Source organism: Somniosus microcephalus, chromosome 6 (assembly GCF_052327205.1).
Source record: "Somniosus microcephalus isolate GS21.2 chromosome 6, FLI_Smic_1.0, whole genome shotgun sequence".
NCBI classification, from domain to species: Eukaryota; Metazoa; Chordata; class Chondrichthyes; order Squaliformes; family Somniosidae; genus Somniosus; species Somniosus microcephalus.
Genome location: NC_140992.1, coordinates 108,782,083 through 108,926,261, shown reverse-complemented (window position 1 = coordinate 108,926,261; position 144,179 = coordinate 108,782,083). Strand labels below are relative to the sequence as shown.

The following is a 144,179-nucleotide window of genomic DNA, read 5'->3' as shown; positions in this document are numbered from 1 at the left end:
TCCCTTCACCATTAAATCATAGACCCAGGAGAGTGTCGGGTCATTTCGTGTTTCCTTTTCTATGTTTGCATTCGTCACAGGGAGACATTCGACTATGGTCGAGTGGAATATCTCCACTGGATCCACTGCAAGTTCTTCTTCCACCGTCGGCAACGGTAGGCGTGACAATCCATCAGCATTCCCATGCTGTTTAGTTCCTTTGTACTCGATGTCATATTGGTGTGCCCCTAGGAAAAGGAACCACCTCTGTAGCCGTTGTGCTGTCATTATTGGTACGCCCTTCTGAGGGTTGAAAATGGAGACAAGAGGTTGATGATCAGTAAGTAGAGTAAATTTCTGACCGTGCAGGTAGTGATTGAACTTCTTCACCCCCCACACCAGGCTGAGGGCCTCTCTGTCAATCTGGGCGTAGTTACGCTCGGCTGAAGTTAACAAGCGTGACGCAAAAGCTATCGGCCTCTCTGAACCATCAAGGAATTTAAGTGACAGTACCGCCCCAATGCCGTAGGGAGACGCATCACACGCCAGTCTTATCGGTAGTGATGGGTTGTAGTGAGCCAATACTTCTCTTGAAGTGATTAGGTCCTTACTCTTCTGAAAGGCCTGCTTACATTCATCGCTCCATTTCCATGCTACTCCCGTTTGTAGTAGGGCGTTCAGTGGGTGCAGAATTGTGGACAAATTCGGCAAAAACTTATGGTAGTAATTCACCAATCCGAGGAATGACCTCAGTTGCGACACATTTTCAGGCGCTGGAGCCTTAACTACCGCTTCAATTTTGTCAGGGGACTTATGTAACCCCTCTTCATCAATCACGTGGCCACAAGACGATATCTGTTTCTTAAAAAACTCACACTTGGGGCGATTGGCCTGTAGCCCATGTTCACGTAGTCTAGTGAGCACCTGCTGTAGGTTGGCAAGGTCTTCACTGTCATCGTCACCTGTCACTAGGATGTCATCCAAGTAACACTGAGTCCCCAGAATTCCTTGCAGGACTTGTTCCATCGCTCTTTGCCATATCGTCGGAGCTGATGCTACTCCGAATACCAGTCGATTATACTGGTAAAGACCTTTGTGAGTGTTTATCGTGAGATACTTCCTAGAGGATTCTTCAACCTCCATCTGCAAATATGCTTGTGCTAGGTCAATTTTTGTAAAACGCTTCCCTCCAGATAGTGAGGCGAAGATATCTTCTATCCTTGGAAGAGGATATTGTACTGTGTGAAGGATTGGGTTCACCGTCACCTTGAAGTCCCCACAGATGCGAACCTTCCTTGGCTCCTCAGACTTATTGTTTAACGTTTTCTTCATGACAGGAACGATGGGTGTCGCCCACTCGCTCCAGTCTACCTTAGATAACACGCCTGCATTCTCCAGATTCTCCAGCTCTGCCTCGACGGCTGGGCAAATTGCATATGGTACCGGTCTTGCTTTGAAGAACTTGGGAATTGCATTCTCTTCTATTTTTATCGAGGCGGTTACGCCTTTAAGAGTTCCCAGTTCTTGTTGAAATACCTCTTTGGCGTTAGCTAAGATTGTTGACAATCGTCCAGGAGTGACGTCGTCATCTTTTTTACCAGCCACCGTCAGTGCCTGAATGGAGTGCCAGTCTAAACTTATCTTTCTGATCCATTCACGTCCCAATAACGGTGGTCCACCATCTTGCAGTATGTACAGATACAATTTCTGTCTTTCCTTGCCGTTGTATTTGACAGTCACCCTTATTTTTCCTCTGGGGTATACTTTTTGCCCCGTATACGTCTTCAAGACAATGGATGTCTCTTTCAAGGGTATGTGTGAGAATAGCCGCTCGTAGTCTCGTCGATTCATGACGGTTAGAGCTGATCCTGTATCCAATCCCATTTTGACTTGGGACCCTGCTATCGTGAGAGTGACCCAAATGGTTCGGTGATCCTCTTTTGCGATTATGTTGTGAAGTTTGAGACAGCTTAGCCTCTTGTTCCCGGATTCACTATCGCTCATCTGGTCTTCGGAACTACTGTCCGTCATCTTTTGTACTTTCCTGTACGGTTCCTTAGTAGCCTTTTTGTTGTCGTTGGTCTTCTTCCCAGACCTGCAAACTTGTGCAATGTGTCCCATCTTTCCGCATTGCCTGCATATTTTGTCCTTGGACCAGCAGTCCTTCTGGTCATGGGTTGTTCTGCCGCAGCGATAACATTTTGCAAATCCCCGTGTCATTTCGTGGGTGCCGTATTCCTGTGGCTTTTGCTGTATTTCTGCAGCTCCCCTTGCTGCTGCTTCATACGATACTGCCACGCTGAAAGCCTTATCTAGCGTCAGCTCTTTCTCTGAGAGTAACCTCTTCTGGGTTCCTTCACTCAGGAGTCCACAGACAAATTTGTCCCGTAAGGTATCTGCCAGTCCTGCTCCGAACTGGCAGTGCTTTGATAGCTTGCATAGTTCCGTAAGGTAATCAGCATTGCTCTCATCTTTATGCTGATTTCTCCTGTGGAATTTAAATCTTTCTGCTATCAGCAGCGGTGTAGGATTTAGGTGTTCCTGTAGGATAGCAACAATTTCGTTAAAACTCTTCGCCTTCGGTTTGGCTGGAGTAATCAGGTCCCGCAATAGGCCGTACGTTCTTGCGCCTATTAAGTTTAGCAGTATCGATGCCTTTTTCTCATCGGCTACTTCGTTTGCCCCGCAATATACCTCGACTCTTTCCACATACGTGGTCCAGTCTTCTATTGCATTATCGAAGGCAGTGATATTGCCAGTCTTCGGCATCTTGGAAATCTAAGATGGCGCCTCCCGCGCTTTGCCTTCTTCCCCGATTTAACAAAATGGCGCCTCCCGCGCTTTGCCTTCTTCCCCGTTGGATTAAGATGGCGCCTCCCGCGCTTTCTGTCTTCTCCGCTGTTGCTAGCGCTGTTGCTGGCATTTTATGCCTTGATGGCGACGCCCTATGGTCTTCACGCACTTCCCCCCGCGCTGCTGCTAACGCCGCTCTCCGTGGTTCCCGTGGCAAACTGCAGCTCCTCGTGGCTTTCTGCGCGTTTAATTTTTATTATTTCCCTGTCGTCGGAACAACCCTCTGGGACTCTTGCCTCCCGCTTCTCGGGTCTGTACGCTGCCCGGCTTCGTAGCACCGGCCGCGCCCTGTGTGCTCCACCCTCTCTCTCTCTCTCCTCTTCCCGACAACGCTGCTCGGCCCTGTTGCAAAGCCACCCGCTCAGGAAGGATCAGTGTACTACCTGCCACCAGCCCGATTAGCTGAAGCACCATCGACAGGATAACCAAGCCCCGCTCTCGACAGCCTCTCCTGCAAATCTTCAACTCCGCTGACTCAGAGGCGGATGCCCACGGTCGACGCCCGTTTCTTCTGTTTCTTTCTTCCTTCTGGCCTCGACCTCTGATAACTTCGCTTCAGGGATGGATCCCCATGAGGTGGTGCAGACTGTAGGTAAGTTCGTATCTGCTCGTCGCCAGTATTATGTCCGTGTATAATTGAGACACGGACTGCAGGAGTTGGTTATAACAGGTCTTTACTGAATGGAGGCAACCTGGAACTACTATGCAAATGTTACTACACAGGCTTATATACAGGGGTGGTCACTACTGATACTGCAGTATACAGGGGCTGCAGAATATAGTTCCTTCTGCAAAGTACATACACTACAACCACGACAAACCAAAAGTTGGCTACTGGGTAAGAAGGGCTGAAGACATGGCTCACGAATCTGGTGTGCAACCCACGTACACATGGGCAGCCATGCTGCCACACAAAATGTGATAGTGTAGACCATTGGCATGCTGAAACAATGCTTCCACTGCCTGGACCGCTCTGGAGGAGTCCTGCAGCACTTGACAAAGCAGGCATCAAGATTTGTGGTGGTCTGCTGCATGCTGCACAACCTCACCATCATGAGGGCACAGCCCTTGTCACCAGCTTTACTGTGAGCAGCTAAGGAGCAGGAGGAAGGGCAGGAGGAGGAGGAGGAAGCGTCCACTTGGCCACAGTGCAAAAATAAAAGCCAACACAAAATAAACATTCCAAACCAAATTTATAAATCAAGCCATGCCATATTGCATACAAACGTCAACTAATCACCCTTGTGAATTCCGTTAGTGCCTGCCTTATGTGTGCCTTTGCGTGTTCTAGTGCTGCTATGCAGTGCTACGCCAGTGGCTGCAGCATGGCTGGCGGAAGGCTTCTGACTTTCAATGGAGGTGACTGCAGATGGCCTTGCACGATGACCTCAAGCAGCTCTGGGCCTGGAAGGCCAGGCTTCAGACTGCACCATCTCAGCATGGGGGCAGCAGTCTGGGCTGGCTGACAGGCAACAGCAAGAGCACTGGCCGAGTGTCAGTGGTGGGATGATGAATGCTGGCATCCTGAGAGAGGAGAGCAGGTTCATGCGCCACAGAGCCACTGCCATTACCCCAGGGTGGCTTCTCAGCAACCCCAGTAATTTGTTGGAGGACAGAATGCTGGACTGCTGTGACACCCTGTAAGCCCCTTTGAACACTAGTATCCGCAGCCATGCTGACAGCAGTTTGTGCTTGCTTGGCAGCAGTCTGAGCTTCCGCTGCAGCACCCAGACGTTGCAATAGAAGCTGAGACATTGGCCATCGGAACCTGCATCATGGTTGGGTCTGCAAGCGTACTAATGGAGTTGTCCACCAGTTCTATGCTGGAAAGGGTGGGCTCCAAGCTCTGCGCAAAGCCCTGTGCAAAGTTGGTGCTGGTCTCTTCCATGCTCCTTAACATTGCACGCAGGCTTTCTGGCAGGGTTGCCAATGCACCAAGCATTTCATTGTGCATACCCATCAGCCTTCTTATGTAGCCTGCCCCATTGACGTGCTCATCTGAATCCTCTACAACAGAACTCATGTGCGACCTTGCCCTCCGGCGAGCTCACACCTATGCAATACTTGCCTTGGCTGCTGGCCACTCATGCTCGATGACTCACCACTTGCAGATCCTGCATTTAAGCTATCCTCTAAATTACGTGCAGTGTCAGTATCTGAGCTGGTGGCTGCGAGTGTGAAATCGAGTGCCGGTGTTTCTTCATCATTAGTGTCTTGTTGCTCTTCCAACAATGCCTGGCCAGGTGGCCATCTTTGAGTATCTGAAAGGAGAAAGGCACAAGGGTACGGTTGTGGTGAGTGGAGGATGGGAAAGCAAGAGGTGCATGCTTACACCATCTGTAGATTGTAAATCAGAAGAGATTATGGGATGAGGGAGAAGTGGGATATGAGAAGAAGGATTAGGTATAAGGATATCCTCACCTTCTATAGTTTCTTCAAATATTTACTGCCCTAATTTTAGAAAGATTTACAGACTTCATATTTATAGAATTGTACTACTCCGATTTACAGCCTCCAAATTCTAGAAAGATTCACTGTACTGGTCTCGCTAGATGTGCTCCTATCTAGTTATCCAGCCAGCTAAACACTCATTCAAATAATTCCTCGAGAAGCGGGTTTGCTGTTTTGAAGCTTTACTTGAACAAATTTGTGAAACTGTAAACAAAGACAAAGTATGTTTTGTACATAGAACTGAGTACTATACATTAAATGTTACATAAGATATAAACATATTTATAACAATAGAATAGACTAATTGTATAACTAAATAGCACTGGAACTAAACTTCGGTAACTAACAACTAATAACTTCTTATAGACAAAGTATTGTCAAATGCTACACTGACAAGGTTGCTATCCTGTTATTAAACAAAGATACTCACAGACATTGCGTCTTTCCTAGCATATAAGATGAGATGGAACCGGATTGAGAGTCCCTCATGTGAGATTCTCCATAACTCTGCCAGGTTCTTCCTGGAATACTACTTCCGGGTTAAAACAGGAAGGTCAAATAACCTAATGCCATACACTAACACTGCTATACACGAACTACCACTAGAGGGTGCTATCTGCATGTAATAAGTCCAGAATATTTACCTTTTACTGCCTTTCAATTCTTCCAGCTTTTAGTGCTCCCATTTTCTTTTTTTTTTTTAAACACAGTGCTGGTCATGATCTGCTCAAATAAAAAGGGGAGATTGTCACATAACTTTAGTTCACAAGCAGCACACTTTATATTGGAAACCCCCATCACAACACTACCTACAGGTGTAACAGATATTGCAGGTAAATGTGGAGAATTTTACAATTAAAAATGCCATAAAAAACAGTTGAAATGTGTGTGGGAGAATTGGGGGGGGGGTAATTTTAACTACATAAAATGGATGGGTTGTGGTTGGATGGGCTGCTCAAATTTTTAAAATCTCAAGCCTGTCCCCAACGCACCTCTAACCTGCCCACTTCCGGTTGTAACGGCGGTGGGACGGGGGCAGCTGCCCAACCCACTCCCAGGAGGCAGGTTGGTCATTTGAATCTTATAATGAGGCTGCGTGCATCACATTTAACCTGTCTTCCAGGTTTAACCCTGGCTGGCCAGGTTTCCCAGGCCTCAGGAAACCTGGCAGCTGCAGGCAGGTGAGGACTGCTTCCTGGAAAAAGGAAGTGCCTTTCTAGCACTGCTTGTGGGCCAAGAGGAGCAGGAGTGCTTCCTTCCAGCCCACCAAGCTTACCTGCATCCCTGCCCGCCATTGGACCTCCTCACCCTGCCATCAGAACCCCCGCCATCGAAAGACCCCCCCCCCCGCCGCATAGGATCCCCCACCCCGGGATCAGGGATCTGACCTCCCCAGGGATCGGGGTCCAACCCCCAAGATCTGGACCCCCACCCCCACGATCCCACTAACACTGCTGCAGGCTCCCTACCTGCTCTTGGGGCTGTGGCCTCCTCTGAAGCATTCCCCGCCTGACAGGGAGCTAAGCCTGTCAGGTCAGGCTGGCTTCTGGGCCACTGTGATGTTAAAACAGCATGCGAGGAAACCCAGACCTGATCAAAACTCCTCCCCCACGTCCCCTCTTCAGGGAACCTGCCCCAGTCAATATCGGGGCCAAGTGTTTGCAATGTATTTTGACCCACCCACCTACCAATATTGTGACCCACCTACCAATTTTAATATATCGTCGATTAGTTAGGTAGACAAACTGGATGGAACCGGTTCTCAGAAACACGGGATGAAACTGCACTGAGCAATATTAGCTGGTGAAGGGGAATTTTCCAGATTTCTTGTTCTTAATTAGCCTGGGTTCCTTTCTGTTATTTTGCCTCTCCCAGGAGATTACATGGCTTTCAGGTGGGGTGGGAGCGTATGCATAAAGCATTGCAGTTGTGCGGGACAGGCTGGATGGACTTTTCCTGCTCCTCATAATTTGCATGTTCGTACGTAACTCATTAGCATGCACACTTGGCATATTTCTTTCCATGATTTGAATGTTAAAATAGGAATTTCGTACATACTGATTAATGTATCTAAACAAATATACCCCTGATCTCACTATGAATAGGAAGATTAATTCCATGCTCCCAGTAATGAAGCTCAGACACAGTGCAAGTGAAAAGTCTGGTTACAGCACTGCAGCCGAGAATCTGCACTCCATATGATAGGCATAGCTCCCCACAGGTTGCTTGGGACCATGGAACTAACCCCATAGTTCTAGATGGGAGGATTATATTGATTGTATGTGTTAAAGCAAGTCTTTCCTTCTGTTCTTACAGCTTGGGCAAAATGATAGGCCAAGTAAATCCCCCAACGATACTACTGTGGATTCCCAGACTCTATCAGTAACAGAAGTTGACACTCTGGTCATTGAACCATCGAACGTTGTCACAATGTCGAAAGATAACATGATAATCAATGAAATGCTGATGTCCCTGTCCATATTAGAAGAGGCAGAGGCCACTGTGATCGAAAAGCATAATATCCACCGTCAGCATCGCAACAAACTGATCGAAGGATTAAGTGAAATCTTTGAGGTAAGGTACAGATGGCAAGTCAAAGATAACAATAACCATACACTGCCATTTAATTTGAACACCATATTTTCTCAATGCCGCATATTTATTTTATATATCACATAAAAACAGAACATGCTGGAAATACTCAGCAAGTCAGGCAGCATCTGTGAAGAGAGAAACAGAGTTAACATTTCAGGCCGATGAGCTTTCATCAGAACTCGTTCACCAGAACTTCACCAGCCTGACCTGCAGAGTATTTCCAGCATTTTCTGTTTTAATTTCAGATTTCCAGCATCCGCAGTATTTTGCTTTTTTTATTTGATATATGTTGTAGGGACAGTATTGGAAAGCAAACACGTGACAGTCATGAATCTAAAGCTAATATTGAAAGGAAAGCTTAAAGCCTTACCGAGCTGTTACCGAGAACATTTTCACAAAACTAAAAGAACGAGTGAAAGTGCATTTTTAACCTCATGTTGAACTGAGTTCTGGATAATGGAATTATGTTTACTTAAGGCATTTAAAGTAGCCTTTGCTTATGTTCTTGAAGCTAGAGAGTACCGATGAACGGGAAGCAGTTGATCCACGGGAAAAGGCTCGGGAAGAACCTAAACCAACGCCTGAACAACCTGTAGTATTAACACGCCAGGAACAAAGGAGGGCCAATATCATCAATGAGATCATAACAACAGAGCGGGAATATGTCAAAAACCTACGTGACATCCGTGAGGTATGCTGTGGATGGCAAGTCATAAGATCTAACACTCGCGCAATGCTGTTCAATTTGAAAACAATGGGGGTAACTTCAGGAGCTAATGCTCCTGCTGCAAGTCTTGCCTGCTGGTAATACAAATTTACAACATAACCCAATGTTTTCTAAACTTAGAATCATAGAACCATATAAATTTATGCCACATAAGGAGGCCATTCGATCCATTGTGTCTGCTGGCTAAAAAAGAGCTATCCAGCCTAATCCCACTTTCCACCTCTTGGCCTGTTATGGCACTTCAAGTGCGTATCCAAGTACTTTTTAAATGCGATGAGGGTTTCTGCCTCTGCCACCCTTTCAGGCAATGAGTTCCAGACCCCAACCACCCTCTGGGTGAAAAATGTACTCCTCAACTTCCCTCTAATCCTTCTACTAATTACTTTAAATCTATGCCCCCTGATTATTGACTTCTCTGCTAAGGGAAATAGGCCCTTTCTATCCACTCTATCTTGGTCCCTCATAATTTTATACATCTCAGTTAAGTCTCCCCTCAGCCTCCTCTGTTCTAAAAAAATTCCAGCCTTTCCAGTCTTTCCTCATCACTAAAATTCTCCAGTCCTGGTAACATCCTCGTAAATCTCCTCTGTACCCTCTCTAGTGCAATCATATCTTTCCTGTAATATGGTGACCAGAACTGTATGTGGTACTCTAACTGTGGTCTGACTAGGTTTTAAATTTCACTATCCTCCTCCTTAACTACAATGTCTACATCGTCCCTCTCTTTTGTGAAGACAGACGCAAAGTATTCATTAAGAACCATGCCCACATCTTCTGCCTCCACACATAAGTTACCTTTTTAGTCTCAAAGAGGCCCTACTCTTTCCTTAGTTATCTTCTTGCTCTTTATGTATTTATAAAACATCTTTGGGTTTTCCTTGATTTTACTTGCCAATATTTTTTCATGCCCTTTCTTTGCTTTGCTAATTTATTTTTAATTTCACCCCTGCACGTTCTATACTCCTCTAGGCTTTCTGCAGCATTTAGCTCTTGGTACCTGACATAAGCTTTCCTTTTTTGCCTTATCCTACCCTGTATGCCCTGTGACATCTATGCGACTCTAGATTTGGGAGTCCCACTCTTTTTCTTTGTGGGAACATATTTGCTGTGAGCTTTCAGTATCTCCTCCTCGAATGCCTCCCACTGCTCTGACACTTATTTACCCTCAAGTAGCTGTTTCCAGTCCACTTTTGCTAAATCACATCTCAGCTTAGTAAAATTAGCCTTTCCCCAATTGAGAACTTTTCCCCTGGTCTATCTTTGTCCTTTTCCATAACTATGCTGTTGTGTCTCCTTGTGTTCTTATACTATATACATTACAGACACTTTTAGTTCATTTTAGTTAGTGCTTTTACTTAGCTTGTTACAGTGCTGCCGCATGGTGCGGAGTGATACAAGATGTCCGACGCTGCACTGTGTACTGCCCGTGCACAGTGTGCCACATGGCAATATAACTACACCATACCAAAGTTGCTCCATACCAAAGTAGTTCCATTTAACAATGTAATACTATAACAATGTAACATCCCTCTTTCTCAAAAAACTAAAACATGAAATTTAACAATGTAACATATGCTAAATCTAACTGAATTATGATCATTACCACCAAAATGCTCTCTCACTGATTACTCCTTCCACTGCCCAGCTTCATTCCCTAAAACCAAGTCCAGAACCGCCCCCTCCCTTGTTGGGCTTGCTATGTACTGGCTAAAAAAGTTCTCCTGAATGCATTTTAAGAGTTCTGCACCTTCTATACCGTTTACACAGATTCTATCCCTGTTAATATTAGGGTAGTTTAAATCCCCTACTATTAGTGTGCTATTGTTTTTGCACTTCTCAAAAATATGTCTACATATTTGCTATTCTATCTCCCTCTGACTATTTGGGGGTCTACAATACACTTCCAGCAGTGTGGTTGTCCCTTTTTTGTTCTTCACTTCAACCTATATGGCCTCATTTGATGATCCTTCTAACATATCATCCCTCCTCACAGCTGTAATTATTTCTTTAACAAATATTGCAACCCCCCTCCTTTTTTAACCCTTCTCTATCTTGTCTGAAAACCCTGTGACCAGGTATGTTGAGCTGCCATTCCTGCCCTTTGTTCAGCCATGTTTCAGTAATAGCTATGATATCATACTTCCACGTGTCTATCTGTGCCCTCAACTCACCTGTCATATTCACTAGACTCCAATCATTGCAGTATATACCATTAAACACGGCCAAACCTTTGTTGTGTTGAGATACCACGGCAAACGTGGGAGTCGAGACCAGAGCTATTGAAAACTCAACTGCTTTATTCCAACCACATGACAAACAGGAACTAGAAAAGCCCGCGCATCCACTTAAATACTTCCCAGACAGGAAGTGCTCCTGGCAGCCTGTCCCTGCGGGAAACAAGTTGCTGGAGGAAAGGGCCCCCGGCTGGGGGCTTCTGCTTAGACTGTCTGTGCCGCCGTGAGCGGATTATGTCCAGTGGTGGCGTGTCGCCACAGAGCTCCCCCCAGAATCCGCTTAGGAGGAGTGGACGAGTCGTGACGGTGGTCTAATGGTTCTGCCGCAGCGGCTCTGAGTGGTCGCCGGTCTGGTTGGTTGGGTCGGGCGGTTCACCGCCGGCTGTGCTGGCTTGCCGAGGGGACGGCCTCTAGTTGGAGGCTGGGCCACGGGGACCTGTTCCCCTGGTTCTGTGTGTGCTGGTTTGAGCCGGTCGATGGAGACTGTCTCGACCCTGTCGCCGAGTCGCAGCTTGAAGACCTTGTCCCCGGATTGTAGTACCTCGTACGGACCGTCGTACGGGGGTCGCAGGGGCCCGCGGTGCGCGTCATGTCGCACGAAGACGAAGCGCACCTGCTGTAAATTTGGCGGGACGTGAGGTGCGAGTTCGCCGTGTCGGTTGACCGGAAGTGGGGCGAACTGCTGAGCGGAAGAGAAAGAGTCGAGCCGCTGCTGTTCGGCCGACCAAGGCTTGGTAGGCTCCGGAAGGAATTCGCCTGGGACGCGCAGCGGTTGTCCGTAGACTAACTCCGCTGCCGAGGACTGGAGGTCTTCCTTGACCGCGGTGCGTAGGCCGAGTAGCACCCACGGTAGGCGGTCAGTCCAGGTACTGTCCTGCAGGCCGGCGCGGAGTGAGGCCTTGAGTGACCTGTGGAAGCGTTCACAAAGTCCGTTGGCCTGCGGGTGGTACGCCGTGGTGCGGTGGAGCATCACCCCGAGGTTGCGTGCTGTGGCCGTCCAGAGTTCGGAGGTGAACTGGGCGCCTCTGTCGGCGGTTATGTCGGCCGGTACGCCGAACCTCGCAACCCAGGTGTTAACGAACGCCCTGGCGATGTCGGCTGTGGTGGTGGAGGTCAGCGGCACTGCCTCAGGCCAGCGTGTGTAGCGGTCGACCATCGTGAGGAGATAAGTTTGGCCTTGCGATGGCGGCAGGGGACCGACGATGTCGACGTGTACGTGGTCGAAGCGACGGCTGGGTACCTCGAAGTCTCCCAGGGGTGCTTTGGTGTGCAGCTGTACCTTAGCCCGTTGGCAGGCGAGGCAGGAGGTGGCCCAAGTCCGAACATCTCTGCTGAGGCCGCGCCAGACGAAGCGCTTGGAGAGGAGTTTGACGGATGCGCGGGAACCCGGGTGAGAGAGCCCGTGGAGCGCGTCGAAGACGCGGCGGCGCCAGGTCTCAGGGACGACCGGCCTGGGTTGGCCGAGTGAGACATCGCACGTGACTGCCGTGGCTTCGGGCCCGTGCGCGACCTTGGCTAGGCGTAGCCCTGGCAGGCTGGTAGCCACCGAGAGGAGGTCTGGGTCCGTGAGCTGGGCCGCTGCTAGTTGTGCGTAGTCGACCGCGAGGTGATTCGCACAGACGGCGGGACGGGAAAGGCAGTCAGCGACCACGTTGTCTCTACCGGAGATGTGCTGAATGTCCGTAGTAAACTCGGAGACGGCCGCGAGCTGGCGTTGCTGCCTAGCGGACCAGGGTTCGGTGTGCTTGGCCATCGCGTATGTGAGTGGCTTGTGGTCCACATACGCGGTGAAGGGGCGGCCTTCCAGGAGGAACCTGAAATGGCGGACCGACAGGTGGAGTGCGAGAAGCTCGCGGTCGAAAATGGAGTATTTGACCTCCGGGGGGCGCAGTTGGCGGCTGTAGAAGGCAAGTGGCTGCCACGCGCCATTGACCCACTGCTCAAACACGGCACCGACCGCGTGGTCGGAGGCGTCGGTGGTGAGCGCGACCCGGGCATCGGCCCTCGGGTGCGCGAGCAGAGTGGCGTCGGCGAGCGCGTTTTTGGTGGCGTCGAAGGCGGCTGCCGTGTCAGTGGTCCAGGCTACGTCCATCTTGCTGGATTTTCCTCGGAGGGAGTCGTATAGGGGCTTCATGAGGGCTGCGGCTCTGGGGATGAACCTGTTGTAGAAGTTCACCATCCCGAGGAACTCCTGGAGGCCCTTGATGGTTGTGGGGCAGGGGAATTGCTGGACAGCCTGCACCTTGTTGGGCAGGGGGACGGCCCCAGCAGGGGTGATGTGGTGACCGAGAAAATCGATCTCGGTTAGGCCGAATTGGCACTTCGCCGGGCTGAGGATGAGCCCGTGTTGGGCTAGGCGCCCGAACAGGATGCGAAGGTGTTCGAGGTGTTCCTGTTTGGAGGAGCTGGCCACGAGAATGTCGTCTAGATAGACGAATAGGAAGTTCAGGTCCCGGAGGACTGAGTCCATAAGGCGCTGGAAAGCCTGTGCTGCATTCTTGAGGCCGAAGGGCATCCTCAGGAACTCGAACAGGCCGAATGGGGTGATGACGGCCGTTTTGGTGATGTCCGCGGGGTGTACGGGGACTTGGTGGTAACCGCGCACCAGGTCGACTTTGGAAAAGACGGTTCGTCCGGCCAGTCAGGCCGAGAAGTCCTGGATGTGTGGCACCGGGTATCGATCGGGGGTGGTGGCGTCGTTGAGGCGGCGGTAGTCCCTGCAAGGGCGCCAGCCTCCGCCGGGCTTGGGGGCGATGTGGAGGGGCGAGGCCCAAGGGCTGCTGGAGCGGCGGATGATGCCGAGTTGTTCCATGTTGGTGAACTCGGCCCGCGCGATTTCCAGCTTGGCCGGGTTGAGTCTGCGGGCGTGGGCAGAAACTGGGGGGCCGGTGGTGGGGATATAGTGTTCCACACCGTGCTTGGCGGCTTTGGCCGAAAAGGTCGGGTTAGTGAGGGCGGGAAACTCAGCTAGGAGTGCCGAGTAGTCGTCCGTGGCTCTGGCGAGGCAGTGGGTCGTCAGGCCGGCCGAACGGGCCGGGGTAAAGGCGCTGGGGATGGGGGCCGTAGTGTTGATGTCGACGAGGCGGTGCCTCGGAATGTCGACAAGGAGGCCGTGGGCGCGTAGGAAGTCGGCGCCGATGAGTGGGCAGAGGACCTTGGCTGTGAGGAACTCCCAGCGGTAGCGGCGGCCCGCGAGGTCGAGCGTGACCATGCGGGTGCCATATGTGCGGATTTCAGAGCCGTTGGCTGCAGCCAGTGTGATACCCCGTGTGCCGCATTGGATCTCGAGGGCGGAGGCGGGGGTGATGCTGTGCTGGGCCCCTGTGTCGCACAGAAATCGGCGGTTGGTTCTGTCGTCAGTGACGTACAGTAGGGGCTCCTTCTGCCCCGCGGCCATCGCGGGGGCCGGTGCGGGGGGGGATTTGAAGGTACACGGTGGTGTGCAGCGTTGAGCCCTAGCGCCAAAACGGGTGTGGTAGTAGCAGTGACCCGGAGTGGTAGGGCGGTCGGGCCTAGCGGCCCGGGGAGACCGCGTGGTCGTTGCCGTGAGGTCGGGCGCGACGTCGCGAGCGGCCTGTGCAGAGAGCAGCTGGTCGGCCTTTTCGGCTATATCATTCAGGTCCGTGGAGTCAGACTCCACAATGAACGGGCGGATGCTGGCGGGGAGCTGCCGAATGAAAAGCGTGCGAAAAAGGGCGCCGGGATTTTTGTCGTCTGAGAGGGACAGCATGTGGGAAAGCAGGTCTGATGGTGAAGCGTCACCAAGGCCGGGGAGGTCCAGGAGTTGGCAGTGGCGCTGGTAAGAGGACGTTTGCAATTTTTTAAGTAGCGCAGCCTTCAGATGTTCGTACTTGCCCTCCGTTGGTGGATTCTGCAGCGCTGCCCAAACCTTGGGGACTGTAGCGTAGGTGAGCGAGGCGACGAGGTAGTCGTACTTCGTGGCGTCGACTGTAATGCCTTTCAGCCGGAATCTGGACTCAGCTTGAACGAACCAGGCTTCGGCGAGGTTCTCCCAAAAGTCTGGTAATTTAACCGTGACTGCGTTTGTATCCGCCATGCTAGCTTAGGATTCGTCCTGAGCGTCGGGGTCACCAGTGTTGAGATACCGCGGCAAACGTGGGAGTCGAGACCAGAGCTATTGAAAACTCAACTGCTTTATTCCAACCACATGACAAACAGGAACTAGAAAAGCCCGCGCATCCACTTAAATACTTCCCAGACAGGAAGTGCTCCTGGCAGCCTGTCCCTGCGGGAAACAAGTTGCTGGAGGAAAGGGCCCCCGGCTGGGGGCTTCTGCTTAGACTGTCTGTGCCGCCGTGAGCGGATTATGTCCAGTGGTGGCGTGTCGCCACAGTTGCTTATTTTCTACCCTTTGTTTTCTCTGCCTTCCAAACTCACTTACTAATTTTCTGCCTTCCTTTTCCAGCTTTGCTTCTCTCCCTTCTGAATCTATGCTCAGGTTCCCACCCCGCTGCCGAGCTAATTTATAACCTCCCCAAAAGCACTAGCAATCTCCCCCACCCCCCACAAGGATATTGGTCCCGGCCCTGTTGAGGTGCAACTCCTCTGGCTTGTACAGGTCCCACCTCCCCCAGAACTGGTCCCAATGCCTCAGGAATCTAAAGCCCTCCCTCCTGCACCATCTCTCCAGCCAAGCATTCATCAGCTCTACCCTTTTATTTCTGTACTCACTAGCGTGTGGCACTGGGTGTAATCCGGAGATTACTACCTTTGAGGTCCTGCTTTATAATCTCTTTCCTAGCTCCCTAAAATCCGCCTGCAGGACCTCATCCCTCTTTTTACCTATGTCATTGGTACCAATATGGACCACGACTTCTGGCTGTTCAGGCTCCCCCCTCAGAATGCCCTGCAGCTGAGCAGTGACATCCTTGACCAGGGAGACAACATATCATTCTGGAGTCACGTCTGCGGCCGCAGAAACACCTGCCTGTTCCCTTAACTATTGAATCCCCTATTGCTTTTCTGACCTTCCTCCTCTGCCGCCCCCCCCCCCCACCCCCATACAGCTGAGCCACCCATGGTGTTGTGGCCTTGGCTCTGGCTGGACTCCCCAGAGGAGCCATTGCCCTCACCAGAGTATGATGCACCCAGGGGACTCCTGCACTACCTGCCTGGTCCTCCTTGTCTGTCTGCAAATTCCAATTCCCATTCCCTCTCTGTCTGCAAACTCTTAAGCTGCGGGGTGACCACCTCTTGAAACGTCCTATCCATTTAGCTCGCAGCCTCATGGATGCCCTGCAGTGACGCCAGCTGCTGCTCAAGTTCTGAAACCCAGAGCTCGAGCTCCTCCAGCTGACGACACTTCCTGCACATGTGGTTGTCCAGGACATGAGAAACATCCTGGACTTCCCACATGGCACAGGATGTGCATTCAATGGGACTGAGGTGCCCTGCTATGCCTCTATTTATTGGACTACTAACTAAACTTCTTAGTTTAACCCACTGCCCTAACTTAGAGAGAAAAAAGACAAAATTATTTATGCAAGTTTAACAAGAACCACTGAGATACTAAACACAAAGAACCTACCTATTAGATATCTAGATACTTAACTTAGAGTCCTCTGGTTCTGTGGCTCCACTCCTCCTTTTGAGTTGGATGTGAGAAACTGCCTTCCTCATCTCCACCGAATTACTACTATCACCAAATTCTTCCCCTCTGCTTGTGATCCACTCCAATTGCGATTCACCCAGCTCTGTCTCCAAGCTCTGTGCTCAACTTCATAAAAACATGTCGAAATATTATCACTGATGCAGAGCTGCTTTTTATGTTTGCATTACCTTGCACGAGGGAAACAAAAACTCAGGCCCAAATGGCACAAATGCAAATTGTTGTTGTGGACTGGACCTGATAGGGGAGATCTAAATACTAGAAATAGGTGCAAAGAGGAGGTGGTTTCATTCACCTGGGCAAACAGATAATTCAGCTGAAAGTATGTAGGTGTTCCTTACTCTATGGAACTGTGGAAAGTAACCACATGACAGTCACCATTCTAAAACCAATATTGAAAGTTTAAAGGCCACAGCCCTGGAGCGACCACTCCTTGTTTTTACCAAGAACATTTAACAAAACTAAAAGCATAAGTGAAAGTGCATTTTTATCCTCATGTTGAACTGAGTTCTGTTAATTCTGGTCTGTCCTGGATAATGAACCTAATTCTGTCATCTTCCCTACTGAAGTATGGCTGTGGAAAATAGCAGTGCAGACTCTGAAAAGGAGGAAAGTTTAATGGAGCTTTGTTGGTCTGCACAAGGACTTCAGCACATAGTTTAGGTTGACACTTCAGTGTAGTACTGAGTGAGAACCACTTTGTCAGAGGAACAGTCTTTTAGATGAATTATTAAACCAAGGCCTTGTCCCTCTGCTCAGGTGGAAGTTAAAGGTGCCATGGTATGATTCAAAGGGAAACAGGGAATTTTCCAAGTGACCACCATTTGTCCTTCAACTAACAACAACAACTTGCATTTATATAGCATCTTTAATGTACTGAAATGTCCCAAGGTGCTTCACAGTAGCGTTATCAAACAAAAATTGACACTGACCCAACAAAGGAGAAATTAGAACAAGTGACCAAAAGCTTGGTCAGAGAGGTAGGTTCTGAGGAGCGTCAAAGGATAAAGGTGGAGGTTTGGGGAGGGAATGCCAGAGCTTAAGGACTAGACAGCTGTAGGCATGTTGCCATTGGTGGAGCAAAGGAAGTGAGGGATACACAAAGAGGCCAGAGTTGGAGGAACACAGAGTTCTCAAAGGGCTCAGGAAATTAGAGGCACCTGTAACAAGGGTAATACAGTGATCATGGAGGACTTCAATCTATATTTAGACTGGGCAAACCAAATTTGCAGTAATAGTGTGGAGGACGAATTCATGGAATGTATGCAATATAGTTTTCTAGATCAGTATGTTGAGGAACCAACTAGGGAACAGGCTATTTTAGATCTAGTATTGTGCAATGAGAAAGGGTTAATTAATAACCTCATAGTAAAGGGGCCTTTAGGGAAGAGTGACCATAATATAATAGAATTTTATATTGCGTTTGAAAGTGATTTAGTTAAATCCGAAACTAGGGTCTTAAATCTAAACAAAGCAAACTACGTAGGTATGAGGGATGAGTTGGCTACGGTAGATTGGGAAATGACATTAAAAGGTATGACATTAGACAAGTAATGGCTAGCATTTAAAGAATGAATACATAATTTACAACAAATATACATTCCTTTAAGGCACAAAAACCCCACAGGAAAAGAGGTCCAACTGTGGCTAACAAGAGAAATTATAGATAGTATTGGATCAAAGGAAGAAGCTAATAATGTTGCCAAAAAGAGTAGTAAGCCTGAGGATTGGGAGGATTTTAGAATTCATCAAAAGAGGACCAAGAAATTGATAAAGAAAGGGAAAATAGAATATGTGAGTAAACAAGCAAGAGACATAACAACAGACTGTAAAAGCTTCTATAGGTATGTAAAAAGGAAAAGATTAGCAAAAGTAAATGTGGGTCCCTTACAGGCTGAGACAGGAGAAATTATAATGGGGAATAAGGAAATGGCTGAGAAATTAAACAAATACTTTGGGCTCGATTTTGTCAATGGGGAGCTTTTGGAGGCGGGACTCCCACTTTTTGGGTTGTAGTCCCGTCTCCATCGACTTGTGGCCAACCCACGCTATTTTCCCTTGATTGACCTTGTTAAGCCCGTCCAGCTGGCTCAGCAGGCCAATTAATGGACACCTGGTTACTGGTGACATCAGCGATTGACATTTCATCTGTCAAGAGCTTTTGGCAGATGAAAAATCAGCATTTGCCAGCTCTGTGAAGCTGTCCAACACTGACAATCTGTCTTCTAACTTGAGTCCTTCTACTCAGACTCAGTTAGAGAGCTCTCCAGACCAGAAAGCAGAGGCTGCAGCTTTTGACAGTTCAGCGGCCATTCTGCTTTCTGTGCCGGTGAGCTGAGGGACTCCAGAGAACTGAAGGAAGGAAGCCTGCAGGAGAAAGTAAAGGTAAGTAAAACTTATTAAAACACTTTACACTTACCTCACACACTTACCTCTGCACACATGCACCCATCACTCACCTGCACAACGAACATCTCGACCCCTCCAATCCCTGCAGACCAACGGTCTGCCTCGCTAACTTGGTGTGGTTCGGAGCCATCGGACAGCCCACACTTCAGGGCTAAAAATAGGGTTTAGGCAAAAAACTGCCTGTTAACTACCTGTTAACAGGCAGTTAATTGCCACTAATCCCCTTCCCACCTTGGGGAGGCAGCTCCGAGCACAGGTCGGGTACCTGCCTCCTGGGACATTGGCACGGAGACAGGTTGGGGGCGGGATGGGTTCCTGCCCCCCGATTCTGCAATTTTCCCACCACTCCCGCCTCCAAACCCACCTCCTCGGGGCTTGGAAAATGAGCCCTTTGTGTCTGTCTTCACGGAAGAAGACGCTAAAAACTTCCCAGAAATAGTGGAGAAGCAAGGCTCTAGTGAGAATAAGGAACTGAAAGAAATTAGTATCAGTAAAAAATAGTACTGGAGAAATTAATGGGACTGAAAGCCAATTAATCCCCTGGACCTGATTGGCTACATCCTAGGGTTCTAAAAGAGGTGGCTATAGAGATAGTGGATGCATTGGTTGTCATTTTCCAAATTCCATAGATTCTGGAATGGTTCCCGCGGATTAGAAGGTAGCAAATGTAACCCCACTATTTAAGAAAGGAGGGAGAGAGAAAATGGGGAACTACAGACCAGTTAGCCTGACATCAATAGTAGGGAAATGCTAGAATCTATTATTAAGGACATGGTTACAGGGCACTGAGAAAATAGTACGGATTGGGCAGAGTCAATACGGATTTATGAAAGGGAAATTATGTTTGACAAATCTGTTAAGAGTTTTTTGACATTGTAACTAACAGAATAGATAAGGGAAACCAGTGGATGTGGTTGGTGTATTTGGATTTTCAGAAGGCATTCGATAAGGTGCCACACAAGAGGTTATTAAACAGAATTAGGGCTCATGGGATTGGGGGTAATATAATAGCATGGGTTGAGAATTGGTTAACGGACAGAAAACAGAGGGTAGGAATAAACAAGTCATTTTCGGGTTGGCAGGCTGTAACTAGTGGGGTACCGCAAGGATCAGTGCCTGGGCCTCAGCTATTCACAACCTACATCAATGATTTGGATGAGGGGACCAAATGTAATATAACCAAGTTTGCTGATGATACAAAGCTGGGTGGGAATGTAAGTTGTGAGGAGGATGCAAAGAGGCTAAAAGGGGATATAGACAGGCTGAGTGAGTGGGCAAGAACATGGCAAATGGAATATAATGTGGAGAAATGTGTAGTGATCCACTTTAGTAGGAAAAATAGAAAAGGAGAGTATTTTTTAAATGGTGAGAGATTGGGAAATGTTGGTGTTCAGAGGGACCTGGGTGTCCTTGTACACGAATCACTGAAAGTTAACATGCAGGTACAGCAAGCAATTAGGAAAGCAAATGATATGTTGGCCTTTATTACAAGAGGATTTGAGTATAAGAGTAAAGATGTCTTACTGCAATTATATTATTCCACACCTGGAGTATTGTGTACAGTTTTGGTCTCCTTACCTAAGGAACAATATACTTGCCATAGAGAGAGTGCAACGAAGGTTCACCAGACTGGTTCCTGGGATGGGGGATTGTCCTATGAGGAGAGATTGAGTAGACTAGGCCTATATTCTCTAGAGTTTAGAAGAATGAGAGGTGATCTCATTGAAACATACAAAATTCTTACAGGGCTTGACAGGGTAGATGCAGGGAGGATGATTCCCTTGGCTGGGGAATCTAGAACCAGGGGTCACAGTCTCAGAATAAGTGTTTGGCCCTTTAGGACTGAGATGAGGAGAAATTTCTTCACTCAGAGGGTGGTGAATCTTTGGAATTCTCTACCCCAGAGGGCTGTGGAGGCTAAGTCATTGAGTATATTCAAGTCAGACATCGATAGATTTTTGAATATTAATGGAATCAAGGGATATGGGGATAGTGCAGGAAAGTGCAGATGAGGTAGAAGATTAGCCATGATCTTATTGAATGGTGAAGCAGGCTCGAAGGGCCAAATGGCCTACTCCTGCTCCTATTTCTTATGTTCTTATGTTCTTATGGAGGAGGTTACAGAGCTAGGGAATGGCGAGGCCATGGAGAGATTTGAATACAAGGATGAGAATTTTAAATTTGAGGTGTTGCCAGATCAGGAACCAGTGTAGGTCAACGAGCGCAGGGTTGATGGGTGAACGAAACTTGGTGCGAGTCAGGGTACAAGCAGCAGGATTTTGGATGAGCTTAAGTTTATGGAGGGTGGAAGATGTGAAGCCGGCCAGGGAAACTTTGGAATAATCAAGTCTGGAGGTAATAAAAGCATGGATGAGAGTTTCAACACCAGGTGGGCTGAGGCAGGGCAGGATTAGCGATGTTAGAGGTAAAAGTAGGAGGTCTTGTTTTGGAGAAGATATGGTGTTGGAAGCTCCGCTCAGAGCCAAAAAGGATGCAGAGGTTGTAAACAGTCTGGTTCAACCTGAAACAGTAGCCAGGGAGGGGGATGAAATCAAAACTGAGGGAGCTGGGGGAGAAGAAAATAGGTTCGTCTTCCCAATTTTTAATTGGAGGAAATTGCAGCTCATTCAGGACTGGATGTCGGACAATTGCTTGATAAATCAGAGACATTGGGGGGGTTGAGAGCGGTGGTGGTGATTAGGTAGAGCTGCGTGTCATCCGCATACATGTAGAACCTGACGTCATGTCTTCAGATGATGTCGACGAGTGGCAGCACTTAGATGAGAAATGGAAGGGGGCCAAGGATAGATTCTAACACCACCAAAATTCAGATCAGTTGGTCTTCTATCTCATGGCTGTTTGTAGGACCATGCTGTGTGCAAATTAGCTGCCATGTTGGCTTATAAAACAGTGTAACCACATCAAAAGTAAATCATTGGCTGTGAAGTTCTTAGCGATGTCCTGTGGACATGAAGGCCACTATATAAAGGCAAGTTCTTTCTTTCTAGAGTAAAAAAGTAGAAAAAGGGAACAGGTGTAGGTCATTCAACCTATTAAACCCAATGCAACATTTTGTTAATGACAAGAACTCAATCTTTTTATTCTCAATTCCCAGTCTTTCCCCCATATCTTCCAATGCCCTCACTTACCAAATATGTAAGATTTGGTAGCAAGATTTTTGATTGCTACAATTAAAAACCTGGATATGGGAATTCTTTTGAGAATGCCTCATTTTTTCTGTTTTTTGGGGGAGGAAGGAGGGAGAAGGAAAGGAAGGAGCAAGGCTAGTTCACTTGCACCAGAGCTAGAGTGCAAGTCCCTCCTCAAACCCATGCATCCTTGTGTACACACCCAAGCAGACCGAGGGACTCCGCTGGCAACCACCTGATGCCTCCTTACTACCACCATGAATCCCCTTTTGCTGTCTTTCAGCCATTCATCAATCCAGCATAGTACTTGATCACCTTTCACATGGACACACCTAATAAATAAGTCTAATGAGACAGTGTCAAATGTCTGCCTGAAATTCAGGTAGATACATCCGTTGCCTCACCCTTATCCGCCAGATCTTAATCTCCTCAAAGAAATCCAGTAAAGACCTGCCCTTTCTGAACCCATGCTGGCTCTCTTGAATTAGACCCTGGCCTTCCAGATGATCTCTTAGGTTTTACAGGTCCATGTTAGCCAACATTGTAAATGATTTCCACTCCCCAAGCACCATCTCCTTCCCTTTCAAAACACCCACCCTTAACCCCTCTCTCCGGGAAAACCACCATTGCTTCTCCAACCTCCTTTTCCTCTCCAAAGTCCTTAAATGTGTTGGCGCCTCCCGAATCATTGCCCATCTCTGCTGCAACTCCATGTTTAAATCCCTCCAACCAAGTTGCCACCCCTCCAACATCATTGAAACACCCTAACCAAATGAATGACATTCTCTGTGACTATAGCCATTACACTTCCTTGCTTTCCTCAACCTCTCTGCAGCCTTTGACGTGGCCGACCATATCACCTTCCTAAACAACTCTCTTCTGTTGTCTACCTCAGTGGAACTGACCTCTCTTGGTTCCACTCTTCCTTATCCAAACATTGCCAGAGCATCTCTAGCAATGGCTTCTTTTCTTGGCCCCATGCAGTTATCTCCAGAATCCCCAAAGATCTATCCATGTCCCCATCTCTTCCTGATCTACATGCTGTCCTTTGGAAATATCACCACAGACATGGGGTCAGCTTCCACACGTATGCTGATGATACCCAGTTCTACCTCTCCACGGCCTTGGTACAGTCAGACTGCTTGTCTGACATCCAATCTTGGATGAGCTACAATTTCCTCCAGCTAAACATTGTCAAATGTACCTTTGCCCACCCCTGCCCTCTCCACCACCAACTCCCTACCCTTGGCACCGACTTTATTCCCTTCTCCAGTCACTGTCTCAAGTTAAACCAGACTGTTCATAACTTTGCCATTCTATTTGATCCCAAGCTGAGCTACTGACCCCATATTCTCTCCATCACAAAGACTGCCTACTTTTACTGCCTTAACATTGCTCACCTCTGCCCATACATCAATCCATCTACTACTGAAACTCTCATCTCAACCTCTGTCACCTCAGCACTCAGCTAATCAAAAGCTCTTCTGATCGGCTTCCCATGCTGCATTCTCTGTAAATTTCAGCTTATCCAAAACTCTTATCTGAATCTTATCCTGTTAGCCCATCACCTCTATCCTTGCTGATCTACATAGGCTCTGGTACCCCAACGGCTCAAATTTAAAAGCCTTATCCTCGTATTTAAATTGATTCATGGCCTTGCCTATCTATTTCTGTGACTTACTCCGGCATATTCCCAAATTCATCGTCACTCTGACAGTGGCCGATGTCCTTTGGCCCCACCATTGGTGGCCATACCTACAGCTGTCTAGGCCCCACATTCTGAGATCTGGATTTGTTAAGGGAAGGTCATGTCTGACAAACTTGATTTCATTTTTTGAGGAGTTAACAAGGAGGGTAGATGAGGGTAGTGCGTTTGATGTAGTTTATATGGACTTTAGCAAGGTTTTTGATAAGGTTCCACATGGCAGACTGGTCACGAAGTTAAAAGCCCATGGGATCCAGGGCAAAGTGTCAAGTTGGATTCAAAACTGGCTCGGAGGCAGGAAGCAGAGGGTAATGGTTGATGGGTGTTTTTGTGACTGGAAGGCTGTTTCCAGTGGGGTTCCACAAGGCTCAGTGCTAGGTCATTTGCTTTTTGTGGTATATATCAATGATCTAGACTTGAATATAGGGGGTATGATTAAGAAGTTTGCAGATGGTACTAAAATCAGCTGTGTGGTTGATACTGAAGAAGGAAGCTGTAGACTGCAGGAAGATATTGATACATTGGTCAGGTGGGCAGAACAGTGGCAAATGGAATTCAATCCAGAGAAGTGTGAGGTAATGCATTTGGGGAGGGCTAACAAGGAAAGGGAATACACATTAAATGGTAGGACACTGAGTAGTGTAGAGGAATAAAGGGACCTTGGAGTGCATGTCCACAGATTCCTGAAGGTAGCAGGCCAGGTAGATAAGGTGGTTAAGAAGGCATACGGAATGTTTGCCTTTATTAGCTGTGGCATAGAATACAAGAGCAGGGGGGTTATGCTTCAACTGTATAAAACACTAGTTAGGTCTCAGCTAGAGTACTGCGTGCAGTTCTGATCACCACATTACAGGAAAGATGTGATTGCACTAGAGAGGGTACAGAGGCAATTTACAAGGATGTTGCTGGGAGTAGAGAATCTTAGCTATGAGGAAAGATTGGATAGGCTGGGTCTGTTTTCCTTGGAACAGAGGAGGCTGAAGGGAGACCTTATTGAGGTGTATAAAATTATGAGGGGCATAGATAAAGTGGATAGATAGGGTGTTTTTCCCTTAGCAGAGGGGTCAAAAACCAGGGGGCACAGATTTAAAGTAATTGGTGCAAGGTTTAGAGGGGATTTGAGGGTAAATGTCTTCACCCAGAGGGTTGTGGGGGTCTGGAACTCACTGCCTGAAAGGGTGGTAGAGGCAGGAACCCTAACCACATTTAAAAAGTACTTGGATGTACACTTGGGATGCTCTAACCTGCAGGGCTACGGACCAAGCGCTGGGAAGTGGGATTAGGCTGGATAGCCCCTTGTTGGCTGGCGTGGACATGATGGGCCGAAATGCTCTCCTTCTGTGCTATGATTCTATGATTCTATCCCTCCCTAAACTCCTCCACCTACCTCTCCTCTTTTAAGAACCTCCTTAAAACTCACGTTTTTGAACAAGCTTTTGGTCACTTCTCATAGCTCTATCTGTGAAGCAATTTGGAATGTTTCTACATTAAAGGCACTATATAAATGAAAGTTATTGTTATCTCTCAAAGGCTCAAGCACTTGCCCCACAATTCAGATAAGCCACCATACTGCCCACTCACTTAGTCTATCTAAATCCCTTTGCAGACTTTTTGTGTTCTCCACACAGCTTACTGTCCAACCTAGCTTTGTATCGTCAGCAAACTTGGATACATTACACTCGGTCCCTTCATCTAGGTCATTGATATAGATTATAAATAGCTGTGGCCCCAACACCGATCCTTGCGGCACCACACTAGTTACAGCCTACCAACCTGAAAAAGATCCGTTTATCCCTACTCTCTGTTTTCTGTCCATTAACCAATCCTCTATCCATGCTACTATATTACCCCCAACCCCATGAGCCCTTATCTTGTGTAATAACCTTTTATGTGGCAACTTATCGAATGCCTTTTGGAAATCCAAATATACTATATCCACGGGTTCTCCTTCATCTACCCTCAAAAAACTCTAATAAATTTGTCAAACATGATTTCCCTTTCATAAAACCATGTTGACTCTGCCTAATCAAGTTATGATTTTCTAAGTGCCCTGATACCACTTCCTTAACAATGGATTCCAGCATTTTCCCGATGACTGATGTGAGGCTAACTGGCCTGTTGTTCCCTGTTGTCTCTCTCCCTCCTTTCTTGAATAGCGGTGTTACATTTGCGATCTTCCAATCCACTGGGAGCATTCTAGAATCTATGAAATTTTGGAAGATCAAAACCAATGCATCCACTATCTCTTCAGCCACCTCTTTTAGAACCCTAGGATGTAGGCCGTCAGGTCCAGGGGATTTGTCGGCTTTTAGTCCCATTAGTAGTAAGCCTGAGGATTGGGAGAGCTTTAGAAACCAGCAAAGGATGATCAAAAATTGATAAAAAAGGGAAAAAATAGAATATGAGAGTAAACTAGCAAGAAATATAAAAACAGATTTTAAGAGCTTCTACTAGTATGTAAAAAGGAAGAGAGTAGCAAAAGTAAGCATTGGTCCCTTAGAGACTGCGCCAGGAGAAATTATAATGGGGAATAAGAAAATGGCAGTGAATTTAAACAAATATTTTGTGTCTGTCTTCACAGTAGAAGATAGAAAATGTATAGTAAAAATAATAGTGTGGAACTTAAAGTAATTAATATCAGTAGAGAAAAAGCTTTTGAGAAACTAATGGGACTAAAAGCCGACGAATCCCCTGAACCTGAAGGCCTACATCCTAGGGTTCTAAAAGAGGTAGCACCCCCACACCAGAAATTGAGTGGTTGCACCCCAAGAGGAAAGCGAGTGCTACTGGAAGCACCCCGCATCTCTCTTGGGGCACTGCGAGTCAATATCGTGGCGCTACGTGCTGCAGCGCGTGGCACCGCGGTATTGCCGGCCTTCCTCCCCTTCTTAAAGGGGAGGGGCTTTGCGCAGCATGACCTGGGGCCCAGCTGAGCCCCCGGGGATTGGGAGTGCCTGTAAAAGAGCCCGGCACTCAAGAGAAGTGCCGGACTCTTGGAGCGCAGCCGGCACTCCGCAGGGGGAACCGTTCAGGAGGCTGGGGACGGGAGCGCAGGCGGGTGCTGGCAGGCGGCCAGCAACAAAAATGGCCACCCAGCACCTCGCCTTTAAATAGCACCTCCACGGCCGCAGGTAGGCTCCCCTGACCCCATTGGACATAGCGTCCATCGGTAAGTTAGGGGGCGCTCCCGAAGATCGCGGCTGGGGCGCAAGCGGGGCGCTGCATATGGTGATGATGTAATCACTGGCAGCGCAGCGCCACAGGGCGCTACCGGTTAGTACCGCCGCTAACCTCCCACTGAATTTCACAGGAGGCATGGGCGGTGCCGCGCCAGGGTGCTAGTAGCTTTGCGCCCCGTTAGCGCCCTCTTAGGGTGCAAAGCAACCCAATTTTTCCCCCTATCTCATTAAATGCTAGCCACTGCAATATCTACCACCCTGTCTCATTACACAATACAAGATATAAAATAGCCTGTTCCCTGGTTGGTTCCATGACGTGTAATTCTAGGAAACTGTCCCTAATGCATTCCATGAACTTGTCCTCCAGACTACCTTTGCCAATTTACAGTATCTCTATTTGTGCCATTAGTTGATCTATCTTGTTACAAATGCTTCATGTATTCAGATAAAGAGGATTTAATTTAATTTTTTTACCATTATTCCCTGCTTTGACCTTATTCTCTACTGCACTGCTACCGTTAAACTCTCTGTCATTCCTGTCACACTCTGCTTATTTCGCTACATTGCTCTATTGCCTTGACCTTTCTCTTTAGATTTCTAAATTTCCCCTCACCTAACCCCTCCCACCCAAATGCCTGGCCATTGTAGTGGACTTGCTGTCTAAAATAGTACCTACTTGTCAGCTTCTGATGCCCTCTGTTTCCAGACCTCCCTCCCTCCCTTCCCTCCCCAGTACCATCATGAAGTCATGCCTCGTAACGGCTGCTGCACTGACTATCTTACTCATAAATCTCCTGTACAGTTCAATGCTGTCCTATTACTCACAACCTGTCATCTTCATTCTCCAATCTGCCCATACTCACCTTTCAAAAGGACAGTTGTGGACTACTGTACAAGTGCCTCCTTAATGGCCCTTAAAAGGCCTTAGCAAGTTAAATTGGCCTTTTTTCCTGCTTCTTACATAAGAACATAAGAATTAGGAAGCGGAGTAGGCCTTACGGCCTCCAGCCAGGGGAAACAACCTCTCAGCATCTACCCTGTCAATCCCCTTCAGAATCTTGTATGTTTCAATGAGATCACCTCTCATTCTATTAAACTCCAGAGAGTATAGGCCCATTCTACTCAATCTCTCCTCATAGGATAACCCTCTCATCCCAGGGATCAATCCAGTGAACTTTTGTTGCACCTCCTCTAAGGCAAGTATATCCACCTTTAGATAAGGAGACCAAAACTGTGCACAGTACTCTAGGTGTGTTCTCACCAAAGCCCTGTACAATTGTAGCAAGACTTCATTACTCTTGTACTCCAAACCCCTTACAATAAAGACCAACATGCCATTTGCTTTCCTAATTACTTGCTGTACCTGCATGCTACCTCTCTGTGTTTCCTGTACGAAGACGACAAAATCTCTCTGAACACCAACATTTAATAGTGTCTCACCATTTTACTCCATCTGCCAGCTTATTGCCCACTTACTTAACCTGTCTATATCCCTTTGCAGGTCCTCTGCACAGCTTATTGCCCACTTACTTAACCTGTCTATATCCCTTTGCAGGTCCTCTGCACAGCTTATTTTCCAACCTAGCTTTGTATCATCAGCAAACTTGGATACATTACACTCGGCCCCTTTAGCTAAGTCATTAGTATAGATTGTAAATAAATGAGGCTCAAGCACTGATCCTTGTGGCACCCCACTAGTTACAGCCTGTCAACTTGAAACTGACCCATTTATCCCTACTCTCTGTTTTCTGTCCATTAACCAATCCTCTATCCATGCTAATATATTACACCCAACCCCATGAGCCCTTATCTTGCGTAACAACCTTTTTTGTGGCACTTTATCGAATTCCTTTTGGAAATCCAAATATACTACATCCACTGGTTCCCTGTGAGTTACATCCTCAAAAAACTCCAATAAATTTGTTAAATACGATTTCCTTTTCATAAAACCATATTGACTCTGCCTAATCATATTATGATTTTCTAAGTGCCCTGTTACCACTTCCTTAATAATGAATTCCAGCATTTCCCCGACAACTGATGTCAGGCTAACTGGCCTGTAGTTCCCTTTTTTCTCTCTCCCTCCTTTCTTGAATAGTGGGGTTACATTTGCTACCTTCCAATCCGCTGGGACCGTTCTAGAATCTAGAAAATTTTGGAAGATCACAACCAATGCATCCACTATCTCTGCAGCCACCTCTTTTGGAACCCTAGGATGTAGGCCTTCAGGTTCAGGGGATTTGTCGGCTTTTAGTCCCATTAGTTTCTCAAAAGCCTTTTCTCTACTGATATTAATTACTTTAAGTTCCACACTATTATTTTTACTATACATTTTGTATCTTCTACTGTGAAGACAGATACAAAATATTTGTTTAAATTCACTGCCATTTTCTTATTCCCCATTATAATTTCTCCTGCCTCAGTCTCTAAGGGACCAATGCTTACTTTTGCTACTCTCTTCCTTTTTACATACTAGTAGAAGCTCTTAAAATCTGTCTTTATATTTCTTGCTAGTTTACTCTCATATTCTATTTTTTCCCTTTTTTTATCAATTTTTGATCATCCTTTGCTGGTTTCTAAAGCTCTCCCAATCCTCAGGCTTACTACTATTCTTCACAACATTATAAGCGTCTTCTTTTAATCTAATACTATCTTTAACTTCTTAGTTATTCACGGATGGATCACTTTTCCCATGGAGTTTTTATTTTTCAATGGAATGTATATAGCGGAATTTGGAATATTTCTTTAAATGATGCCACTGCTTATCAACTGTCATAACCAATTTGCACGTGGCTCAGGTAACAATCCAGAGATTTGGGTAGGGAAGCATAGTGGTTTTGTTACTGAACTAATAATCGGGAGGCCTGGACTAATGATTCGGAGACATGAGTTCAAATCCCACCACGGCAGCTGGGGAATTTAAATTCAGTTAATTAAATAAATCTGGAATTAATGGTGACCATGAAACTACTGGATTGTCATAAAAACTCATCTGGTTCACTAATGTCCTTTAGGGAAGGAAATCTGCCGTCCTTACCCGGTCTGGCCTATATGTGACTCCAGACCCACAGCAATGTGGTTGACTTTTAACTGCCCTCTGAAATGGCCTAGCAAGCCACTCAGTTGTATTCAAGAAGGTGGCTCACCACCACCTTCTTCAGGTCAATTAGGGATGGGCAATAAATGTTGGCCTTGATGGCGACGCCCACATCCAGGGAACAAATTAAAAAAAAATTATTTTGAGGTTCTGCATTTGAATTTGGACCCTCGCTCCTCAAACTCTCTCAGCAGAACCTCATTCCTAGTTCTACATATGTTGTTGGTTCCTATATGGACCACAACTGGATCGTTCCCCTCCCACTTCTTGCTAGCTTTTTTTAAAAATCCTGTTATATTGGGGTAAGAATGCTCAGTAGTGCCAAACATAGGCAATGGGATGAAATTGGTAAACACTAATAATGCAAAACCAGCTGATAACGAATTGGTGGCCCGATTTACACTTTCCAGATTCACTATCAGCCTGTTTTGCACTGCCCCCAATTTTTTGTTGACACTTTCCCCGGACATTGCACCATTCTACCCACATGCACCATTTTTGCAATGAGGATTCTTGTGTCCCTGCCCCTTCTTGTTTGTAATTTTAAATATAAATTGAGGTCTTCCTGCAAAGTGCATTGAAACCAACAGGACAAAGCAACTGACTGGCTGAATGAGCAAATAATTGTCAGAGTATCAAACTAAATCAACCCAAATGCTTATTAGGTCCAATGACCTGGTGGTTTCATAGATTATTCTGTAAAGCTAGTCGCAATGTAATTTGAAGGGATCATTTTCTGACTTTGTACCACTGGCAGGGTGTCTCACCTGGTGGGATCAGATGTTGGACATACACTGCATACGTGTTTTCCAATTATTTCAATGAATAGTTGAAAAGACACGCAGAGCTCACACCTGAGTTTAAAGCTGGAACATTAATGCGACGGTTCTTAATTTTAGCAAACCTGCTACAGTAAGTGCAGAAAGTGTTCCTGCTGCCCGACAGGAACCTCAGTTGAACCATTGCTATCCATTTCCCCCTCTCCACTCCAGGGTTACTACAAACAGTGCAAGAAATCAAAGGACTTGTTCCCTCACGCCCGACTGAAAACCATCTTTTCAAACATCGGGGACATTCACAAAATGCATAAGAAATTGCTTTCCAGTATGGAGAAGAAGTACAAGCCAAAGCAACCCCATTTGAGTGAGTTTGGCTCCTGTTTCCATGATCAAGTGAGTGGTGGTGAGCGATACCAATTTTTTTTGACGAGTGTAAAATACTCATAAATCAGAAGGACCACAAAATGTGGCTACTCAAACTTTCGAAAGAGTTGAAGAACAGCCTCAACTCACCACGAGAACATAAAAGTATGAAATAAGACAAAACAATACTGCGGATGCCGGAAATCTGAAATATAAACAGAAAACGCTGGAAACACTCAGCAGGTCAGACAGCATCTGTGGAGAGAGAAACACAGTTAACATTTCAGGTCAGTGACCTTTTGTCAGAACTGGCAAACGTTACAGATGTTCAAGAAGGTTCCGGACTCAACTACGAGTTCAACAATTTAAGGTCATTAATGATTTCTCCTATTTTTTCGGATGGCAGCTGTTGATGATTCTGCCATTGCCATTTACACCTCCTCTAGAGTCATCTTTTGTTTCTTTACTTGTCCCATTACCATCTCCTTTTGCCTTGTGCCATCATCCCTGTTGTCATTTAATCTCTCCTGCCTTCCACCTTATCACAGACCTTCCCTTTTGTTCTTTCCTCCTCTCCCACCTTTCCCTGCATCTCTACTTGCTTCAAATCTGTTAAATCTGTAACAGTTTCTAGTTCTGACAAAAGGTCACTGACCTTAAAACGTGAACTCTGTTTTGCTCTCTCGATATCTATGCTGCCTGACCTGCTAAATATTTCCAAAGTTATTTGGGCATCAGGCCCTTTCACCCCACAGATCATATAAGGTTTACTACAAATTCCTACCATTCAGTCTTCTGAGCAAGGCAAAATGTGAATGACGCTAAAAACTGTGTATAGTCTTTCCTCAGCTCGTGAAGACAATCAAGTACAACTGCAGGATGTCAATCTCCCACATGTCATGATAAAGGTCCATTCTTCTTCCCCCTCCTCCCTTGGCTTGTAATTCACTTGTATTAGGGATGCACCATATTGAACCGTTTGATTTACAAACGCAGGTTGCTGTTGTTCTGCGATATCAAATTATTAGAAAGCACATGCAACAGATAAAACAGTATATTTAAGGAGTTATTTTACAACTTCCAAAAAATATATATTCCACTGAGGAAAAAAGGGTGTAAAAGAAAAGATAGCCATCCATGGCTAAGTAAAGTAATTAAGGATAGTATCCGACTAAAAACAAGGGCATATAAGGTAGCCAAATCTAGTGGGAGGATAGAAGATTGGGAAGTTTTTAAAAGACAGCAAAAAATAACTAAAAGATTGATTAAGAAAGGGAAGATAGATTATGAAAGTAAATTAGCAAAAAATATAAAAACAGATAGCAAAAGTTTCTATAGTTATATAAAAAGAAAAAGGGTGGCTAAAGTAAATGTTGGTCCCTTAGAGGATGAGACCAGGAAATTAATGGTGGGAAACATGGAGATGGCAAAAACGCTGAACAAATATTTTGTATCAGTCTTTACGGTAGAGGACACTAAGAATATCCCAACACTGGACAAACAGGGGGCTCTAGGGGGGAGGAACTAAATATGATTAAAATCACTAAGGAAGTGGTACTTGGTAAAATAATGGGACTCAAGGCGGATAAATCCCCTGGACCTGATGGCTTACATCCTAGGGTCTTGAGAGAAGTGGTGGTAGGGATTGTGGATGCATTGGTAATAATTTTCCAAAACTCCCTGGACTCAGCAAAGGTCCTGGCAGATTGGAAAACTGCTAATGTAACACCCTTATTTAAAAAGGGTAGTAGGCAGAAGGCTGGAAACTATAGACCTGTTAGCCTAACATCTGTGGTTGGTAAAATTTTAGAGTCCATTATTAAGGAGACAGTAATGGGACATTTGGATAAACATAATTTAATAGGACAAAGTCAGCATGGTTTTATGAAGGGGAAGTCATGTTTGACAAATTTGCTTGAGTTCTTTGAGGAAGTAACATACAGAGTGGATAAAGGGGAACCAGTGGACGTAGTGTATTTAGACTTCCAAAAGGCATTTGACAAGGTGCCACACAAAATATTATTGCTCAAGATAAAAAATCACGGGATTGGGGGTAATATTCTGGCATGGGTGGAGGATTGGCTATCTAACAGAAAGCAGAGAGTTGGGATAAATGGTTAATTCTCAGACTGGCAATCAGTAACTAGTGGTGTTCCGCAGGGGTCAGTGCTGGGTCCCCAACTCTTTACAATCTATATTAATGATTTGGAGGAGGGGACCGAGTGTAACATATCAAAGTTTGCAGATGATACAAAGATGGGAGGGAAAGTAGTGAGTGAGGAGGACATAAAAAACCTGCAAAGGGACATAGACAGGCTAAGTAAGTGGGCAGAGATTTGGCAGATGGAATACAATACTGGAAAGTGTGAGGTTATGCACTTTGGCAGGAAAAATCATAGAGCAAGTTATTATCTTAATGGCAAGAAACTGGAAAGTACTGTAGTACAAAGGGATCTGGGGGTCCTGGTGCACGAAACTCAAAAAGTTAGTTTGCAGGTGCAGCAAGTGTTCAAGAAGGCCAATGGAATGTTGGCTTTTATTGCTCGGGGGGTAGAATATAAAAACAGGGAGGTATTGTTGCAGTTGTACAAGGTATTGGTGAGACCGCACCTGGAATACTGCATACTGTTTTGGTGTCCATACGTAAGAAAAGACATACTTGCTCTCGAGTCAGTACAAAGAAGGTTCACTCGGTTAATCCCGGGGATGAGGGGGTGTACATATGAGGAGAGGTTGAGTAGATTGGGACTCTACTCATTGGAGTTCAGAAGAATGAGAGGCGATCTTATTGAAACATATAAGATTGTGAAGGGGCTTGATCGGATGGATGCGGTGAGGATGTTCCCAATGATGGGTGAAACTAGAACTAGGCGGCATAATCTTAGAATAAGGGGCTGCTCTTTCAAAACTGAGATGAGGAGAAACTTCTTCACTCAGAGGGTAGTATGTCTGTGGAATTTGCTGCCCCAGAAAGCTGTGGAAGCTACTTCATTAAATAAATTTAAAACAGAAATAGACAGTTTCCTAGAAGTAAAGGGAATTAGGGGTTACAGGGAGCGGGCAGGAAATTGGACATGAGTCTATGTTCAGAACGGTCATGGCCCTGTGGGTAGCGGAGCGGGCCCAGGGGCCGTGTAGCCTGGTTCTGCTCCTACTTCTTGTGTTCTAGTTCTGTGTTAGATTTCAGGAGATGGTTCTATTCCTGTTCCTGGCTGGGGTGGAGATCACCTTTTACAGAAGGTAAGTACTGTAGAAAATATAGGGACAGAGTGATCTCCTGGACGAGTTTCGATCACCTAGATGGGTCGGAGAGGAATTTCCCAGATTTTTTCTCCCAAATTGGCCATTGGGTTTTTTATCTGGTTTTTCGCCTCTCCCAGGAGATCACATGGGTTAGGGTGGGATGTAGAGTGATAGAAGATTTGAGGTTAGGATCAGATCAGCCATGATCTTATTGAATGGTGGAGCAGGCTCGAGGGGCCGATTGGCCTACTCCTGCTCCTATTTCTTATGTTCTTATGTTCTTATAAACCAATCAGAACACACCCACATTAACGCTGGGCAGCACACGTTAAGTAGGTGATGAGGCACTTAAAACTGGTATAAAGAGCTCATGATTCATTAATCCAGCTGCAGAGTGTGCAATATTGTTGGGAACTGAAATATAGGAGGTTGTTTCACTGAGGAGGCATACAGCATTCTTTTGGATGGCACGAGGCAGTGTTGAAAGAATACCTCCCCAATAGCCAGAGAAAATATGGTCAGCAGAGCAAGTAGGTCATCATGGGGTCATGCATTGCACAATGTGCCATAAACTGCTCAAAAGGAGATCTGACTTTAAAAATACCCACAAAGACAAGCAATGAACATTAATATGAAGTGTCAGAACAGGCAGAAAGCGATATGAGAGTAATGAAGGTAAATATGAGTCACTGCATGATATGCGTGCACATAATAACAAGCTCCAGGCAACGATACATAGCTAAATAGCTTGAAGAGAGAACATTACCTGAATTAATCAAGCAATCTGCTACAAATTAAGCACCAAGGTAGCAATTAACATTCAAGTGAAGTAACAGAAGAGGGATAATTGGAGATCATTTGCAGATGACAAAGATAGGTTCCTCACTGAAATAAAAACAGAAAATGCTGGAAATACTCAGCAGATCAGGCAGCATCTGTAGAGAGAGAGAGAGAGACAGAGTTAATATTTCAGCCATCGTTTCCAAGACTATCACTGACCTCATCTCCTCTGGAGATCTTCCCTCCACAGCCGCCAACCTCATAGTTCCCCAACTCCGCACAGTCCACTCCTACCGCCTTCCCAAGATCCACAAACAGGACTGCCCTAGTAGATTCGTCATTTCAGCCTGTTCTTGCCCCATGGAACTTATCTCTTCCTATCTCAACTCTATTTTTTCTCCCCTTGTCCAGTCTCTTCCCACTTACATCCGCGACTCTTCCGACGCCCTCCGCCACTTTAACAGTTTCCAGTTTCCTGGCCCCAACCATCTCCTTTTCACTATGGACGTTCAATCCCTCTACACCTCCATCCCCTACCAGGATGGCCTGAGGGTGCTCCGCTTCTTCCTTGAACAGAGGCCCAATCAGTCCCCATCCACCACCACCACTCTCCTCCTGGCAGAACTTGTTCTCACATTGAACAACTTCGCCTTTGACTCCACTCACTTCCTCCAAATTAAAGGTGTTGCTATGGGAACCCGCATGGGTTCTAGCTATGCCTGCCTTTTCGTGGGATATGTGGAACATTTTTTGTTCCAGTCCTACTCAGGTCCCCTCCCTCACCTCTTTTTCCGGTACATTGATGACTGTATCGGTGCCATTTCCTGCTCTTGGCCTGAACTAGAAAATGTAATTCACGACCTGAAACGTTAACTCTGTTTCTCTCTCTACAGATGCTGCCTGACCTGCTGAGTATTTCCAGCATTTTCTGTTTTTATTTCAGATTTCCAGTATCCGCAGTATTTTGCTTTTGTATTAGGTTCCTCACTGTCTATTTGCACAAAGAGTGAGATTACAAAATTAGGCAATAATATCTTAGAAGTATTGCTAGAAAGATAATACAAACTGTCTTATACCATCCACAATGTCACAAAGACTACATTGCAGACTTACATAGTCAGTGCACAATGCATTCTTTGCATGTATACTTTTCTTCTCTTAGTAGGATCAGGTGGGCATTAAACAGACATGAGAAGCTATAGACTAGTGATGGTGCCACATGGATTCAAGACCTCACCCATTCGAGGAGGTATTAATAGACTATAGGCAGGACGGCCTTAGAAGGCATGTGGAATGGTGGCTGTGACCAAACTTCTGGTGTGTACCATTATGTTTACAGTTTATGATCAAGAAAAATTACATTCACCAGGCAAGTGCAGTGATTGAGCAACACGACTGAATATCACATGCATACTGCTGCAGGAATATGAATAATGCAGCTTTATACCCAATGTGCCATCTTCTCTTTTCACAGAGCTGCCAGAAAACAGTGGAAAAGAAGCTGGTCCTTCAAATGTAGACCAAGCAGTCCAGCACCCCACATAATCAACATTAGCACACGGACACACATCAAAGGATCTCGGGAGTGATTTTGAGGAGGGAACAGTCACAGGGAAGGAAGTACTGGAGGCCGGTTGATGCTGGGCAAAATTCCCATAAGTGGCCCTGCTGTGTTACTTTGCAATTCAAATCTTATTGGACCATTTTTCAGATACGGGATGATGTACAAGCATGAACATATGCACTAATCAATTGTCTCAATCACATTCCAAAAGGTGATCTGAACATTGTGGGAGGATCTGGATTGTGTGGGACAGTCAACCACCCAGATTTGTTCTATAATATCCAAACAGCCCTGATAGATCAGGTAACTGCACTACACTTGTTGTTGAGCATTAGGCAGCATCAGTAGATAAGCAACGGACAATTAAAGAACTAACGGGAGGAGGAGGCTGCATGAACATCCTCAAAGTTGTCGGAGCCCAGCACGCGAGTGCAAAAGACCAGGCTGAAGCGTTTGCAACCATCTTCAGCCAGAAGTGCCGAGTGGATGATCCATCTCAGCCTTCTCCTGAGGTCCCCACCATCACAGAAGCCAGTCTTCAGACAATTTGATTCACTCTATGTGTTATCAAGAAATGGCTGAGCGCACTGGATACAGCAAAGGCTATGGGCCCCAACAACATACGGCTGTAGTGCTGAAGACTTGTGCTCTAGAACTAGCCATGCCACTAGCTAGCCAAGCTGTTCCAGTACAGCTACAACACTGGTGTCTACCTGACAAGGTGGAAAATTGCCCAGGTATGTCCTGTCCACATAAAGCAGGACAAATCCAATCCAGCCAATTACTGCTCCATCAGTCTACTCTCAATCATCAGCAATGTGACGCAGGGTATGTTGACAGTGCTAACAAATGGCACTTACTCACCAATAACCTGCTCACCGATGCTCAGTTTTGGTTCTGCCAGGACCACTCAGCTCCAGACCTCATTACAGCCTTGGTCCAAACATGGACAAAAGTGCTGAAATCCAGAGGTGAGGTGAGAGTGACTGCCCTTGACATCAAGGCAGCACTTGACTGAATGAGGCAGAAAGGAGGCCTACTAAAATTGAAGTCAATGGGAATCAGGGGGACAACTCTCCACTGGCTGGAGTCATACCTAGCACAAAAGAAGATGGTTGTGGTTGTTGGAGGCCAATCATCTCAGCCCCAGGACATCGCTGCAGGAGTTCCTCAGGGCAGTGTCCTAGGCCCAACCATCTTCAGCTGCTTCATCAATGACCTTACGCCTGCTTTTTAAATGTGTAACTTCTGGAGACTTACCCTCCCGGAGAAACCTGTAAAAAAACGTAAGTTCGATGCGCACGCACAGCCTCTCCCGTGCACACGTTTGACCTCTGATCCCCTTCCTTCAGGGGAACGGAAGTGCTGGTTTCCCGCGCATGCTCAGTGCATGCAGGAAACCGGCACTTCCATTGGGCTTACGGGTGAGTACCCCATGCGTACTCACCCGTGGAGACCCGAAGTTCTGGGAAAGTTCATTCATCGTCACTGGGTCAAAATCCTGGAACTCCCTACCGAACAGCACTGTGGGACTGCAGTGGTTCAAGACGGCAGCTCACCACCAGCTTCTCAAGGGCAATTAGGGATGGGTAATAAATTCCATCTCATAATCTTTTTAACTGAATCTTTGGCTCATTCACCTCACTTGCTAACAGGCATAGAAATAAACACACAAAGTGGGGAGCCATGCTCAAAATGTCAGAGATAGGCAGCAGGAGTGTCGTCCTAATTCTGCAACCCATGTTTCCTTTGAGCATGGTTCCCCACTTGGGACTAAAGGGTTGGGAAGTTTACGCTATAATATCTTGCAATCCAACTTCTGTACGAAGGTTGGTTTGGACCAATCAAATCTAACATTCCTTTTCTGACCTTATAGTCCTGCAGTGACAAGCTGCAAGTCTTGCTAATGGTCCAGAAGAAGACAACACCTCACACGGTGTAATTCTCAACAACAGTTGCAAGCACCATCACAGCTACACACATCCCAGAGGATGTTATTAGATCTTAAATGAGGTAGCATTGGGTGAGTCACAGGGAACAGATGAAGAGGAGCAGGTGCCAGAGGAGAAGCAGGTCACATGGCAGCCATCGATGGTCCTTCATGAGTTGTAGCAATAGCATGAAATTGGGCAGCCACATCATGCTCCTTTTGCTACTCAGCAGGAAAAGAGATGCAAGTGCTGACCAGTCCTTCAGTCATCTGTCTGATAAACAGAGGGCAGTGGTTGCCATAGCTGCCACTGGCACTCAGCCTGTGGTGCCGAGTGACTGTAGGCATCCTTAGAGTTACATATATGGGGGTGATTTTAACCCTACTCGCTCAGCAGAAACCTGGCGGGTGGGCAATTAAAATTGCCCTGGCTCTTACCTGTCCGAAAGCTGCCATGATGGCAATATCTGCAACTTTTACCTGCTCTCCTGAGCAGGCAGCAAGGACACGTGCCCGGAGCCAACAGGGTCCTTCTTTATATATGCACATTGCGGCCCAGTGACATCATTGAGACCCGACTGCAATTTTAACTCAGGCCTGAGCGGGGAATCAACCTCGAGTTAAAATCGGGACCAATCTGCAGCACAGAAACAGGCCATACGGCCCAACTAGTCTATGCCGGCGGATAGCACAGCAATGCAGTGGTCTTTGCGGTGACTCAGAGTCTGTTCTTGGTTACAACCAGGTATGGTTGGTGGAATAATGATAAATGCAGCCAGTATCGCTCTGGTACCTGCTAATCTCCTTGGCATGACTTCTTTCAGCTTGTAGCACCTCGAGCACTAAATATTGTATCTGGGATATTTTAAAAGCAATGCACATCATTAATGTTCACTTGACTTCCAAATCAGCATGGGCCTCTGTACCATATAGTTTTGATTCCCTGAGCTGCAGTGAAAGTCTATTTTTTTAACAGTTCATAACATTTCAGTTATGGTTTGTTTACCAGTGATTTTGCTCTTGTTTTTGTTTCTACATAATCCTACTCTACCTGTTCTGAGACCAAAAAATAATTTGGGGAAAAAAATCCAGAAATTCCAAGACCCGCACCCCGCCGCCCCACTCCCACCTCCCTAACGTCGCCCAACTCTGTCCCATTTCAGCCTATCTGCTGCTGAAAGCCTCAATCACACCTTTGTCACCTGCAGACTCAACGATTCAAATGTTCTCCTCACTGGCCTCCCTTTCTCCACCCTCCTTACGTAACCTTCAGCTCATCCAAATTCTGCTGCCCTTCTATTATCTTGTGCCATTCACCAATCAGCTCAGTTCTTGCTGACCTGCATTGGCTCCCGGTTCTCCACTACCACATAGTGCTGGGTACGGTAGTGTAGTGGTTATGTTACTCGTACTGCAGCAGACATGGACTAATAATCCAGATGAATGCGAGTTCAAATTTGAATTCAGTTAAAAAAAAATTAGAAATAAAATCTGTTATCAGTAAAAAAAAAAGTGACCATTGAGCTATCAGATTGTCATAAAAACCGAACTGACTCACTAATCCCCTTTAGGGGAGGAAACCTACCATCAACCCAGTCTGGCAAGCATGAAACTCCAGTCCTGCACCAATGTGGTTGACTCTTAACTGCCCTTTCAATTGTTTTAGCAAGCCACTCAGTTGTATCAAACTAGGGATAGAAACATAGAAACATAGAAGATAGGAGCAGGAGTAGGCCATTTGGCCTTTCGAGCCTGCTCCGCCATTCAATGAGATCATGGCTGATCATTCAAATTCAGTACCCTGTCCCTGCCTTCTCCCCATATCCCTTGATCCCAATACATGCTGGTCTTACAAGTGATCCGGAGAATTAATTTAAAAAATAAGTTAAGTTCTCAGCCTCGTGTTTAAATCCCTCCATGGTTTGGCTCCTCCAACCCCACCTGAGCTTTGTTCCTCTGATCAACCTTCTGTGCCTCCCTCCAGCCACCCAGATGCCATGTGTTGAAATTCCCTCCCGAAACCCCTCCACCCTCCACCTCCCTCTCCGCTTTTAAGACCCTCCTTAAAACCCAGCTCTTCGAGCAAGCTTCTGGTCATCCTTCCTAAGATGTCCTCCTTTGGACCAGAGTCCATTTTTTTGACTGCGCCTCTGTGAAGCGGGTTGGGACATTTTTCTATGTTAAAGGCGCTACATAAAGAGAAGTGGTTGTTGTAATTTCCTCTGAGCCACGTGCTAATAACTTTGTGGCTGGTGGCGTCTGAGCAGCTCCACTGATCTCCATGTCTTCTATTCATCACCTGTTGACATTTCTCTCTCTTTCTCTTTGCAGAGTAAAGGCTTCATGATGTATGCTGACTACTGCAACAACCACGACAAAGCTCTTGATGAATGGGCTAAACTCATAGTGGTAGAAAAATATGCTTACTTTTTTGAGGTCTGCCGAATGCACCAACAGATGATTAACCTCCCTCTCGATGGGTTTCTGATAATGCCAGTGCAGAAGATCTGTAAATATCCATTACTGCTGATGGAGCTGCTCAAAGCCACCCCACTTTACCACGAGTAAGTATTAAATCTGATGCCTATTGACTCCAGTTGTTAAGCATATAAAAAAGAGACAAAACCACGAAACAGTCATTGCGTGAACAGAATTGGAGGACAGCAGCTCATGATCTGAATATGTGGAATGCAGATAATAATTAACATTTATTTTGTAACTGTCGTCACATAGAGTTTCCTCAGCTACTTTGCTCATTGTTGCAACATTCCCTAAAGTTACAAAACAACAATAGAACATTTTCCCACACTGCCACTTCCCAATCTCAGCCTTGCTTCAAGGAGATGGAGCAATAGACCAGGCACTTCCCTGGAGGAAGGGAAGGAAAATGGGAGGGTGAGTCACTTCAGGACAGTCTTGGAAAAACTAGACACCTAGATCAGGAATGTCACTGGCACTGCCCTGGGAAAAGGTTGGGTACCGCTTGACTGGGGAAATGGGACACTGAGAGAAGAGACCTAAAGATTAGACAATTAATACAGATTCATCTCATCACTGATTTTAATCACTATTAACAGGATTTATTAGGAAGCAAAAACACACTGATTTCCAGCTGGTTATGGAGGTTTATCCAATGTGTAGCTGGGCCATACAGTCCAGGAAAAGTTGTAAGTTTTGATGCCAGCAGAGTTAATTGATCTCAGCTGGATCGGTAGCAAGAACTCTTCAATTGGCCTCAGTGCTGTCAGTTAGGGAGAGGAAAATCCTCCTCCCCAGGAATCCCTCTTCTGATCACTACCCAGCGACTCTTGTAGGAGACACACGTGCATAGCTATCGGGCAAGGGCTCCGCTGTTGTGTCCCCACAGCTCAGTCGCCTGCTGACTCTCGCTGTTTATGTATTAAAGCTCACAAAGGAATACTAGTAACGCAGTCCAAGCACCGAACAGCAACTGGCACTTGTAGAGCTGTATTTCAGCAAAGAGTCAATGCCGACGGCAGAAAAACGGAGGGGGTGGAATTAAAACGCACACAAAAGGCATCAAGGGGTATGGGGAGAGAGCGGGAATATGGTATTGAGATAGAGGATCAGCCATGCTCCTATTTTTCTATGTTTCTATTCATGGCTGTCCTGTGCACTCCTTTGAACTCCGATAGGCCACCCTGGATCTCCCGACATTAGGCTGGATCCCAGTTCTTGCGCCGTGGGATCAATAGGTATGAGCACTCATTACCCCTTCTAAAATAAATAGGTTAACCACCTCCTCTAACAGAGAGGGAAAGACATTAAATGTTCATACCCATTATACTACAGACTAATTTCAATACTACAACTTTTTCTTTAAAATCTTGCATAGGAGGAATTTATGTAGCAACCTTAAATACCAGGAAAAGCGCAACACTATGCTTAAATTAACGTTGTTTAAAATTACTCAAAAAGAACCCCTGCTCTTTTTCGCTACTAATTGAGTCAACTGAGGAAAGATGTGCAGAGAAAACCTATACAAGGAAAAATAGATATTTTTTAGATGGTGGAGGAAAGTACAAAACATAAGGACAGATTTTCAACTTCACCACTCGATGTAGAACTCGTCCAATTTTCCTTCCATTGATTTCAGTGATGCAAAAACATCGATGGAAGGAAAATCAGGCGGGTTTTACAGCAGGCAAGCGCCCAGGAGGTGAAGCCAAAAATGTACCCCTACATACCGTTCACTAAAAGTGAAGAAAAAGCGGATCTGCTATTTCATTTACTGCCCTCTGGGATAAGGAGGAAATAGCACTAACTGATAAAACAGGTCCACTCGGGAAATCAACAGCCTGTAACTGCATGCTCCCCCCCCCCCCCCCCCCCCCCCCCCTGATGTACTGGTGCTGTCAGAACATGTACTGTGTTACTAATGGTCTCTTCTTCATTCATCGAGGGATTACCAGAATGTGGAAGCTGCCGTGGTTACCATGAAGAACGTTCTTAATGCGATTAATACTCAGAAGGGAGAGAATGAGGTTGAAGATAAACTGTTAAAATTGCAGAAATCAATTTTAAATTGGCAGGTAAAAACTGGGACAATTCAAAAACATTTTGCCGCTCCCTCTCTTTACCCTCCTTCTCAGTCCCTCAACACATTGACATAAAAATCTAGATTTATTTTAAGCATTGCCTTTTTACAGAGACTTCAATACATAACTTATGTAAGACGGGTATCAAGCAATACAGTTATGTATATATGTTAAACAATGCAATTTGGCTTGATTCTTTATTTTCCTTAAACAGCAAATGCACCATTTCCTCTCTTGCTGCTTTTCCCTCTTCGTTCATTATGGCCCATGCATGATATAATGGTCCCCAAAGACGGCCAGAATGGCTTAGATACAAATCTAATGTGAGCCGACTTCTGCCCAAATATTTCCCGAGTCTCCGATTTATTGCTGAATGAATCCATAATTGCCAACACACTCTATCCGATAAAGTCAGATCTCGTCCCTGTTTATATCACTGTACTTGCAAATCTCTGATCCGCGGAATGCTTTCTGGCGTGTTATTTGGCCTGTTGACGCATCATTGCAATTGTCTGCCAGCTGCTGACACACTCACACAGCACATTCCCTCACACGTTCAGCGGAACAATCCTTGCCGATTTTCCTGATAGAAAACACAAACGTGTATTTAAAAAATGCAAATAACGCACCAGAATTTCTGGAGCAAACTGGCGCGCCTTAAATACAAAGAAAACTTAAAAAGCTCCACTTTCTAAAAAATGTCTCACATACATACTGTTGCGCTAATAGCAGATGGGCACTAAGGGGACGAATTTCCTCAGGACTCCTCCTCCTCCACCACTGTTTGCATTGGTGGAATCCCCGTTATATATGTTTAGACGGGGCTTTGGCTGAACTTCATTAAAGTTACGGTGGTGGAGCAGGGAAAAGTCCGAGCTGACATCTCGTTATCGAATTGGGGAGCTAATCCGTCTAAAATAAACGATTGTCTTCCTTAAAACAGCAGGGGAATGACGCGTCAATGTATTAAACATTCACCACCGCCCCCCCTTAGCACCGCCTCCAAGAATTTCCACTCCTATAAAATGCGCAGTTGGTAATAATCTGCACCCAGCTTTTGTCCCACCTCCGAAGGCAAAATTAATGCGCATCGCATGTGAAAAAATTATAGTGGAGCTGCTCCTTATGAAATCTTTGTATTCTTAGGGTGAAGATATTTCAATCCGTAGCACACAACTGATCCAACGTGGCGATCTTATTGTAATTCAGCAGCCACATGCCAGGGCGAAGAATTTTGTGGGTTTCCTCTTTGACCATCAGATGATTTTATGCAAGAAGGTAAAATCACAGCTAAAGACATTAGGGATTTAACATTTTAAATAATTGGCATTAAAAGTCCTGCCATCAGTGCTACTGATATAACATTGATTTGCTTTTTTATCTTCGGTTGAAATAGTTGGTTATTAATAATGCCTTTGGAGAACTAGGATGGGAGTAACAACTAAAGTCAAGGATACAAAGGAATTGAACTAACATTTATGTTGCTTAAACTCCCTCACATTTAGAGGTCAGCTCCATCCTTACCTTGGACACAAAAGTTGAAAGTTCTTGCACTTAAAGTGTCCAAAATTGAGGCCATCGGCATCACTCTGCTTTCTCTGAACCCCTCTCTCCTTCTCTGCCTCATCAACTCCCAGCCCTCCCTACTGCCTTCTTCCTGACTGACTCAATACTCCACACCCTCAGTGCACTCATCTCACCCATGAAGAGCCCACAACCTATCGCTGGATCGCCTCCTGACCACCCATCCCCCCCCCCCCGTGATATCTGCACTTATGACACTGTCCCCATTTACTTCAAGCCATCAATTTCATCCTTTGCTCAAAAAGGTGACGCTCAGCTATTCCATTTTCAGCAACTGCTCCAAAGCCAACCTTCCAATTGTTCCAAAAATTCCATAATGCCGTGTTGAATCCCATCCTTCCAGGTTTGGGACTTTCTAATCCAGTTTCCATCCCATTCACAGTAACGGATTGCTCTGGTCTCAGTCATGAACAACATCCTGTGCAACTGAGACTATGGCTTGTTATCTCTCTCATCCTCCTTCATCTCTCTGCTGTCTTTGATACCAACTGTAATAGAGCCACCTGGTGGGCTACTGATGCATATAATAATAAAGCCATGTGCAGTACAGTTCTTATGGGAAGCCATGTTGCGCTGTTGTATGTATATGCTGTGTCTCAAGATATCAAAAAATTGTCGATGAGGATGCGATTGCCGGTTCCCTAGCTGAAATTTTATTGGAGGATAATTCTGCCAACCGATGGAGAGACTGTTAGAGGTTCTTCGTTTTGCAGAAAAACTTAAAAATCCAAGGTAAATTTCGAGCACACGTGGCTGAACTGTCGATGTTGCCAGAGTCCAGGTGGCAGCGCCTATGGGAATAATAGGGTGCTTGGGTGAGTTCCATCATGAACGAGAAACTTTCGGCGTGTATGTGGAGAGGCTAGAAATGTTTTTCACTGCGAATAGTATTGTTGAAGTCCCCGATGATGTAAACCATAACCAGGCGGTTTTAGAAATGAAACGGGCTATTTCTTTGACTGAAGCAGGCCCCAAGGTGTATGAAACCTTGAAAAATTTGCTTGTTTCGCCAAGCCGAAGGAGATCCTAACTAAGTTAGAACAACACTACAGTCCTGAGCCCCTGGAAATTGCTGAAAGTTATCATTTTGGAGCATGTGATCAATTAAATGACAAGGGTATCAGTGAGTACATTGTAGCTTTAAAAAAGCTATCCATACACTGTCATTTCTAAAACTTTCAGGGCCAAGCGTTGCATGACCGCTTTGTTTGTGGGTTGAAAAATGAACATATCAGAAGTAAATTGTTGACAACCCCTAACTTGACTTTTGACTTAGCTTGTCAGACAGCTATGTCGATGGATATGGCTGATCAATAATCCTGAGAGTTCCGCACCATTTCCAGCCGTCAGACAACGGAGGTGAATCGGCTGCAGGCTAAAAGTGAAAAGCAGTTGGGCCCCAAGGCCTCGGCAACTGGCCAATGTAACAGTGCATTGATGTCATGCTCTCATTGCCTGGGACAACACATCATTCAAAGCTGTCCATATGTGAAGGCAGAGTGTTTCTACTGCAAGAAAACTGGGCATCTTGCAAAGGCGAGCCGACAGAAGAGTAAATCGACTGGCAATACTAGAAGTAGAAATCACCAGACACTACATACCGTTGAAGAGAAGCAGCAGGACGAGGAGTTTCTGGAGATTCACGTCATCAGGAGCATGAAGGTATCTAACAGCGATTTGCGAGGTATCATCATCCAAGTAGATGTCACAGGAACCAGGATACCCATGGAAATCGATACTGGTGCATCCTTGAGCATAGTACCAGAATTACTATATCGCGACAAGTTGCGTGATTATCGACTAGAGAAATCGAAGGTAGAGCTGCAAGGCTACTCAGGAGTAGTAGGAAATGAAATACAAGGATCAGTGTCAGAGCTTGCCTTTCATAATAGTGGCAGGAGACAAGCCTACCTTGATAGGTAGAAATTGGTTGGGATCACTGAAGCTAGATTGGAATGAGATTTCTCGCATGGAAGCGAAATTTGATCAAAAGATGATGTCATCAAGCAGTATCCGAAGGTGTTCAGCAAAATGGGCAGTCCAATCCAAGACTTCAAGGCGAGTGTCAGAGTACATAAAGACACAAGACCAGTTTACTGCAAGCTATGTCCCGTACCATATGCACTCAAGGAGAAAGTTGAGCGAGAACTCAAAAGACTAGAAACTGAGAACATTATCTCTAAGGTAGATCTGAGTAATTGGACTACACCCATTGTTGTTGTACCTAAGTCAGATGGTAAGGTAAGGTTGTGTGCTGATTATAAGGTAACCGTAAACCAGGTTCTAGAGTGTAATCTACCCAATACGTTGCCAAATGTGGAAGGTTTGTTCACAACACTGACAGGTGGCCAGATCTTTTCGAAGTTAGATCTAACAAACACCTACCTACAACTTGAGTTAGTCATGCTTGACTATAAATACTCACCAAGGCCTACATCAGTTCAATAGGCTACCATTTGGAGTGTCCCCGACATATTCCAGGGGGCAATGAACCAAATTTTGCAGGGGATTGAAGGGGTAGTGTGTTATTTGGATGATATACTCATTTCTGCACCGAACAGGCAAATCCACGATGAGTTGTTGAATAAAGTGCTCAAATGGCTAGAGAAGAACGGAGTACGAGTGACAGCTCACAAGTGTGAGTTATTTCAAAACTCAGTGGAGTACTTAGGGCACAGAGTAGACAAAGACGGTTTACATCCAACCAAGGGAAAGCTGGATGCAATCAGAAATGCACGCACTCGCAAGAATGCCTCTGAACTTCGATCGTTTTTGGGTCTTTTGAATTATTATGGAAAGTTCCTCCCAAACTTGACTACATTGTTACATCCACTGAATGAGCTGTTGAGAAAACGGGTCCCTTGGAAGTGGTCAAAAGAATGCGACACAGCATTCAATAGTGTAAAAGTCAGTTAGTAGAGAGTACCATGTTAGTTCACTATGATGTATCTAAGGAGATCATGGTAGCATGGGACACCTTTCCATATGGAGTTGGGGCAGTGATCTCTCATATACTAGATAGTGGGGAGGAGAGATCAATTGCTTTTGCTTCATGCACTCTCAGTGCCAGTGAGCAGAATTATGCGCACTTCGAAAGGAAAGCTTTGTCATTGATTTTTGGGGTCAAGAACTTTCATAAATACTTGTTTGGTCATAAGTTTACCATAGTTACTGACCATAAGCCCTTGATAGCAATCCTCCATCCAAAGTCCCCAGTTTCAACTTTAGCTGCAGCCCGAATGCAGAGATGGGCTTTGATTTTGTCAGTGTATACATATGACATTGAATACAGACAATCAGCTGATCACAGTAATGCTGATGCTATGTCCAGGTTGCCATCCCCATCACATGTTACACCCAATAAGGAAGAAGTGTTCTATTTCTCATACATTGATGAGCTGCCAGTCACAGCTGAAGAGATTGGTAGGGCAACCAAATGTGACCCAATTATGTCAAAGGTGTATGATTACATAGCAAATGGATGGCCAAACCAGGTATAAGAGGAAGATATCCTTCCATATTTTGTTTGTAGGAATGAATTGTCAGTGGATAAAGATTGTATCATCTGTGGAGCAAGAGTGGTTATCCCAAATAGGTTGAGGTCTAAATTGTTAGGAGATCTTCATGACCAGCACCTGGGAATGTGCTTGACCAAGAGCTTTGCATGCAGTTACTTATGGTGGCCAGGTTTAGATAAAGAGATAGAGTACATAGTCAGTCAGTGTACAACATGTCAATTGGTGAGCAAGAAACCACCATCAGTACCATTACAGCCATGGAAATGGCCTCCCAGAGTGTGGCAAAGGTTACATTGTAGATTTTGCTGAGCTAGGACGGCAATTGTTCATAGTGATAGATAGTCACTCGAAGTGCGTAGAGGTGTTTCTGATGTGGATAATAACAAGCAAAACACTAGACAATTTGTGAAGACTGCTTTTTTCATACGGCCTCCCAGAAGAATTGTGTCTGATAATGGGCCGTAATTTTGTTCAGAAGAGTTCACACAGTTCATGAGCAGAAACGGTGTGAAACATACCAAAGTTCCACCGTACCCCCCTGCTTCAAATGGTGCAGCAGAGCACACAGAACAAATTGTCAAATGTGCTCTCATCAAGCAAATGTTGGATCCAAATCCAAAGAAACGTCAATTGTCATTGGACCACAATCTGGCAAATTTTCTGAGTACTTATCAGAATACTCCTCATATCACTACTGGTAGAAAACCAGCAGAGTTGTTTCTCAAACGACAGCTATGAACCAGGTTATCGTTGTTAAAGCCAAACTTGGCACAGTCCATAGAAGAGAAACAATCAAGGCAGAAAGAGAATCATGATAAAGGTAGAGTTAGAGAGAGAAATGTGAAGTTGAACCAGAAAGTTAGAGTGAAAAATTATCACCATAAATGGTAAAAGTGGTTACCAGGAAGAGTAGTGAAGATATGTGACCCTCGCACATATTTCTTCAAGATGTTTGATCATGGAAAGGTTAGGTTTGTTCACATTGATCATATCTTACCTACAGATGTGGAAGGAGTTGAAAGCTGGGATGATTCAGTTTATTCTGATGAGTCAGATAGTCTTGTTACAAGTAGAGCACCAGTAGCAAATCCTACATCAGATGTACCAGAAACAAGTCGAAGACAAAGTCAGAATTTAAGTCTGAGCCCGGAGCCAGACAGACAAACAGTCTGAAAGTGTAGAGAGTCCAAATGTAGATCAAGGTCAGCCCTTGGAGAAAAATTCTCCGCAGGCTCAGCCTAGAATAAGTCAAAGTCCTACAAGATCTGAAAGTTCTGTTCAAGAAAGAAGGTATCCTCTTCAAGACAGAAAACCAGTGATTAAGTTTAATCTGTAAACATGGAAAATAAGTTCATATCTTTTGTTTGTGTTACAGAATTCTATAGTAGAATTTGGAAACGTAAAATGGATTCCTTTTGAGAAATGTATACCAAGAGTTGTGGATACCATGCAAGCCATGTACAATAATTATTTGCTATGATTAACTTCTTCAATAAGGAGGGAGCAGTGTAATAGAGCCACCTGGTGGATTACTGATGTATATAATAACTAGCTGGGGGTGCCTGGTGGTGCCGAGGCTTTTTTGAGGGCATATTGTTGTTGGAAGAGAGAGAGAGAGCGACTGGGGGGAAGAGAGAGAGCGAGCGACTGGGGGGAAGAGAGAGAGCGAGCGACTGGGGGAAGAGAGAGAGCGACTGGGGGGGAAGAGAGAGAGCGACTGGGGGGAAGAGAGAGAGCAACGGGGGGAAGAGAGAGAGCGACTGGGGGGAAGAGAGAGAGCGACTGGGGGGAAGAGAGAGAGCGACTGGGGGAAGAGAGAGAGTGACTGGGGGGAAGAGAGAGAGCAAGAGACTGGGGGGAAGAGAGAGAGCAAGAGACTGGGGGGAAGAGAGAGAGCGAGAGACTGGGGGGGGAAGAGAGAGAGCGAGAGACTGGGGGGGAAGAGAGAGAGCGAGAGACTGGGGGGGAAGAGAGAGAGCGAGAGACTGGGGGGAAGAGAGAGAGCGAGAGACTGGGGGGAAGAGAGAGAGCAAGAGGCTGGGGGGAAGAGAGAGAGCGAGAGACTGGGGGGGAAGAGAGAGAGCAAGAGACTGGGGGGGAAGAGAGAGAGCGAGAGACTGGGGGAAGAGAGAGAGCGACTGGGGGGAAGAGAGAGAGCGACTGGGGGGAAGAGAGAGAGCAACGGGGGGAAGAGAGAGAGTGACTGGGGGGGAAGAGAGAGAGCGACGGGGGGGGAAGAGAGAGAGCGACTGGGGGGAAGAGAGAGAGCGACTGGGGGAAGAGAGAGAGTGACTGGGGGGAAGAGAGAGAGCAAGAGACTGGGGGGAAGAGAGAGAGCAAGAGACTGGGGGGAAGAGAGAGAGCGAGAGACTGGGGGGGAAGAGAGAGAGCGAGAGACTGGGGGGAAGAGAGAGAGCGAGAGACTGGGGGGGAAGAGAGAGAGCGAGAGACTGGGGGGAAGAGAGAGAGCAAGAGACTGGGGGGAAGGAGAGAGAGCAAGAGACTGGGGGGAAGAGAGAGAGCGAGAGACGGGGGGGGAAGAAGAGAGAGCGAGAGACTGGGGGGAAGAGAGAGAGAGCGAGAGACTGGGGGGGAAGAGAGAGAGCGACTGGGGGGGAAGGGGAAGGGGGAGGAAGGGGGAAGGGGAGGAAGGGGAAGAGGAGGAAAGGGGGAGGAGGGGGAGGGGGGATAGGGGGGGGAGGGGAGGGAGGGGAAGGGGGGAGGGGGGAGGGAGGGAAGGGGGAGGGGGGGAGGGGAAGGGGAGGGGGGGAGATGGTGGGGGGAGGGGGGAGAAGGGTGTGGGGGGGAGGGAGGGGGATGAAGGGGGGGGGGAGGGGATAGGGGGGGCCTGCTGATGGTGTTTTTTCCCCGTGTTTTGGGCTCGCCCCTCCCCCCCCTCTTTCCCCTCCCGCCTCCCCCCCTCTTCCCCTGCCCCTCCCCCCTTTTCCCCTCCCCCCCCTCTTTCCCCCTTCCCCCCCTTCCCCTTCCCTCCCCCTTCTCCCTTCCCCCCTCCCTCTCCCCCCCTCCTCTTCCTCCCCTCCCTCCTCCCCCCCTCCTCCTCCCCCCCCTCCACCCTCCCCCCTCCTCCTCCCTCCTCCTCCCCCTCCTCCCTCCTCCCCCCTCCTTCTTCACCCCCTCCCCCCCTCGCTCTGCACCTCGACCCTCTCCCCCTCCTCGCTCCTTCACCCCCTCCCCCTCCTCGCTCTTCACCCCCTCCCCCCTCCTCGCTCTTCATCCCCTCCCCCTCCTCGCTCTCTCTCTCTCCCTCCCTCCCTCCCCCCTCTCCCTCTCCTCTCCGGTACCAGAACGGAGTCAGTCTGACATCGGGAGGCCGGGTGCCCATCGCTCCAAAGTGAGCCCGGGGTTGCTCATGATGAATGCGGCGGGCCTTTGGAACCGGTTGGCCGGGGGCGGCAGAGGAACGCCTTTCGCTGCGGTGGGGGGGAGAGAGAGACGCCGCCGCTCACCTGCTCTCTTCCCCCGGACTTTTGGGCTGCGCGGGGAAGAAAGAGAGAGAGAGACTGGGGGGGGAGAGAGAGAGAGAGAGACTGGGGGGGGGGGAAGAGAGAGACGCCGAGGGCCTTCAGCAGGTTCGACAGGTTCCGGGAGAGAGAGAGACGCCGCCGCTCAGCTGCTCGCTTCCCTCTTCCCCCGGGCTTTCGGGCTGCACGGGGAAGAGAGAGAGAGAGAGACTGGGGGGGAAAGTGAGACGCCGAGGGCCTTCAGCAGGTTCGACAGGTTCCGGGAGAGAGAGACGCCGCCCGCCGCTCAGCTGCTCGCTTCCCTCTTCCCCCGGGCTTTCGGGCTGCGCGGGGAAGAGAGAGAATAAGACTGGGGGGGGGGGAGAGTGAGACGCCGAGGGCCTTCAGCAGGCTCGACAGGTTCCGGGCACGCTGGGAATCCGCTGAACTCGAGGCCCAGGCTTCCCGCGCTGCTAGGCCGCGGCTCCGTGCATCCACTACAATGAAGAGAGATTCCTAAATATCAAAGTTCAGGTTTTTAAGCACCCCATAGCTAAGAAGACAACAGCACAAAAGAACCTAACGGGGTACACACAGAAAGTGGGAAAAATAAACACACAGAAAGTGGGGAAAAAAATCGTTCGGAATCAAGATGGCGGACACTCGCCTCAGTTGAGAATGATTAGGCCCGCCCACACACGCACCGATTGGTCAACCGTCAGGTCACTGAAGTGTAGGATTGGTCAATCGTCCTGTCACTCGACTGTAGGATGGCCCGCCCGCACACGCAATGAACCCGCCCCCATGACGCAGCGATTGGTCGACCGTCGGGTCGCTCGACTGTACGATTGGTCAACCTTCACATCACTCGATGCTAATGAGCGAATAATAAGCGGAATTTTGAACGTTTTTTGGATACCGTCGGAACAATTTTTGTCCGACCAAAAAGTAAATATGCCTACAAGAGTCCCCTAATGATGAGCTTTCTTTTGATATAACATATGTGTAGGTATGCTCTATAACTTTTGATTGTATAGCCGGACAGAGAGACAGAAAGACAGACAGAGAGACATACCGTTTTATATATATAGATAAAGCCATGTACAGTACAGTTCTTACCGGAAGCCATGTTGTGCTGTTGTATATATATGCTGTGTCTCAAGATACCACACCAACCACTCAATCCCCCTCTAGTGTCCCTCCTCTTCAATCAATTTCTAGGAGTTTGACTGCTCTCCCATGACTCATTCTTTTCACAACAAGCACAATGTAGCGAGGATTTTCCACTTCAGTGTTCCTGGCACACACCAACAATGCATATTGGGAAATTGAGCATCCTTAGCCTGTGATTTTTATCCACTAATTCAATGGGTGTTAAATTGTGTATAATTTCCTGATATATATGCTCCTGGCGTATAAGTGGAAAATCTCTTTCAACATCTTTTCCTCCTGAGCCTGCAAAGTTATCTTTGGTATATTGCAGGGCTCCATCCTTGACCCTGCTCTCTTCATCTTTTATATGGTACCCATTGGTTTAGCTTCCACTTGCATACCATTGGCACCCAGCTATTACCTCTCTCCTCCATCATGCCCAATGATGTTGCTTCAACTACCAGTTCGATATTAAGGTCTGTGGGAAGAGATTTTTCCTCTAGGTTAATGTTAGCAAGACTGAAGCCACCGTCTTTAGTTTAAGGCAGTATTCCTGGTGGCCACATCCATAGGTGCAATATTATCAGGTACTGCTCGAGCCTGAACTGAGTTTCCTTCCTCACACCCTTTCCATTACTAAAACAGTATTTCCCACCTCTATAAAACCACCAGGATCCACCCTAGCCCATGCCGTTATCATCTCAAAGCTCAACTTCTGTAACATTTTTTGACCCAGCCTCCCAGGCCCCAAACTTCCACTCATTGCAACTTGTTTGAAATGCCATGGCCTACCTGCTCACAAAAGCCCCATGCCTCCATTTACCCTGTCCATACCAAGCTCAAGCAGACTGATTCCAAGATGCTTGTCTTTATTTTCAAATCCCTCCATAACCTCAGCAATTCCCTCCAGCTATACATCCCGGCATACAGCCCCCACTCCTCTGACATCAGGTTACCCGTTCCCTTCATTCCACAATCAATGCCTGTTCTTCCAGCTTTTATGCCCTGTCCTTTGGAACTCTCTCTAAATCCTTCTGTCCTATCACCACACTCCGCCTTTGGAAAAATCTCTATGCTTTTGGCATCTGTACAACTTTTCACTATCCCTAGTTTCCTCCTCTGTGGTTTTTATCTGTCCTGTAATGTGCTCAGAAGCATCTTTCTGTAGGCAACAAGCTCTATAGAAATAGGTGGGCTGTCTAGCTGTCTATAGATACTGACTTTCGAAGAAGGTTCCTGCCATAGGGCCATCACTTTTATCACCTATTTGCAGTAATTTTTAAAAATTCATTCATGGGCTGTGGGCGTTGCTGGCAAGGCCAGCATTTATTGCCCATCCCTAGTTGCCCTTGAGAACGTGGTGGTGAGCCGCCTTCTTGAACCGCTGCAGTAATCTCACTGCTACCTACACATTCCAAAATAAAACAAAACAATGTTCTTTTCTAAGAGCCTAGCTCCATTTAGAATACAATTATATTTTTAAACCCAAAGGCCTAGAAATTCATTGTAGCCACTTTTGGGGCGGTAAAGTCGGGCGGCCGCTAAAGTTTGCGCCCGGCGCAAAATCGAGGCCACTTCTCCGATATTCATTAGCTTCGCCCTAAGAGTTTGCTCGAGCACTAAAACTGGCGCTGCACGCCTCTCTTTAGGCGCTAAGCCGGAGGTGCTGAGCGAGAGCGCCGAGGCCGGGCGCAGCGCAGGTGCGGCCATCTCGTGATTGACAGCAGACACCCTGGCGCCGGCCAGCTCTTAAGGGGGAAGGGTCGACTTGGTCTGCTGCCACGCCCTGGATAGTGGAGCCCTCCAGCTGGGCCTGAACACTGCTGCTGGACCCAAATAGCGCCTGAAGCCATGCAGAAGGCCCGTGAACGAGCGCAGCGCTTCTCAGAGCTTGATCTGAGTGTGCTGGTTGGTGGTGTGGAGAAGAGGCGCCATATTTTGTACCCGGACAATGGCAGGAAGGCGCCGGTCCGTGTCTACCGGAGAGCCTGGAGGCATGTCGCCAGCAAGGTGTCAACCAACAGCGAGGTCCCCAGGACCGGTGCCCAATGCCACAAAAAGTTTAAGGACCTCACTCGGATTGTCAGGGTGAGTACCCTTTCCAGTGTCCTCCTCATCCTTGCATGTGCACCTCACATTATGGGCAAAGGGACCTGAAAGCCCTAATGGCCAGCCCTCATCCAGCAGCTATGGGACAGGCATGAACATCAATTGCACATTCTGCACTTAACACACTGGCCAAGCTATTCCACCATGGGAGGCAGTGCATACAAGATCAGGGCTACACACTGGCCAGGCTATTCCACCATGGGAGGCAGTGCACACAAGATCAGGGCGACACACTGGCCAGGCTATTCCACCATGGGAGGCAGTGCACACAAGATCAGGGCGACACACTGGCCAGGCTATTCCACCATGGGAGGAAGTGCACACAAGATCAGGGCGACACACTGGCCAGGCTATTCCACCATGGGAGGCAGTGCACACAAGATCAGGGCGACACACTGGCCAGGCTATTCCACCATGGGAGGCAGTACACACAAGATCAGGGCGACACACTGGCCAGGCTATTCCACCATGGGAGGCAGTGCACACAAGATCAGGGCGACACACTGGCCAGGCTATTCCACCATGGGAGGCAGTGCACACAAGATCAGGGCTACACACTGTACTTAGAGGCCGTCCTTTCTCTTGCAGGCCAAGCTGGCCAATAATAAGAAGAGCCGGACTGCGACCGGGGGAGGCCGACCCCAGATCCAGCCGCTCACCGAGCTGCAACATCGCGTGGAGCGCATCATGGGTGGCCGGGTGATTGGCCCCGTAGCATGTGGAGATGCCGACCCTGTTCTGGGCACCAATGGTAAGGACATCACCTTTTGGACCTCTCTCGTCCCACTTGCGCATCAGATCTACATCCTTTGCCACTGTCCGACCAATGCACTGAATGCCACCACTCATGCATCCCTCGCTGACGCCCTCTTCTCACTCTAAAGCTACTCTTGTGCCTTCCTGCTTTCAGATGGTGAGGAGGAGGTCCCTGAACTTGCCAGTGACAGCCCCTCAGAAGAGGAGGAGGAGGAGGAGCAAGAGGAAGGCGGCCCATCAGGGGAACCCTCAGCCGCGGCAACCCATGCGAATGTAGGGGACACGTCTTCCCTGGAGGGGAGCGTGGCGGAAGTGTCAGAGGGGAGGGGAGCTCATGGGACCTGCGGCCTGCAGAAACACGGGAGGGGGGTGGAAGCTCAGCGGCCTTCGCCCCAGAGGGGGGAAGGGTCGGAGGGGAGTCCAATTGCTGGGCCCAGCGGCGTCCAGCAACGCAGGAAGGGTCGGCCAGCTCGGCGACCTTCTCCCCAGAGGGAGAGTCCGGTCTCCAGTCTGGAGATGGTCTTCGCCGAGGAGATGGAACGCCTCGAGGACTTGTCCGCGGACTCAGAGCGCCGGCACACGGAGCTCATGGGGGTAGTGGCACGGTTGCCTGAGGCCATCGAGTCCCTCTCTCGGAGTGTGACCGATGTCGGGGCCTCACAGGCCATCAGTTTGGCGGAATTCGGGGCAGAGCAGGCAGCGAGTCAGGCGGCATTCGGGGCAGCTCAGGCAGAGAGTGGGCAGCTGATCAGTGGTGCCGTGCAGTCACTGGGTGCTCTGATGAAGTCACTGAACAGGTCAACACGGGCACTCACTGCTGCCACACTCGCTGTGTCAGCCAGGCATCGCCAGGGCACCCGGCGCGCTGCAGCAGCACAGCGGTCTGTCCCTCGGCAGATTGGTGCACATGCTGCAGTGCTGGCCCGGGCGAGTGCCAGTGTCTCAGGCGACCAGCGAGCGCCTGCCATCCGCCAGCTTGCCCCCATTCCTCCAGCCGCCACTGCCACTCCCCCAGTGGAGCTGCCAGGAGCTGCTGCAGCGACTGATGCTGGCCAGCCACAGCTGCAGCATTCAATAGCCGCCCGCTCGACGGCCAGACCTCGACTAGACCGACCCCCAAGGGCATCTGCCGTCACGACATGTGCCCCTCTGGAGCCTGCCCCCAGCCTTGCAGCAGCCAATGGCCTTACTTTGAGGAGGAGCAGCAGGGCGGGCAGGGGCCACACAAAGATGGCCAAGGCATCGCCCTAGCGGGCCAAAAAGTCGAATGTGTGGCCAGTTGTGTTTGTTTTTTGAGGCCGAGAATTGGATGTTTGTTTTTTGAGGCCGAGAATTGGATGTTTGTTTTTTGAAGGCCGAGAATTGGATGTTTGTTTTTTGAAGGCCGAGGATGTGATGTTTGTTTTTTACGAAGGCCGAGGATGACGGCCATTTTAGTTGCACTGTTTTGTTAATCCTCTCCAGGTTGTGGGAGCGAGTAATGTGTTTGAGTGTTTTTTGGGGGTTTCGTCTGTTTTTGGTTATCATGTGGGAGGGGCCCTGAGTTTGTACAATAAAGCATTTTATTTATTAACATTGTCCATGTTTGATCTTTGAAGTGTTTGTTGCCTTAACCGGCTGAGGGCTTGCGGAGCGGCTGCAATCATGTTCTTTCATTGGCACAAGCCATTCCCTGACAGGGGGCCTAGAAGTGACGTTCAATAAGCCGCCGACGGGCGGCCCTTGGACCTTGTGCCTCCCTCCTGGGCTGGTACTCCTCATCCTCCTCCTCCTCATGCTCCTCCTGCTCCTCCTCCTGAGGTGGTGGTCCAACGTGAGGTGGCAGTGCCCGAGTCCTGCGGATAGCCAGGTTGTGCAGCATGCAGCAAACGATGACGAATTGGGAGACTCGCTCCTGCGAATACTGGAGGGCACCCCCGGAGCGATCGAGACAGCGGAACCGTTGCTTGAGGACGCCGATTGTTTGTTCTATGATGTTCCTAGTTGCTTGATGGCTCTCGTTGTATGCCTCTTCAGCAGGGGTCGTGGGCGCGCGGAGCGGGGTCATGAACCAGGTACACAAAGGATAGCCTTTGTCTCCGATAAGCCATCCTCTTGGGTGAGGCTGTGCCTGGAACATGTCAGCCACAGTTGTCTGTCGCAGGATAAAGGCATCGTGGCTGCTGCCTGGAAAGCGGGCATTGACAGCTAGGATGCGCTGCCTGTGGTCACACACCAGCTGTACGTTGAGGGAATGGTAGCCCTTCCAGTTGCGGTAATCCTCGGCATGCTCCAGAGGTGCCCGCAAAGCCACATGCGTGCAGTCAATGGCGCCCTGCACCATGGGGAAGCCCGCTATTCTTGCAAATCCCACTGCACACCGCTGCTGCTTGTCCAGGGTCATGGGGAAGGAGATGAATTGATGTCTCCTTCTGAAAAGGGCTTTGGTCACCTGGCGGATGCAGCAATGCATTGCGAACTGGGAGATGTTAGCGATGTCCCCAGCAGCGGATTGGAAGGAGCCGGTGGCATAGAAGTTGAGAGCCACCGTCACCTTCACTGCCACCAACAGAGACGTCCTGCGCATCAGCTGTGGCTGCAGATCTCTGTGAAGCAGCTGGCAGATGTCTGCAACCACCTCCCTTCTGAATCGCAGCCTCCTAACACACATCGCGGCAGACATGGTCAGATAGGAGGACTGCTGGCGGTATACCCTGGGTGGGTAAGGCCTCAGTTGGCGACGCCTGTTGCCCCCTCTGCATCTAGCCAGGGCTGCCACTCTCTCACGGCATCTGTAAGCCCTTCTGGCATAAGGCTGAAAGTCAGCGTTGGCACCCAATGCAGCCCCCATTATATGCTGGCAAACACTGAGCTCTCAATGAAGGCAAAGATAATTGCTAAGCTCTGGCCTGAGCCAAAAATACCTGTCCTAGTGTTGGTCCAAACCAGTAAGCTCTCCTCCTTGGTCTCTCTCCAAAAAACCGTGCACAAGAGTGAATGCTGCAAAATGGCTGGCCTTTATAGTGCAGGGTAAGTGCCCTTTAATTAGCGCTCCCCGCGGCCCGCCTCGGCTGTGTACCGTTCCACTTCACAGTCGTTAGGGCCGCCCGGCGCACAATGGGCCGGCGCGAGTGAAGTTCCGGTTCGGGGCGCACAAAGGGCGTTGCACGACGAAATGACGTCATGATCTGCACGCGCAGCAGGGCACGCGCTAAGACTTTGCGTCGGCGCTAAATGTGTACTGAAGTTGGGGCGAGGCGCAGATCGCGCTGCGCCCGGGCGCTAAGCGCCTAGCGCTCGAGATCTACTCCTCCTAAGGCGCTAACGGCTGGCGCGCCCAACTGAATTTCTAGGCCAAAATGTTATTTTTCTTTAAACAGGGAAAGTGATGAATGTGTTGCCTATAGCAAACATAAGCATCTAACATTTATGTGACAGCAAAACTACTATACCTCATTCCCAGCGCCAAATATGCACTATTGCTGAATGCATCCAGCCCTCACACAAGATTAAAACTAAGTGCCAGTCACAGAACAACTGTTGACAGCCAAATTGCAGGGCCTAGTGGTAGGTCTCTGCTCATCTCTACTACCTGTTTATTACAGAGAGCCAGGACAATATTAAAGCATGTTGTTTTAAAAAAAAATTATTTGCTCTCAGGTGGTCGGCAACCCTGGCAAGGCCACATTTATTGCCCATCCCTAGTTACCCCGAGAAGGTGGTGGTGAGCCTTCTCCTTGAACCATGGTAGTCCTTGTAGTGATGGCGCTCCCATGATCGTGTTAGGCAGGGAATTCCAAAAGTAAGGAATGGTTATATATGTCCAAGTCAAACATGCTCTATGACTTGGAAGGGAACTTGGGAGTTGATTGGTATTCCCACATTATTGCTGCTTGTTTTTCTTGGTGGTAGAGCTCGCAGGGGGGGCATGTGTTTTTGAAGTGCACTGAATCATTCACACAACTGTGATATTCGTCCATTACTCTGTGGTTAATGTAAGATAGGCCCTCAGTTTATGCTTATTCATCATTCACTCCAAGTTTATTTTTAATTTGAATTTACACCAGTTAGCAACTGCAAAAATAGAATGCTACATGGATCCCAAAGTGACACACATTTATACAGCTCATCTTGCCCAGCAAATGATATGTTCATATGTAATGTGCTAAGTTCAAGCTATTGTATAAAACATGTGTCACAATAGAAACTGGATGCTATCCATTAGTTTACAAATCCAAGTTGGAATCTTGCTTTGAAGCAATCCTTAATGCATACAAAAATTGCAGTCAATGAAAGTGTAAAAATTCGCAAATAGATAGATAGTTGATTTTAAATTTATTCATTCACAGGACGTGGGTATCGCTGGCAAGGCCAATATTTCTTGCCCATCCCTAGTTGCCCTTAAGAAGGTAGCAGTTAGCTGCCTCCTTGAACCGCTGCAGTCCTGGTGGTGAAGGTACTCCCACAGTGCTGTTAGGGAGGGAGTTCCAGGATTTTGACCCAGCGACGATGAAGGAATGCCGATATATTTCCAAGTCAGGATGATATGTGACTTGGACGGGAACTTGGAGGGGATGGAGTTCCATGCGCCTGCTGCCCTTGTCCTTCTAGGTTGTAGAGGTCGCGGGTTTGGGAGGTGCTGCCGAAGAAGCCTTGGCGAGTTACTGCAGAGCATCATGTAAATGGCACACACTGCAGCCATGGTACGCCAGTGGTGGAGGGAGTGAATGTTTAAGGTGGTGGATGGGGTGCTAATCAAGTGGGCTGCTTTGTCCTGGATGGTGTTGAGCTTCTAGAGTGTTGTTGGAGCTGCACTCATCCTGGCAAGTGGAGAGTATTCTATCACACTCTTGACTTGTGCCTTGTAGGTGCTGGAAAAGCAGGAGGTGAGTCACTCATACCCAGCCTCTGACCTGCTCTTATAGCCACAGTATTTCTGGGGCTGGTTTCGTTTTTGGTCAGTGGGGAACCCCAGGATGTTGATATTGGGGGATTTGATGATGGTAATACCATTGTCAAGGGGAGGTGGTTAGACTCACTCTTGTTGGAGATGGTCATTGCCTGGCACTTGTGTGGCACGAAGATTACTTGCCACTTATCAGCCCAAGCCTGGATGTTATCCATGCAGGCACAAACTGCTTAACTGCTTCATTATCTGAGGAATTGCAAATGGAACTGAACACTGTGCAATCATCAGTGAACATCCCCACTTCTGACATTATGATAGAGGGAAGGTCATTGATGAAGCAGCTGAAGATGGTTGGCCCTAAGACAGTGCCCCGAGGAATTCCTGCAGTGATGTCCTGGGGCTGAGATGATTGCCCTCCAACAACCACAACCATCTTCCTTTGTGTTAGGTATGACTCCAGCCAGTGGAGAGTTTTCCCTCTGATTCCCATTGACTTCAATTTTACTAGGGCTCCTTGATGCCACACTTGGTCAAATGGTGCCTTGATGTCAAGGGCAGTCGCCCCCACCTCACCTGTGGAATTCAACACTTTTATTCATATTTGGGCCAAGGCTGTAATGAGGTCTGGAGCCGAGTGGTCCTGTGGAACCCAAGCTGAGCATCAGTGAGCAGCTTATTGGTGAATAAGTGCCACTTGATAGCACTGTTGAGGACATCTTCCATCACTTTGCTGATGATTGAGAGTAGGGTGATGGGGCGGTAATTGGCTGGATTGGATCTGACCTGCTTTTTGTGGGCAGGACATACCTGGGCAATTTTCCACTTTGTTGGGTAGATGCCAGTGTCGTAGCTGTACCGGAACAGCTTGGCTAGAGGCACAGCTAATTCTGGAACAGAAGTCTTCAGCACTACAGCCAGGATGTTGTTGGACTGTACACTCCTCAGTCAACCAGGGTTGGTGACCTGTATTGATGGTAATGGTAGAGTGAGGGATATGCCGGGCCATGAGGTTACAGATTGTGGTGGAATACAAATCTGCTGCTGCCGATGGCTCAAAGTGCCTCATGAATGCTCAGTTTTGAGCTGCTAAATCTGTTCTGAATCTATCTCATTTAGCACACAACATGATGGAGGGTGTCCTCATGCGAAGGACTGTGTGTTGGTCACTCTTACCAATGCTGTCATGGACATACGCATCTGTCATAATTGGTGAGGAGGAAGTCAAGCAAGTTTTCCCCTCGTGTTGGTTCATTCACCACCTGCCACAAGCCGAGACTGGCAGCTATGTCCTTCAGGACTCGGCCAGCTCGGACAGTAGTGGTGCTTCTGAGCCTTCTTGGTGATGGACATTGAAGTCCCCCACCCAGAGTACATTCTGTGCCTTTGCCTCAGTGCTTCTTCCAAGTGGTGTTCAACATGGAGGAGTAGGCAGTAGATTTCCTTGCCCATGTTTGACCTGATGCCATGAGATTTCGTGGGGTCTGGAGCAATGTTCCCTTTAAGTTGCGTGGTGATGCAGCGCTCTAGGGGGTCCTGCCCAGCCGGTGAACCAGCTTTTAACTTGAAAAAAACACATATGTGCAGACTTTTGAATGGGCTGCGCAACCTGTTAAAGGGGCTGCGCGGGCCAAAATAAATTATGGGGGAACATTGATCCGGAGTCAATGTTGAGGACTCCCAGGGCTCCTCACTCCTGATTGTACACCAGTGTGCCATCACATCTAGTGTCCCACCAGCAGCACAGACCCAGGGATGGTTATGAAGGAGTCTGGGGCACTGATTGGTATGATTCTGTGAGTATAACTATGTCATTGGCTGTGAAGCACTTTGGGCATGAAAGGTGCTGTATAAATGGAAGTTGTTCTTTCATTATTTCATATGACTTAACTAGTCTGTGGGATAGCTCTCCCATATTTGGCACATGTCCCCAGTGAGGAGGACTTTGCAGGGTTGACTGGGCTGGGTGTGCCTTTGTGTGGCACTGGAGTCACATATAGGTCAGACCAGGTAATGGCAGCATGTTTCCTTCCCTAAAAGACATTAGTGAACCATTTAGGGCTTTTACAACAATACGACATCTTCATGGTGACCATTACTGATATTATTTTATTTCAGATTTATTTACTTTACTGAATTCAAATTCACAAGCTCCCATGGTGAGATTTGAACTCACCTATCCAGATTATTAGTCTAGTCCTCTGGATTAACATGCAACATAACCATACCGTGCCTCCAAGTAGTGAACAGGAAGCCGATTGCCACATTTGAGAGAAAGAACGATCTTGCAATTATAACGCCTTTCACAACCTCAGGACGTCCCAAAGCGCTTACCAGCCAATGAAGTGCTTCTTTTGCAGTGTAGGCACTGTTGTAATGCAGGAACAAGAAGGAGGAAATGTAAATGTGAAGCAGTAATGGATACATCATAACTGTCTTCATTAGTAGTGCACAGTGTGCAGAAGCAAAATAGGTTTAGTGCATGTCTTATGGCTGAGGAAAATTAAATCTATGGGGTAGAGTTTCTGTTAGGTTCTTCCAGCGCAATTCAGCCAAAATCAGACAAACCAGTGCAAAAGATCAAGGAATTCCGAGCGCAAGTTACGTCCAGCACAAAGCAGCAGATTGAATTAATTACCATGGCGAGTTACCGCAAATTGCGCCTATTTGTGGGCCTTCGAGGAAGCTCTTAAAATTAAGCTTTTTTTAAGCACAAGGACACTAATAGATACATTTAAAAGCTTTTAAATATGAACAAATATTCAATTTACTATGAAACTGACTACTGTACTCTAATGAAACCAGTAAATTGTTCTGCGTGGCTTTTCTTAAAGTCATTTTCAGTTATTTGAAATTGGTTTACTCACAGGCGGTAGACTGGACACTGATTAAAAATGCTTGTTTTTGTAATAAACCCATTTTCAGCCATATTAATAAAGCCGCACCAGGTCACCACTCTTAAATACATCAAGGAATATTTTACTGCAAGAAAATAAATAAACAATTACATTCAAAAAATGCTCCCCGATTGCACTAGTTCATGGAAGATTTTACATTTGGCGATATGCAAATGGATTTTAGTGGAAACTTGAAAAAAAAATTCAATTCAGAAAACTAGCACAATTTTGAGCGAATTGCCGATTGTTGCAAAATTAAAGTTGGATGATGACATGGTGGCTTAATGGATTAAAACTGATAATGTACTTAATCAGGTGTGTTTTGGCACATTTCACAGGACCTGTTACGGCGTAACATGCTGTACTACAAGGAAACAATCAACATAGACCATGCCATAGTGGTGGATATGGAAGATGGAAAAGACACAGAATTCGACTGCAAGGTCAAGAATGCTATCAAACTTAAAAGCAAGATGGCGGATGTGCAGACCAAACTTTTATATACAAAGTGTCTCCCAGACAAGCAGTTATGGCTTCATGCCTTTGAGGAGGAGAGAAATATAGCTGAAGGCGAGAAAGAGAGAGGTAAAAAAAAAAGTGCAAAAGGCTGCGTCTATTTGCAACACCAGTGGGCTGGACCAGATTTCTGATTGGTCCCCTTGGAGGACCCACCCAACAGTTTGTCTGGAATGTGTAATTTGATCTTGTCTGCTGTAGAGTAATTCAATGTTCTCTGCAATGTGTAATTTGGTGCCGCAGGCCACAGGCTTTGGCTAGGTGCATGGGTGGCTGTAACATCAGGTGCACAAGTGCGGCTCCAGTGGAGGGGTAGCGGGACGGTGTTTAGGCTTGGCCATGCAAGCAGTCACAGCGAAAAGGGGCTTTTGTAATCGTGAGTGGGTGGGTGGGTGGGGATGGAGGTGGGTGGGTGGTGGTAATCCGTGTTTCACATTTGAAATTTTAAAGGGCTGCTTTGCTTGGAAATAATGGCCTTGCTTTTAGCCCAGAGGCGAGTTCTGTGTTGGGGGGCCAGGGAACCTGGAAAAACAGGTTCCCCACATGTCCTGCGGAATTTAACAGCAGGGCTCCTTTAAGTGGGGTTCCCGCCCAGAGGCAACCTGATTGACAGGCTTGGAGGTCTTTCGGGCGGAAAGCCTGCTTCACAAGGCTGAAGCCTACGAGAACAGGTATTGGGGGAGTGAGAGAGATTGTGGGGTGGGGCGGGGTCCGGATTGCGGGGGGAGGGGGCAGTCTGGATCACAGGGATGGCCCAGATCGTGGAGGGATGGCTGGAGCACGGAGGGGGGTCCTGATTGCAGAGGGGGTCCTGATTGCGGGGGGTTGGGGGGGAGTGTCCGATTGTGTTGTGGAGTTTCCCAACTGCAGGGTGGTGGTGTCCCAATTGCAGGGAGGGGTCCAATGATGATCGGGGGGGTCCGATGGTGGTTGGGGGGAGCAGACAGATCACGGGCGTGGGTGGGGGGTGGGGTTTTCTGGGTAGCTTGTTGGGCCTGGAGAAAGCATTCCTGCTCCACCTGGCCCACAAGCAGTGCTGTAAAGGCACTAAGCTCATGGATTCAGCCTTTCTCACCTCCTTTCAGCTGCCGAGTTTCCTGAGGCCTGGGAAACCCGCCCGCCTGTGGTTATAAAAAGAATCACTGCCAAAATGAAGGCTGGCAGCCTCATTATAATATTTAAATGACCAACCGGAAGTTGGGTGGGTTCGAGGTGGGTTTGGTTTCTGTTCCAGATGTATTGCATTTTAACCTCTGACATGACCCCAACCCACCCGTTTTTGGGAGTTAAGATTCAGCCCAATAAATCAATTGCACGAGCCAAGACACACTTTCTAACAGTAGCCCCAGGTGGGGTCACTGGCCACATTACACTGGCAGGTGTCACAGCAATTTCCCCCGTCCCACCAACCTCTAGTTCAACAGGTCTTAAAAATTCTACAACTATTCCAAAATGCTCTAATCATTAAAACCATTCACAAATCCTTGCATTCCTCTCTCAGCACACCAAAGTTGACTACCAGTGATTCTGAGATCAAAAGTTGCAGCTGTAGCCGAAACATGGGCGATGCCTCCTGCACCACAAAACTACCGGCAAAGTGAAAAAGCCCCATCACAAGCACAACCCATGCCACCTGCAACCACACCGCCGCTTGATCGCTTACCAGTGTCAATGTTGCAGTGCCTGAGGAGGGAGTTCTTTTAGAATTGGAAGGTTGCTTCCACAGGAGCTTCAAGGTAGCTCTGCTCTTGGTTTAAGAGTTTATCAACCCCCCACTGTACCTCACAATGCTTTACAGCTCACCTTTCTACACTGCTTTGGTAGAATAAATTAAAAATGTGGGGTAAAGTTTCTGCTTTGGGCGCAATTGGCGATTGCACCCATTTTGAGAAGTTTTTTCCCCTCCGAGGTCAACTCAAAATCACTGGGGACATGTGCCAAATATGGGAGAGCTATCCCACATTAGGCAATCGGGCAGCATTTTAAAACTGTTTGAAAAAATTTTGCTTCAAAAAAATTTCCTTGATATATTTAATAAAGAAAGACTTGCATTTCTATAGTGCCTTTCATGACCACTGGACATCTCAAAACACTTTGCAGCCAATGAAGCGCTTTTGAAGTGGAATCACTGTTGTAATCTTCTCTTCTTCTTCTTAGGCAGTCCCTCGGAACCGAGGATGACTTGCTTCCACACTAAAAATGAGTTCTCAGGTGACTGATGAGTCCAATGCGGGACCTAAAGTCTCTGTCACAGGTGGGGCAGACAGTGGTTGAAGGGACGGGTGGGTGGGGTGCTTGGGTTGATGTGCGCTCCTTCCGCTGTTTGCGCTTGGCTTCCGTTTGCTCCCGGCGAAGAGGCTCGAGGTGTTTGTCGTCTTCCCGGATGCTTCTCCTCCACTTTGTGCGGACTTGGGCCAGGGATTCCCAGGTGTCGGTGGGGACGTTGCACTTTTTCAAGGAGGCTCTGAGGGCGCCCTTGAAGTGTTTCCTCTGCCCACCTGGGGCTCTCTTGCTGTGTCGGAGCTCCAAGTAGCTTGTTTTGGGAGTCTCGTATCGGGCATGCGGACGATGTGGCCCGTTCATCGGAGCTGATCGAGCATGGTCACAGCTTCGATGCTGGGGATGTTGACCTGAGCGAGAACACTGATGTTGGTGCGCCTATCCTGCCAATGGATTTGTAGGATCTTGCAGAGGCAGTGTTGGTGGTATCTCTCCAGTGCTTTGAGGTGCCTGCTGTACATGGTCCATGTCTCTGAAGCATACAGGAGGGCGGGAATCACTGCTGCCCTGTAGACCATGAGCTTGGTACTAGGTTTGAGGTCTTGGTCTTCAAACACTCTCTTCCTCAGGCGACCAAAGGCTGCGCTGGCACACTGAAGGCGGTGTTGAACTTCGGCATCGAAGTCTGCCCTTGTTGACAGTAGGCTCCCGAGGTATGGAAAATGGTCTACGTTGTCCAAGGCCTCGTCATGGATTTTGATAATCGAGGAGCAGTACTGTGTGGCGGGAGCAGGTTGGTAGAGGACTTTTGTCTTACGGATGTTTAGTGTAAGGCCCATGCTCTCGTACGCTTCAGTGAAGGTGTTGACGATGGTTTGGAGTTCGACCTCAGAGTGTGCGCAGATGCGAGCATCATCTGCATACTGTAATTCAATGACAGAGGATGGGATGACCTTGGATCTGGACCAGAAGCGACGGAGGTTGAACAGTTTCCCATTTGTTCTGTAGATTAGCTCCACACCAGCAGGGAGCTTACTGAGGGTGAGATAGAGCATTTCAGCCAGGAAGATCGAGAAGAGCGTTGGTGCAATGACACAGCCTTGCTTGACCCCGGTCCGTACGTGAATTGGGTCTGTGGTGGATCCATTGGTCAGGATCATGGCTTGCCTATCGTCGTGAAGCAGGCAGAGGATGGTGACAAACTTTGAGGGCAGCCGAATTTGTCCCTCACGGTTGACGGTGTCGAAGGCCTTTGTGAGGTCAAAGAAGGCCATGTACAGCTGTTGGTGCTGTTCCCTGCATTTCTCTTGCAGTTGACGCGCGGTGAAGATCATGTCTATCGTGCCCCTTAGTGGACGGAATCAGCATTTGGGAGAAGGCGATTGAGGAGGATTCTTGTGATGACTTTCCCAGTGGCAGACAAGAGCAGGTCAGAGGCTAGGTATTGTGCGGCGAGTGTCTCACCTCCTGACTCCCCAAAGCCTTTCCACCATCTACAAGGCACAAGTAAGGAGGGTGATGGAATACTCTCCACTTGCCTGGATGAGTGCAGTTGTAACAAAACTCAAGAAGCTCGACACTATCCCGGACAAAGCAGCCCATTTGATTGGCACCACATCCACCACCTTAACATAGAAACATAGAAGATAGGAGCAGAAGTAGGCCATTCGGCCCTTCGAGCCTGCTCCGCCATTCAATGAGATCATGGCTGATCATCTAAATTCAGTACCCTGTCCCTGCCTTCTCCCCATATCCCTTGATCCCTTTAGCCTTAAGAAATATATCCAACTCTTTCTTGAATACATTTAATGAACTGGCCTCCACCGCCCTCTGTGGCAGAGAATTCCATAGGTTCACCACTCTCTGGGTGAAGAAATTCCTCCTCATCTCTGTCCTAAATGACTTACCCCTTATCCTTAGACTATGACCCCTGGTTCTGGACTCCCCGGCCATCAGAAACATCCTTCCTGCATCTAGTCTGTCCAAGCCTGACAGAATTTTATAGGTTTCGATGAGATCCCCTCTCCATCTTCTAAACTCCAGTGAGTATAAGCCCAATCGACACAATCTCTCCTCATACATCATTCCTGCCATCCCAGGTATCAGCCTGGTGAATCTTCGCTGCACTCCTTCCATGGCAAGAACATCCTTCCTCAGGTAAGGCGATCAAAACTGCACACAATACTCAAGGTGCGGTCTCACCAAGGCCCTGTACAACTGTAGCAAGACATCCTTGTTCTTGTACTCGAACCCTCTCGCTATGAAGGCCAACATACCATTTGCCTTCTTAACCGCCTGCTGCACCTGCATGCTTACCTTCAGCGACTGGTGCACAAGAACACCCAGGTCTCTTTGCACTTCCCCTTCTCCCAATCTATTGCCATTCAAATAATAATCTGCTTTCCTGTTTTTGCCACCAAAGTGGATAACCTCACATTTATCCACATTATAGTGCATTTGCCATGTTTCTGCCTAATCACCAAACCTGTCCAAATCGTACTGGAGTTTCACGACATCCTCCTCACAGCTTACCCTCCCACCCAGCTTTGTGTCGTCTGCAAATTTGGAGATATTACATCCAATTCCCTCATCCAGATCATTAATATATATTGTGAACAGCTGGGGTCCTAGGACCGATCCTTGCGGTACCCCACTAGTCACTGCCTGCCACTCGGAAAACGACCCGTTTATTCCAACTCTTTGCTTTCTGTCCGCCAACCAGTTCTCTATCCAATTCAATACCTTGCCCCCAATCCCATGTGCCTTAATTTTGCACACTAATCTCTTATGTGGGACCTTATCGAAAGCCTTCTGAAAATCCAAATACACCACATCCACTGGTTCTCCCTTATCTATTTTACCAGTTACATCCTCAAAAAATTCCAGTAGATTAGTCAAGCATGATTTACCTTTTGTAAATCCATGTTGACTTTGTCCGATCCTGTCACTGCTTTCCAAGTGCTCTGCTATTACATCTTTTATAATAGACTCTAGCATTTTCCCCACTACCGATGTCAGGCTTACCGGTCTATAATTCCCCGCTTTTTCTCTACCACCTTTTTTGAATAGTGGGGTAACATTAGCTACCCTCCAATCCATGGGTACTGTTCCAGAGTCTATCGAGTTCTGGAAGATGACCAGCAATGCATCTACTATTTCTAGGGCCACTTCCTTAAGTACCCTGGGATGTAGATTATCAGGCCCTGGGGATTTATCGGCCTTCAGTCCCATCAATTTTCCTAACACCATTTCCCTACAAATACTGATTTCTTTCAGTTCCACCCTTTCATCAGACCCTATGTTCCCCGGCATCTCTGGGAGGTTATTTGTGTCCTCCTTTGTGAAGACAGAACCAAAGTATGAATTTAGTTGGTTTGCCATTTCTTTGTTTCCCATTATAAATTCTCCTGATTCTGACTGCAAGGGACCTACGCTTGACTTCACCAATCTTTTTCTCTTCACATATCTATAAAAGCTTTTACAGTCAGTTTTTATGTTCCCTGCTAGCCTCCTCTCATATTCTATTTTTCCTTTCTTAATTAATCTCTTTGTCCTCCTTTGTTGAATCCTAAACTGCTCCCAATCCTCAGGATTATTGCTTTTTCTGGCCAATTTATATGTCCTCTCCTTGGATCTTATGCTATCCCTAATTTCCCTTGTTAGCCACGGTTGAGTCACCTTTTTTGTTTTATTTTTATGCCAAACTGGGATGAACAAATTCTGTAGCTCATCCATTCGGTCCTTGAATGTTTGCCATTGCCTATCCACCGTCAACCCTTTGAGTGCCATTCCCCAATCAATCCTACCCAACTCGCTCCTCAGACCATCGTAGTTTCCTTTATTTAAATTGAGGACCCTAGTCTCTGAGTCAACTACTTCATTCTCCATCTTAATGAAGAATTCGATCATATTATGATCGCTCCGACCCAAGGGGCCTCGTACAACAAGATTGCTAATTAATCCTTTCTCGTTACATAATACCCAGTCTAAGATGGCCTGATCTCTGGTTGGTTCCTCGACATATTGGTCCAGGAAACCATCTCGTAAACACTCCAGAAATTCCTCCTCCACAGTATTGTTACTAATTTGGTTGGCCCAATCTATATGTAGATTAAAGTCACCCATGATGACTGCTGTGCCCTTATTGCACGCTTCTTTAATTTCCCTTTAAATGCCATCCCCAACCTCCGCCTTACTGTTGGGAGGTCTATATACCACTCCCGCTAATGTTTTTTTCCCCTTAGTATTTCTCAATTCTACCCATACAGATTCCACATCATCAGAGCTAATATCCTTCATTACAATTGTATTAATCCCTTCTTTAACCAGTAATGCTACCCCACCTCCCTTTCCTTTTTGCCTATCTTTCCTGAATAGCGAATACCCCTGGATGTTGGGTTCCCAATCTTGGCCATCCTTGAGCCACGTTTCCATAATCCCAACCAAATCATATTCGTTAACCTCTATTTGCGCAGCCAATTCGTCCACCTTATTACAAATGCTCCTCGCATTAAGACACCAAGCCTTCAGGCTTGTTTTTTTAACGCTCTTAGACCTATTAGAATTATTATTTACTGTGGCCACGTTTGATTTAAACCGTTGATTTCTCTGACTGCCACTTTTGTTTTTCTCCTTCCTATCTTTTGCTTTTATCCCTGTTTCCCTTTCCTCTGTCTCCCTGCTCAGGTTCCCAACCCCCTGCCATTTTAGTTTAAACCCCCCCGAACAGTGCTAGCAAACCTCCCCGCAAGGATATTTGTCCCATTCTGGTTCAGGTGCAACCCGTCCGACTTGTACAAGTCCCACCTTCCCCAGAAGCAGGCCCAGTGATCCAGGAAACTAAAGCCCTCCCTCCTGCACCAACTCTTTAGCCACGCATTCATCTGCTCTATCCTCCTATTCCTATACTCACTAGCACGTGGCACCGGGAGTAATCCAGAGATTACAACCTTTGAGGTCCTGCACTTTAATCTGCTACCTAGCTCCCTAAATTCTTGCTGCAGGACCTCATCCCTCTTCCTACCCATGTCATTGGTCCCAATGTGAACCGCGACCTCTGACTGTTCACCCTCCTCCTTCAGAATGCCCTGCAGCCGTTCAGTGACATCCTTGACCCTGGCACCAGGGAGGCAACAAACCATCCTGGAGTCACGTCTATGGCCACAGAAACCCCTATCTGTTCCCCTTATGATAGAATCCCCTACCACTATTGCTCTCCCACTCTTTTTCCTCCCTTCCTGAGCAGCAGAAGCACCCCTGGTGCCAGGAAGTTGGCTGCTGCTGCCTTCCCCTGGTAAGTCATCCCCCTCAACAGTATCCAAATCGGTATACCTATTTGAGAGGGGGATGGCCACAGGGGTCCCCTGCACTACCTGCCTGCCTCTACTGCTCTACCTGATGGTCACCCATTTCCCTTCTGCCTGTGAAGCCCTTACCTGCGGTGTGACCAACTCACTAAACGTGTTATCCATGACCCTCTCAGCATCGTGAATGCTCCAAAGCCCATCCATCCGCAGCTCCAGCGCCGCAATATGCTAGTAGCTGCAGCTGGATGCATTTCTGGCACACATGGTCGTCAGGGACACAGGCAGCCTCCCTGAATTCCCACATAGAGCAAGAGGTGCATAACACGGGGCTGGGCTGTCCTGACATGACTTACCCTTTAATTAATTTAAATTAATTCACTACCACCAATTAAAGATAAACTCTAAGGCGCTTGTATGGTTTACCAACAGTCCCCGCTACACCAGAAAGACCTTAGCAACTATAAACCACAGAGTTAAAGTTTAAAAAAGAGAAATACTCACCAACCAATCACTTACCTGCTCCCTGGTGATGTCACACTCTGATTACTTTTTACCTCTCTCCCCGCTGCTGAGTTGGTAAGCCTCGCTGGCCCCTGGTCCGAACTCGCTGCTCGCGCCAGATTTTATACCGGGCTCTGCCTCGCTGGTCCCTGGTCCGAACTGGTCGGGCCTCGCTGCTCACGCCGGTTTTTATACCTGGCTCTGCCTCGCTGGTCACTGGTCCGAACTGGTCGGGCCTCGCTGCTCGCACCGGTTTTTATACCAGGCTCCGCCTCGCTGGTCCCTGGTCCGAACTGGTCTCCCTCCACCACTGGCGTACTGTGGCTGCAGTGTGTACCATCTACAAAATTCACTGTAGCAACTCGCCAAGGCTTCTTCGGCAGCACCTCCCAAACCCGCGACCTCTTCCACCTAGAAGGACAAGGGCAGCAGGTGCATGGGAACACCACCAGCTCCAAGTTCCCCTCCAAGTCACATACCATCCTGACTTAGAAGTATATCACTGATCCTTCATCGTCGCTGGGTCAAAATCCTGGAACTCCCTACCTAACAGCACTGTGGGAGTACCTTCACCACACGGACTGCAGCGGTTCAAGAAGACAACTCACCACCAGCTTCTGAAGGGCAACTAGGGATGGTCAATAAATGCTGGCCTTGCCAGCGACGCTCAGATCCCATAAGCGAATAAAAAAAAGACAGCAGGGAGACTCCTCTGTAATTACCGCAATCAGACTTTTCACCTTTCTTGAAGATGGTCACGATTACGGCATCTCTGTGATCCCCTGGCATGCTCTCTTCCTTCCAAATAAGAGAAATGAGTTTGTGTATTTGTGCTAATATTGCTTCTCCGCCATGTTTAAGCACCTCGGCGGGGAGTCCATCTGCTCCTGAGGCCTTGTTCTTCAGTTGGCGGATGGCCTTTTCAACCTCTTGCCGGGCTGGGGTTGTGCTGAGGTGGTGGCGGGTAACATGCTGCGGGATGGAGTTGAGGATACTCGCGTCAAAGATAGAGTCTCGGTTAAGGAGATGTCTTGCTGCAGTTGTACAGGGCCTTGGTGAGACCACACCTTGAGTATTGTGTGCAGTTTTGGTCGCCTTATGAGGAAGGATGTTCTTGCCATGGAGGGAGTGCAGCGAAGATTCACCAGGCTGATTCCTGGGATGGCAGGAATGACGTATAAGGAGAGATTGGGTCGATTGGGCTTATATTCGCAGGAGTTTAGTAGAATGAGAGGGGATCATTTTGAAACTTATAAAATTCTAACAGGACTAGACAGGCTAGATGCAGGAAGGATGTTCCCGATGGCGGGGGAGTCCAGAACCAGGGGTCACAGTCTAAAGGTAAGGGGTAAGCCATTTAGGACAGAGATGAGGAGGAATTTCTTCACCCAGAGAGTGGTGAACCTGTGGAATTCTCTACCACAGAAGGCAGTTGAGGCCAATTCATCTCTATATCTTATCTATCTATATATAAATGCGGTTGATCTGTCTGTCTGTCTGTCTGTCTGTCCGGCTATACACTCTCAAGTTATAGAGCGTACCTACACAGTGCATTACATCTAAAGAAAGCGTACGATTCCACAACGGTTGTAAGCGTATTTACGTTTCGGCCACACAAAAATTCCGCCTGCGGTATCCAAAAAACGTTCAAAATTCCGCTCATTATCCGCTCATTAGCATAGAGTGACATTAAGGTCGACCAATCGTACGGTCGACCAATCGTTGCGTGGCGGGGCGGGTTCTCGCGCGTGCAGGCGGGCCCTCCTAGAGTCGAGTGACAGACGATTGACCAATCCTATGCTTCGGTGACATGACGGTCGACCAATCGGTGCATTGTGTGGGCGGGCCTAATTGTTTTGAAACAAGGTGAGTGTCAGCCATCTTGATTACATTATTTTTCCCGCTTTCTGCGTGTTTCTTTTCAAATCTACATTTCCAGCAAAAAATAATTGCTTTTATTAAATTGTTTTAAAAAAAAGTTCATTCATTTGTAAATATTTTCTCTAACCTGATGATTCTTTTTCCTACCTTTCCCCGTCTTTGTAAGGCCTCAAAGCCTAGGCCTCAAAGCCTGGGCCTCTCCTGCCCAGCCACGCCCGAGCTAGGTAATTGTCCCACGGCTTCTGGTAAGCTCCTCCCCCCCAATCCCCCCCGTCACGTTACCCGGGGCAACGGCGTCAGCCGCGAGGGTCACGGGACATGCACAGTGTGCGAGCGCAGCAGGCGACGCACAGAGCGCAGGAAGCCAGCAGCTGAAATGTGGCGTCTCTCTCTCTTCCCCGCTCGGCGGTCTTGAAGCCGGCTCGGGCGGGGGGGCGGGGCTCGGAGAGCGGGGCTCTTGGGAGTGCGGGGCGGGGCGGCCGGGGCTCGGAGAGCGGGGCTCTCGGGAGTGCGGGGCGGGGCAGCCGGGTCTCGGAGAGCGGGGCTTTCGGAGTGCGGGGTGGGGCGGCCGGGGCTCGGAGAGCGGGGCTCTCGGGAGTGCGGGGCGGGGCGGCCGGGGCTCGGAGAGCGGGGCTCTCGGGAGTGCGGGGCGGGGCGGCCGGTGCTTGGGAGGATGGGGGCTCAGAAGGGGGGGAAGGGGGGGAAGGGTTACCCCGGCAACCGGGCGTGGCCGTCTCTCAGAGCCTCAAGCCGACTCACGCCTGTTCCTGGGGCTTGGCTCCATTTGCGGCCGTGGGCCACTCGTCCTCTCTCTCTCCTTCCCTCTGTCTCTCTCTCTCCTTCACCCCCCTCCCCCCTTCTCTCCCCCCTCCCCCCCTTCACTCCCCCCCTCCCCACCTTCTCTCCCCCCCTCCCCCACTTCTCTCCCCCCTCCCTCCTTCTCTCCCCCTCCCCCTCCTTCTCTCCCCCCTCCCCCCTTCTCTCCCCCCTCCCCCCTTCTCTCCCCCTCCCCCTTCTCTCCCCCCTGCCCCCGTTCTCTCCCTGCTCCCCCTTCTCTCCCCCTCCCCCTCCCCTCCCCCCCTCCTCCCTCCCTCCCTACCCCCTCCCCCTCCCCCCTCCCTCCCCCCTCCCTCCCCCTCCCCCTCCCTCCCCCCGCTCCCTCCCCCTCCCTCCCCCCTTGCCCCCCTCCCCCCTTCCCCCTGCTCCCTCCCCCCTCCCCCCTCCCCTCCCCCCTTCTCCCCCCCCTTTCCCACTTGTGACCCCCCTTCTCCCCCTTCCGCCCCCCTTCTCCCCTTCCTCCCCCCCTTCCTCCCCCTCTTCTCTCCCTTCCTCCCCTCTTCCCCCCAGTCGCTCTCTCTCTTCCCGCAGTCGCACTCTCTCTTCCCCCCGTCGCTCGTTCTCTCTCTCCCCCCGTCGCTCTCTCTCTCTCTTCCCCCCAGTCGCTCGCTCTCTCTCTCCCCCCATCGCTCGCTCGCTCTTTCTCTCTCTTCCCCCCAGTCGCGCTCTCTCTCTCTCTCTTCCCCCCAGTCGCCCTCTCTCTTCCCCCCAGTCGCTCTCTCTCTTCCCCCCAGTCGCTCTCTCTCTCTTCTCCCCAGTCGCTCTCTCTCTCTCTTCCAACAACAACATGCCCTCGAAAAAGCCTCGGCACCGCTGGGCACTCCAGCTAGCATATATAAAAGGATCGATCTGTCTGTCTGTCTGTCTGTCCTTCCGTCTGTCTGCCCGGCTATACACGCTAAAGTTATAGAGCGTACCTACACGTGCGTTATATCAAAAGAAAGCTTACGATTCCGGAACGGTCATAAGCGTATTTACGTTTTGCTGAGACAAAAATTGCGCCCGCGGTATCCAAAAAAACGCTCAAAATTCCACTCATTATCCACTCATTAGCATAGAGTGCCGTTAAGGTCAACCAATCGTACGGTCGAGCGACCCGACGGTCGACCAATCGCTGCGTGGCGGGGTTGGGTTCGTCGCGCGTGCGGGCGGGCCCTCCCACTCCCAGATTCGAGTGACAGGATGATTGACCAATCCTATGCTTCGGTGACATGACGGTCGACCAATCGGTGCGTGTGTGGGCGGGCCTTATCGTTCTGAACCAAGGTGAGTGGCCGCCATCTTGATTCCATTCTTTTTCCCGCTTTCTGCGTGTTTCTTTTCAAATCTACATTTCCAGCAAAAAAAAATTGCTTTTATTAAATTGTTTTAAAAAAAAGTTCATTCATTTGTAAATATTTTCTCTAACCTGATGATTCTTTTTCCTACCTTTCCCCGTTTTTGTAAGGCCTCAAAGCCTAGGCCTCAAAGCCTGGGCCTCACCTGCCCAGCCACGCCCGAGCTAGGTAATTGTCCCACGGCTTCTGGTAAGCTCCTTTCCCCCCCCGCCAGTCCCCCTCGTCACATTACCCGGGGCAACGGCATCGGCCGCGAGGGTCACGAGACATGCACAGGGTGCGCGTGCAGCAGGCAGCAACTGCGATGCAGCGTCTCTCTCTCTTCCCCGCTCGGCGGTCTTGAAGCTGGCTCGGGCGGGGTGGCGGGGCTCGGGGCTCTCGGGAGTGCAGGTCGAGGCGGCCGGGGCTCGGAGAGCGGGGCTCTCGGGAGCGCGGGACGGGGCGGCTGGGGCTCGGAGAGCGGCGCGGGGCGGGGCGGCCGGGACTCGGAGAGCGGGGCTCTCGGGAGTGCGGGGCGGGGCGGCCGGGGCTCGGAGAGCGGGGCTCTCGGGAGTGCGGGGCGGGGCGGCGAGGCCGGTGCTCGGGAGGACGGGGGCTCGGAAGGGGGTGAAGGTTTACCCCGGCAACCGGGCTTGGCCGTCTCTCACAGCCTCAAGCCGGCTCATGCCTGTTCCCGGGGCTTGGCTGCATTTGCGGCTGCGGGCCACTTGCCCCCTCTCTCTCCTTCCCTCTGTCTCTCTCTCCTTCCCCCCTCCCCCCCTTCTCTCCCAACCCTCCCCCTTCTCTCCCACCCCTCCCCCTCTTCTCTCCCCCCTCCCCCCTTCTCTCCCCTCCCCCTTCCCCCCTCCCCCTTCTCTCCCACCCCTCCCCCCCTTCTCTCCCACCCCTCCCCCCTTCTCTCCCCCCTCCCCCCTTCTCTCCCCCTCCCCCTTCTCTCCCCCCTCCCCCTTCTCTCCCACCCCTCCCCCCTTCTCTCCCCCCACTTCTCTCCCCCCCTTCTCTCCCCCCTCCCTCCCCGCTCTCTCTCTTCCCCCCAGTCGCTCTCTCTCTTCCCCCCAGTCGCTCTCTCTCTTCCCCCAGTCGCTCTCTCTCTTCCCCCCAGTCGCTCTCTCTCTTCCCCCCAGTTGCTCTCTCTTTCTCTCTCTTCCCCCCAGTCACTCTCTCTCTCTCTCTTCCAACAACAACATGCCCTCAAAAGACCCTTGTTGTGTATGTAACCGTTTACCTTTAAGGGAACTATAGAATGTAACCGTTCGCCTTTAAGAGCACTACTTTAGGGTGGCACTATCTATTGGCTCATGTATACTGTAATACCGATAGTGACCACACCAGTATATAAGGGTTGTGATACGTTAACTAGGGCAGAATCGCCCGAGCCTCTGAATAGTAAAGACGTGTTTTATTTTGTTAACAGTGGAGTCTGTGATTATTTATAATACAACCCACAGACTTAACATTGGCGACGAGTCAGGATTCGAACCCTGCGGCAGTTGTTCCACGGCGGCTTCGTCCGAAGACAGGACGTTGAAGAGAGGTTTCAATCCTCACCAGTCTGGAACCGACAGGCTGGAAGCGACAGGCATTAGGACCCTGAAGCCTCCATAACCTCGTGGGTAAGCCGCAGCGTTGGCTGCAAAGACAGGGTGATCGCAATCCCTGATAAGAGCCGCGGTGAAACGCGCGAGCGGGTAAGCCAGAGCCCGGGAGGGAGCGAGCAAGAGCCGCGCGAGCGGGTGAGCCAGAGGCCGGGGGCCGCTTTCAAGTGCGAGGCGCAGCCGGGCCATCGATCGCATCCGCTGATAAGGCCCGCACTCGGGCTGAAAGTCAGCGTCGGGGAACGGGTGATAACCGCCATTGAAGTGGGCGGAGAGCGCCGAGAAGCGCGGGAAAACCGCCATCGAAGTGGGCGGGGAGAGCGAGAAGCGCGGGAAAGCCGCCATTTTTCGCGGGGAAACCGCTGAAGAAGAAGGAAGAAGCGGGAAACCGCCATCTTGGAAATTATTAAGAATTTCAGGAAAGTAATAAGATTTTTCAGAAAGGCTGGTGTGTTCTCAAGAAGAGGGAAAATAAATAATAAGTAAAGTAATACTTGTACTGTACTCGAAAAGAGAAGAAGATGCCTAAGCGAGGAAATATTAATGACTTTAATGCTGAAATAGAAGACTGGGCCACGTATGTGGAACGCATAGAAATATATTGCGTAGCCAACGAAATTGAGGATGACAACAAGGCAATAACTTTGTTAAATTCGATGGGAGCAAAAACATACGGGCTTTTGAAACATCTAATAGCACCAGTTAAACCAGTGGACCAGACCTTCGAAGAGATCGTAACAGTGTTGAAGGATCACTTGAACCCCACACCGTTGATGCTGGCTGAACGATTTAAATTTTACGCCAGAACCCAGAGGCAAGATGAAAGCAATGCGGAATACTTAGTCGAACTGCGTAAGCTAGCGAAATACTGCCAGTTTGGAGGGAATTTGACAGAGGCGCTGCGGGACAAGTTCGTATGCGGCTTGGCCAAAGAAGGAACGCAGAAGCGACTTCTGGAAGAAAACGACCTCACACTGGACAGGGCTGTCCTCATAGCTTCATCGCACGAAGCCGCAGCGAAAGGGACGGCGGAAATGCAGCTAAAGGCGGCGGCACTCGGGGTGGACCAAATTACAGCAAGCACTCCCAAATGCTACCGTTGTGGAAAGACAACGCACGACCAGAATCAGTGCTGGTTTAAGAACCAAGAGTGCAGGAAATGTGGCAAACTGGGTCACATCGCAAAGGTATGCAGGTCCGGAAAGAAGACCAACAAGCAAAGGAAGCCACCACCACAAGAAAAGTACAACAAGGGGCATCAGGTGGCTGAAAAGAGTTCAGACGAACAAAATTCAGACTCAGACCCAAACAGCCAGGAGTTGGATAGTCTGAGAATCCACAATGTGGGTAAAGTAAATGATCTACAGACGATCTGGGTCACACTAAAAATAGCTGGAGTCCAAGTACGAATGGAGCTGGACACGGGATCAGCTGTATCAGTCATCAACCAAAAGGACTACCACCGACTATTCTCTCACATACCCTTAAGAAATACCAAGTTCGTATTACAGACATACACGGGGCATCGCGTATACCCCATGGGGAAAATAAGAGTCAAGGTGAGAGATAGGGGTAAAGTACACCCAAGAATGAATTTGTACGTACTACCTGAGGGAGGACCACCACTTCTAGGACGGGAGTGGATCAAGAAAATAGACATGGAATGGCACTACCGACAAGCAATGACGAGTGAGGACTCGGTGCAGACAAGCAGCTCAGACTCTGAGCCGGAAGACGATAAGTCCAGCTTATGTATGAAAAACAAGGTTAACATTAACTCACAGACTAAGGTTGGAAAATCAATGGCGTGCATAAAGACAGAGAATTCTGAGTCTGTTCAAGCTACAGACATATGCATTACGGAGGAACACCGGGCTCGAACTCAACGCTATTTCAAAGTACAACAACAATTAGAACAATTAAGTTACCGCCTCGTACAAGAGATGAAAACAATGAAAAAGTTCTATGACACCGAATGGGAGAGTCTGGAAAGACAACAGAACCTACTGGCTCAAGCAGAGAGTGACCATAGAGCCATCGTGACCAATTACCGATCACATCTCCCTGATGATGTTCAGGGGTTAGAATATTTGCATGATCTAGAGATACAGCAGAAGGGCAAATCACGCTGCACTGAGGATTTTGTTCTGCAATTAGAGACGGAGCTAGTGCAGGCAAAGTTAAGAGAAGTTGAATCACAGGGTGCTCTTAAGGAGATGCAGAAACAAATCTTGGACATGGAAAAGAGAAACGCTTCTTTACCTGATGAGAATAATGTGGCCATGTTGCAAGAGGAGCTTATAGGGGCGAAACTGAAAGAAGCTAAGCAAAGGATGTTGGAACTTGAAACGCAGAACCAAATCAGCGGTAATCAGCTATGTCAAGCAGAGAAGGAGTGCAAGGGTCTACATGAGAAGGTGCAATATCTCTCAGCCCAAAATAAGGGACTACTCACTCAGTTAAATGAAAGTAAACGGGAAATGGCTGAGATGGACTGCAAGAATAAAGAAGAGTTGATGGCAGTGAGACTTCGAGAGGCAGATAGCATAGCAGCCTTGGCTGAACTCCAACAGGAAATTGCAAAAGAAACAAATGAAGAGGAATCTTCAGGAAGCCAGGATTTTATTCCAGTTCTTCTCTACGACTCCTTACAAGCAGAGTGCGAGAAGTTGAAAAAACAGTATGAACAGGCCCAGACTACAATTCTGGAGGGGGTTAACTCAGCAACCTCCGAAAAGCTAGTTTCGTTGGAAGTATATGAGCAACTAAAGGTTGAACATGAGCAAGAAGTCCAAAGGCTGCAGGAAATTCTTGAGGAGCTCAGGGCCAAGACAGACTCATCGGTAGAAGTTCCATACATAGATGAGGATGTAGAGGTGAAAGACATGGCAGAACTCATAAAAATATGGAAGGAAGCCCAAGACAAATATGAGGCGGCAATTACCGAGGTTGACCGACTTGAAGAACAGTTTCAACTGGGAATGGGCCCTGAACATGAGCTAGAGAGCATCGAGGCGCAACTTCTCCAAGCACTGGAAGCCAAAGTACAAGAGGAAGAGAAGATGAAAGCATTGGAGAAAATGATGGATGAAATGGAGGAGTACGCTGAATTACGTCCAGGGGAACAGGAGAATGGGGAAACAGCTACTTCAGTAGAAGGATTAAATAGCCTGATAACGAAATCCCTGAAGGAAGGGAAAGGATTGAATGCACAAATGAGGCCAGGAGGGAAGGAAGGGCAGACATCCGAGGAAGAGCAGGATGAATATGATTGCTTGAAGAAGGGTTTTGACCTGTTGAGTGACACCGAATGTTATGAGGATGTGGTCTGCCCAAATTGTGATGGGAACTCCCAAAGTGCTGAAATCCTGAGGAAGCACTTAAGGTCTAAGGAACATAGAGAGTTGGTGGCGCTACAGATGGCAGCCGGGAAAAGAGCTCGGAGAGTTTCAAAAAGGCAGAAAAGAAAAAGAAGAAGCCGAAAATAATAACTGTTTAAAATATTATTACTTCTACTACCTCAGTCCGAACACTACGAAAGGTGCTAAATTTGTAAAATAAATCCAGGGACATTATCAAGACAGCCAGTGGGTTGTATAAGTCCGCACTGCTGGTTCAACAGGACGAAAGTACAAGCTGTTAAAAAAAAAGAAAAAAAAAAAAAAAAGGCTATGGAGGATGCTGTCTGGAACGAATTAATACCAGAGACTGAATTTATGAACTGTTCCCACAGAGACTGAACCTGTAAACTGATGCCACTGAGAGTATGTTTGTAAACTGTTATATGACGTTGACTCCATTGAGAGTATATCTGTAAATTGTTATATGACGTTGACTCCATCGAGAGTATATCTGCAAACTGTTTATATAAAGTTGAAGATTGTATGTTTAACGGGATTCTGTAAGTAATAAGCTAGGAAGGGAGGAGTGTTGTGTATGTAACCGTTTACCTTTAAGGGAACTATAGAATGTAACCATTCGCCTTTAAGAGCACTACTTTAGGGTGGCACTATCTATTGGCTCATGTATACTGTAATACCGATAGTGACCACACCAGTATATAAGGGTTGTGATACGTTAACTAGGGCAGAATCGCCCGAGCCTCTGAATAGTAAAGACGTGTTTTATTTTGTTAACAGTGGAGTCTGTGATTATTTATAATACAACCCACAGACTTAACAACCCTCGGCACCGCCGGGCACTCCAGCTAGTCTATATATAAAAGCGGTACTTCTGTCCTTCTGTCTGTCTGTCTGTCCGGCTATACACTCTCAAGTTTTAGAGCGTACCTACACGTGCGTTACATCAAAAGAAAGCTTACGATTCCAGAACGGTCATAAGCATATTTACATTTTGGTGAGACAAAAATTGTGCCGACGGTATACAAAAAACGTTCAAAATTCCGCTCATTATCCGCTCATTAGCATCGAGTGACATGAAGGTTGACCAATCGTACAGTTGAGCGACCCGACGGTCGACCAATCACTGCGTCATGGGGGTGGGTTCATTGCGTGTGCGGGCGGGCCATCCTAGAGTTGAGTGACGTGATGATTGACCAATCCTACACTTCAGTGACCTGATGGTTGACCAATGTGGGCGGGCCTAATCATTCTGAACTGAGGTGAGTGTCAGCCATCTTGATTCTTAACTATTCATTTCTTTTTCCCATCGGGGTTTTATCTTTTAAAAAAAATACAAACATTTCGGCCATTTCCTCCACACTTGCATTGGAAATCAACTTTTTAAAAATTTTTTCGACAAAGACAGCGCGGTTTTCATTTGGAGGCAGACGGTGGGGGGGGGCGGGGCGGGTGCGGGGAGAACGTTTAATGGATTTTTCCCTGCTTTAATTACCGACTTTTAAAAATTTTACTTCAGTTTTTTCCTAAAAATATAAATCAACTCTCTGTTCATAGCTCCTTATTTCTCTCGGGGTTTTATCTTTTCAAAAAAAAACATTTCGGCTCCTTCTCCTCACGTCACCTAGCAACAGTAACCACGGAAGCCTCAACCCAACGTGATAAGGAACGACTACAACTACCAGCATGCTGTGTGCGTGCTGCCCTTGCGCATTCAGGGTGTAACTGGGCATGTTCCGACTCATTCGCTCCCTCCCTCCAGTCCCAGGCGGCGTCTCAAGCCTGAGACACAGAGCGCGGTAGCGCAGGCCCAGCCGCAATTGGCGGTCTTCAAGCCGGCTCGGGGGGGGTGTCCGGTGCTCGGGAGGGAGGGGGGGGGTTGCTCGGGAGGGTGGGGGGGTGGTGCTCGGGAGGGCGGGGCGTGGGTGCTCGGGAGGGGGGGGGTGCACCGGGGCTCGGGAGGGCGGGGGGAGGCGCCGGGGCTCGGGGGGGGGCCGGGGCTCGGGAGGGCGGGGGGCGGGGCTCGGGAGGGGGTGAAGGGTTACCCCGGCAACTGGGCCCGGCCGTCTCTCACAGCCTCAAGCCGGCTCACCCCCGTTCCCGGGGCTTGGCTCCATTTGCGGCCTTGGGCCACTCGCCCTCTCTCCTTTCCTCTGTCTCTCTCTCCTCCCCCCTCCCCTCTCCCCCTTCCCACCTCCCCCCTCCCTCCCCCTCCCCTCCCTCCCTCTCCCTCCCTACCCCCTCTCCCCCTCCTCTCCCCTCCCCCTCTCCCCCTCTCTCTCCCCCCTCTCTCTCCCCCCTGCCTCACCCTCTCTCTCTCCCCTGCCTCACCCTCTCTCTCTCCCCCTCTCTCTCTGCACCCTCCCTCCCCCTCTCTCTCTCCCCCTCCCGCCCCCTCTCTCTCTCCCCCTCCCTCCCCCTCTCTCTCTCCCCCTCCCTCCCCCTCTCTCCCCCTCTCTCTCTCCCCCCTCCCTCCCCCTCTCTCTCTCCCCCTCCCTCCCCCTCTCCCTCTCCCGCTCTCTCTCTGTCCCCTCCCTCCCCCTCTCTCTCTGCCCCCTCCCTCCCCCTCTCTCTCTGCCCCCTCCCTCCCCCTCTCTCTCTCCCCCTCCCTCCCCCTCTCTCTCTCCCCCTCTTTCTCTGCCCCCTCCCTCCCCCTCTTTCTCTGCCCCCTCCCTCCCCCTCTCTCTCTCCCCCTCTCTCTCTGCCCCCTCCCTCCCCCTCTCTCTCTCTGCCCCCTCCCTCCCCCTCTCTCTCTCCCCCTCTCTCTCTCCCCACTCTCTCTCTCTCCCCCTCTCTCTCTCTCCCCCCAGTCTCTCTCTCTCCCCCAGTCACTCTCTCTCTCCCCCCAGTCATTCTCTCTCTTCCCCCCGTCGCTCTCTCTCTTCCCCCCAGTCGCTCTCTCTCTTCCCCCCAGTCGCTCTCTCTCTTCCCCCCAGTCGCTCTCTCCCTTCCCCCCAGTCACTCTCTCTCTTCCCCCCAGTCGCTCTCTCTCTCTCTTCCAACAACAACATGCCCTCAAAAAAGCCTCGGCACTGCCGGGCACTCCAGCTAGTATATATATATATATAAATGAGTCTGTCTGTCTGTGTGTATGTGTGCGGTAAACTCAAAAGTTATAGAGCGTACCTACACATATGTTATATCAAAAAAAAGCGTATGATTAGGGGAGTGTCATAGGCATGATTATTTTTTGGTCAGACAAAAATTGTTCGGACATGTTTACAAAAAACGGACAAAATCCGCTCATTTCAGCTCATTAGCATTGAGTGACATGATGGTTGACCATTCCTATGGGGGAACCACGGTATGATGCGTTATGGGGGGCATTTCATGGTGTGTGTGGGTGGGGCCTAAGCCTGCGGCCTGCCATGAGTGCGGGACCGGGAAAAGAGATAAAGAGACAGAGACAGAGAGAACCGTGCGGCCCGAGAGCCTGAGAGACAGCGAGCGGGGGAGCGGCGGCGGCGGCCCAGAGCAGGAGCTGAGCTGAGGTGAGTCGGGCCGGGCCTGAGGCACTAGGCCGTGCATGGGGGCTCCGGGTCACCGCGGCCGGGCTCTGAGTACCCGGCGTTGCTGAGGGAACTGAAGAACCCTCTGCCATAGAGCGGCGGTGGGCCAGAGCGGGAGCTGAGCTGAGGTGAGTCGGGCCGGGCCTGCGGCGCTAGTCCACGCATGGGGGCTCCGGGTCACAGCTGCCGGGCTCTGAGTCCAACCCCTTCCCCGGGGTGTCTTCCTCTCTTCTCTATCTCCTTCTCTCACTCTCTCCTCTCTCTCTCTCTCTCTCTCTCTCTCTCTCCTTCCCTCTCTCTCTCTCTCCTTCCCTCTCTCTCTCTCTCTCTCCTTCCACCTCTCTCTCTCTCCTTCCACCTCTCTCTCTCTCCTTCCCCCCTCTCTCTCCTTCCCCTTCTCTCTCGCTCTCCTTCCCCCTCTCTCTCTCTCCTTCCCCCTCTCTCTCCTTCCCCCTCTCTCTCGCTCTCTTTTTCTCTCTCTCTCTCCTTCCCTCTCTCTCTCTCTCCTTCACTCTCTCTCTCCTTCACTCTCTCTCTCCTTCCCTCTCTCTCTCTCCTTCCCTCTCTCTCTCACTCTCTCTCCTTCCCCCTCTCTCTCTCTCCTTCCCCCCTCTCTCTCTCTCCTTCCCTCTCTCTCTCTCTCCTTCCCCCTCTCTCTCCGTCCCCCTCTCTCTCTCTCCTTCCCCCTCTCTCTCTCTCTCTCCTTCACCCTCTCTCTCTCTCCTTCCACCTCTCTCTCTCTCTCCTTCCCCCTCTCTCTCCTTCCCTCTCTCTCTCTCTTTCCCTCTCTCTCTCTCTCCTTCCCTCTCTCTCCTTTCTCTCTCTCTCTCTCCCTCCCCTTCCCTCTCTCCTTCTCTCGCTCTCTCCTTCCCTACCTCTCTCGCTCCTTCCCCCCTCTCTCTCTCTGTCTCCTTCCCTCTCTCTCTCTCTCCTTCCCCCCCTCTCTCTCTCTCTCTCCTTCACCCCCCTCTCTCTCTCCTTCCCCCCCTCTCTCTCTCTCATTAATGTCAATGATAACATTGCAAAATTATAATTCTGCTTGCTACCTCCAAATTCACATAGAAGGAAAACTGTAAAACCTGGAGTATATGGCTACTGTCGATCCCCATTAACAAAAAACGAAGTTAAAGAACCACCTCCTGGGTGCTTAGCAAGAGTTCTTAAATCCCAACAGTTTTATAAACAGTTTTATAAACATGGTAGAGGGTTCTTCAGTTCCCTCGGCAACGCCGGGTACTTCAGACTAGTCTATATATATATAAATGAGTCTATCTGTCTTTTTTAAAAATTCATTGATGGGATGTGGGCGTCACTGGCTGGCTAGGCCTGCATTTAGTGCCCATCCCTAATTGCCCTTGAGAAGATGGTGGTGAGCCGCCTTCTTGAACCGCTGCAGTCCATATGGTGTAGGTACACCCACAATGCTGTTAGGAAGGGAGTTCCAGGATTTTGGCCCAGCGACAGTGAAGGAACGGCGATACAGGTCCAAGTCAGGATGGTGTGTGGCTTGGAGGGGAACTTGTAGGTGGTGATGTTCCCATACGTCTGCTGCCCTTGTCCTTCTAAGTGGTAGAGGTCGCGGGTTTGGAAGGTGCTGTTGAAGGAGCTTTGGCGAGTTGCTGCAGTGCATCTTGTAGATGGTACCCACTGCAGCCACAGTGCGCCGGTGGTGGAGGGAGTGAATGTTGAAGGTGGTGGATGGTGGGCAGAACTAGGCCAATATCCATTAATAATCACTGTCCAAAAAAGAGCCACCAAATTTTGGAAACACCTAAAAATGAGCAACCCCCACTGCTATCATTACGAAGCCCTGAAATGCCAAGAGAGGACCATAAAGAAGAATACCCTCAGTCAACTAGTCCTGGGACTCAGTGAAGTAACTACTAACACTACTAACAATAACCAGCCCCAGGACAGTGACAGCGTAACACAAAGAATTCGACCCAACACGATCGTCACTAAGCAAAAGGAAAAATATCTGTCATATTGGGCAGAAACAACAAAAACCCAAAACAAACTCAATTGCTACTTGGCCCTAAACAGACAATACAACATGGCTGATTACCTGACCATGGTAAAGGATAGCAAACTGAGAAAAACCTTGACAATGTACAGACTTAGTGAACATAGCCTGGCGATCGAAAAAGGTAGACACAGGCAGACCCGGCTACCAAGAGAGGACAGGATATGCTCTCACTGCAGTCAGGGATTGGTGGAGACAGAGATGCACTTCCTCACAGCTTGTAGAAAATATCAGGGCATAAGGGAGAATTTCTACCCAAAATTCACAAAAATATGCCCGGAATTCAGAAATTTGAATGACGACCAAAAACTCCCATACCTACTAGGGGAAGAGAGAAATTGTGTAACCTTAGCGGCACACTATGTTACAGCTTGCCATAAACAGAGGGACAACCACTAAATATAAGAAAAGAGTATATACAAATTATATGAATGTATATTTATACACTCAGGGATATATCTGTTTATACACTGTATGGATAGATCTATATTTATGTGTTCAACCATGAATGTTTTTCGATGCTTTGGCAACATAAGATGTACCTTGTCATGCCAATAAAGCGATTTGAATTGAATTGAATTGAATTGAGTGCCAATCAAGTGGGCTGCTTTATCCTGAATGGTGTCAAGCTTCTTGAGTGTTGTTGGAGCTGCACTCATCCAGGCAAGTGGAGAGTATTCCATCACACTCCTGACTTGTGCCTTGTAGATGGTTGAAAGGCTTTGGGGAGTCAGGAGGTGAGACACTCGCCGCAGAATTCCCAGCCTCTGGCCTGCTCTTGTAGCCACAGTATTTATATGGCTGGTCCAGTTCAGTTTCTGATCAATGGTAACCCCCAGGATGTTGATAGTGGGGGATTCAGCGATGGTAATGCCATTGAATGTCAAGGGGAGATGGTTAGAGTCTCGCTTGTTGGAGATGGTCATTGCCTGGCACTTGTGTGGTGCAAATGTTACTTGCCACTTGTCAGCCCAAGTCTGAATGTTGTCCAGGTCTTGCTGCATATGGACACGGACTGCGTCAGTATCTGATGAGTCTCGAATGGTGCTGACAGTGTGCAATCATCAGCGAACATCCCCACTTCTGACCTTATGATGGAGGGAAGGTCATTGATGAAACAGCTGAAGATGGTTGGGCCTAGGACACTGCCCTGAGGAACTCCTGCAGTGATGTCATGTGATTGAGATGAATGACCTCCAACAACCACAGCCAACTTCCTTTGTGCTAGGTATGATTCCAACCAATGGAGAGTTTTCCCCTTGATTCCCATTGACTTCAGTTTTGCTAGGGCTCCTTGATGCCACACTCAATCAAATGCTGCTTTGATGTCAAGGGTGTAATGATATCAGCAAATAGTGATGGTATTTGCCTGTTTGATTATGATGCCTTACCAGCATAGTTGCCTGATTGATTACTTATGCCTGACCAGCAGAGGGCATGTGACAGAGACAAGCAGTTTAGTTTTGGTTTCATTTTAGATGGATTTCTAGCATGGTGTCTCCTGTAAGGCTGTTAACCAGAGTTGAACAAACTTTAGATTAAAAGACATTCTCTTTCATAAATGTCTCGTCATTGAACCCACAAAGAAATCAATACATGGTGTCAGAAGTGGGATTGAAAGAGATGAAGAGGAAAAATCTGAAGTTAAATCAGCTCTCCACATATTAGCAAGCCAAAAGAGAACATCGTTACTTACCATTGGAGAATAGCTAACGAAGTGAAAAAATGGAAGGTTTACACCCACCGGCAAAGCTTCAGTTGACAGGTAATGTGGCTGAAAATTGGAGGAGATTCAAACAACGTTTAGAGTTGTATTTAGCGGCAATCGGAGCTGATGAGAAAAGTGATAAAAAGAAATCGTCAGTGTTCTTACATGTCGTGGGTGATGAAGCGCTGGAGGTGTATAATAACTTCACATTCGCTGCTGATGGAGACAAAATGAAGCTAGATAAAATAATGGAACAGTTTGAGACCTACTGCATACCTAAACATAACATGACGTTTGAGAGGCACAGATTTTTCACATGTGTACAGAAAACAGGTGAGACTGTTGATCAGTATGTGACTGAACTGAGAAACCGAAGCAAAACATGTGAAATTGGGGGACTGACAGACTCGCTGATAAAAGACAGACTGGTGTGTGGTATTCCAGATAATGGTCTAAGGGAAAGGCTGCCAAGAGAGCAAAATCTAGACCTGGGAAAAGCCATAGCACTGTGTAGGGCTACAGAGACTGTGAAGTCACAGGTAAAGGAGCTGTTCAGTGACAGTAGCCGCAACGTGGATGCAGTGAGTAAGAACGGACACAACCGTTTAACAAAGAGAGCGCCAATGTGAAAAAAGAGGCGTGGCCAGCGAACAAAAATGAAAGGGGCAATTGAAAGTCATGTAGTCGATGCGGTACACAGCATTACCCAAAAAAGTGTCCAGCATATGGTAAAAAATGCAATAGTTGCAACAAAAACAACCATTATGCCCATTGCTGTAAGAACCAAGCGCAACAAAGCAAGGTCAATGCAGTAGATGAAAGCGAGATAGAGGAGTTCTATGTAGATGTTGTGTCTGAAAACAAAAAAGAAAAAAGAGACTGGATGTTGACAGTAAAAGTGAATGACATACACATTCCATTTAAATTGGATACTGGAGCACAAGTTAATGTGATATCAGAGACTGATTTTAAGAAAATTAGACCCAGACCAAAGATACATGGAATAAAAGTGAAAGTGACAGGATACTCAGGTACTGATATACCAGTGAAAGGAAGATGCATTGTCAAAGTAACACACAAGGACAGAGAGCACACGCTAGCATTAATCGTGGTGCCAAAGGATCTGCAAGCCATACTAGGTTTAATAGCCTGTGAGAGACTGAACCTGGTAAAGAGAGTCCTCGTTGTGGAAAGCGAAGGAGAGACAGTCTATGATGAACTCATGAAAGAGTACAACGACCTATTTCAGGGTCTAGGCTGCCTTCCAGGAGAACACACGATCAGAGTAGATAAAAGCATGCCAACGGTCATACATCCATGCAGAAAAGTTCCGTTTGCTCTTCAAAAGCAACTGAAGGCAGAGTTGGACAGGATGGAAAGCCTGAACGTGATTCAGAAGATAGATGAGCCAACTGAGTGGGAGAGTTCCCTCGTCGTTGTGGACAAAAAGAATGGAAAGCTCAGAATTTGCCTGGATCCAAGAGATCTAAACAGAGCAATAAAGAGAGAGCACTTCAAGCTTCCTACACGTGAGGAAATCATGGCACAGTTTAGAAATGCAAAGTATTTCAGCAAGTTAGATGCATCATCAGGATTTTGGCAGATGAAACTGGATGAGGCAAGTTCAAGACTGTGCACGTTCAACAGTCCATTTGGCAGATACAGATTCCTAAGGTTACCATTTGGCATTGCCTCAGCTCCTGAAGTGTATCACAAAACTATCCATATGATCTATGAGCACCTGGAGGGAGTTGATACATCGATGGATGACATCATAGTATGGGGAACCACGAGAACTGAGCATGACGAGAGACTGAAAAAAGTGCTAGAAGCAACAAGGAAAACAAACCTGAAGCTGAATAGAGAGAAATGCCAGCTCGGGGTGACAGAACTGACATTCGTGGGAGAAATCCTTAGCAGTGAGGGCATCAGACCAGATCCCAGAAAGGTGTCCGCCATTGAGAATATGCCAAAGCCACAATGCAAAAAGGACGTGCAGAGGTTTAATGGAATGATCAACTGCATGGGTAAATTCATATCCAACCTCTCAGAAAAGATGGCGCCACTGAGAAGACTAACTGAAAAGAACATAGAATGGGAATGGAATCATGAGCATGAGAAGTCATGGAGCGATCTAAAGAAACTGCTCACAGAGGAACCAGTTCTGAGGTTTTATGACCCAGCGAGACCCATCAAGATATCATCAGATGCATCACAGAGTGGGCTCGGTGCCGTTCTTCTGCAAAAATATGACTACTGGCAACCTATTGCATATGCATCGCGCTCAATGACAGACGCGGAGACGCGATATGCTCAAAAAGAAAAGGAGCTGCTCAGCATCACATACGCCTGTGAAAGATTTCACCAGTTTGTGGCAGGACAAGCAATCAGTGTAGAGACTGACCATAAGCCCTTGATTGCATTGTTCCAAAAGCCACTAAATAGCTGTCCGCTTAGAATACAAAGAATGATGATCAGGCTGCAACGCTATACACTGAATGTTGCGTATACACCAGGTAAGCTGATGTATACAGCAGACACGTTGTCCAGAGCTGTTGACCCAAGTGACCCCGCAAACACCAAAATGGATGAAAAAGTGAACGCCTACGTGGACATGATCACAAGTGCACTGCCCATAGCAGATGCAAAAATGGAGCTCATAAAGACTGAGACAAACAAAGATGAAACAATGAGACGACTGAGGAAAAGCATCTTGGATGGATGGCCCAACATGAAGCAAAACTGCTCACCTGACATGGCAGAGTACTGGAACTGCAGGGCGGAACTATCAGTGGTCGAAGACATCATCTACAAAGGAAGTAAAATAGTTATCCTAAAGAGTCTGAGAAAAGAGATGCTAAAAAGGATCCATGGAGGACATCTGGGAATCGAAAAGTGTAAGAAAAGAGCACGAGAGGTGATGTACTGGCCACGAATCAACCAAGATGTGACAAATGAGGTGTCAAACTGCACAATATGCCTGAAATATCGAGCAAGCAATCTGGTAGAACCACTAAAGCCACACCCAGCGCCAGACAAACCTTTCCAGAAGGTAGGCGCTGACCTATTCGTATGTCAAGGGAAGGACTATCTTGTAGTCACAGACTATTACTCCCTGTATCCAGAGGTTTGTAGACTGTACACCACCACTGCAGATGCTGTGATAACATGTATGAAAGCCATATTCTCCAGACATGGCGTGGCAAGCGAGGTCTTCACAGACAACGGACCCCAGTTTTACAATGCAAGTTTCCGACACTTTGCCAAAGAGTGGGACTTTGTCCACACAACGTCAAGTCCTCACTTTCCACAGTCTAATGGACTAGTGGAAAAATCAGTCCAGACAGTGAAAAGACTGATGTACAAGGCAAAAGACAGTGGAACTGACTTCTACCAGAGCATGCTTGTATACCGCACAACGCCGCTCGAGTGTGGTATGTCACCAGCCCAACTCCTTATGGGACGTCAGCTAAGGTCAAACCTACCCCTCCCGGAGAACCTCCTGAAAACAAAAGAGGGGGAGAAAGTGAGGAAGTTCAAAGAACAACAGAAAGAAAAGCAAAAGTACTACTATGACAGAGGAACACAAAACCTACCTGAACTCCACACTGGTGACCAAGTAAGGTTCAAAGACAAAACAAACATATGGACTCAGAAGGGAACTGTCCTGAGTGAAGTTCAACCAAGATCATACACCATTCAGACAGATGAGGGTGCTGTTCTGCGAAGAAATCGTCAGGATCTTCTCATGGGACCAGCCACAGCAAGTCAAAAGACTGATACTGTTGAACAACCTGATCACACAGGAGGTCAAAAGACTGATACTGTTGAACAGCCTGATCACACAGCTGAGAAAACATCATCTGAGGCAACAACTCAGATTCAAGGACAATCAATCAGAAAATCCTCAAGACACGTGAAGCCTCCTGAGAGACTCATTGAGCAAATTTAAGGACTATTGTTATAGAAGGAAGTAATGTTATCTTATTCTTTCTTCAAGTTCTAGTGTATTTACATATTTCATGTGAACACACAAAGCAAGGTTAAAAAACCTTGATCATGATAATGATAATGTAAGTTCATTAAGTGTTACAGTTAAAATGCAGATTAATACAAAGAAAACATGTTGTTAGTTAAAAGTAAAATACTTTTGTTTTAAGAAAGGGAGATGTAATGATATCAGCAAATAGTGATGGTATTTGCCTGTTTGATTATGATGCCTTACCAGCATAGTTGCCTGATTGATTACTTATGCCTGACCAGCAGAGGGCATGTGACAGAGACAAGCAGTTTAGTTTTGGTTTCGTTTTAGATGGATTTCTAGCATGGTGTCTCCTGTAAGGCTGTTAACCAGAGTTGAACAAACTTTAGATTAAAAGACATTCTCTTTCATAAATGTCTTGTCATTGAACCCACAAAGAAATCAATACAAAGGGCAGTCACTCTCACCTCACCTCTTGAGTTCAGCTCTTTTGTCCATGTTTGGACCAAGGCTGTAATGAGGTCAGGAGCTGAGTGGCCCTGGCGGAACCCAAACTGGGCATCAGTTAGCAGGTTATTGCTGAGTAAGTGCCGCTTGATAGCACTGTCGACGACACCTTCCATCACTTTGCTGATGATTGAGAGTAGACTGATGAGACAGTAATTGGCCGGGTCGGATTTGTCTTGCTTTTTGTAGACAGGACATACTTGGGCAATTTTCCACATTGCCGGGTAGATGCCAGTGTTGTAGCTGTACTGGAACAGCTTGGCTAGGGGCGCGGCTACTTCTGGAGCACAAGTCTTCAGTACTATTGCCGGAATGTTGTCAGGGCCCATAGCCTTTGCAGTATCCAGTGTCTTCAGCTGTTTCTTGACATCACGTGGAGTGAATTGAATGGGCTGAAGACTGGCATCTGTGATGCTGGGGACCTCAGGAGGAGGCCGAGATGGATCATCCACTCGGCACTTCTGGCTGAAGATAGTTGCAAATGCTTCAGCCTTGTCTTTTGCACTCACGTGCTGGGCTCCACCATCATTGAGGATGGGGATATTTTTGGAGCCTCCTCCTCCTGTTAACTGTTTAATTGTCCACCACCACTCACGACTGGATGTGGCAGGACTGCAGAGCTTTGATTTGATCCGATGTTTGTGAGATCGCTTAGCTCTGTCTATCGCATGTTGCTTCCGTTGTTTGGCATGCAAGTAGTCCTGTGTTGTAGCCTCACCAGGTTGACACCTCATTTTTTGGTATGCCTGGTGCTGTTCCCGGCATGCTCTCCTGCACTCTTCGTTAAACCAGGGTTGATCTCCCGGCTTGATGGTAATGGTAGAGTGAGGGATATGCCGGGCCACGAGGTTACAGATTGTGGTTGAATACAATTCTGCTGCTGCTGATGGCCCACAGCGCCTCATGGATGCCCAGTTTTGAGTTGCCAGATCTGTTCGAAATCTGTCCCATTTAGCACGGTGGTAGTGCCACACAACACGGTGGAGGGTATCCTCAGTATGAAGACGGGACTTCGTCTCCACAAGGACTGTGCGGTGGTCACTTCCACCAATGCTGTCATGGACAGGTGCATCTGCAACAGGTAGATTGGTGAGGACGAGATCAAGTAGGTTTTTCCCTCTTGTTGGTTCCCTCACCACCTGTCGCAGACCCAGTCTGGCAGCTATGTCCTTTAGGACTCGGCACTGACTGCCTCTCTCTCCTTGATGAGTACCTCTCTGTTCTTGGCCCGCAGTGGGGTAGGACCTTGGGTGCTTGGGCCGTAGGTAGTCTTGACTGCGCTAAAGAATCCACGCACGTCATGGTTGTCGGCTAGTTGCTGGATCTGCTGCGCTTTCTCCACCCATCTGTTCTTTTGGTCACGAGTTGTTTGTTGGACCTCGGCCTTCAGGCGTCTGTAGAGCTGCTTTCTTGCTCTCGAGTTGTGTTGCTGTTTCCAGATCAGGAAGGCCTTGCGCTTACACCTTATTAGCTCCTGGGTCTCCTGGTCATTCTCGTCAAACCAGGTGTTTCCTGGTCGAGTGACTGAGCGTCTCTTCACAGGTACTGATTATGGAGGCCTTGAGTGCAGACCAGGCATTGTGGACACACTGTGTCTCTGAATCACTGGGAGTCGTCAGGTTGGTTGTGAGGCGCAGGCTGAATAGGGCTTTCTTAGCGGGGTCTTTGAGTGCTTCAGCGTTGATTTTCTTGCGGCATTGCTTCTGTTGGCGTCGCTGCTTTGGGGCTACATTGATGGAGATGACAGAACGGATTAGACAGTGGCCTGTCCAGCAGTCGTCAGCTCCTGACATGGCGCGGGTGATGCGGATGTCCTTGTGGTCCCTCGCTCAGACGCTGACGTAGTCCAGCAGATGCCAGTGCTTGGAGTGAGGGTGCTGCCATGAAGCCTTGTACTTGTCTCTCTGACAGAACAAGGTGTTGGTTATGACAAGGCCATGTTCTAAGCATTTCCTCAGGCGGTGGGTACCATTGGAGTTGTCTTTCCTTACCCCCTATCTGCCGATCACACCTCCCCAGAGGTCTGTGTCCTTTCCAACTCTGGCGTTAATGTTCACCAAGGAGGATCAGCTTGTCGCCCGTTGGGACTTGAGACAGGGATTGTTCGAGGTTGGAGTAGAATTCCTCTTTGGTCTCGTCTATGGCTTCCAGTGTTGGGGCATACGCAGTGATGACCGTAGCGCACTGGTTCCGGGCTAGGGTGAGTCGCAGAGTCATGAGGTGTTCGTTTATTCCACAAGGGGAGTCTCTGAGACATTCAACTAGTTAATTTTTTATGGCGAAGCCTATCCCATGGAGGCGGCATTCTTCTTCAGGTTTGCCTTTCCAGAAGAAGTTGTAACCACCGCCTTGCTCCTTGAGCTGGCCTTCCCCTGCCCGTCGGGTCTCACTTAGGGCGGCGATGTCTATGTTGAAACGTCTGAGCTCCCGGGCAACGTTCCGGTCTGTCGCTGTTGTAATGTGGGAAACACGGCAGCCAATTTGTCCACAGCAAGGTTCCACAATCAGCAATGTGATAATGACCAGATAATCTGTTTTTGTTATGTTGGTTGAGGGTAAATATTGGCCTGGACACCGGGGATAACTCCCTTGCTCTTCTTAAAAATAGTGCCATGGGATCTTTTACAATCACCGAGAGAACAGACGGAGCCTCAGTTTAATGTCTCATCGAAAAGACAGCACCTCCGACAATGCAGCACTGCACTGGTGTGTCAGTCTAGCTTTTTACGTGCTCGAGTCCCTGGAGCGGGACTTGAACCCACAACCATTCTGACTCAAAGGCGAGTGTGCTACCAACGGAGCCACAGCTGAATGGTAACTTGGTAAAGGTTGATTAAAACAGCTGAAAATTCATTGTCAATTCACCACCTGTGAGTAACCTGATTTTAAATGACAGCAAATGACTTTTAAAAAATATACAAAACTATGTTTTAGTTAGATTGGGGTTCAGTAGTCAGTTCCTTAGTAAATTAAAAAAAGTAATTCAAAACCTTTCAAATTGTCCCTATTAGTATCCTTGCACCCAAAAGATCCAGCTTAATTTTTGGAGACTCCTTGAAGGCCTAGGTGCAGCTAGCGGAAACTCCCAATGGTGACAATTCTCCCTGTGGGCGGGGCCAGCTTCACACGCAATATTTTAAAATCTAGCACAAAAGATCGTGGAAACACGAATTGTGCTGAACGTAACTTGCGCTTAAAATTCCGCAATCTTTTGCGCCGGTTATGGGAATATTGGGGGAATTGCGCTGAAAAAAACCCAGCGGAAACTCTAGGCAGGCAAGTTTGAAATTTTCAATTTTGGAAACGATTTCCATTGAGGATAATAACTGGCCATGCTTGCTTTGGTTTTCAGCTAATTTTTAGGTTTTCAACAATTTCAGAGGAGTACTGTTCTTTTTTTTGTATTTCAAAGCCATTTCTAATTGAAAAAATGGCCCAAGATTATGGTTCCACATATTTTCCTGGGCATTGGCTAGCTACCTCCTCAACCTGACAGTGCTGTCATCCCCCACTTACATATTATTGGACAGAGATCTGTAGAATAACCACAGGATTCGGAATTGGGTTCTTTAAGTGTGCACAATGCTCGTTTAACCTAGAATCATAGAATAGTACAGCACAGGAGGCCACCATTCGGCCCATTGAGTCTCTGGCGGCTCTTTTGAAGAACAGTCCAGTTAGTCTCACTCCCCTGCACTTTCCCCATAATCCTGCAATTTTTTCTCCTTCAAGTATTTATCCAATTCCTTTTTGAAGGCTACTATTGAATCAATGTCCACCACCCTATCAGGCAGTGCATTCCAAATCCTAACCACTCGTGGTGTAAAGAAATCTTTCCTCATGCCGCCTCTGGTTCTTTTGCCAATCACCTTAAATCTGTGGACTACTGTATGGGAGTCACATCTGCCTCCCTGATAATTGGCTGAATTAGTGGCCGGAATTTTCCGGGGTGGTAGCGGGCGCGAGCGGTGGCGGGTTGGGTGGGAAAGTTGTTATTTTTGACAGCGGGTCGGGAACCCGCTGTCATCTCACTCCCACGCACCTTTCCCCAGGCGCATGTCATCGTGGAGCCGACCCGACCCGACCGGAAGCAGCGGGGGACCCAATTGAGATGATTATCAGGTAGTTTACAGGCTCTTAAGAGCCTTTTTACCCTACATTTTAAATTTCCCTGCATGGCCACGGGATTCATGCAGCTCAGGAACCATGTCTGTCAACCTGAGGCGGGAGTTCCGTGGCCATTCCTCCAGCTGATTACTTGACAGCATCAAATGTACAGTAAAAGCTCCCACCTGACAGAAGATCACTTTTCTCAGGCAGAAGCTGTTGCTCAGTCCAATTCCAGCACTGATTCTACAGGCTGCAAGTCTTTCCAGCAAAGCATCCATCCAGTATCACTTCATTGGAAGAACCTCTCTCACCATTGACCAGAATGATTCTGTCATCTGTACTTCACCTGCCTTCTATTCCATCAACATGAGTGCTGTTTATACTGTCTCATCTTGGTCCTCAGAATCTAAACAAGATGAACCCCAACACCAGCAGCACCAGGCACACCAGCAGCACCAACAACAACACCAACTTTCTCCGCAATCACCTGATGCTGCACAGGACAGAGGGAATCAGCATCCGGGCACATTGCTGCCCCTGAGGCCAGGGATGGCCTCACCATGGCCAGGTTTACTTCACTTGACACTGTACACTGTGGCTGCCACACGATGCGCCAGGTTGGCACCACCCCAACACCATAAAGCATCCCTACAATGACGAAGCCATTCCTTTCACACTCATCGCCATTGCGGGAGGTACCATTGTGTTTCACCATTCACTGCAACTCACTAAGCCACTTCCAAAGGTGCACACAAACCTGTCCAAGACCAGAAAGTGTTGAAAATAAAGATTTTTATGTTTGACACAACATTTACATAAACATTGGATAAAACACCCAAGTGGCTACCCTTGTGTGCTGTTGTTGGTATGATTGCACTAGGATGAGGGTGAGTGTGAGGGGTGGCTAGTGAGATGGGGAAGTGATAATGCAGATAGAGAGAGAGCGAGAGGGATGGGTGGAAGTGCAAGGTATGTAGGTGTGAGTAAGGATGTGCAGGAGTAGGGTAGGGAAGACAGAGTGATGAGGATGAGATGAGAGGCACAGCAGGATGAAGGTGAATATGGCTTTGTACTAACGTTTCCTGATCTAATGAGATCATTGACACGTTTGTGGCACTGCATCCAGGTCCCTGCTTGTGCCCTCCTCTGCAATCTGCAACTAGGCTGTCTTGGTCTCCTGCTATGCTTATGGAGGGAGTCATGGGAGAACCTGGGTGCAGCCCTGCACCTCTGTGCAGCCATTGTCAGTGTTTGTAGCACTCCAATGCTGTAGAACACTGACAGCACAATGTTAGATTAAACTTCAAATGTAATGTGGCCATGGTCCCTTTAAAGATCCTGGCTGAAAACACCTCATGAATGACGTCACCAATCCCACTCCATCTAATTGGGCCGGGTAACGCGCTGGGCGGGCCAAATAGGCCCCATTAAGGTAAGTTCATTTTCAACAACGGGATGGAGCCAGCAGCGGGGTCGCTAGGATGACACCGCCCGCACCGGACCCGCCCAGGTAGGCAAAACCCCGGCCAGTGTTTCTGTTACTATGCAGTATCCCATCAACTGTCAGTTTAACTGAATATGAAGAATGCAGGCTTGCAGCAATGGCCTTGAACTTTATGGCCACTAGTGCTGATGTACCCTCATGTATAGGACAACTCCAGCAAAAAAAAACCTTAGTGCTTTGGGTGGAATTAAATCACACGTGACTACATTTTAGGGCATGAAATCTACTTTGGGCTTGATTTGGTGCTGCTAACCTTACATATTGTGCGTCTGTATTATAGTTGAATCAGATAGACAATATTTATAAAGAATTAACGAGCTGAAATTGCATAATTCGAAAAATTACTGCGACGAGGGCAAATGTGAGTGCCATCAGGTAAATGTAATAATATTTGCAAAATTTTTGTAATGGGGCATTGTCACTACGAGGGGGGAAAGTAATTTGAGGTAGTCTTTGTGCAGCCTTAATTTATAGAAGGGCTGGAAATTAAATCATTGAATCTTCCACTTGCACAGGCAAATTTGGACAAATATCTTGCAATACGATTGACATTAAGACAATTACTTCCCAGCATAGAAGTAATTTTACTAATGCCAGCTTCAAGGGGAGTCACGAATAGCCAGCCACAGTCAGACACAATAGTGCACCATAGCCAGACAGAGACATTGTAAGCAGGAATCCTTCTCAGCCTGAAAGCAAGAAAATCAAAAATGTAGCCAAGTGACGTTGCGCACTTGAACTGAGGCAATGATGTGGATTATTCCGTTTGCTGTGAAATTCCTAATATTTGTTTTTCTTTCCTGTCTCAGATGACAGCTACTACTACGACTTCCCGGCACTGAATGTTTCGACCGTCACAGTGGAACAGCTATCCCTTTTGGCTCAGCCCAAGCTCAGGAAATTGAGCTTCTTGCGCAAAGTCAAGAGTAAAATGTCATTAAAGAAGTTGTGAGCAGTTTGTCGGACTAGTTGCACTCACCATGAACATTTGCTCTATGTGTATACCAGCGAAGGCTGCACTTCCGCATCTGAACAGGAGGTGGCGGCATGTTCTGTAACCAGTGCACCACAGTGTGTTAGACTCATCTGTTCAGAGGAAATGTCTGCCTGTATCTTTAGAGAATATAGATTTTTATTGAACACTCCACTGCTTGTATTTGTACAGTGCCATCATCAGGAAACAGCAAAACTACTATAAACAAGGTCATTCCAAGACTTTCAACTTGTTGCAGTTTAGCATTCCTTTGTGCTTTCATTGGAATCAAGTACTCTTTTGTGTTAATATCTTTTGTGCCTAGATGTTACTTAATCAGGCAGTGAATTTGAATTGTAATTTCAAAGTAATTTTGCCAATTCTTCAGAGCGGAATTAAACGGAGCGCAGAGTGTTTCATTTGGGAATTTGGAAAGAGTGGGAATTTCTGGTAAGTATTGGGTAAGTAGAAGGTGTAAATAGTTTAACATTTTAATTTAAACCTAGAACTTTAAAAACTGTAGTTAACAGAAGCTGCCTGCCAGTGGCAGTTAACTGTCAGTCAGCTGTAAGTGTTTGTCTTGAATAGGTACTAATCACCAGGAGCAGGGGAGCAGAGTCAACACTTGTAAATTGGGTGAGGCTCCTAGAGTATAAGGGGGAGGAATTCGGTATCACCCATTTTGGGATGCTAATATCGGCCGGGTGCAAAGTTTAGCGCCTGGCGCTAATTATCGCCTCCGACTGCAAGATTCGCCTCTATCGCCCCTGGAGGTGATTTGAGTGCTAAAACAGGCGCTACACACCTCCTAAGGCGCAAACGTCAGGTAGCGAGGCGCTACCTCAGGACGCTACCGAAGCTCAGGCGATGCCAATTACCATGGAAGCCAGACAGACTGGCGCCATCCAGTTTTTAAAGAGGAGGGGCCATCTTACTGGCCAGCCACACCCTGCTCATTGCAGCCTTGAATCTCGGCCTGGAGTGACCTCAAAAACAATTGTGTGGAAGCACTAATGGATAGGCCCAGGGAAAGAGCTCGGCACTTAGGAACCTCAAAAGTGGTGCTGAGGGCCAAAACTCCTTAGGACAGCGTTAAAACCTAAAATTTTGCTGACAAGAAAAGGCAGGAAGCACCCACCTTTAAATAGCGCTCCCCCTGCCCCTTTCCGACTTGAAAACGTTCCTCTCTACCTGTCGTTCCTAGCGGCAGGCGCTAAGGCAGGGGGCGCGACTCAATATCCGGTGCAGGGTGCTACCGGGGCATTTCACGCTCGACTGACATCACGATCTGTGGGCGCAGGAGACCGTGGCAGTAGTGTTTAGCGCTGCCGCAAAATGGTCAATTTCGCGAGCAGCGCAAACACCGCCGCGCTCGGGTGCTAATTGCTTTGCGCCCCGTTAACGGCCTCTTAGGGGGAAAAATTCCGTTGATTAGCGCCCTAAGAGTATAAGAGTAAACAGGTCTGCAGAGCACAGAGCGGGATTAAACTGAGTGCACTTAAACAGAGTGTTTCAATTGGGAATTTGGAAAGAGTGGAAATTCGGGGAAGGAAGGAGTTGCTGCTTTTTGCCTACATTACTTGTAGTGCTTTGTGTTATAGGTAGATATTTAATTTCATTACCCATAACTTAATCTAGATCAATTAAGTAGTCAAGAAACAAAACTGTAAACTAAGCTACTTAAATACAAATTTAATTCAATAGAACAAGGTTATATAGGGATGGCAGGGCAGGTGGTGTGCCACAACTACAGCATATGGGAGTTTGTGGAGAGCATTGTGATCCCAGGAAACCACGTCTGCAGTAAGTGCCTGCATCCTGAGGAACCTCAGCTCAGAGTTGTTGAGCTGGAGTCTGAGGTGCAGACATTGCGGGGCATCAGGGATGGGGAGAGTTACTGGGACACTTTGATCGAGGAGGCAATCACACCCCTTAGGTTAGGTAGTTTTATTATTATAGGATATACAGCACAGAAACAGGCCATTCGGCCCAACCAGTCCATGCCAGCATTTATTCTCCACTCGAGCCTCCTCCTGTCTTTCCTCATCTAACTCTATCAGCATAACCCTCTATTCCCTTCTCCCTCATATGCTTGTCTAGCCTCCCCTTAAATGCATCTATACTTTTTGCTTCAACCACTCCCTGTGGTAGCAAGTTCCACATTCTCACCACTCTTTGGGTAAAGAAGTTTCTTCTGAATTCAATACTGGATTTCTTGGTAACTTTCTCCTGTGCGTTCCCAACTCCTGATGAGTTCGCTCGTCTGCTCGGCGAATTCCCCGACCTGACAAGACCCACGTTCTCCTCCACAGCCACGAAACATGGTGTGGAACACCACATCACCACCAACGGCCCCCCGGTCTACGCGCGGGCCCGGCGCCTGGAACCTGGCAAGCTGGCGGTCGCAAAGGCGGAGTTCGCAACCATGGAACGGTTAGGGATTATTCGCCGGTCAAATAGTCCCTGGTCTTCACCCCTCCATAGCGTCCCGAAGCCTGGCGGTGGATGGCGGCCATGCGGTGACTATCGACGCCTAAACGACGCCATCACTCCTGATCAGTACCCGATCCCCCACATTCAGGATTTCTCTGCCCATTTGGCAGGGAACACTGTGTTCTCAAAAGTCGACCTCGCCCGGGGCTACCACCAGGTCCCAGTTCATCCACAAGACGTCCAGAAGACTGCAGTCATCACCCCATTCGGCCTCTTCGAGTTTTTACGAATGCCGTTTGGGTTGAAGAACGCCGCCCAGGCTTTCCAACGCCTGATGGACTCCGTGCTGCGGGACCACAAGTTCCTCTTTGTCTACCTAGACGATATTCTAATTGCCAGTCCTACTAAGGAAGAGCATACCTGTCACCTATGCACCCTTTTTCGACGCCTCAGCCAACACGGCCTGATTATCAACCCGGCCAAGTGTCAGTTTGGCCTGCACCAAATTGACTTCCTGGGGCATCGCATCACCTCAGAGGGAGCGGTTCCTTTACCTTCGAAAGTAGAGGCGGTGACATCCTTTCCACGCCCGCAGAACGTAAAGGCCCTGCAGGAATTCCTAGGCATGGTAAACTTTTACCACCGTTTCGTGCCTAAGGCGGCACTACTCATGCAGCCCCTGTATGAGGCCCTCAAGGGCAAGACTGGCAAGCACCCGGTAGACTGGACGGATGACATGGCCCCAGCGTTCGCCGACACCAAAAGCGCCTTAGCCAACGCGACTATGCTGGCGCACCTGCTTCCAGAAGGCACCATCGCCCTCACCACCGACGCGTTGGACTACGCAGTCGGTGCCGTGCAACAGCAGTGGGTGAACGGGACGTGGCAGCCGTTGGCATTCTTCAGCCGTCCACTACGGCAGAACGAGAGCGCATACAGCACGTTCGACCGGGAGTTGCTCGCCCTTTTTCTGGCCTTCCGCCATTTTCGGTTCCTACTAGAAGGACGTCCTTTCACCGCCTTTGTGGACCATAAGCCGCTAACCTTTGCAATGGCCAAGACCGCCGAACCGTGGTCAGCCCGACAGCAGCGTCAACTGACCTACACATCCGAATTCACCACGGATATACAGCACGTGGCCGGTAAGGACAACCTGGTGGCAGACTGCCTCGCCCGTGTGATCGTCAATACGGTTCATTTGGGCATCGACTACGCCCTCATGGCAGCGGACCAAGCCTCAGACCCGGAAGTCCAAGCTTACAGAATGGCCATCACTGGCCTCCAGTTGGCCGACGTCAAGTTCCATTTGGCACGTACCACGCTGTTGTGTGACGGCTCCGTACAGGATCCTCGCCCTGTCGTGCCGGTCGTCTGGCGCCGCAAAGTGTTCGACGCCATACATGGGTTGTCACACCCAGGAATGAAGGCCTCTCAGAAACTGATGTCAGCGAAATTTGTATGGCATGGCATGCATAAAGATGTCCGCGACTGGGCCAACACCTGTGTGGTCTGCCAAAAGGCCAAGGTACAGCACCACGTCAAAGCTCCATTGGCCAACTTCACAGTTCCGGAGCAACGTTTTGACCATGTCAACGTGGACCTGGTAGGACCACTCCCACCCTCCCATGGTTTTTCACACATCCTGACCATGGTTGACCGCACCACCAGATGGCCGGAGGCGGTCCCCCTGTCATCCACTACTTCGGCGGACGTGGCCAGGGCGTTCATTTCCTCCTGGATCGCCCGTTTCGGAGTGCCAGCAGATATTTTGTCAGACAGGGGACCGCAGTTTTCCTCCGAACTCTGGAATGCAGTGGCCCAAGTACTCGGTGTCAAATTGCACCGCACCACAGCCTACCACCCACAGGCGAATTGCCTCTGCGAATGCTTCCACCGGTCAATGAAAGCCGCCTTGAGGGCCAGCCTCCAGGATGCTGGATGGGCAGACAAGCTACTGTGGGCTTTCGCACGGCCCCCAAAGAAGACCTTCACTCTTCATCAGCGGAGCTGGTGTATGGTCAGCCGCTGCGAGTCCCGGGGGACTTCCTACCAACATCGACAGAGCCATGGTCCGCGTCTGCCCAGCTTGCTAGTCACCAAGAGGTGGCCAGATGTTTCGCACCGGTGCTCACTTCGCACCACGGGCTGCAGAAGTCACACGTTCCCACGGAGCTTCACAAGGCTGAATACGTTTTTATTCGCCATGACGCGCATAGGGATCCGCTCAAGGCCCCATATACCGGTCCCTTCCGCGTGTTGGAAGCAGGGGACAAAACCTTCGCAGCAGATGTCGGTGGTAAACCGGACCACATTTCGGTTGACCGCTTAAAGCCAGCACATTTAGACCTCGACCGCCCCGTTGAGACAGCACAACCGCCGAGACGGGGTCGGCCACCCATCATCGTTGCGACAGACCAAGTGCGACCGCCCGCCAGACTGCCAGCCAACCAGCAGCCTCCGCCTCGAGAGTACAGCAGTCGGTCTGACAGGCTCGTCAGACCCCCTCACCATTTGACTTTGTCCGTTAAAGTGAATTCTGGGGGGGCGCATGTGGCAGAACCACTGAATGACTCTGGCTAACTGTATATAATTCTCTTTAACGATGTTCTAACACCAGCCTAAACCTATGTCATTGTGTTAGGCATTACTGTGTTTTGTATATAGAGTTTGCATGTACAGGGTGTGGCCCCTTTAAGAGCGTGGGAAAACGCGGGTAAACGCGATGACGTCACGTCGCAAACCACGGGGCTGCCCAGGCAATCCTCGTGGCATCTCCATTGAGTAAAGACCTGTTTAATTGTTCTCTTGCGTCGATCTCCGTTATTCGTAGGAATTCATTAATTCCTACACTCCTATATTTTATTGCAGTCCTCCTCAGCATTGACTATCCCCCACAATTTGGTGTCAACCGCAAATTTAGAAATTGTGTTTTTGATTCCAAAGTCTAAATTGTTAATATAACTTGTGAACAACAGTGGTCCCAGCACTGATCATTGTGGAACACCACTACCCACCTTCTGCCACTGTGAATAGCTACCTTATACCCCTACTCTCTGCTTTCTGTCTTGAGCCAGCTAGCTATCCATTCTGCTACTTGTCCCCTGATTCCGCATTCTCTGACCTTGTTCATCAGTCTATTATGGGGTACCTTATCCTTTTGAAAATCTAGATAAACTACATCCACTGCATTACCATTATATATATCCAAGTTTGCTGATGATACAAAGCTAGGTGGGAATGTAAGTTGTGAGCAGGATGCAAAGAGGCTTCAAAGGGATATAGACAGGCTAAGTGAGTGGACAAGAACATGGGAAATGGAAAATAATGTGGAGAAATGTGAAGTTATCCACTTTGGTAGGAAAACTAGAAAAGCAGATTATTTTTTAAATGGTGAGAGATTGGGAAATGTTGGTGTTCAGAGGGACCTGGGTGTCCTTGTACACGAATCATTGAAAGTTAACATGCAAGTACAGCAAGCAATTAAGAAAGCAAATGTTATGTTGGCCTTTATTACAAGAGGATTTGAGTATAAGAATAAAGATGTCTTACTGCAATTATATAGAGCCCTGGTGAGACCACACCTGGAGTATTGTGTACAGTTTTGGTCTCCTTACGCAAGGAAGGATATACTTGCCATAGAGGGAGTGCAATGAAGGTTCACCAGACTGGTTCCTGGGATGGGAGATTGTCCTATGAGGAGAGATTGAGTAGATTAGGCCTATATTCTCTGGAGTTTAGAAGAATGAGAGGTGATCTCATTGAAACATACAAAATTCTTACAGGGCTTGACAGGGTAGATGCAGGGAGGATGTTTCCCCTGGCTGGGGAGTCTCGAACCAGGGGTCACAGTCTCAGAATAAGTGGTCGGCCATTTAGGACTGAGATGAGGAAAAATTTCTTCACTCAGAGGGTGATGAATTTTTGGAATTCTCTATCCCAGAGGGCTGTGGAGGCTCAATTGTTGAGTATATTGAAGACCGAGATCGATAGATTTTTGAATATTAAGGGAATCAAGGGATATGGGGATAGTGCAGGAAAGTGGAGATGAGGTAGAAGATCAGCCATGATCTTATTGAATGGTGGAGCAGGCTCGAGGGGCCAAATGGCCTACTCCTACTCCTATTTCTTATGTTCATAAAAGGTCAAATTAATTGGACATGATTAACTCATTTAGGATTCCTAAGTTAAAAATAGAACATTTTGTTGTCCTACAATGGGAGGTTATGTCAGTGATACACACAAGAAGCTGCAACTGTACTTAACTATGGGTTATTAAAAGTCTACAGGAGCAAAATTCAACTTCCATGAGGTCGCAAAATGGACGGCAGTGGATGGGCTGTGTGTTATACATCCAGGCTGATTTTCCTTTTCATGGACTTTATGGATTGGTAAATTGGGTGGGGTGTATAACGGGCGGCTGATCCGCTACTCCCCATTTACTGGCCTGCAACCCAATTTAAGTTTCACCTCCTACCAGTGTTTCTTTTCTCTCTGGCACCGAGGCTTCAACCCAGTGGAAACATATAGAATAAAGATCTCTCTTTTCTCAAAGCCAGCATACCTAAGCCAAAACAAGTCCACACCGTACAACGCTACACTTACAAATGACAGGGAATAGTGAATAATGATACAACAACAACTTGCATTTATATAGTGCTGTTAACATGGAAAAATGTCCCAAAGCACTTCACAGAGGCAGAAGGAAGAAGGAAGAAGCTGTAGAACAGAGTAGAAAGGGCGCCTGTAGGTTTGGTCAAAGAGATGGGCTTTAAGGAGGGACTTAAGGGAGGGGAGTGGGAGATGTGGAGGTTGTGATGAAATATTCCATTCATCACTGCCTGTGACTGTGGTTGGTTTCAGGTTTCAGTTCCCTTACCTCAGTTCCGTCTCCTCACCATTGTATTGTATATTGTAATGTATTGTGTGTAGGGCTCCGCCCATACCTGGCCCCTATGTAAGCAAGCTCAGTCTGGCCTCATATCCAGTACTGCAGACCTCCAGATGGAAGATACCTCTCTCCACTGCGTGTTACCTTCTAAGTTAATAAAAGCCTTGTTTTGTTTCGCTAACATCGAGTCTCGGAATTATTGAGGCACATCAGAGGTGAAGGGGTTTAAGGAGGGAATTCTAGAGTGTGGGGTGTAGGTGGCTCAAGGCACAACCGCCAATGTTGGGCAAAGGAAAGCAGGGGATGTACAAATAGCCAGAGTCAGAGGAACGGAGAATCTAGGGGTTTGTAGGACTGGAGAAGATTACAGAGGCAGGGAGAGGTGAGGCTATGAAAGGGTTTAAACACAAGGATGAGAATTTTAAATTTGAGGTGATGGGGGACTGGTAGGTTAGTGAGGACAGGGGTAAGAGGCGAGCCTGACTGTGTGTGATAGGAACATAGGAATTGCTAGACTACAAAAGGCCACGATCCATCTAGTTCGCCTTCTACCATCCTGTATAGTCACATCATACATCGATAATGGAGATGTTGACTAATCATAGCAATCAATCTCTATCCAGTAGTCTGCAACAGACCCAGACATGACACAAGTGGTGGAGAGTTTTGGGAGCAATGGGTCCAAAGTCACTTTTTCCCTCCTAAGCATGTTACACTTACCACACGTCATGTCTCAAATTACTCATACACTGTATCCCAAAATGTTATTTTCTTAAAGAAATCTAATTTGCATTTGAATGAATCAACACTAACTGCTTTCACCTCCCTAGGGAGTCTGTTCCATAGATTGACCACACGCTCACTGAAATATTGGGGGCGATTTTCCCAGCCCTGAGGAGGCGGGTTTGAAGGCGGGACAGTTGGTAAAATTGCAAAAATTGAGTGCGGGTTCGGAACCCGCTTCCATCCCGCCTCCACGCAACTTTGCCGGTGGCGGGCTTCACGAGTGCGATTCGGTCCCGCCTCCAAGAGGCGGAATAGGCAGTTAAGACCCTTAAGAAGCGCTTAAGGGCCTCTATAATCCAATTTTCCCAGGCCTTTGTTATTTTGCCACATTTACAGCGTGTTGCACGCTGCTGCTAAACCACGCCAGCTAATCCTGGCGGGTTGACAAGTGGTTGGCCTCCTCAGAGCTGCAGCACCACCATAAAAACAGAGCTTTCAACAGGGATGAGTTGCAGGTGGCAGACATTTTTTTCCACAGGTCTTTGAGCACTTTTTCCAGGCCTACTGAAGTCGGAGGTGGTGCAGCTGAGATCTATCTACTTTGGGACCTCCTGGGAAAACCCTCTCCCCACTTCGACTGAGCGCTTCCCCAACGGAGGTATCTACCAGCAGCATGGGAAACATTTATTTCCTTTCATCATGGACCTCAGATTCGGATGAGGAGCAGCCACGCCAGCAGCAGAACCAGGCAGAACAGCAGCAGGAGCACCAACCTCCTGCTCACCCACCTGATGCTGCACAGGGCAGAAGGCGCCAGCGCATGGCAGCATATCGTCGCAGGAGATACCCCCCTCTCAGTGTTTACAGAGGATGAGCTACCTCAACATGAGTGAGCAGCAGTGCCAAAGGAGGCTAAGACTTTCGCGAGAGGTTGTCGGAGACATCTGCGCAATGCTGCACCAACACCTGGAGCCCAGAGAAGCGGGTGGACACTCCTTACCAGTGGATGTCAAAGTCACCACCGCACTCAACTTTTTTGCTTCAGGCTCCTTCCAGGGATCATCAGCAGACATCAGCAGCATCTCCCAGTCAGGCGCCCACAGTTGCATCATGCAGTTTACTGATGCCCTCTTCGCAAAGGTGCACAATTATATTAATTTTTCGACGGATCAAGCAAGTATAACCACGCGTGTGGTTGGATTCGCAAATATGGCAGGCTTGCCAATGGTGCAGGGTGTTGTAGACTGCACACACGTGGCCCTGAGGGCAACCCATCACAACCCAACTATTTTTGTCAACCGCAAGGGCTTCCACTCCCTCAATGTACAGCTGGTGTGTAACCAGTAGAAGGAAATTTTGCATGTTTGCACCAAATACTGTGGCAGTTGCCATGACTTGTTCATCCTGCAGCAGTCTAGTGTGCCTCTGCTCTTCAAGCCGCCAAACCAACTTAACGGATGGCTACTTGGAAACAAGGGCTACCCCATTCGCAGCCATTTTAGTGACTCCTGCAATGTAAAAGAGAGAGAAGCAAGACTATTTTGTTACCAGCTTGCTCTGCTGCACCCGTCTGTCCGTCCCCCACTTCCACCTCCACCTCAGTGCCAACGATTTCCAGGGCCACCTCTTCAGCATTGGTCAAATGGGTGAGGGAATGTGGCCCTACTCCAGTCTTTGCCCTTTCCCTTTTATTGTGGGCTCTCTTTTCCTGCAATGAGGGAAACAAGTGGAGTTTGAGTGAGAATGATGGAGTGAGTGTAGAGAATCCAGAACATAGATGCTTAGAAGGAGACAAAGATAGAGTGAGGGTCCATTTCGAAGGGTCCTCCCTGTGTGTTGTTAGTCGTTGTCATTGCATAACATTGATAGGGAGTGTGAGGGCAGCATAGTCGAATAGTGAAGTGATTGGGTTCATAGAGTGAGAGGGATGGTGAAGGGTGCAAGGGTTGTAAGGGTAAAGTGGGATGTGGAGGAGGAGGTTGACAATGCAGAGTGCTGGTGATGAGAGGAGAAGGAGGCAGAATGAGGGTCAAGCTGATGGTATACTCACTTTGGCTGATCTTACAAGGTCAGTGAACCTCTTGCGGCACTGCAGCCATGTTCTGCAGCACACAGATCTGGAGGTTACATCCCGTGCCAGCTGCACCCACACAGCCTTGGTTTGTTTGGGAGGCTTCTTCCTCCCAGATGTGGGGAAGAACACCTCCCTGCTAGCTCTCACACCCTCAACCAGAATACTCAGGGACTCATCGGAGAACCTCGGGGAGGCCTTGGCTCTGGAGTTGACCATCTCTTCTCTGCGAAGTGTTCAGTAGCCACAAAACAGTAGTGGAATGAGCCAAGGCAGTAAGCAGCCCTTAAATGAAGCTGCATAAGTGACGTCAGCAGAGGCAAGTTTCAGTCCATAAAGAGTAATTGGCCTAGGGGAATCCACACGCATTGGGCAATTAGGGGAAAATCCCAACTTTTTCCCACCTGACAGTGGAGGCGGGTTCGGAACCCGCCCACCCCCAAACCCGCTCTCAGCCTGCCTCCAATGGGAAAACCGCCCCCATTGTTTCTGCAGATTAGCTTTGAATTTACCCCCTTCAAGCACAGGCCGTGTCCCCTGGTTCTGCTGTTCTGGACAAGTTGAACTAACTTGTCACGATCTACATTATCCAGTCCCTTTAGAATGCTAAAAACAGCAATCAGATCACCTCTCAACCTTCTCTTTTCCGGTGAGAATGTGCCCAATTTACAAAATCGCTCCTCATAATCCAATCCCTCCATCCCCTCAATCATTCTGCTTGCTCTCTTCTGTACGGAAGGCAAGAGACTGACACACCACATTGCTGTGTGCCAATCGGTTTATAAACCGGCTGTATGATTTCTGTACATTGAATTTCTGTTTCTGTACTTGCTAATTAGCTTTTCTGCTTTCCTTACAATATTGAGCAATACACATACCTGAAGTTTGTTCTATTGTACAGGTGTTTTACTTCAAAATGTATTGAGAACATGGCCAATTTATTTAATCACTCGCCGAGCTTTGTTGCGAAAGCTTCAATTTATTGTCAATGGTTCAGGGCAACAGAGTTTTGGATAACGATAGCACAATACTGCGGATGCTGGAAATCCGAAATAACAACAGAAAACGCTGGAAAAACTCAGCAGGCCAGGGCAGCATCCGTGGAGAGAGAAACATAGTTAACGTTTCAGGTCGATGACCTTTCGTCAGAACTGATGGATGCTGCCCTGGCCTGCTGAGTTTTTCCAGAGTTTTGGATAATGTGTGATCACCCCAGCAAACATTTACCATATAACATGGTTTCAAAATTACTTGGGATGGGGGTGGTAGTGGGGGAGGGGTGAGGGGTTCCACAGCTCTCTAGCTGTGGCTCTGGCCAGAGACAGGCAGAACCCCCATGGAAATAAGAGAGACCTGGTTACATTGGGTCTTCACTGTTTCTGCGAGTTTCCCCATGGACTTGTAGGGGGCTGAACTTTCATCCGCCCCTTCAAAGGCCAATGATGGGCCAGAGGCAGGGAACACCATAAGCTGGCACTCCCACTCTTGCTCCTCCATCAGAAAACAGCGTAGTACTGCTGGCTGATATGCCCAGTGACGTGAGGTGTACTGGCCTCCACAAGGGTGCATGTGGGCCCCACCAGTCCACTTGCCAGGCCTGGAACACCGAACGAGCACCATCTTCAAAAAAAAAATTCCTGGATCAGCCCGCTTCCTCTGGGGCTGATTGGAGCAGTGCTGGGGACGGAGAATGGATCGAATCAATGCCCACCTGGACGGAGGAGCCGAGGTTGCATGGGCATGAGGTAGACAGGCACCAGGGATGTGCCTGAAATGGTGCTTGCATCCATCTGCCCCTTGAAAATGAGGTGCTGTCCAAGTGACAGGCGGAGTCAGTGCTGGTGAGTAATGACGGGGACAATCCTGGTTACTGCCAGGAGTGCAAAACGAATAATTTCAGGGCCTATATTGCAATATAAAAATAAAGTCAAATTCAAATCTGGGTATTGGAAGCAAGGTGTCGACATTCTCAATTAAATTTAGTAGTGTGACTTGTGTAAATCGTAACTAAATAATTTCTATATTGAATGTGTACTTGTAATTGCTGTTTGGCTACTCCACAATCTTCCAGCACAATTTCCTTAATGAGTTATATAATTAATTACCCATTGCTTCTTTCTTGGTGTGCAGGTGTTTTATTTCAAAATAGAAAAAAATATCAATAACGGTCCTGATTGGTCCTGATTTTAACTCCAAGTTGATTCCCCACTCAGGCCTGAGTTAAGATTACAGTCAGGTCTCAATTATTTTATTGTGATGGAATAAGCCATATTCCAAGAGATACACCATCATATGAATAGATTTCTGACATTATTAATACATGAGAAACTGGGTTTAAAAATCTAAAAAACCTCAGAGACACAAGCTATAAACAGAAATACAGGCTTCTGAGATAAAGATCAGTTGTTAGCAAAGTTGTAAACACCACAAGCTTTTGAAATGGGAATTGGTTAAATATGCTAAAACAATGGCCCTATTGAAATAGCAGTTTGTTGCTTCCAGAGAGTCTGGAGTTTGGGAGAAACACAATGGAATGACCCAAGTAAAGTGTTAAAAACCAACACGTTGAACAGAAACACAGAATATTAAAAGAGGCATGTGCCTTTGAAAAGATGACATCAAGTAAATGACACCTGCTGGTCAAATAGCTTTTATGGAAGACAGGAAACACAAGACTGTAATATAACCAACTAAGATGGCTAGGAAAACAACCACCCTAGTTGAAGTGTCTTTAATTTGCATGTAGTAAATATGATACCTACAGAACACTTTGAAGATATGACTTCAATAGACGACACTAAGCAATCACATGGTTTTTGTATTGAACTTGGAACACCACGGAGTCACAACGTCTGCTAATAAACAGTTAAGCTAATATTAAGAATTGAATGAACGCTCTTCGATAAGAATGACATCAAATAAATACTACTGTGATATTGTTTTTATGATAACTATTGAACACCTAAAGGTAGAGACAGAAGTCTGCGAGTTGGCAGCTGAAATGGCAGTAGGAATAAAAAGAAGTCAACACAAAGAATGAATAAAGACAATTAGCTTACATCAGCAGAAAACTTCAAAGAATATACCATTCAAAAAAAGGTATAAAAATAAGAGCTTTTCAAACAGAAAGTCAGAAGTTGCTGGAAGGGCAAACATTTCTCAACTTCACAGGTATGCTTTGTAAGTTTTTAACTTTGAGTCTCGGGTAATCAAGGTATTTGATTTTGGTGGATATTCTGGATTAAGAATAAGTAGAATAGTGGAAATGTAACAAAGTTAAGATTTGAGAATAAGGATATCTGAGAATAAGATTGTGTAAGCTAATTGTATTTTGAACTGTAAAAGTTGCGATTGAATCAACAGCTGTTAACTGTATGTAGGCTCTTAAATAAAACAATATATTTTTAGAATTGTCTCACAGAGTATTTCTGTATCAACCTCGCGAACTCAATTTCTGTACACTTTTTTGTAAGGAGTTGCAGAATTCTGGGGGGTATTCTGGACCCTCATAATATCCAGAAGGTTACAGTCTAGTTAAACTTAGTAAAAGTGCTATCCGGAGGACAGTAACATCTTCACGATGTTCCTTTCCTTTAGGGAGAGATAGTCTGAACCTTTAGGCCCAATTAAGCGTCTTATAGAATTTGACTATCTTTAACTTTAGTTGAAGTTGAACGTCTGGGGAATACGCCTGATCTGGGGTAGCCTGAAAAGGGCTAGGACTTGTAATTATCCCTTCATTATCAGGCCGCAACATGCATATGTAAAGAAGGACCCTGTTGGCTCCGGGCACGTGTCCTTGCCGCTTGCTCAGGAGAGCGAGTTAAAATTGCAGATGTTGCGATCATGGCGGCTTTCTGGCAGATAAAAGCCAGGGCGATTTTAACTGACCACCCGCCAGGTTTCTGCTGAGCGAGTAGAGTTAAAATTCCCCCAACTGCTTCCTGAGGTTTGCGTGATTTGCTTTGACATGCTTTAGATTAGATGATGTTGTTCCAAATTTACTGTTCAACCTTCTAGCCAGATAGCTTTTGGGGGAAGAATGAGGTGATGTGGGTGAAGGGAGGCAGATGGTTGATTGCTCTTCACTTCACCAGTATATTGGGTCTCCACTGTTTCTCGAGTTCCCACACTGACTTGTAAAGTGCTGTCCTTTCATCCACCCCTTCAAAGGCAAATGATGGGCCAGAGGCAGAGCTGTGTGTGCACAGAGCAGGGAGTATCTGCTAAAGAAAGTGGCTTGCTGTACAGAATGCTATACAGAGTGGCAACAGGAATTTGGTGAGAGTGGGAATTTGGTGAAAGTGGGAATTCGGTGCAGAGGGGCAAGGAGGTGCTAAGTGCTTTAAACCAAGGGGCAACAGTAAATATATAAATAATCAGAGAAATTAATTAGATCTAAAGGGATAAAATTAGAATTAACTAAGTAAAGGATACCAACATTAAAGGGATCCAAATTGCATTAAATAAAAATCTGGTGTACAATGATTAAATAATGAATAGGAGTAAGGGGATACTAAGCTAAAAACATATATATATAATGCAAGAGATACTATATCATAAATAGAGAGACCTTTAAGCAAAATGATGGAACAGCTGAGACCTGTTGCCTGCAATTCCTGTGCCATGTGGGAACTCCAGAACGCTTCATGTGTCCTGGATAACCATGTGTGCAGAAAATGCCTCCAGTTGCTCGAACTCGAGCTCAGGGTTTCTGGAGCAGCTGGAGTCACTGCTGGGCATAAGGGTGGCTGAGAATTTCCTGGAGTGCACGCTCAAGAAGATGGTCTCCCCGCAGCTACAGAGAGTCCAGGTGAATAGTAAGTGGGTGGCCATTCGACAGGGTAGGAAGAAGGAGGCAGTGCAGGAATCGTCCGGGAGTGTGGCACTCTGAAACTGTTTCTCAGCACTGAATACAGTGAGGGTGACGACACTTTGGGAGAGTGTAGTCGAGAGCACACTGTGGTGCAAAATGACTGAACAGGGGAGCACAGCAAAGTGTAGAAATGCAGTGGTCAAAGGGGATTCAATAGTCTGGGGGATTTCTGTAACTGCCGATGCGAGTCCCGCATGGTGTGTTGCCTCCCTGGTGCCAGGATAAAGGACATCACTGAGTGGGTGCAGAATGTTTTGAGGGGGGAGGGGGATCAGCTAGAAGTCATAGTCCATGCGGGAACCAATGACATAGAAAGGAAAAGGGTTGAGGTCCTGCAGTCAGAGTTTCAGGAGCTAGGGAGGAAGTTAAAAAGCAGGACCAAAAAAGGTAATAATCTCTGAGTTACTCCCTGTGCCACCAGCTAGTGAGTATAGGAATAGTAGGATAAAACAGGTTAACTCGTGGCTGGAGAAATGGTGTGGGGGATGGGGGGTGGGGCCAGTGGGGGGGAGCTTCAGATTCCTGGGGTATTGGGACCAGTTCTGGGGCAGGAGGAACCTGTTCAAGGTGGACAGGTTGCCCATCAACAGAGTTGGGACCAATATCTTTGTGGGAAGGTTAACTAGTACTGTGGGGGAGCGATTAAACTAATATGGCAGGGGGATGGGCACCAGGATGAAACATTAGAGAGGAGAGAGAAAATAGCACTGGCGTAAAGAATAGTTCAGACATAGGAGGGATCGGACAGGGGGCAAATGCGAGGCAGTCTAAGATGGGTTTGCAGTGCATGTATATAAATGCATATAGCGTGGTCAATAAGGTTGGTGAGCTGCAGGCACAGTCATCACATAGGACTATGATATAATAGCAATATCAGAGACCTGGCTCAAAGAAGGGGAGGATTGGGAACTCAATATTCCTGGCTACAAGGTATTCTGAAAAGATAGTGAACGAAAAAAAGGAGAGGGGGGTGGCAGTATTGATCAAAGAAACTATAATAGTGTAGGAATGGCTAGATTCCTAACTAAAGGACTGAGGTCGAGTCAGTCTATCAAACAAACGATGTTTAAGACTATTCAACAGAGTTTAACACGAAAACACAGGAGAACTAAATTACAGGTCTGTACTCTTTGCTGGCTCCATGAGGACTGGCTAGGGCGGCTCCCCAGCCTGACATCATGACATCATCACGTTTTCCTGCTGCTGGAGGATCACGTGATCAACGTGATGACATCATCGCGTTTGGTCTCATTCTTAAAGGGACCGCGCTATGTACATGCAATAATATGAACAAAGATACAGATTCATTCTGTAGCTAATAATTTGTTAAAGATAATTATGTACATTAGATCAGAGTCCCCTGGTGGCTCTGCCACATGCACCCCCCCAGAATTGTCTTTAACAGTAAAAGTCAATCGACTAGGAGGCCTGACAAGCCTGTCAGAGCGACTCCTGTATTCTTGGAGTGGACGTTGTTGAACAGCTGGCGGGCTGGCGGATGGAAGCCTTGGGTCTGGCGTGGATGCAGTGGGAGGTCGACCACGTCGTGGTGGCTGTGTGGTCTCTACTGGCCGGTCGATGTCCAGGTGTGCCGGTTTGAGATGGTCAATGGATATGTGGTCGGGTTTACCACCGATGTCTACGGAGAAACTCTTGTCGCCTGTCTCCAGTACGCAGAAAGGGCCTGTGTAAGGGGCCTTGAGTGGATCCCTATGGGCATCATGACGAATGAATACAAATTCAGCATTCTTTAGCTCCGCTGGTACGTGTGAAGATGAAAGGCCGTGATGCGAAGTTGGGATAGGCGCAAAAGCCTTGGCTGTTTCCCGGTGGTTGCTGAGTTGGTCGGCTGCGGACCACGGCTCAGTTGGAAGCGGCAGGAAATCTCCCGGTACACAGAGTGGCTGGCCGTACACGAGCTCCGCAGCGGATGATTGCAGGTCCTCTTTGGGTGCCGTGCGAAGACCCAACATGACCCACGGAAGCTTATCCACCCATCCGGCACCTTGGAGGCTGGCCCTCAGCAATGCCTTTAACAATCTGTGGAAACGTTCACACAAACCGTTTGCCTGCGGGTGATAGGCCATGCTGCGGTGAAGCTTGGTGCCGAGACCCTGGGCCACAGCTTTCCAGAGCTCAGAAGAGAACTGTGGACCGCGGTCTGAAGAAATGTCTGCCGGAATGCCGAAACGTGCGACCCATGAGGAGAGGAATGCTCTGGCGACATCAGCGGACGTAATAGATGCCAAAGGAACTGCCTCTGGCCATCTAGTAGTACGATCGACCATGGTGAGGATGTGTGTGAACCCCTGTGACGGTGGAAGCGGCCCGATGAGGTCCACGTTGACATGGTCGAATCGATGTTCTGGTACTGCGAATGTGGCCAATGGGGCCTTGACGTGATGTTGCACCTTAGACTTTTGACAGACAACGCAGGTGTTAGCCCAGTCGCAGATATCCTTACACATTCCTCTCCAGACGAACTTAGCCGACATTAATTTTTGAGGTGCCTTCACGCCAGGATGGGAAAGCCCATGTATGGCATCAAAAACTTTGCGGCGCCAGGCAACTGGAACGATCGGGCGGGGATCTCCCATGGAGACATCTAGAGAAACGAGGTGCCTGCTGCGTGGAATTGCACATCGGCCGGTTGGAGGCTAGAGGTGTTGGTGCAATACGCCTGTGTTTCAGGGTCAGATGCCTGATCGATGGCCATGAGGGCATAATCGATGCCCAGCTGGACCGCCCGTACGGTCGCGCGAGAAAGGCAATCAGCTACCAAGTTGTCCTTGCCAGCTACATGTTGGATGTCTGTCGTGAATTCTGAAATGAAAGTTAGCTGTCCCTGCTGTCGAGCCGACCACGGTTCAGCGGTCTTGGCCATGGCAAAGGCCAATGGTTTGTGATCTACAAATGCAGTGAATGGACGTCCTTCTAACAAAAAACGGAAATGGCGGATAGCCAGGAACAGCGCCAGCAACTCCCGGTCGAAAGTGCTGTATTTGCATTCATTGCGCCGGAGTTGGCGGCTGAAAAACGCCAGAGGTTGCCACGTCCCGTTGACCCACTGTTCCTGTACGACGCCTATGGCATAGTCGGAAGCGTCGGTGGTAAGGACGATGGCGGCGCCTGACAGAGGGTGCGCCAACATAGTTGCATTGGCTAGAGCGGTTTTTGTGTTGTCAAAAGCGTTGTCCATTTCGACCATCCAGGCTATTGTATCCTTTCCAGCCTTGCCTTTGAGGGCCTCATAGAGGGGCTGCATGAGTTGTGCTGCCTTCGGTACAAAGCGGTGCTAGAAATTCACCATGCCCAGGAATTCTTGAAGAGCCTTGGTGGACTGCGACCTTGGGAATGCCGTAATTGCGTCGACCTTTGATTGCAGCGGAATTGCGCCCTCCGAAGTAATGCGATGGCCCAAGAAGTCAATCTGCTGTAGGCCGAACTGACACTTGGCCGGGTTGATTATGAGGCCATGTTGGCTGAGGCGCCGAAAGAGGGTGCGTAGATGGGAGACGTGTTCCTCTTTGGTAGAGCTGGCTATCAGGATGTCGTCGAGGTAGACAAATAAAAACTTAAGATCCCGCAGGACCGAGTCCATTAGTCGCTAAAAAGCCTGTGCAGCGTTCTTGAGCCCAAATGGCATCCATAAAAACTCGAACAGTCCAAAGGGTGTGATGACTGCAGTTTTCTGGACGTCCTGCGGGTGTACGGGAACTTGGTGGTAGCCACGGACGAGGTCAACCTTGGAGAAGATTGAGTTTCCCGCCAAATGGGCGGAGAAATCCTGAATATGCGGGATTGGGTACCGATCGGGAGTAGTGGCGTCATTAAGGCGTCGGTAGCCCCCGCATGGCCGCCATCTGCTGCCGGGCTTCGGGACGATGTGGAGAGGTGAGGACCAGGGACTATTCAACTGGCGAATAATCCCCAGCCGTTCCATCGTGGCAAACTCTGCCTTCGCAGCCGCGAGCTTGCCGGGTTCCAGGCGCCGAGCTCGTGCGTAAACTGGAGAGCCAGTTGTAGTAATGTGGTGTTCGACACCATGCTTAGTGGCCGAGGAGGAGAAAGTGGGCTTGGTCAGCTCCGGGAATTCACCTAATAGGCGAGTGAACTCATCCGGCGAGGGCAACGCGCAGGAGACAGTGTGTGACGTTGCAGAACTGCGGAAGCAAGGGATGGAGTGGAAAGTGGTCGCGTTAACCAATCGACGATCTCTTACATCCACCAAGAGGCTGTTGGCGCATAAGAAATCCACGCCGAGGATGGCTTGCGAAACCTTGGCGGTGATGAATTCCCACTGAAACCGTTGCCCGCCGAAGCACACCTGGACCCGCCGTTTGCCAAAGGTACGAATGGCCCCGCCATTAGCTGCCTCGAGGGAGAGGCCATGCCTCCCAGACTGAATATCGAGTGCTGAGGCAGGAAGGATGCTACACTGCGCCCCGGTGTCGCATAAAAAGCGCCGGCCCGAGAGGGAATCTGTAATGTAGAGGAGCTTCCCGGAATTTCCAATCGCCATCGCGGCCGCGGAACGTCCCTCAGACTCGGTCCTCCTTTTCTGGAGTTGCTGCTGGTGTTGATTTTTATTTTTAGGCGCGAAACTGCAGGGAGGGCGGCAGTCTCTGGCTTTCGCGCCAAAACAGGCGTGGTAAAAGCACAAGCCGGGGGATGGAGGCGTCGGGGCGGCGTTTGCGGGGGAGAGGTGTCTCGTGGCGGCGCAGGATTGCTGCGTGACCGCATAAATCGTATCTGCTTCTGCAGCAAGTGCTGCGCAATCTGTGGCTTCCGATCTGGCGAGGGCAGTCTGAACCTGCTCGGGTAGTTGACTCAGGAATAACTCCCGAAAGAGGAAATATTGTGGTTTGGAGCCAAGGAGTGTGAGCATTTGGCTCATTAACTCAGATGGCTTGGAATCGCCAAGCCCGGGCATAGCGAGCAGTCGGCGGGCACGCTCCGCCTTCGTGAGCCTAAAGACCTGTATTAACCGCGCTTTAAGAGTATCATACTTGCTGTCAACCGGGGGGTTTTCGAGCAGGCTGATGATTCGTGAGGCCGTGGAGCTGTCGAGTGCGGAGACCAAGTAAAGGTAACGGGTCTGATTCGCAACGATGTTCCGGAGTTCGAATTGTGCTTCTGCTTGTACAAACCAGGAGGCCGCCTGTTGTTCCCAAAACTGTGGGAGCTTCAAAGCCACGGAGTTCGCTTCCATGTTTCGTTTTGCTTTGCTTCTTCCGCGAAAATTGTTCACGAAAATTCAGGGTCACCACTGTAGGAATGGCTAGATTCCTAACTAAAGGACTGAGGTCGAGTCAGTCTATCAAACAAACGATGTTTAATACTGTTCAACAGAGTTTAACACGAAAACACAGGAGAACTAAATTACAGGTCTGTACTCTTTGCTGGCTCCACGAGGACTGGCTAGGGCGGCTCCCCAGCCTGACGTCATGACATCATCACGTTTTCCCGCCACTGGAGGATCACATGATCAACGTGATGACGTCATCGCATTTGGTCTCATTCTTAAAGGGACCGTGCTATGTACATGCAATAATATGAACAAAGATACAGATTCATTCTGTAGCTAATAATTTGTTAAAGATAATTATGTACATTAGATCAGAGTCCCCTGGTGGCTCTGCCACAATAGCACTGGAGAATTATGTTGTTGAGGGTTCAAAGACAGTACCTATTTATTTAGAATTAACTAACAATAGAGGCACTATTACACTACTGGGTGCATACTATAGGCCACCAAATAGTGGGAAGGAGATAGAGGAGCAAATTTGCAGACAAATTACAGAAAGAAGCAAGGACTATGGAGTAGTGATAATGGGGGACTTCAATTATCTGAATACAGACTGGGATTTTAACAGTGTAAAGGCAAAGAGTGGAGGAATTCTTGAAATGTGTATAGGCAACTTTCTTGATCAGTGTGCTTCCAGCCCAATGAGGAAGGAAGCAGCACTGGGTCTACTTCTGGAGAATGAAGTGATGCAAGTGGAGCATGTTTCAGTGGGAGAGCATTTGGGGATTAGTGATCATAATATCATCAGGATTAGAATAGTTATGGAAAAGGACAAGCCACAATCAAGCTTAAAAATATTTAACTGGAGCAGGGCTAACTTCAGTGAGGCATTCAAAGAGATGATTTAAAAGAGCGGGAATTCTGAGCAGCAACAGTTTAAAAAGGGAACGGAGACACTGAGCAGCTGTGAGCCTATGAGCGGCATGGGAGAAAAAAAATCACAAAGTGGCGTCACAGCACAAGGAGGGGCGGTAGGGGTAAGTTACAGGTGAATTTAATCTCCAGGGCTTTCATCTCGTCATGGGTGGCACGTTTTGGGGTACCGGCTGACATCTCTTCGGACCGAGGACCTCAGTTCACCTCTGAGCTTTGGAACGCCGTTGCTCAAAGTTTCAGTGCCAAACTTCATCGTACCACCGCCTACCATCCACAGGCGAACGGCCTCTGTGAAAGGTTTCACAGGTCTCTTAAAGCAGCACTACATGCCAGTCTTACCGGGCCGGGGTGGATAGACAAGCTTCCTTGGGTGCTACTAGGTCTTCGCACGGCGCCAAAGGACGACCTGCAATCTTCCTCGGCGGAGCTAGTCTTTGGGCAACTACTCAGGGTTCCAGGTGATTTTCTTCCTCCTCACACTGAACCTTGGTCTCCAGCTCAGCAACTCATCAGCCATCAGGAAGCGGCCAAGAACTTCATCCCGGTTCCTACTTCACATCATGACCGGCAACGTTCCCGCATTCCAGGGGACCTCAAGAACGCCAGGGACATGTTCATCCAGCAGGATGCACGCAAAGACCCTCTCAAGCCACCGTACACAGGTCCTTTTCATGTCATCTCCTCGGGCGATAAGATCTTCATAGTCGACATCGGCGGTAAAAATGACCACATCTCTGTAGACCGGCTGAAACCTGCTCATCTTGACCTCAGCGCACCAGTTGTCACTGCCCAGCCACCTCGTTGCGGTCGTCCTCCTTTGACTGCCGGTGTCCCACAGCCACAGTCGACCATCAAGACAACAGGGTCCATCGCACCGAGTCACCTGCGATCGTCTTCTTCTTCTTCTGCTTCGGCAACGTCATTCCAGCCTCAAACTACGGCTGTTTCATCTTCTACCTCTTCGTTCCAGCCGCCAGAGTACCGGAGTTGTTCGGACAGGCTCGTCAGACCTCCTTCTCGCCTTACCTTCGCCGTTAAAAGCAATTCTGGGGGGGCGCATGTGGCGGAGCCACCATTGGGCTATGGACATTGTATATAATTCCTTTTTACAGCTCTGTTATATAGTCTGACAATGTACCTTTAAATGTATCTGTTACTGTACTCAGGCTTCATTCCTGTACTCTGCGTGATGACGTCATGACGTCAGAGCTCGGAACCCTCTAGCAGTTCCAGACAGTTGGACAGAGGGTCATAGCTCGGAACCTTCTAGCAGCTCCAGGCAGTTGGTGAAAGGTTTCCAAGCAGACCAGACACGTTTCCAGTTCATCCTGTAGTTGTTAACTTGCTTTGTTTGTTCATTAAAGTTTATTGTTTTGACTTCGTGAGTCGAACTCCATCTTTTGGTAAGGAACAGAGGTTCCTACATTAGAATGTTTAATGTGTGGCTGAAAGAGTGGTGTGGGAGACAGGGGTTTTGCTTCATGGGGCACTCGCACCAGGACTGGGGGAAGAGAGAGCTGGGAGCTGTACTGTTAGGAGGGACTTTACTTAAACTGGGTCCAGGTGAATTGAATAACTGGAGGGGGGGGGAGGGGGTAGATAGGGCTTTAAACTGAAAAGGAGGGGTGGGAGGATTCAGGAAAGGGTAAATTCAAAAGCAGTAAGAGAAATGTCAAGACTGTAGAGCAGGGTAGCGATTTTAAAAATAAGCAAGAAGTGGGTCAGGAAGGGACAGGGAGCTTAACAACAGTAATGTAGTGTATTTGGATTTTCAAAGAGCAAATAAGGTGCCATACAAAAGGTTATTACACAAAATAGGGTTCATGAGATGGGTTAATATATTAGCATGGATTGAGATTGGTTAACAGACAATAAACAGAGAATAGGAATAAACAAAGGGTCATCGACCTGAAATGTTAACTCTGTTTCTCTCTCCACAGATGCTGCCTGAGCTGCTGTGTATTTCCAGCAATTTCTGTTTTTATAATAGAAACATAGAAGATAGGAACAGGAGTAGGCCATTCAGCCCCTCAAGCCTGCTCCGCCATCTAATGAGATCATGGCTGATCATCCAAATTCAGTACCCTGTCCCTGCTTTCTCCCCATATCCCTTGATCCCTTTAGCCTTAAGAAATATATCTAACGCCTTCTTGAATATATTTAATGAATTGGCCTCAACTGCCTTTTGTGGTAGATAATTCCACAGGTTCACCACTCTCTGGGTGAAGAAATTCCTCCTCATCTCTGTCCTAAATGGCTTACCCCTTATCTTTAGACTGTGACCCCTGGTTCTGGACTCCCCGCCATCGGGAACATCCTTCCTGCATCTAGTCTGTCTACTCCTGTTAGAATTTTATAAGATTGAATGAGATCCCCTCTCATTCTTCTAAACTCCAGCAAATATAAGCCCAATCGACCCAATCTCTCCTCATATGTCATTCCTGTCATCCCAGGTATCAGCCTGGTGAATCTTCGCTGCACTCCCTCCATGGCAAGAACATCCTTCCTCAGATAAGGTGACCAAAACTGCACACAATACTCAAGGTATGGCCTCACCAAGGCCCTGTACAATTGCAGCAAGACAACCTTGCTCCTGTACTCGAACCCTCTCGCTATGAAGGCCAACATACCATTTGCCTTCTTAACCGCCTGCTGCACCTGCATGCTTACCTTCGGCAACTGGTGCACAAGAACACCCAGGTCTCGTTGCACTTCCCCTTCTCCCAATCTATTGCCGTTCAGATAATAATCCGCCTTCCTGTTTTTGCCACCAAAGTGGATAACCTCGCATTTATCCACATTATACTGCATCTACCATGCACCTGCCCAATCAACCAACCTGTCCAAATCACACTGGAGTTTCTAGGCATCCTCCTCACAGCACACACGCCCAGCCAGCTTTGTGTCATCTGCAAACTTGGAGATATTACATCTAGTTCCCTCGTCTAGATCATTAATATACATTGTGAATAGCTGGGGTCCTAGCACCGATCCCTGCGGTACCCCACTAGTCACTGCCTGCCACTCGGAAAAAGACCCGTTTATTCCAACTCTTTGCTTCCTGTCTGCCAACCAGTTCTCTATCCAAGTCAGTAACTTACCCCCAATCCCATGTGCTTTAACTTTACACGCTAATGTCTTATGCAGGACCTTATCGAAAGCCTTCTGAAAGTCCAAATACACCACATCCACTGGTTCTCCCTTATCTATTCTACCAGTTACATCCTCAAAAAACTCCAGTAGGTAAGTCAAGCACAATTTACCTTTTGTAAATCCATGTTGACTTTGTCTGATCCTGTCGCTGTTTTTCAAGTGCTCTGCTATTACATCTTTTATAATGGACTCTAGCATTTTCCCCACTACCGATGTCAGGCTTACCGGTCTATAATTCCCCATTTTCTGTCTTCCACCTTTTTTGAATAGTGGGGTTACATTAGCTACCCTCCAATCCATGGGAACTGTTCCAGAGTCTATAGAATTTTGGAAGATGACCAGCAATGCATCTACTATTTCTAGGGCCACTTCCTTAAGTAGCCTAGGGTGTAGATTATCAGGCCCTGGGGATTTATTGGCCTTCAATCCCGTCAATTTCCTTAACACCATTTCCCTACAAATACTGATTTCATTCAGTTCCTCCCTCTCATTAGACCCTATGTTCCCCGACATCTCTGGGTGGTTATTTGTGTCCTCCTTTGTGAAAACAGAACCAAAGTATGTATTTAATTGGTCTGCCATTTCTTTGTTCCCCATTATAAATTCCCCTGATTCTGACCGCAAGGGACCTACGCTTGACTTCACCAATCTTTTTCTCTTCACATATCTATAGAAGCCTTTACAGTCAGTTTTCATGTTCCGTGAAAGCTTACTCTCATACTTTATTTTCCCCCTCTTAATTAATCCCTTTGTCCTCCTTTGCTGAATCCTAAACTGCTCCCAATCCTCAGGTTTGCTGCTTTTTCTGGCCACTTTATATGTCCTCTCCTTGGATCTTATGCTGTCCCTAATTTCCCTTGTTAGCCACGGTTGAGTCACCTTTTTTGCTTTATTTTTATGCCAAACAGGGATGAACACATTCTGTAGTTCATCCATGCGATCTTTAAATTTTTGCCATTGCCTATCCACCATCAACCCTTTAATAACGTTCCCCAATCCATCCTAGCCAACTTGCACCTCATACCATCGTAGTTTGCTTTATTTAAATTCAGGACCCTAGTCTCTGAGTCAACTACTTCACTCTCCATCTTAATGAAGAATTCTCATATTATGGTCACTCGGCCCCAAGGGGCCTCGCACAACAAGATTGCTAATTAATCCTTTCTCATTACATAATAACCAGTCTAAAATGGCCGGATCTCTAGTTGGTTCCTCGACATATTGGTACAGGAAACCATCCCGTATACACTCCAGGAATTCCTCCTCCACAGTATTGTTACTAATTTGGTTAGCCCAATCTATATTTAGATTAAAGTCAGCCATGATAACTGCTGTGCCCTTATTTCACACATCTCTAATTTCCCATTTAATGCCATCGCCAACCTCAGCATTACTGTTTGGGGGTTTGTATACAACTCCTACTAACATTTTCTGCCCCTTGGTATTTCTCAGCTCTATCCATATAGATTCCACATCATCAGAGCTAATATCCTTCCTTACTATTGTGTTAATCTCCACTTTAAACAGCAATGCTACCCCACCTCCTTTTCCTTTTTGCCTGTCTTTCCTGAATATTGAATACCCCTGGATGTTGAATTCCCAGCTTTGGTCACCCTGGAACCATGTCTCTGTAATCCCAATTATATCATATCCGTTTACATCTATTTGCACAGCTAATTCATCCACCGTATTACGAATGCTCCTCGCATTAAGACACAAAGCCTTCGGGCTTGTTTTTATAACACTCTTAGACATTTTAGAATTATTATTTACTGTGGCCATGTTTGATTTAAACCCTTGATTTCTCTGACTGTCACTTTTGCTTTTCTCCTTCCTGTCTTTTGCTTCTATCCTTGCTTCCCTTTCCTCTGTCTCCCTGCACAGGTTCCCAACCCCCTGCCATTTTAGTTTAAACCCTCCCCAACAGCACTAGCACTAGGAATAAACAGGTCATTTTTGGGTTGGCTGTAACTAGTGGGGGTGCTGCAAGGATCAGTGATTGGGCCTCAGCTATTTACAATCTATATCAATGACTTAGATGAGAGGGTCAAGTGTAATGTATCCAGGTTTGCTGATGATACAAAGCTAGGTGAGAAAGTAAGTTGTGAGGCTGGATTTTGTCTATGGGGAGCTTTTGGAGGTGGGACTCCCACTTGTTGGGTTTTAGTCCTGCCTTCATTGACTTGTGGCCAACCCACACTATTTTCCCTTGATTGACCTTGTTGAGCCCGCCCAGTGAGCTTAGCAGGCCAATTAAGGGAATGCCAGTTACAGGTGACGTCAGCGATTGCCGTTTCATCTGTCAAGAGCTTTTGACAGATGAAATGTAATTGTTTGACAGCTCTGTGAAGCTGTCAAACACTGACAATCTGGGCCCGATTTTCTGGATCGTGCGGGAAATGTGCGGGTTCCTCGAATGTGGGGTTCCGACCTGAAAAAAATGGGTCAGCCAGCTGCACGCAATTTTCCCTCAAGTGGCCAATTAAGTTCCAGCGTGTGGGCAGCCTTGCTAATTGTCCATTTCCAGTCAGAAATCCCCACCATATGATGTCATCATTCGTGGTGCTTTCAAGGTCCACAGCAAGCATTGCTTCCTCTGTTGGCTTCCAAATGAACCATGCAGGATGGCAGAGGAGCCTGCAGCAGCTGTGGCCAGTGCCAGACCCGAGCTGCCTCCAAATTCAATGAGACGTCACTGCAGACCTTGGTGGATGGGGTTAGGGCCCACGGTGAGGTCCTCTACCCTCGCTCAGGGAGGAAGAGGCCTCGCAAAGAGTCCAGGGCTGCCTGGATGGAGGTGGCAGCAGAGGTAAACTCTCTGGGAGTCACCCGTCTCACCTGGATGCAGTGCAGGAAGCGCTTCCATGACCTTCACCGCACAGGGAAAGCAAGTACGAAGTTTCCATCACCCTCAACCTGATCCCATTGCCTTTCCCCAACAGCACTCAGCTTCAGCAATCTCTTCCTCCACATCCCACTTCACAGTCACATCCATGCACCCTTACCCATTCCGTTTCTCTCTATGCTCACATTCACATAACTATTCCACCATTGAGTCTTGTAAATAGTTTTAATGCCATCATTTTCCTGTACATAAAAAATCTGGTGGCAGCTGCTGCAGTTATGGCGTCTGTCATTTGGCGAATGGGGATATCACATAGAGGCCTTAGGATAACTTGCAGATGTCAGCAAGCTGGTCAAATAGGTAGGAAATTGTAGGCATGGGCCACTGTCCATGGTCAGTTAAGAAGCAGTGAGGCTGCATTGTTTGATGTACCAGGCTACGCAAATCTGCCCAGGATAAGTGCGTTCCTTGCATTCTGCCCAGCAATGTTCTCGCGCACTGGTGCCGCTGGTTGGCAGGCCTCTGCAGGATGCTCGTTTCCGTCCTCCTCCTCCTCCTCCTCAGCATTATCCTCATCCGAGGCGGCTCTGTGAGGAGCCTCTTGGTCCTGCGGAATCGGCAAGCCACTACGCTGTGCCATGTTGTGAAGCACACAGCATACCACAACGATTTTGGAGACCCTGGCTGATGAGTACTGTAGGGCTCCACCTGATCTATCGAGGCATCTGAAGCGCATCTTCAGCAATCCGATGGTTTGCTCGATAATGCATCTGGTGGTAATGTGGCTGGAGTTGTAGCGCTCCTCAGCTTCGCTGGCTGGTCTCCTCAACGGCGTCATTAGCCAAGAGCGCAGGGGATATCCCTTGTCTCCAAGTAGCCATCCTTGAAGTTCGCTTGGCGGGCTGAATAGCAGAGGCACAGTAGACTGGCGCAGTATGAAGGAGTCATGGCAGCTGCCAGGGGACCTGGCACAAACATGCAAAATCACCTTCTTGTGGTCACACACCAGCTGAATGTTAAGGGAGTGGAAGCCCTTGCGGTTGACAAATACTCCTGGATTGCGGTGGGGTGCCCTAAGGGCCACATGTGTGCAGTCAATGATGCCCTGCACCCTTGGAAAGTCTGCCAGCTGAGCTAATCCAAGCGCTCGCGCCGTCACACTTGCGCGATCCCTGGTGAAATGGATGTGATTGTGCGCGAGGGCAAAGAGGGCATCGGTTACCTGCGTGATGCAAGTGTGTGCGGCTGCCTGGGAGATGCCGCTGATGTCTGCTGCTGATCCCTGGAAGGAGCCTGAGGCATAAAAGTTGAGTGCGGTGGTGACTTTGATGGCCACTGGTAAGTAGTGTGGACCTGGTGCTCTGGGCTCCAGGTCTTGCTGCAGCATTGCGCAGATGTCAGTCACAACCTCTCGCGAAAGTCGGAGCCGCCTCTGGCACTGCTGCTCAGTCATGTTGAGGTAGCTGACCCTGTGTCTGTAGACCCTGTTTGGGGGGTATCTCCTGCGCCGACAGCCTTCCATGCGCTGGCCCCTTCTGGCCTGTGCTGCCCCAGGTCGCTGAGCCGCAGCCTGCCGCTCCTGCTGGTGCTGCTGGTGATGCTGTTGCTGGAGTTGCTCCAGCCTCCTCTGCTGTTGGAGATCCTCTAATGCCAGGAAGGGAAGGTACCAAAGGCCTCCCATGCTTCTGACAGATGCCTCCGTTGAGGAGGCGCTGAGTTAGGGGGTGAGAGGGGCTTCCCAGGAGCTCACACTGGAGAAGTGTGTGAGGCTGCAACCTTCCACAGCTGTGCCTAAGCCTTCAAAAAGTTGCCCCAAGCCTTCAGCAACAAGGTCCTGCAACCTGCAAATGCTGCCTGTTTAAATCTCTTCAGTCCTGATTGACCTGCAGCTGAAAACAAGCAAGCCAACTCTGTTCATGCCAGGTTTCATCAGCGGTGTTCCCACCAGGTATGTTTTACGTGGGGAAAGCCAGAAAATTGCAAGGGCCCTTGAAAATAGGATTAAATATGCTAATAATTGATCATTAGGCTCCCGCCGACCATTCCCGCCTGCAGCGGGCGGGACTGATTCGGGTCCTGCTGAAACACAGGGGCGAAAGTCGGGCAGGGCGGGGAATCGGGCGGGGGGTGTCGCGACCCCCTATTTCTGTGATTTTCGGCCCCCGCCCACCTGAAAACCCGCCCGACGGCTGGGACAAAATCGGGGCCTCTGTCTTCTAAGTTGTGTCTTTACTCAAGACTCAATTAGAAAGCCTTCCTGTGCAGAAAGCAGAATGCTGCAGCTTTTGAGAGTTCTGCGGCCATTCTGCTTTCTGTGCCGATGAGCTGAGGGACTCCCGAGACCTGAAGGGAGGAAGCCTGCAGAAAGAAGTAAAGGTAAGTAAAACTTATTAAAACACTTTACACACATCTCACACACTTACCTCTGCACACGTGCACCCATTACTCACCTGCACAATGGACATCTGGGCCCCTCCGACCCCCGCAGACTGACGGCCCGCCTCGCTGACCCTGGCGAGGCTTGGAGCCGTCGGGAAGCCCACACTTCAGGGCTCAAAATAGGGATTAGCCAAAAAACTGCCTGTTAACTTCCTGTTAACAGGCAGTTAATTGGCATTAATCCCCTTCCCGCCTCGGGGAGGTGGGACCCAGCGCGGGTCAGCTACCCGCCTCCTGGCAAGATGGCATGGAGGCGGGTTGCAGGCGGGTTGGGCACCCGCCCCCTAATTCTGCCATTTTCCCATCAGTCCCGCCTCCAAACCCGCCTCCCCAGGGCTGGCAAACTCCAGCCCAAAGAGGCTGCAAAGGGCTGTAGACTGATTAAGTTGAGTGAGCAAGAATGTGTCAGATGGAATATAATGCGGAGAAATGTGAAGTTATCCACTTTGGTAGGAAAAATAGAAAAGCCGATTATTTTTAAATGGTAAGAGACTGGGAAATGTTGATATTCAGACAGAACTGGGTGTCCTTGTACACGAATTACTGAAAGTTAACATGCAGCTACAGCAAGCAATTAGGAAAGCAAATGGTATGTTAACCTTTATTACAAAAGGATTGGAGAATAAGGGTAAAGGGCCTAGAAATTCAGTTGGCGCCGCGCCAGGGCTTTAGCGCCGGAAAGTTAGCGCCGGCGCTAAGTCCCCCTGCGTGCGCCAAAAATTCAGTAGCGCCGCGCCCAAACGGCTGCCGGCGCCACTGAAGGGTGTTTGCGCCTGAAAATGGGCGCTATCTGCCGCATTGCGGCGCTATTCCGGCGCTGCGGCGCCCGATGCGGTGCGGCAGGCTCGGGAAGTGCAGGCCTCCTCCTTCAGTTAAGGAGGAGCTGCCTGCACCCGCCCGCTGGCCGGTAAAATCTTCACAAAAATGAGCCCGGCACCTCGGGGAAGTGCCGGGCTCGCAGCCCAGAAGCATCTGTTCCGCGGGGGGGGGGTGGAGGAGTCCGGGGAGGGAGGTGCGGGCAGGCGGCCGGCGGGAAAGCGGCCGGCCGCCGCGCGACCTTAATGCGCCGGCGCAAACTCCTGTAAGACTCGGTTGCCAGAGTCTTAGTTGCGGCTGCCACGGGCGAGGCGGCCGCAACTCAATTTCGGCGCTGGGGCCCGTCACCACGGCAACCGGGACGCTGCGCACACCGATGACGTCATCGGTGCCGGCGCAGCGCAACCGGTCTACCGCCGATGGTAGGGCCCCAGGGAATTTCTGAACCGGCTGTAAGTCCAGCGCAATGACCTCTAGCGCCGCAAAATGGGCGCAAAGCCCACTCAATTTCTAGGCCAAGAAGTCTTATGGCAATTATATAGGGCCTTGTTGAGCCCACACCTGGAGTATTGTGTACAGTTTTGGTCTCCTTACCAAAGGAAGGATATACTTGCCTTAGAGGGAGTGCAATGAAAGTTCACTAGAATAATTCCTGGGATGGGGGAATTATCTATGAGAAGAGATTGAGGAGACTAAGCTTATATTCCCCAGAGTTTAGAAGAATGAGAAAGAAATCAAGGGATATGGGGATAGTGCTGGAAGGTGGAGTTGAGGTAGAAGATCAGCCATGATCTTACTGAATGGTGGAGCAGGCTCAAAGGGCTGACTCCTATTTCATATGTTCTTATAGTTTGAGTACAGAGCAGAAATTCCCATGAGGGGGAAAGGGAGAGCTTTCAAAGCTAGAGCTCCCTGGATGACTAAAGATAAGGGGGAGAATTGAGTGTTGCCCCATTTGGGGTGATAACCTTAGCGGTAACAAAACAGTAGCACCGGGTGCTACTCCAATGAATCAGATGTGAACTTCAGGTTTAGCGCTCCAGGAAGGAAGTGGAGCACTAAATCAAATGCTACCACTGCCCTTAGAGTGCTAAAGTTCAGCAAGAGGGGCGGTAGCGGTGCAGTGCTGCCCAATGTCAAGAACAGCGCTGCCAGGAACGGAGGCTCCTTCCCTCCCTTAAAGGGAAGGGCCATTGCTACAGGCTCTGCATTAAATCAATGTTCCTCGTCGCTGACGGCAGCTGCGATCCACAACGATCAGCCCCAAGCAAAGTGCAGGGCTGATCAATCACGGCACAGGAAAAAATTGAAGAAACAAATTGACACAAGCGGCCTTACCTTTAAATATCGCCCCCCAAGCAGCCAGCCTCCCTAACAACGACTCCTGCAGCTGCTGGTGTTTTCGCCTGACGATGCTGCAGGGGGCGGAACCGAAGTTCGGATCCGGGACGCTACCGGGGCACTGTGCAGCCGGATGACATCATGGTCTCCAGGCGCAGGAGATCACGGCGTGAGTGGTTACCGCCACCGCAAACCTCCGCGTCAATTTCACAGGCGTCGGTACTACCATCGCGTCTGGTCACAAAACTGGTAGCAGCCCGTTAACACCCCCTGGAGGCACTAACGGGTGGTGCAAAGGAGGCCAATTTCTCCGTCATAGCGGTTATAATGAGACAGAAAATGGAGGCTTATGACAAATGTAAGTAGAGAACAAAGCTGAATATAGAACTTACAGAAGAAATCTAAAAAAGGGACTATGAGGGGCAAAGAGAGAGTATGAGCATAGATTAGCAGCTAACCTAAAAGGAAACCCAAAAGCCTTTTTATAAATACATAAATAGTAAAAGGATAACTTTAGGAAGGGTGAGGATGATTAGGGTCAGAAAGGAGATAATCCTGTGGAGACAGGGGACATGGGTGAGATGCTAAATGAGTACTTAGCATCTGTCTTCACTAGAGAAGAGGATGCTGACAATGTAGCAGTAAAGGAGGAGGCAGTAGTGATATTGGATAGGATAAAAATAAATAAAGATGAGGTACTTAAAAGGTTGGCAGCCCTCAAAGTAGAAAAGTTACCCACTTTGGATGGGATGCATCCTAGGTTACTGAGGGAAGTAAGTGTGGAAATTGTGGAGGCTCTGGCCATAATCTTCCAATCCTCCTTGGATATTGGGGTGGTGCCAGAGGACTGGAAGATTGCAAATATTACACAAATGGGGGAGGAGGATAAACCCGGCAACTGCAGGCCAGCCAGCCTAACATCGGTGGTGGGGAAACATTTAGAGGCAATAATCCAGGACAAAATTAATTGGCATTTGGAAAAGTATGAGCTAATAAATGAAAGTCAGCATGTATTGGTTAAAGGTAAATTGTGTTTGATTAAGTTGATTGAGTTCTTTGATGAATTAACGGAGAGGGCTGATTGTGATGGAATAAGCCATATTTCAAGAGATACACCATAATATGAACAGAATTCTGATATTTATTAATACATGATATACTGGGTTTAAAAATCTAAAGCCTCGGAGATAGAGGCTGCAAACAGAAAACAGGCTTCTGAGATAAAGATCAGTTGATAACACAAGTTGTAAACCAAACAAGCTTTGAAATGGGAATTGATTGTTGATGCTAATAGAAAGGTCCTGTTGAAATTGCAGTTTGGCGCTTCCGAAAGGTCTGCGGTTTGGAACCAACACAATGAATGACCCAAGTGTTAGAAACTGACACTTCGAACAAGAACAGAATATTAAAAAACTATGGCCTAGAAATTGGGTATAGCCCCGCTTGAGGCGTTAGAACTGGCGATGCGGTAATTTTATAGCCAGACGAGAGCTATCCGCGCCTGGGGCGATATTGTGTTGCATCGCCCCCAAAGGGGATTCAGGCGCTAAATCAGCCATTGCACGGTGCTCTTAAGGCGTAAAAGGTCAGGCACTACTCAATTTCGACACGGACGGGCGCAGCGCAGGTGAACTCAATTACGGCAAAGCACGAGACCTGCAGGCGCCGGCCGGCTCTTAAAGGGGTGGGTCAGTCAGACTGAGATTCAACACCCAATGCCCTGTAGGCCTCAGATTCGGCGCTCGCCCTTGTCTGGCGGTACAAAGTTCATCATTATGGAGAAGGTTAGGCAGAGAGCAGAGCGCTTCAGCACTGAGGCTCTGGACCAATTGGTGGCTGCAGTTGAACACCGTCGACAGGTGCTGTACCCGGATAATGGCAAGAGGCCAAATCAGAAGGCTTACCGACGATCTTGGAGGGAGGTTGCTGTGAGGGTCAACTCCAGCAGCATGGCGACCAGGACCCCTGTTCAGTGCAGGAAGAAATTCAACGACCTCACACGGATCGTTAGGGTGAGTGATGGTTTACCAAACTTGTGCTTCCCTCCATCTGCAGCTGACTTCGGGCACCCTGCTGCAATGATGCGCCACTGGGCATCTGTCAGTATGCACCCATGGCCCTTTCTGGGCAGACACATGGACAGATGTCTCAAGGCCTCATGTAAGGGCTCTTGCACAATGGGGGGCATGCGAGGATGTCTCAAGGCCTCATGTAAGGGCTCTTGCACAATGGGGGGCATGCGAGGATGTCTCAAGGCTTCATGTAACAGAACCTCCCCTTCTTTCCCCTGCAGTCGAAGATGGCGCAGATTAGAAAAGAACAGCGTCGAACCGGTGGCGGACCTGCACAAGTGGTCACTCTCACGGATCTGGAGGAGAGAGTGCACCAGATACTTGGAGGACGTCTGTCTGGTCCAGTGACCACTGCATCTGCCGACCCCATTACCGACAGCGAGGGTAAGACTCTCACCTTTTCCACCTGTTGCCTTCCACTTGGTCCCCCCGCCAGCATGCATCCTCAGTGTGCAGCCATGTCAGAGCCATGCCGCAATCTGGCATGCCTTTCAGCAAACCTGTCCTTTTGCTAAAGCCACTCTTCCACCTCCCACTTTCAGATGAAGCAGCACCAACTCGGGCTCAAAGCGCTGAAGCTGCCAGTGCCAGTGCCACCGAAGGCGAGGACCAGGAGGAATCCGGACCAGCCGTTGCAGAATCCGGGGAGCTGAGACATCTGCAGACTGGGGATAGTAGTCCCCTGGAGGGGAGGGGGGGGCGGGCTCTGAGGATGAACCAGTTGCCGGACCAAGCGGCATGGAGCAACGCAGGGGGGATAGGCAAGTTCGGCCACCGTCTCCCCGGAGGGCAAGGCAAGTCGTCATGACTGCTGCACAGAGTGCAGATGAGGTCCGGCGCCTGGCAGAGATGAGCAAACAGGCCCGGGTCAGACACACAGAGCTGATGGCTGCAGTGGAGAAGATGCCTGAGTCAATAGATTCATTGGCTAGGAGTATGTTGGACTTCGGAGCAACAATGGAGAGGACTCTGCAGGGCTTTGGCGCAACAATGGAGAGGCCTCTCCAGGTGTTCGGGGAAACAATGGACAGGTCTATCCAGGGCTTCGGGGCCACAATGGACAGGACTATCCAGGGCATCGGCCCAACAATGGAGAGGACTGTCCACGGCTTTGAGTCGGCAGTGGAAAGGGCTGTTCAGGGCTTCGGACAATCCCTGGAAAGGTCTGTGCAGGGCTTGTCCGAGGCAGTGGAGCGGTCGGCTCCTGCCTTGTCCGAAGCCATGGGAAGAAATGTCCAGGCCTTCTCTGAAGCACTGGCACCTGGCACACAGGCCCTCACTGTTGCCACGCATTCACTTGCTGGGCTCCTCCACAGCCAGATTGACGCAACGCGATGTCTCACTGCAGCCACCCTCTCTGCATCAGATAGGATCACCCCGGGCCCTTCCACTCCCATACAAGGCCAGGAATCCGTGGAGCCTGCGATTGTGGCGGATGAGCCGAGCCGCTCCCCTCAGATAGCCAGTGTGTCGTCCGACCATGGTGCAGGTGTCCTCTCTCGGCAGGAGACCATTGCACATGCCAGCGCTGGGACGCCTGCATTGCAGCTGCCACCACCTGCAGGCCACACTGCTCCCAGCCATGCTCAAAGCAAGCATCCCGCGTCCGCACCCTCCAAGCCCAGAGGTCGGCCAGGCCGTGCCTCAGGGGCTTCTGCGCTTCCAGACAGTCGGCAAGCGTCCCCCAGCCTTGAGGCCGCCACTGGGGTGCAATTACGTAGGAGCAGCAGGGCGGGAAGGGGCCGGGCACGAACAAGAAGTCGTTCTCCCTCAAGGGGCCAGTTGTAGAGGGAGGTGCTGAGACGTTTGTTTGTCCAAATTCACGGACACCCTCACCTGCTGTTATAGGTGCAGATTTTTGTTGAGTTTTGCTGCTTTGCCGAACAGGTCACTTTTATTTTGGCAGTGATGGTTTCTGCTCACTTTACGTTGTTTAGCTGTAATGAAAGACTTTTGTGTCAATAAACAGAAGTTTAAATGTTGCTTGGTGCATGTGACTATTTTCAGTGATGCTGGCATGCAGAGGCCCTCAAACATCCAAAGTGCCCATGAGGTAAGACTCTCATCATTCTGCCACAGGGGTGTCGAGACGAGTCCAGAGGAGCCTCTGACGAATGGACCTTCCACTTTCCGCAGCCCTTCCATCTTCCTCCTCCTCCTCCTCCTCCTCCGCCTGCTCTTCCTCCTCTTCCTCCTCCTCCTCCTCATACTCCTCCTCCTCCGCCTGCTTGTGCAAGGTCCAAGGGAAGGTAATGAATGGACGCATTCGCCTATAAAGGGCATCTGTCACTTGCCGGATGCAACAGCGGACTGCAGCCTGAGCGACAGTCGCATTGTCCCCAATGGCTGACTGAAAGGAGCCGTTGGCATAAAAATGGAGGCCTTCAGTCAGTGTAGCCATCACGGACAGAGAGGTTCTGCAGCGTTCACGCGGCTGCAGATCCTGACCAAGCAGGTGGCACAGATCAGTAACAATGTCCCTCCAGATTCGGAGCCTTCGCAAACACTGCTCCTCCGACATGTCAAGGCTTGTCACCTGCTGCCTAAAGACCCTCGCAGCCTCCCGTCGGATTGGCCGACCTCCATTGCCCCTCCTCCTTCTGGACAATCCCGGCCCTCTCTCCCGCCGTCTCTCTGCCCCTTCACAGTGTTGGGCGATGAGGCCGTCGCCCTCCAAACAAGCTCCCATTCGGATGCCAGTTGGTCAAAAGGCTTTTAGGTGTAATGCTGCAAGTGCTTCGGACACAGTTGAAGGTCCCAAGTACTGTAAAGCTCAAATCCCAGAACTCCGCTCCACATTAGCTCGCCAACTCTCTCCAGCAGCGATCGCAATGAGCAGGCCAAGTGGCAGAAGATTCTGCACTAGAGCTGTCCCCTTTAAATAGCGCCGCCCTACTCCGAGAAGGGCCTGTTAGCCCTCCTTCAAACTGTCACTAATAGCGCTGGGCGCTAAGGCTCCAGGCGCCATCCAATATGCGCTCAGGCACTCCTAAAAGGCGTTGCACACTGAACTGACGTCATGAGCCGTTTGCGCTCACGGGCGCGCGCAAACACTTAGCGCAGGCGCTAAATGTATAGTCAATTTCTGAGTCGGCGCTATCCTCATAGCGCTCGCCCCAACATAGGGCTTCGCCCCAATTCTAGGTCTCTTTAGGCGCTCAGCGCCGGTGCTACCAACCCAATTTCTAGGGCTATGTGCCTTTGTAAAAGTAACATCAAATAAGACAGGAAACACGATTAAATATGCAACCAATTGAGATAGCTAGAAATGCATGAAACACCCTGGTTAAAGTGGTTTTAATTTACATACTGTAAATATGATACCTATAGAACACTTTGAAGATATGACTTCAATAGATACACCAAGCAATTACATTGCTTTTGTGTTGAACTTGGAACACCACGGAGTCTGCAAGTAACTAGTTAATGTGGTTTTAGAATTGAATGGAAAATCTTCGATGAGAATGGCATCAAATAAATATTCCTGTCATATTGTTTTTATGATAACAATTGAACACCTTAAAGGTAGAGACAGAAGTCTGAGAGTTGGCAGCTGAAATGACAGTAAGAATAGAAAGCATTCAACAGAGAGAATGAATAAGCCAATTAGCTTACAACAGCAGGAAACTTCAAAGAATAAACCACTAAAAAAAAGAGTATAAAAGATAGAGGGGGAGAAATTCAGTTGTTAGCGCCATCCGTTAGCACCTAAGAGGGCGATAAGTGGGGCGCGATGCGGCTAGCGCCCGGGCGTGGTGAGACCTGCGCCTCTGGCGAAATTGAGCGGACATTTAGCGTCGGCGCAAAACCGCAACGCCCGCTCAGCTGCGCACGCAGATCCTGACGTCATTTCATGGTGCAATGTCCTTGGGGTGCCCCGAACCGGAACTTTAGTGGCGCCCCCCTCCTTTCCGCCTGGCGCTCCCAGCGACTGGTTGACTGGAACGGTTCCCAGTCGCTGTGGGGCTGGGGGGGCGCTATTTAAAGGGGGCTCTTCCTGGCTTCTTTGTGGTAGCCATTTTTGGACCACTCCTTCTGTGAGAGAGAGAGAGATTTGCAGAGAGACAAAGGGAGAGAGCTTTCTGCATTGAGTCAGCGCTCGCAGCGGTACTTCTGGCTTCGGCCCAGAACTTTGTAGTTGGTTTGATTTTTCACTGGCATAACCTTGAGTGGCCACATACTATGGGGGCTGCAATGGGTGGAAATGTTGGGTTTCTCCATTGCATTGAGAGGTGAGAGAGCAGGGAGGTGGTCACTGAGCTCTGCCACCTGCTTCAGCCAGATCTGCAGCCTCAACTGAGGAGCAGGACATCCCTGTCGGTGGCAGCGAAGGTGACAGTGGCTCTCAATTTCTATGCCACCGGCACCTTCCAATCCGCTATTGGGGACATTGCCAATGTCTCCCAGTTCACGGTGCATTGCTGCATCCGCCAAGTCATGAATGCCCTCTTTAAAAGAAGACTGTCAGAGTTGACTGATCGCGGGACCGTGTAGACACGGGGCCGCTGTCAGGGCGGAGGTCCGGGCGAGGCTGGTTCTGGACCCAAGTGCAGACAGACGAGGCGAGAAACAGGTATGCAGTCTTAAATAAAGGTACTTTATTAGAATCACACAGGTAAACAATACAAACATAGGAGCTCAAGACAAGCTACCACATTGGCAAACGGCTAGTCAAGATAGGAACTCAAGGCAAGCTACCATGAGGCAACCGGCTTGTCAAGACTGAGCTCAAGACAAGCTACCACAGGGCAACTGGCTTGTCAAGATATGAACTCAAGACAAGCTACCGTGAGGCAACCGGCTTGTCAAAACTGAGCTCAAGACAAGCTACCACAGGGCAACCGACTTGTCCAGACTGAGCACCTTATCAAGACTGAGCAACTTGTCAGCACCTTGTCAAGACCGAGAACAAAGGGAAGAACCACAGAACTTAAATACAAGCAGAAACATAACACAGATAAACAGTTATAGACCTAGGAGCTCAAGACAAGCAACCACTAAGGCAACCGACTTGTCAAGGCAAGCTACCACAGGGCAACAGGCTTGTCGAGACTGAGCACCTAGTCAAGACAGAGCACCTTATCAAGACTAACTCCCTTGTCAGGACTGAGCCCAGAGGGAAGAAACCACAGAACTTAAATACCAGCAAAAACAGGTGAAACCAATAACCCAGATAAAAGGCAGTTAAATAATAAACACAAGAGACTAGAAACAATTAACAAAGGAAAACAAACCAGTGAAGGTGCCATCTAGGGGTTACTGAAGGAACTGACCGGCACCCTCACAGAGACGTCAGTACATTTCCTTCCATGACCCTGGACAAGCAGTAAGAGCGCACAATGGGATTTGCAAGAATGGTGGGCTTCCCCATGGACCAGAGCGCCATTGACTGCACGCATGTAGCTTTGCGGGCACCACAAGAAAATGCCAAGGATTACTGCAACCGGAAGGGGTTCCATTCGTTGAATGTCCAGTTGGTGTGTGACCACAGACAGCTGACACGAGCTGTCAATGCCCGCTTTCCAGGCAGCAGCCACAACGCCTTCATCCTGCGCCAGACTTCTGTGGCAGACCTTTTTGAAGCCCCAGCTTACCCAGGAGGCTGGCTTCTCGGGGACAAGGGCTATCCTCTGTGCACCTGGCTGAAGACCCTGCTCTGTGCGCCCAGCACCCCTGCTGAAGAACAAAACAATGAGAGCCATCAAACGACCAGGAACATCATTGAGCACACAATCGGCGTGCTAAAGCAACGGTTCCGCTGTCTGGACCATTCCGGGGGAGCCCTTCAGTACACACCTGAGCGAGTCTCCCATTTCGTTGTAGTGTGCTGCATGCTGCATAACTTGGCAATCCTCAGGACTCAGCCACTGCCACCAGACATTGGAGCACCAGCAGAGGAGGAGGAGGAGGAGGAGGAGGAGGAGCACCAAGACTGGAGGGAGGCACAAAGTGCAAGTTGCTGTCCGTCAGCAGCTTATTACAAGTTGGTTCTAGGCCCCCTCTGAGGGAATGGCTTGTGCCATTGAAAGAACATGAATGGAACCGTTCTGCAACCCCTGAGCTGGTCAAGGTAACAAATAGTTCAAAGAGCAAACATGCACAATCTGAATAAAGACACTTCTTGATTTAACAAACTGTGTGCCCTTCCCGCATGACAAAGTAATAGAGAGAAACCCCCAAAAAAGCAGTCAGACACATAACTGGCTCTCACAACCTGGAGATAATGAACAAAAAAGTAAACAAAAAATGACCACGATCCTCGGCCTTCACTAAAAAAATTAACAGCATTTTGCCACATCTCCTACTTTTTGCCCTTTGAGAGTGATCTGCTTCGCTTGTGAGATTGGCCCCTTCCTACCCTGCAGCTCCTCCGCAATGGGACCCCAGTGGCTGCAGCAAGGCTGGAGAAAGGCTGCTGAGTATCAGAAACTGAGCCGGCAGATGCCCTTGAGGGACGGCCTGGACCAGCTCTGGGCCTGGAGGGCCCGGCTGCTGACTGCTCCAACTCTGCATGGGCGGCAGCAGTCTGTCCTACAGGTGGTGGCAGCTGCAATGGAGAAGTGACAGTGTTGGCAACAGGAATGCTGCCATCCTGACAGAGGACAGGCATGGTCCCTGGTTGGACGACACACTGGCACTCCCATGGGGCAGCACTGCAGTATGCGGAGCAATCTGCTGAAGCACAGACTGCTGGCCTGCTGCGGCGCGGCGAGGGCCCCAGCGATTCGTGCCCGATCCAGCGAGGGTGGCAGCAGTCAGTGCTCGTGTGGCCTCAATCTGCGTCTGCATCAGACCAGCCACTGACTGCATTGCACCACTAAGCACTTGCATGGAAGCCGCCTGTGCTGCCTGTGCTGCACTGAAGTCCTGCAGACTCCTTGCCAGTGCACACTGAAGTCCTGCAGACTCCTTGCCTGTGCTGCACCGAAGTCCTGGACACTCCTTGCCAGTGACTCAATGGATTCGGGCATCCTTGCCACTGCAGCCATGAGCTCAGTGTGCCTCTGCTCCACCTGGGCGCCCATTTCAGTGAGGAGCTGCACCTCTTCTGCGCTCACTGTAGCAGGACTGGAGGCCAGACTCTCCCTCCAGGGAGAAGGCCGCCGAGCTTCCCTATACCCCCCGCCCCCGCATTGCTGCAGCCCGCTGGGCCCCGGAGCTTTGTCCTCCACAGACCCTTCCCCCCTGCTCCCCTCCAGGGAAGACGTGTCCCCATTATGGCCATGGGCTGCCTCGGCTGAGGGTGGCACTGATGGTCCGGCTTCCTCTTCCTCCTCGCCTTCAGAATCACTCACAATGGCAGCTTGAGGGCCCGCATCCTCACCTGGTGATTCAGCATCTGAAAGCAGGGAGGTACAAGAGTTGCTTTAGCAGGAGGACAGGGCGGCAGTGAGGGAGGCATGAGTGCTGCAATGCGCTGTATTGGTTCGATAGTGGCAAAGGATGCTGGCGTGAGGCACAAGTGGAAGGAGAGAGGTCAAAATGCTGTCCAGAATGGGGTCGGCATCTCCAGTGGTGACGGGGCCAATCATCCGGCCTGCCATAATATGCTGGACTCACTGCTCCAGATCACTGAGGTCTTGAAGGTGAGGCCGGCCTCCCCCGGTCTGTTGCTGCTGCCTCCTGTTATGGGCCAGCTTGCCCTGCAAGAGAAAGGACGGGCTCTGAGTACAGTGTAAAGCCCTGATCTTGGCTGCAATCCAAGATTGACCCTCCCCTTTAAGAGTTGACCGGCGCCAGCGTGTCTGCGTGCAATCGCTAACTGGCCACACCTGCGCTGCGCCCACCCTCAGTGGTAGCGCCTCGCTTCCCCGGCTTAGTGCCTTAGGACAGTCGTGCAGCACCTGTTTTAGTGCTCCAAGCACCTCCTGGGGCGAAGCAGGTCAATTTAGCAGTAGGTGGCGATAATTTGCGCCAGGCGCTAAATTTCGCGCCCGCTCAAGTATAACGCCCCAAACGTGGCGATACTGAATTTCTCCCCCAGAGCTTTTCAGATGAAAAGTCAGAAATCACTGAATGGGCAAGCATTTCTCAACTTCACAGGCACGCTCTGTAAGTTCACAACTATGAGTTTCGGGTAATCAAGGTATTTGATTTTGGTGGATTTTCTGGATTTAGAAATAAGTAAGAAATGTAGAAATGTAACGAAGTAAAGATTTAAAAATAAGGATCTCTGAGAAATAAGAAATGTAAGCTATTTGTATTTTGAATTGTTAATGTTGCGACTGACTCAACAACTGTTAACTGAATGTCGGCTCTTAAATAAATCTATATATTTTTAGAATTGTCTCACAGAGTATTTCTGTATAAACTCGTGAACCCAATTTCTGTACACTCTTTTGTAAGGAGTTGCAGAATTCTGGGGGGTATTCCGGACCCTCATAATATCCGGAAGGTTACAGTCTAGTTAAACTTATTAAAAGTGCTATCCAGAGGACGGTAACATCTTCAGTCATTCCTTTCCTTAAGAGAGAGATAGCCTGAACCTTTAGACCCATTTAAGCGTCTTATAGAATTCGGCTATCTCTAACTTTAGTTGAAGGTGAATGTCTGGGGAATACGCCTGATCTGGGGTAGCCCAAAAAGGGCTAGGACTTGTAATTATCCCTTCATGATAAGGGTAGTGCAGTTGGTGTTGTGTAAATGGACAAGGCATTTCACAAAAAGCAATTCACAAAGTACCACATAATTTAACGCAGAGAAGTGTGAAGTGATACATTTTGGCAGGAAGAATCAGGAGAGGCAATATGAACTAAATGATACAATTTTGAAGAGGGCACAGGAACAGAGAGTGTATGTACAGGAACAGAGAGTGTATGTACACAAATCTTTTAGATGACAGGACAAGTTGAGAAGGCTGTTAAAAACGAATATAGGACCCTTGGCTTTGTAAATAGAGGTATTGAATACAAAAGCAAGGAAGTCATGCTGAACCTTTACAAATCTCTGGTTAGTTCTCAGCTGGAGTAATGTGTTCAATCTGGGCAGCACACTTTAGGAAGGATGCCAAGGCCTGGGAAAAGGTGAGGAAGAGATTTACTAGAATGGTACTAGAATAGGGATGAAGTACTACAGTTGTGTGGAGAGACTGAAGAAGCTGGGATTGTTGTCCTTAGAGCAAAGAAGGTTAAGAGATTAAATAGAGGTATTCAAAATCATGAATGGTTTTGATAGAGTAAATAAGGAGAAACTGTTTCCAGTGGCAGAAGGGTTGGTAACTGGAGGACACAGATTTAAGGTGATTGGCAAAAGAACTCGAGGCAACATGAGGAATCATTATTTCACACAGTCAGTTATTGTGATCTGGAATGCACTGCCCAAAAATGTGGTGGAAGCAGATTCAATAATAACTTTCAAAAGGGAATTGGATAAATACTTGAAGGGAAAAATATTACAAGGCTATGGGAAAAACGCAGGGAAGTGGGACTAATTGGATAGCTCTACCAAACAGTCGGCACAGGTGCGATGGGCCAAATGGCCTCCTTCTGTGCTGTATCATTCTATGATTCTATGAACTATCTGCTCAAATGTTGGAAATCTCTCCTGGTAACAAATACTCCAAAAAGACACCCTATGCATGAGGCCACTACGTCTTACTTGTGAGTTTCTAAAGCTATGCCAGTCCTGAAAATGCCCATTTCACAATGGACGCCCAGGACTGCTAGGCAGCTGTAGGAGTCGTAACTCTTGAGGTGAAGGGATAGAGAATGATACAGCCCAGGTTTGAAAGGATGTCTTATAAGTGTTTCTGTCTGGTTTGTGTGATTTTTTTCCTCCTGTTTGTAAGCACAGTTGTTGAAAAGGTTTAATGGCATGGGTTCCAGTACTGTTGTATCTTGATTGGAACCCACAAATTGTGACAATGGGATTCCCTGTGAATAGTCGTCATATTCATGTAACAGGGGAGTGCACTCACCCTCCAAACCCTCAGTTGTGGTTTGTGGGACCTTGCTGTGCGTAATTTGGCTGTCATGTTTGCCCTCAAAGCAGCAACTATACTTCAAAAGTAACTCATTGTCTGTGAAAAACATTGAGATTTCTTGAGGACATGAAAGGTGCTATATAAATGCAAGGTCTTTCTGTTCTTCAATGAAGATGCTTGTTATTTTGGATCGCCAACTAATTGTTCTTTGAGGTCCTGAATAATCTTGTATCACTAACCCAAGATTCTGCACCCATTTGCCTCTTCACTGAATAGCATCAATAGCAATGAGACAGAATCAGGCCGCTAATGGTAAAACTAAAATCAAACAATTAGAATGTAGGAAACTGGACAAATGGCAGAGCATCAGAGGCATCCCTCTCATGGAGCCCCATGATAAGACACCTGTTTTGCATTCTACTCCCACCAGTCTAGTGATGTATACTTAATATAAACTTAAACTAAATATAATATAGTTTTAATTGGTCCTTTGTTTGAAATTATGAAGCGTAAATCTTCTGTGAGCAACTTTCAGCGGGAAGAACAACAGTGACCAATTACCACAGACGCTGGAATACAAAAGGAAATCCTTGAACCAAAACAAATGAAAATAGTTCCATTTGCTAGAATCAACTAAATCCAGTTGCCAAATAAAATAACAATTGCTGATGTTTTTGGGCTGCCTTTTGGTAAACTATTGTACTGCAGGTTACAGAAGTGACCTGCACTTTGTGTGATGTACTATGACACATCTTTTGTACATCTGTAACCCCGAGTCAATGGCCAGGCAGGGTTGGTATGAAACAAATTTAAAACAAATTGGTAGTCTGATGTGCAATTGGCAGTCTAATATGGAAAAATGGAGGCTTTCAAAAATTCATTTTGAATAACACTGAGAATGGTTGGCGTGTTTGACTGTATCAAGGCAATATTTACTGCATTGCTAAGTGCTGCTAAC

At 48.4% G+C, this 144,179-nt stretch overlaps 1 protein-coding gene across 2 annotated transcripts; it reads left to right on the top strand.

Annotated features, from left to right (window-relative positions):
* The first annotated feature begins 40,471 nt into the window (after positions 1-40,471).
* On the top strand, positions 40,472-99,713 carry LOC147115979 (rho guanine nucleotide exchange factor 9-like). Of its 2 annotated transcripts, XM_085990659.1 has the most exons (5): positions 40,472-41,230; positions 43,090-43,219; positions 44,372-44,503; positions 63,926-64,172; positions 99,292-99,713. In XM_085990659.1, exons 1-5 carry the CDS (start codon positions 41,010-41,012, stop codon positions 99,432-99,434), a joined length of 873 nt encoding a protein of 290 aa, XP_085846785.1. In that variant the 5' UTR covers positions 40,472-41,009; the 3' UTR covers positions 99,435-99,713. The 2 variants fall into 2 exon arrangements, 1 of the variants encoding a protein (XP_085846785.1); XR_015078724.1 differs by lacking the exons at positions 40,472-41,230; positions 43,090-43,219; positions 44,372-44,503; positions 63,926-64,172 and adding an exon at positions 97,357-98,488 and having other exon boundaries at positions 99,292-99,379.
* Positions 99,714-144,179: the final 44,466 nt, after the last annotated feature.

Bases quoted from the DNA above. Each gene is read 5' to 3' on its own strand.
- LOC147115979 (XM_085990659.1), top strand. From the start codon at position 41,010: ATGATGTATGCTGACTACTGCAACAACCACGACAAAGCTCTTGATGAA. The intron at 41,231-43,089 runs GTAAGTATTAAA...TCATTCATCGAG, and splicing joins GCCACCCCACTTTACCACGA to GGATTACCAGAATGTGGAAG. The intron at 44,504-63,925 runs GTAAAATCACAG...CACATTTCACAG, and splicing joins AGATGATTTTATGCAAGAAG to GACCTGTTACGGCGTAACAT.